Source organism: Cervus canadensis, chromosome 4, assembly GCF_019320065.1.
Source record: "Cervus canadensis isolate Bull #8, Minnesota chromosome 4, ASM1932006v1, whole genome shotgun sequence".
Lineage (NCBI taxonomy): Eukaryota > Metazoa > Chordata > Mammalia > Artiodactyla > Cervidae > Cervus > Cervus canadensis.
The window spans coordinates 23,899-168,077 of NC_057389.1; the positions used below are offsets into that span (position 1 = coordinate 23,899).

Below are 144,179 nucleotides of genomic sequence, written 5' to 3' on the forward strand. Positions count from 1 at the left end.
AAATTAAGTGTGATCACTGACTATCTTTGGCCAATGAAATATGCATCTAAGTGTCTCTGTCACTTCTGTTAGATGCTTCAAGGGTCAGAGTGTAAGTCACACATTCCCCTCCTCGCTACTGTACTTATTATGCAAAATGTGTGTGCAAATAAAGCCTCCCTCAGACTGGGTCTCTGAGACAGGAAAGGGCAGAGACCCCTGCTGACCCACACTGACCAAGTAGCATGAGCTAAAAGTTAGCTTTAATTGTTTTAAGCTCAGAGTTTTGGGGGTGGGGGGGTTGATTATTACTGAAGGAATACCTAGCCTGTATTATACTGGAATTCTATTTAACCATTAATGGACAGAGCAAGGTCATTAACATCATGGTGTTGTTTGAAAGTGGACACTTCACATTAAAATCTAGATTTCTGGCACCTGTTGACAAAAGCCCTGACATGTTTATACATGGTTGATCCCTTGAGCACATCAACAAGCAGGTATATATTCTCCAGCTCATGACAGCCCTCGTGACTCACTATGACCATATCTGAGCAGTCTTCCTCCCTGAGGGGGGTGTAGATATTTGACTTTCATCCTCTATCCTAAACTGTCTAAGCATCATACATGTATTGTGCTGACTGTTGTCTACTAGAATTGCATCTCATTTCCAGTTACAAACTTCAGTGATACTTGTAGGAACACAAAAAAATACAAATATCATCAATACAGCACAACAGTTAAGAAAATAGATTTTGGAATTCAGCTTCCTAGGTTCAAATACCGGCTCTACCATTTTCTATCTGTATCATCAGGGCAAATCACTTAGCCTCTTCAAATTCCAGTTTCCTTATGAACAGAGTGAGGATAATGATGATCCCAGCTTCAGAGTGTCTGATGAGCTAGCACAGTCAAGGGCTTAGACAGTGCCGGACCCCAAATAAGCATCCCATATGTGTTGGATGATATTCTTTTTACTAGAAACAGAGTGATTTCTTCATTTATCCAGTCATCAAGGAATTCAATAAACCTCAAAGATACAGTGGAATTGTTCTGCAGATCTGATTCCAACCAGGTCCTGTTTCTGGTAAAAATCAGGGCCCCAAAGGAGAAGCAAATCTCCTCCAAAAGTCACTCCATGGAGAAGGAAATGGCAACCCACTCCAGTATTCTTGCCTAGAGAATCCCATGGACGGAGGAGCCTGGTGGGCTACAGTGCACGGGGTCGCCAAGAGTCGGACACGACTGAGCGACTTAACTATTGCACAGAGTCGGACACGACTGAAGAGACTTAGCAGCAGCAGCAGCTGTTGCACTGTTGGGTGAAAAGCCCTCCTTTGCACCGTCTACGCGGCGTGTCTCTGCAATTTCCACATTGGCCACTGGGTGGCGCACTCAATCCGCAGAAACACTCCTATCAGCTCAGACGTTTCTATCGCTGTTGACAGATGGAAGATCATCAGTATAAGCCAAGACTCATTTCTCTGTAGAAATGAGAGGTTAGAAACTTAAAAAAAAAATTACCCAAAAGTCACTACATTCCTTCGATTTGTTTTTTTAACTTCCAAACAGAATCTTCAGTGTGGAATTCTACTGGTACCTCTCTGATCACGGAGCGGATCACCTCACTTATTCTGATTATTTTTCCACTCAGGTAGTTTTTTCCAGATAATTAAAGCTTACCCTACATAAATGCCAAATTCTGCTCTATTTCAACCATATTGAGTATTAATGTTCAAACACATTACACAACCTCCTCCTTTTTGAAACAAGGGGAAATGGGATTTTTTTTAGTTTTCCAGGTGACCTACGGTCTTCATAGGAAATATTAAATCATCATCCATGCTCTCAGGAGCCATTTCAGTGTAAATGATTATTAGCCATTATTTTAACTGGCCCCAAACTGCTGCACTAATGGGGGAACTTGTTTGTTTCACTGTCTTCGTCGTCTAGTTCATCGCCTTTCGTCTCTGGCTCTCAGGCCTCCAGCCATCACTCTTTCTTTACTGGTACCCAGTGCCTGCCTGGCACTGGCTCTAGAACATAAAGAGATAACATAGCTTTTTCAAATCCTGTCTTCAACAAAAGCAAATAAACACACCCAAGGAGCTCTCATACTAATACTAAGAACTGTTTGTACAAGACTTGATAACTCAAAGATCTTCTTTAATTACTAACCAATCTCATCAGACAGTTCCAAAGCAAGATACCGAATGACACAAACATCGCTTTACTCTTCAAAACTGAGCACAAAAAAAAAACTGAGCACAGACTTCCCAGTTAATGGGAATGAATACACTCCCTAATGAAAGGAAACAGATACAGAAAGGTAATGTTTTTTTTATATTGTAAAAGAAATAAATGTTCACTGTAAAAACTCTGGGAATAGTTTCTATTTTAAAAAAAAGAATAAATAACAAAGATTCTTATACATAAATCTTTGAACAAATGTTTTATTTCTCAAGGACAATTTTCTGGAAATAAAATTTCTGAGAAAAAGGGTATATGTCATGAGATTTTTCAATATTTTGCCTCATTGCCCTCCAGGAAGGTCTTGATATTATTATCATCAGGCAACCTAAGTTACCTTTTCTCAGTACCTCTTCTCAGTTTGGATATAATTTTCTAAAATTTTTTCTCATCATAAGTGTTAAATAGAGTTTCAGGTTTTTTTTTAATGTCAACGCTTTAATTTGAATGTCTTTCTTAGGTTTAATATCTTTTCATGTAATTTGTGTTTTTTTGCATTAAGTCTTCAAAATTTTCTTGTTTTCTGCCCTTCATTTGTTTATTGGAATGTTTGTGCTTTTATCATTTTAACAGGTAAAGCTATTACATTTCATACATTTCATAGTGAAGTTATCAATTCTTTGTCATCTGTACTGGAAATATTTTCCCCATTTAATTCTTGTTTTTGGTGCTTTGTGAAGTCAAGAAGTATTACATTTTTATGTAGTCAGTTTCTTTTAAGCTTTCTTTACTAATGAGATATGCTTTTCCCACCCTGACATGAAAACAGATAAATACTTAAATATATTTTTCTAGTTTTTTTTTATAGTTTAGATTAACTGTAACTCTTTATTCCATTTGGACTTTATTTTGATTTATGGGGTAAGGTAGAACCCAAACTTTATTTTTCTGCAAATAGTTATTAACAGATTACAAGCCAGAATTTTTAAATATAATTTCTTTTATTTATCCCTTTTTCCTACTGGATTTTTGTATTTTACAGTGTTTATGCTTTGGGCCTTCATAAAGTACCTCAAATTCGTTTTGAATGTAGGTAGGGAATAAATAAAATATAATTAATAAACTTTCCCCTGGAATTAGTTGTATTACTTTCTTGTGAATCAATCTAAAATCTCATATTGTGTCCACATTTTTCTTTGTTTTAGCAAGATTAACCCTTAACCAAGGTCACACCTATGGAAGAAAGAATCAAATTAAAGAGGATTAAAATTGGATGACATTTTTCTCTTGGCTTTGTCTTCCATCTAGCCATAGAGAATATTATCAGTAATAACATTATCTCACCTTCACTTTTCTCAACCATGGCCAATTTTCTCAGTATCTGATTCTTTGAAATCCCAACCAGAGGATATAAGAGAGCAGGGTAAAAATAACTTCTCCTGCATCAGGTTCACTTACCATCCTAAGTATGCTCCAGAAACTTCAATTGCTAGCTGTCTGACTCTTGAACATCTTAAACCCCCCAAACCAATCAAGCTTTACAAAATCAGCTATGTTTAATTAACAGAAAGCATCTAGGAAGGAACTTATATGCAGAGTACATCATGAGAAATGCCAGGCTGGGTGAAGCACAAGTTGCAATCAAGATATTTGGGAGAAATATCAATACCCTCAGATATGCAGATGACACCACCCTTATGGCAGAAAGTGAAGAACAACTGAAGAGCCTCTTGATGAAACCGAAAGAGGAAAGTGAAAAAGTTGGCTTAAAACTTATTCAGAAAACTAAGATCATGGCATCCAGTCCCATCACTTCATGGCAAATAGATGGGGAAACAATGGAAACAGTGACAGACTTTAATTTAGGGGGCTCCAAAATCACTGCTGATGGTGACTGTGGCCATGACATTAAAAGATGTTTGCTCCTTGGAAGAAAAGCTATGACCAACCTAGACAGCATATTAAAAAGCAGAGACATCACTTTTCCAACAAAGGTCCATCTAGTTAAAGCCATAGTTTTTCCAGTAGTCATGTACAATGTGTGAGTTGGACCATAAAGAAGGCAGAGTGCTGAAGAATTGATGCTTTTGAGCTGTGGTGCTGGAGAAGACTCTTGAGAGTCCCTTGGACTGCAAGGAAATCCAACCAGTCCATCCTAAAGGAAACCAGTCCTAAATATTCATTGGAAGGATGGATGCTGAAGCTGAAACTCCAATACTTTGGCCACCTGATGCGAGGAACTGACTCATTGGAAAAGACCCTGATGCTGGGAAAGATTGAAGGTGGAAGGAGAAGGGGACAACAGAGGATGGCATCACTGACTCGATGGACATGAGTTTGAGTAAGCTCTGGGAGTTGCTGATGGACAGGAAAGCCTGGTGTGCTGCAATCCATGGGGTGGCAAAGAGTTGGACATGACTGAAAGACTGAACTGAACTGACAAAAAGAATAAGTGAAAAGTAATAATGTGCCAAGAAGTAGAAAGGAGCAAAATCTATCATTGAAAAATCCCATCATCAAGACTTTTACCTTTAATATTTTACCATTTCCTCTTCGAGTGTTTCTGCCATGATTTATTTACATATTTATTTATAGCCCATTCAACTTTGTATTCAGTTTAATCTAAAATTATAACCACATTCCCATTTTATTAATAATTTCTTGGAAAAAATTGCTTAATGACTTCACAATAATCCATTATAAATATATAATATCTGTCTTACAGTTTTGAATTTTCTTAAACTGTGGTAAAATACATATCACATAAACTTTACCATCCTAACCAATTTTAAGTATACTATGCAAGACTGCAAGTATTTTCACATTGTTGTACAGACACTAGGCTTCCCTGGTGGCTCAGATGGTAAAGAATCTGCCTGCAATGCAGGACACCCAGGTTTGATCCCTGGGTGGGGAAGATCCCTGGAGGAGGAAATGGCAATGCACTCCAGTATTCTTGCCTGGAGAATCCCATGGACAGAGGAGCCTGGCAGGCTACAGTCCATGGAATTGCAAAGAGTCAGCATGACTGAGCAACTAATACACACACACATACACAGACATTATCTTTTGTGGGCACCTGTGCTATCTCTTCATTTTCTCTACTTTTAAAATTTACATACAGTAAAATTTGGTGGGGGGGGGATGCTCAATTCCATGATATTTAACAAACCCATATAGTTGTGTAAGCACTACCACAATTACCATGTGAAACAGATCCATCATCCCATAAATGCCCTCAGGTTGCCCCTTGTAGCCAAATTGTCTCCACCCTCAGACCTTGGCAACTACTGACTTGTTTTCTGCGCCCATTAATATTGCCTTGTTCTGTAAATGGAACCATATAGTTCATAGTCTTTTGAGACTGACTCCTGTCACTTAAAATAATACATGTGAAATCCATTCATGTTAATGTGTGTACCCGTAGTTCATTCCTTAATTGCTGAACAGTATTCCACTGTGTGTATCACACAGTTTATTTACCTATTCACGAGGTAAATGTATGGGTTGTTTCCAGCTTTTAGCAATTATAGACACAAATGCCATAAACATTCACAAATGGGTTTTGTGGGAACACAACTTTTCATTTCTCTTGGGTAAATACTCAGAAGAGGGTTTGCTGAGTCTCCTTATTTGACATAACTTTTTGCTAAACACCTTCATGCTTTCATTTTTGTTCAAATTTAAGATACATATCTAGAAATGGATGACAAATACCAGTCTTTTCATCATATGACTTTTTCATGCATGTATTTTTAACTTGGTTGGCTAAGTATTATTTGATTGGTTGTTTCTTCAAGAAGGGTAAATTTCTCCCACATTACTGACCTTTGTACTTCACAGAGGAAAGGTAATATTACAATACCAGATACATTATTTTTTTCATGATCCTTTCCCCTCAAAACTGTAGACATGTATCACTGACATTTGACATTGAAATTCGCAGAAGAGAAGTCTGAGTTTTATACTTTTTAACATGTATTTTATTTTTCTGCATGGAAACATATAGGGTTTTGCTTTGTTAACACTTGAAGTAAAAACTGCAATCAGGGTATACCTGTTAATAGCTGTCTGTTTATTTTCATCTATTTTGACTAAAATGGTTGCCCTTTTTGACTGGATACTCAAGGTCTGTAAATTATTCTCAGATTATAATGTTGATTACTGCTCTTGTTCCAAGAATATCTATAATTCTTAAGTTAGAGTTCCTTTTCTCTGCTGCTATTATTTATTGATCTATGTTTTTTTTCTAATTTATATCTCATTCATTTGACCTTCTCTTATACATCCAAGAAATTTCTTACAGATATCCCTACACATGACTGATTTTCTTCACAGCGGTCCACTCCAGTATCCTTGCCTAGGCAATCCTGCATACATAAGAGCCAGGCAATCTACAGTCCATAGGGTTGAAAAGAGTTGGACAGGACTGAAGCAAGTAAGCAACACCAGTAGTGATTATATTGTATTTTTTTATCTGATACACTTTTTTTCTTGTCCACACTGTGCAGCTTGAGGGATCACAGTTCCCTGACGAGGGATTGAACCTGGGTCACAGTAGTGAACTTGAAAGCCTGGAATCCTGAATGCAAGGTCACCAGGGGAAAATTTAGATACAATTTTTCTTTCTTTGTTATCCATCCTGAACTCAAGCTTCAAAGAAATAGAGGGCAAAAGGCTTTGTCAGAGGGAAGGGGAGAGCAAGGGGGTGGATGCCCAACACCTCTTTGTCTCAGCAGCCACAGGGCAGCAGGGAGAGCAAGAGGCCCACTGTGCCCCTAGGTCGGCTCTGCCAGATCACACACAGGCGGTGCTGATGGGTTTGCCGAGGAGCTGCCTGAAAGACTCTGGCTCCCCCGAGCTCTCTGCCGGTGCAGGGGGCAGGAACAGACGTGTGCATGTGGTTCTGCCTTGGCCTGGGAGTGTGGACCCCCTGCCTGGCCCCCAGGCTCAGGGGCAAGGGCCGGGAGAGAGCACCACCCCAAAGCGCTTTTCTCCCGGGCTTGGGAGCATTGTGCCCAGCTGGCGGGAACAGCCGGCGAGAGTGCTTGCAAAGCGGCCTTTGGAGGCAGCCGGGGAGGTCTTCCAGCGGGAGAGGGCCGGTTGTGCTCAGAGGCCCCACAGGCCAGGGGCAGGACCCAGCAGGGCCCCTTCCCCTGGCCAGCCTTGCCCAGACCTTCCTGGCCTCCGGGGGTACTGCCCCACCAAGGGGCAGGCTGCGGGGACTGGGTCCAGACATGCCCGGGCGCCTCCCCAGGCTCATCCCCGCTGGTGCCTTTCCCCTGGGCCTAGGCCTCGCTTGAGGCCTCCTTGGAGAGGAGGTTGCTGGCAGGGGCTGTCTCCACACTGCAAGGTGCTGGAGCTCAGAGGGCCTCGTCAGAGGGAAGGGACCAGCAAGGGGCTGGATGCCCAAGACCTCTTTGGCCCAGCAGCCTCAGGGCAGCAGGGACAGCAAGAGGCCCACTTTAATGAATGACTTTAAAATCTCAAACAAAACATGAATATATGTATTTCTTCAATCTGACAAGTGCCATGACCAGTGAAGGACAATGTGAAGAATACTTCAAAGTCGATTTGGCAAACACAGCCTAAGTTGACAATATTTAGTCCTCAAATGAATGAGAATGTCATTAATAGTGGTCATTTCAAATAAGTAGCCTGTGAAGCTGTTTCTACTTATTGTGAATCGCAGTATACCACATTCACAAATTTCAGTCCTGTACATTTCTCAGTGGAAGCTTCTACATGGACTGTTGGGATCAGAGCTCTAACTCATAGAAGCATACTTTTACTTTTAAAATGATTCTGCATGATAATCAAACAAAACACTAGATTAACACCTAGACAGTGTTTGAGCTCTGTACTAAATGATTTTAAAGCTAGTAGATGGAATGAGCTGACGAGGAAGACTACAAACAAGTCATGTTCTTCAACTTGGTCAAACTGCTGATGGTCATACAAGTTAATGAAAAGTTAAGCCTGTTGTCATTAAATTGGTTTAAAAGAAATAGAATAATAAAACAAATTAGTAAATCTTGTTTTCTTATTAAACGTTGTATTATTTCTGCACAGCTTTGTTACTGGCATTAATAGAATACCTTCAATGATAACTTGTCACAGTGAAACAGATTCACATTCTACATCTATTCACATCCACAATTGATGCCATAGCTGTTTGATACTATTGCTTGAAAGAATATAACTTATGTGACTTCACAAACTACACACATTACTAATATAATAGGTATTAAAATACCTTGAGTGATATGAGCATTAGGATTTAGTAGAGTTGCTCTCATGAATAATGACAGTATTCACTCCAGCCATAGTACTGGAATCTGTACATTAACACCCCTGCAAAGGAAACTGAAAGGATAGAATAATACTTGTCTATACTAAAGGAACTTCATAACTATACATTTAATCCTACTGTAATCATTCAACATTGTATATTTTCTTTTAAACTAACTTTCATAGTTGGTCTCCTCTAACCTCTTCTGTGTCCACTTTATGCTATACTTATTGCTAACAGTAAAATTACCATAGGAGCGCTAATAAATTTTTTTTTACTTGCAATGCTACTGATAGAACCAAAGGCTGATATCTACATCAAATGGGAGAAATGTAATGGAAACTGTAAACAATTTTATGTAATAACATTGCCGTGCTCCTATACAGTCAAATGGACATTCAACAGGACGTGATTTTTCTGAAAGTTTATTTCAGAAAGTTAGAATTGGATGACTGCAAACAATAAAACTAAATATATTAATACATAATATTAATAGTATACAGTTGGTCATTCTTTTCCCTATTCTACCACAGCTAACTGACTGGAAGTCAGTTTTAGTAACTACTACTAACATAAGACCCTCACCAATAAGTGAAGATATATAGGAAAATCCATAATAGATCTAAAAACCATCAAAGATAAAATGATGATAAAAAAAATACAGTGACATCTTAGTGGGTATAAGAAACAGGATGATTATGAAAGCAAAGCCAACAATCATGTACAGGCCATGGAAGCCTGTGTCTGTCACGAGTGTTAACTTTTTATCCTTATCTAAGGTTGTAAAAAGTGCTTTGTAAAATCCTGAGGTTTGCAGCAGTTGTAACCTCCTGAAGAGACTGCAATAAAAAGGGTCTCTAGAATATCCTGACGATTTCCATCTACTAGGCTGTGGTGAGCTCAAGCTCAGGGAGAAAGGGCATGTTGCTACTCAGCCTAGTGCAAGTGTAGAAGCAACACCTCAGTGATTAAACCTTTAAAGACAAATATGAGAAGGACTGGTATGAATAAACCTTCAGAAGTACCTTCTCAGACCTCCCATCATACGCACAAGCATAATGAAAACACTGAGTCTTCATGGTCTCACACAAAATTAGATTCACTTATGACTTTGCTTTGAGAGGAGCTGAACTACTCATTCTTAGAGAGAAATGATCCTTTCTTCTCTGAAGATTTGTTAATCATTCAGTTGGGTGTGGTGAATAAAATACTTAAGGATCTAAAACATAAAAATGCAACAGTCAAAGCACATAGAATTTTTGCTCCCTTTCTCAAAGGATGGAATATTTTGTATTTGCACTGATTTTATCTCTTGACTTTGTGTACAATTATATATTGATATTTTTAGTTGAAATACAATAGGACTAAAAATATTGATATAACACTAATAAATCATGTTGGTATGTGTGGTTGTCACATATGATTCACAGGAGATTTAAATTCACAGTTGTCAACGTAAAGGATTAATGCTATTTAGCTTCTTCATGAATCTATACCATGAATGAAGAGCTTTTCTCAAAATATTTCACTGAGGGAAATACAAGGATGATAGGCATAATACTATGCTTCAACTCATGGATCTCTAAGCATTGCTCACAACACAGATCTGATTTTCAACATTAGGGTTCTTTCAGTGTCGTTGAACAGCATTTGTTTCTCTGCATACAGAAGAAAAAAACTCATGAGTATCAAACTTGCTCACATAAAACGAGTGTATGAAATGTTATCTTCCCGACCCAGGAATCAAACCCAAATCACTTCCATCTCCTGCACTGGTAGGCAGATTATTTACTGACTGTGCCACCTAGGAATCTATATACATTTCAATAATCACTGCCATCAGCTTCTACTCTTCATGACCAAAGTAGGAGAAAGAATATTGGAAGAAGTACTCATAAATGTACTCATAAGAAGTATTAATAAGTCAAGGAACTGTGATATTGGGTACTCCAGTTATTACTGGGACAAGTCAGCTCCTCCAATGATGATGGGTATAACTGAAAAATTATTACAAATTCATGGGATGCGAGGTCTACACGATAAATGTGTTCATCTCATGCTACTGCTTCAGGTATGCCTACTTCAGCATGAAAGACTGCACTTAAAGGGATGCCTGCTATTCCAGCTCAAGCAACAGAAACTGAAGTACAGATCATTGTCCTTTGTTGAAAATAATCAGCAGTTTGACAACATATGTAAGATGCCAGAGCAAGCCTTAGGATGGAACTCTAAAAACAGGTTAGGCCCTCTTTTTGCCAAGCCCTGTGATAAAATACAAATCAAAAAAAGAAAAATAGCATTGATTTTGTCAGGACTTCCTCACCTTTTCTTTCTGGATGGCAGGAAGCAGATATTGAGGCCAGGCGACTGCAGGATTTAATTGTGAGTTAACATTGGGTGGGGTGGAAGCTCATCACTCTAGTAATAATGTGGCTCCATTAAACTGTTTGACTTTCATTCACTTCATGTACATAGAGTTCTATAATCCTTCATTAAGGAATTAAATAAGCTATACTTCCTTACATCTTCACAATCTTTTGGTTTACAATAATGTAAATTCCTAGTCCAGCACTTATACAATGAGTGTTTACAGGGAGTAATAGTGCATAAATGATGATGAGCAATGACAGGAAGTTTATTTATTCTCTGAGTTCTCTATTTTTTATATAATCGATCAGTGAAATATACTTACAGATGTGAATATCTTAGTGGCATGTATAAATACATGTTGAGTACTGCTATGATAACTCATATTGTTGGCACAATAATTATTATGGCTATTATGTCTTTTTCATATATTCCTTTTGACATTCTGTTCCATTATACATTATCATAAGATATTCAATACAGTTTCCTAAACTGTACAGTAGGTCCTTGCGGTTTCTTTCATATATAGTACTATGTTAATAATTCAAACAAAAACTGGTACACAAATATTCATAGTGACATTATGCACAATAGCCCAAAGGTAGAACCCATTCAAGTGTCCATCGGTGGGTGACTGAATATGCAACACAGGATATATTCAAAAGCTTGAACAGTATTCTACCATATAAACTAAAATGGTGCTGCCACTATGCAAAACATTACAGAAATTACTCCAAAACTAACACATGGAATAAATATATATTTCCATTCTATTTCATGCTATGTACCCAAAAGGTTTGGGAAAGGGGGCTGAAGAAATTGATATTTCTGCAGTCATATTCACAACAGCATGATTCACACTGGCCAAGAAACAGAAGCAATCTAAGTGTCCATAGCAGTCAATTCCATAAACAAACTGTGGTATACACACAATGGAATATGATTCAGCCCTTAAAAGTCATTAATTCTGACAATGCTACCTTGTGGACGAACCTTATGGTCATCATATTAAGTGAAATAAACCAGACCAACAAAGGACAAACGTTCTGTGATTCCACTAGTCTGAGATATCCAAACAAGTCAAATCCAAAGCCAGAAAAAGCTTTGAAAAAAATAACTGAAAGTCTCAGTAACACTCTAAAAAAAGAAAAAAGGATGAAGATGGAAAAAAAGATATATTCATACAATTGAACAACTGCTGAAAGTGGAAGTGGGGCTGTGGATTACATTATAATGTAGAAACCATGTGATTTCCTGATTTTGGAGGTTATGTGCTGGTTCTGCAGGAGAATGCACCCATTTTGGATGAAACACATAGAGTATTTTAGATGATGTGGCAAATGTGAGTACTTTTTCCCATTGCTAGGAGTTTTCTGTACATTTTAAATTACTGGAAAGTAAATTATGTTTCAAAACAACCATGTCAATACCATAAAAGAAAATCAGATTAGACAGGCATGAAACTTTCTTATACAGGCCAAGCCTTACCCAGATGAAGTTCAAGGGAAGCTGTGATGCTCACCGCCATTGTAGGAGTCCACATGGAATGAAGAAGTACTGTGGGAAGTCTATTAGTAACCACCATGTCTTGGGTCCTCTGGATGACCTATTGCAGGAGAAACAGATTTTACAAATAAAATTTTCCACATAACTTCACAAAAAGTTGTTAGACTACATTCAGTAAAACTGAATCATTTCGGATCAATTTACAATCATATAAAATACTACAATTTACAATCCCAATCAATATAAAAAAATCAGTTGTGTTTCTATACACTAACAACAAGCAGAAACAAAAATTAAGAAAATCCCACTTATAATTGCATCAAAAAGAATAAAACATCTAGCAACAAACTTAATCAAGGACATAAAAGACCAGTAGTCAGAAAACTTGAAAGCACTGATAAAGAAACCAAAGAAAACACAAATAAACAGAAAACTATTCCATGCTCATGCACTGGAACAATGAGGAAGTAAAATGTCCACTCCAACCAAAGCCATCAACAAATACATTGACTGCGATCGCAAAATAACATTCAATGGCATTTTTCACAGAAATAGAAATACTCCTAATATTAGGCTGCTAATATTGAACAGGCCCTTAAACAGCCAAAAAGACTCTGAGAAAGAAGAACACAGATGGACGCATCTTCCTCTCCGACTTCAAACTACATCACGGAGCGGTAGGAAGCACCACAGTGAGGAACTGGCACGAACACAGACACGTGGACTCGCGGAAGGCATAGAGAGCCCAGGAGTGAAGCCACATGTACACGGTCAGTTCATGAACATCAAACCGGGAACGATGGAAGAGGAAAGGACAGTCTTCTCAAGAAACAGTGACAGGAAAACTGGCCACCTTCACTGAAGAACATCACTGGTCATCCTCCAGATCATCTAACAGAAATCTAACTGAAAACCCGCCGTTTTGCACATGGAGCTCTCGCCCCGCGCCCCGACTCCTCTGAGATGGCCCTCAGGTCAGCGCTCAGCTGGACACAGGAAACGTCTACTTCGTCCTCATTTTTCCCTCCTGCAGCGCCTCCCTGCTGGGGCACTGAGGCAAGCCCGCTCCTCTCAGCCTGGACGCAGCCCCGTTTCCAGAAGCCCGAGCCCTGACGGCCCTGAGGAGAGAAAGCTCCCGCCAGCTGGTTGCTTCAGTCCTGTCCAACTCTTTTCAACCCTATGGACTGTAGATTGCCTGGCTCTTATGTATGCAGGATTGCCTAGGCAAGGATACTGGAGTGGACCGCTGTGAAGAAAATCAGTCATGTGTAGGGATATCTGTAAGAAATTTCTTGGATGTATAAGAGAAGGTCAAATGAATGAGATATAAATTAGAAAAAAAACATAGATCAATAAATAATAGCAGCAGAGAAAAGGAACTCCAACTTAAGAATTATAGATATTCTTGGAACAAGAGCAGTAATCAACATTATAATCTGAGAATAATTTACAGACCTTGAGTATCCAGTCAAAAAGGGCAACCATTTTAGTCAAAATAGATGAAAATAAACAGACAGCTGTTAACAGGTATACCCTGATTGCAGTTTTTACTTCAAGTGTTAACAAAGCAAAACCCTATATGTTTCCATGCAGAAAAATAAAATACATGTTAAAAAGTATAAAACTCAGACTTCTCTTCTGCGAATTTCAATGTCAAATGTCAGTGATACATGTCTACAGTTTTGAGGGGAAAGGATCATGAAAAAAATAATGTATCTGGTATTGTAATATTACCTTTCCTATGTGAAGTACAAAGGTCAGTAATGTGGGAGAAATTTACCCTGCTTGAAGAAACAACCAATCAAATAATACTTAGCCAACCAAGTTAAAAATACATGCATGAAAAAGTCATATGATGAAAAGACTGGTATTTGTCATCCATTTCTAGATATGTATCTTAAATTTGAACAAAAATGAAAGCATGAAGGTGTTTAGCAAAAAATTATGTCAAATAAGGAGACTGAGCAAACCCTCTTATGAGTATTTACCCAAGAGAAATGAAAAGTTGTGTTCCCACAAAACCCATTTGTGAATGTTTATGGCATTTGTGTCTATAATTGCTAAAAGCTGGAAACAACCCATACATCTACCTGGTGAATAGGTAAATAAACTGTGTGATACACACAGTGGAATACTGTTCAGCAATTAAGGAATGAACTACGGGTACACACATTAACATGAATGGATTTCACATGTATTATTTTAAGTGACAGGAGTCAGTCTCAAAAGACTATGAACTATATGGTTCCATTTACAGGACAAGGCAATATTAATGGGCGCAGAAAACAAGTCAGTAGTTGCCAAGGTCTGAGGGTGGAGACAATTTGGCTACAAGGGGCAACCTGAGGGCATTTATGGGATGATGGATCTGTTTCACATGGTAATTGTGGTAGTGCTTACACAACTGTATGGGTTTGTTAAATATCATGGAATTGAGCATCCCCCCCCCCCACCAAATTTTACTGTATGTAAATTTTAAAAGTAGAGAAAATGAAGAGATAGCACAGGTGCACACAAAAGATAATGTCTGTGTATGTGTGTGTGTATTAGTTGCTCAGTCGTGCTGACTCTTTGCAATTCCATGGACTGTAGCCTGCCAGGCTCCTCTGTCCATGGGATTCTCCAGGCAAGAATACTGGAGTGCATTGCCATTTCTTCCTCCAGGGGATCTTCCCCACCCAGGGATCAAACCTGGGTGTCCTGCATTGCAGGCAGATTCTTTACCATCTGAGCCACCAGGGAAGCCTAGTGTCTGTACAACAATGTGAAAATACTTGCAGTCTTGCATAGTATACTTAAAATTGGTTAGGATGGTAAAGTTTATGTGATATGTATTTTACCACAGTTTAAGAAAATTCAAAACTGTAAGACAGATATTATATATGTATAATGGATTATTGTGAAGTCATTAAGCAATTTTTTCCAAGAAATTATTAATAAAATGGGAATGTGGTTATAATTTTAGATTAAACTGAATACAAAGTTGAATGGGCTATAAATAAATATGTAAATAAATCATGGCAGAAACACTCGAAGAGGAAATGGTAAAATATTAAAGGTAAAAGTCTTGATGATGGGATTTTTCAATGATAGATTTTGCTCCTTTCTACTTCTTGGCACATTATTACTTTTCACTTATTCTTTTTGTCAGTTCAGTTCAGTCTTTCAGTCGTGTCCAACTCTTTGCCACCCCATGGATTGCAGCACACCAGGCTTTCCTGTCCATCAGCACCTCCCAGAGCTTACTCAAAGTCATGTCCATCGAGTCAGTGATGCCATCCTCTGTTGTCCCCTTCTCCTTCCACCTTCAATCTTTCCCAGCATCAGGGTCTTTTCCAATGAGTCAGTTCCTCGCATCAGGTGGCCAAAGTATTGGAGTTTCAGCTTCAGCATCCATCCTTCCAATGAATATTTAGGACTGGTTTCCTTTAGGATGGACTGGTTGGATTTCCTTGCAGTCCAAGGGACTCTCAAGAGTCTTCTCCAGCACCACAGCTCAAAAGCATCAATTCTTCAGCACTCTGCCTTCTTTATGGTCCAACTCACACATTGTACATGACTACTGGAAAAACTATGGCTTTAACTAGATGGACCTTTGTTGGAAAAGTGATGTCTCTGCTTTTTAATATGCTGTCTAGGTTGGTCATAGCTTTTCTTCCAAGGAGCAAACATCTTTTAATGTCATGGCCACAGTCACCATCTGCAGTGATTTTGGAGCCCCCTAAATTAAAGTCTGTCACTGTTTCCATTGTTTCCCCATCTATTTGCCATGAAGTGATGGGACTGGATGCCATGATCTTAGTTTTCTGAATAAGTTTTAAGCCAACTTTTTCACTTTCCTCTTTCAGTTTCATCAAGAGGCTCTTCAGTTGTTCTTCACTTTCTGCCATAAGGGTGGTGTCATCTGCATATCTGAGGGTATTGATATTTCTCCCAAATATCTTGATTGCAACTTGTGCTTCACCCAGCCTGGCATTTCTCATGATGTACTCTGCATATAAGTTCCTTCCTAGATGCTTTCTGTTAATTAAACATAGCTGATTTTGTAAAGCTTGATTGGTTTGGGGGGTTTAAGATGTTCAAGAGTCAGACAGCTAGCACTTGAAGTTTCTGGAGCATACTTAGGATGGTAAGTGAACCTGATGTAGGAGAAGTTATTTTTACCCTGCTCTCTTATATCCTCTGGTTGGGATTTCAAAGAATCAGATACCGAGAAAATTGGCCATGGTTGAGAAAAGTGGAGGTGAGATAATTTTATTACTGATAATCTTCTCTATGGCTAGATGGAAGACAAAGCCAAGAGAAAAATGTCATCCAATTTTAATCCTCTTTAATTTGATTCTTTCTTCCATAGGTGTGACCTTGGTTAAGGGTTAATCTTGCTAAAACAAAGAAAAATGTGGACACAATATGAGATTTTAGATTGATTCACAAGAAAGTAATACAAGTAATTCCAGGGGAAAGTTTATTAATTATATTTTATTTATTCCCTACCTACATTCAAAACGAATTTGAGGTACTTTATGAAGGCCCAAAGCATAAACACTGTAAAATACAAAAATCCAGTAGGAAAAGGGGATAAATAAAAGAAATTATATTTAAAAATTCTGGCTGGTAATCTGTTAATAACTATTTGCAGAAAAATAAAGTTTGAGTTCTACCTTACCCCATAAATCAAAATAAATTCCAAATGGAATAAAGAGTTACACTTAATCTAAACTATAAAAAAAAATAGAAAAATATATTTAAGTATTTATCTGTTTTCAGGTCAGGGTGGGAAAAGCATATCTCACTAGTAAAGAAAGCTTAAAAGAAACGGACTACATAAAAATGTAATACTTCCTGACTTCACAAAGCACCAAAAACAAGAATTAAATGGGGAAAATATTTCCAGTACAGATGACAAAGAATTGATAACTTCACTATGAAATGTATGAAATGTAATAGCTTTACCTGTTAAAATGATAGAAGCACAAACATTCCAATAAACAAATGAAGGGCAGAAAACAAGAAAATTTTGAAGACTTAATGCAAAAAAACACAAATTACATGAAAAGATATTAAACCTAAGAAAGACATTCAAATTAAAGCATTGACATTAAAAAAAACCTGAAACTCTATTTAACACTTATGATGAGAAAAAATTTTAGAAAAGTATATCCAAACTGAGAAGAGGTACTGAGAAAAGGTAACTTAGGTTGCCTGATGATAATAATATCAAGACCTTCCTGGAGGGCAATGAGGCAATATATTGAAAAATCTCATGACATATACCCTTTTTCTCAGAAATTTTATTTCCAGAAAATTGTCCTTGAGAAATAAAACATTTGTTCAAAGATTTATGTATAAGAATCTTTGTTATTTATTCTTTTTTTTAAAATAGAAACTATTCCCAGAGTTTTTACAGTGAACATTTATTTCTTTTACAATATAAGAAAAACATTACCTTTCTGTATCTGTTTCCTTTCATTAGGGAGTGTATTCATTCCCATTAACTGGGAAGTCTGTGCTCAGTTTTTTTTTGTGCTCAGTTTTGAAGAGTAAAGCGATGTTTGTGTCATTCGGTATCTTGCTTTGGAACTGTCTGATGAGATTGGTTAGTAATTAAAGAAGATCTTTGAGTTATCAAGTCTTGTACAAACAGTTCTTAGTATGAGAGCTCCTTGGGTGTGTTTATTTGCTTTTGTTGAAGACAGGATTTGAAAAAGCTATGTTATCTCTTTATTTTCTAGAGCCAGTGCCAGGCAGGCACTGGGTACCAGTAAAGAAAGAGTGATGGCTGGAGGCCTGAGAGCCAGAGACGAAAGGCGATGAACTAGACGACGAAGACAGTGAAACAAACAAGTTCCCCCATTAGTGCAGCAGTTTGGGGCCAGTTAAAATAATGGCTAATAATCATTTACACTGAAATGGCTCCTGAGAGCATGGATGATGATTTAATATTTCCTATGAAGACTGTAGGTCACCTGGAAAACTAAAAAAAATCCCATTTCCCCTTGTTTCAAAAAGGAGGAGGTTGTGTAATGTGTTTGAACATTAATACTCAATATGGTTGAAATAGAGCAGAATTTGGCATTTATGTAGGGTAAGCTTTAATTATCTGGAAAAAACTACCTGAGTGGAAAAATAATCAGAGTAAGTGAGGTGATCCGCTCCGTCATCAGAGAGGTACCAGTAGAATTCCACACTGAAGATTCTGTTTGGAAGTTAAAAAAACAAATCGAAGGAATGTAGTGACTTTTGGGTAATTTTTTTTTAAGTTTCTAATCTCTCATTTCTACAGAGCAGCCAGTCTTGGCTTAAACTGATGATCTTCCATCTGTCAACAGCAATAGAAACGTCTGAGCTGATAGGAGCGTTTCTGCGGATTGAGTGCGCCACCCAGTGGCCAATATGGAAATTGCAGAGACACGCCGCGTAGACAGTGCAAAGGAGGGCTTTTCACCCAACAGTGCAACAGCTGCTGCTGCTCCTAAGTCTCTTCAGTCGTGTCCGACTCTGTGCGACAGTTAAGTCGCTCAGTCGTGTCCGACTCTTGGCGACCCCGTGCACTGTAGCCCACCAGGCTCCTCCGTCCATGGGATTCTCTAGGCAAGAATACTGGAGTGGGTTGCCATTTCCTTCTCCATGGAGTGACTTTTGGAGAGAAGCAGGTGGGGTCTGCTCTCATGGGACTCAGGGAAACTTGCTCAGCCTTGCACTGGCCCAGCTCACCTTGAGATGTGCCTGTGACCCTTTTTCTCTGCCTCAGGACTGCCCTCTGGATATCAAACAGTGTCCTGCATTAGTAGGTGGACTCTATACCACTGCACCACCTGAGAAACCCAATCTTGCTCCCTTAGATACATCAGAATACCAGCGATTTATTCTGTGGTGGCTATAAGGCTTCATAAGATCAGTCAAAATAATTTCAAGTGAATCTATACAACAACTTCAGACAGCCTATTTCACTCAGTCAAATAATTGTGTGGCAACAAAGAAATGGGTTTTCCTGGTGGCTAGTGGTAAAGGATCCTCTTGCCAATACAGGAGATGCAGGCTTAATCCGTGAGTCAGAAGGATCCCCTGGAGAAGGAAATGGCAACCCACTCTGTATTCTTGCCTGGGAAATCCCATGGACAGAGGAACCTGGTGGGCTGTAGTCCATGGGGTCACAAAGAGTTGGACATAACTTAGCGACTAAACAATTAAGAAATGCTGGAATGTGATTCCCTTCTACAACTTTATGTTTTTGTTCAGTTTTCTGATTTTTCTGGGTTTTTAACCAATCACTGAATGGAGAAACTATGCCTAAAATCACCTAGGTATTTGAAAACCAGAGTACTTACTTGTTCATTTTCTGTTCAACCATTGAAAAAAATGCGTATTGGACCCTTCTTCAAGCTTGTCACTGTACTAGGTAACATATTTTTCCCCAAAGGCCTCGGGGTGCTCTTCCTAGGAAGTCTCAGCTCCCTCTAACACAAATGGTTCCCTCAGTTTTGCCCAAAGCGTGCTTCTCTGGCATTCTCAACACCAGTAAGCACAAGAATAGAAAGATATAAGGACAGTGGCTGCTCTCTGGTATTGGACTCTCTTATCGCTAATGATACATTGCTTACCCAACTGCCCTTCCAGATCCCAGAACAGAACCCACAATTTAACGAAAGGACCATCCTCAATCTAAAGAAATCTGTGGAGTCTTAGGTACTCACCGTCCCCAGTTATCCCACGAAGCCAAGAAAGTGTCCAACAGAAGTTACATCCTCTCCCTTCCCCAACTTCTAATAGACACTTTCCAAACACCCCAGCTTACACCAGAAACAATACCAACAAACAAATATTGCCCTCCTGGAAGGGAACTGCCATTGTTGAGATAACAAACAGAAAGATTAGCTCGGTCCCTTTACCTACCATTATCACTTGACACCCTCTCAAATGTCTGGGTCTAGAGCTTGCTAAGGCTCTGATCGGCGCTCCCTCTTGAGTCTCTAGCTCAACTGCTCACTAGAATTGGGACTTTATCCCAAAGTTCTGTTTGGGTAGCAGATCTGATCTCAGACACCCTGGCACTCGATTGGCAATACAGAATAGATGGACCCATGTGGAATCAGCCACGGGACACCCCTGCATGCCCGACACTCAGGCACCTGGGTAACTGGCTCATTTGTCATGGGCTCTAGAAGTGGTACACAGCTCCGAAGCCAAGTTGGCTGAGGATGGGTCACCTGCATCGCCTTTCTTTTCCACTGATTTGGTGCCTACCAGGACTCAGACTCAGTCCCAGGAATTTAGCATTCATTAGTACCAATCTCCACTAACAAATTCTTCTACAGTATAGGCACAGAGAAGTTTTTGTCACCCAAGGACACAAAACCAGAATGATGACTTCTTCAACTTTCTGCGTGTGGTACTAATTCCCCAACAGGGTTGATGCGCTCCCTTGAAACCAGTCCATTCAGCTGGTACCTGTGTCATTTGCCTGATTCTTGCCAGTTCCTTTCTCCAAGACAGAAGCCTGTTCACCAGTACCCCAAGACATCCTCAGAGACCCTTACATTTAGTAACTTTTATTTAGACAGACTCTATGAGTCCGGATACTGCAATTTACCTAGCTGAAAATGTCTTCATCACCTGGAAACTGTGGCCGACTTCACCCACTAATTCTAACTTCTTAGATGATGATGATATGAGTGATGTGGGAGTCACCAGCTTTCAATGTGTCAGATACCATACTAAAACCTTTGCATTTAGTATGTAATTTATTGATCACAAAAATTCTATGATGTGAACATTGTCATCTTCGGTTTATGAATGAAGCCCAGAAAGTTTAAGCCACTTGCCCAAGTTCTGTGACAAGAAACTAGATTCAAACTCACTGTAGCTTACTCCGAAATCCACATTCTGCCGTTTAGAAAATATTGTGATATAGGGTTCCATTTAAAGGATCAGCCTGTCTGATTTAGATGACCCATCACCCTGATTCCCCTGGGACTATCCTGGTTTTAACTGAGATGCGCCTCTTTTCTCCAAGGAAACACCTCAGTCTTGGAAAAGTCAGTACTGTGGGCCCCTAGCCTGTTAGAAACCTTAATCCTGGCTCCTCTTGTCTTTGTGGTGCAGCACGGCCAGGCCTGCAGTAAACTTGAGGTAGCCGTAGACACACCCGATGAGAGGCCCAACTGGGGCTGTGACACAGAGGAAGGGAGGGGCCGCCTGGACAGACATCAGGCGGGTATTTTACAAGGCCTCAAGGGGGGCCCAAAAACCTATGAGTATGGCAAAACCTTCCGAAGTGATTCAAAGGGAAAGCGAATCACCCTCTGAGTTCTACAAAAGACTGTGCGAGGCCTGTACACTTTATACGCCAATAGATCCAGCCGCTGCTGGGTCTCAGATGGTGATAAATGCAGCCTTTGTGTATCAAGCCTACCCCAAAAATGTCAGATGGGGGGACTCCAAGTGACTCATGAATTTTCATACATCCCTGAATGCCCAGTACCTTTGTTGGGAAGAGACTTGCTGTCTAAATTGGGGGCACAAGTGACTGTTCCCCCCAACCACGAAAGGCCCACTCTTCGAGTGGGTTCAACCACCCATTTACTCTTCCTCTTGGTAACCCCTCAAGATGAATGGAGGTTGCACGATCTCCCAGAAGGGAAAGCAGACGGGCTAAACAGTGGCGAGAGTTAACTCAACAATTCCCTGAGGTCTGGGCAGAAGACAACCCACGCCCCCCCCCCCACCCCCCACCCAGGCTTGCAAAACAAATCCCACTGGTAACAGAACTCAGCCCGGTACAGTTACGTCAGCACCCGCCTTGGGGCCTGCCAGACCCTGCTAAGCCGTTTACTCTTCACGTGACTGAAAAGGACAAGGCGGCTTTGGGAGTGTTGTCTGAGACTATGGGGACACGGGACAGACCCGTGACTTATCTCTTGAATCAGCTGGACAGTGTTGCCCCCGGGTGGCTGGGATGCTTACGGGCAGTTGCTGCAGCTGCCTTACTGGTCCGGGAGGCAACCAAGCTGACTTTCGGCCAAGATTCGTTCCTAAAAGTCCCACATGAGGTCAACACCCTCCTGCGAGGGGACCCCCATAAATGGCTGTCAACATCCCAGATTACTCAATACCAGGGACTGTTATGTGAGAACGCCCATGTTACTACTGAGCCTTGTCAAGCCCTGAATCTGGCCACTCTCTTTCTTGTGGGAGAAAGTGGGCCCTCACATGATTGCAAGGAAATACGCTAGCAGACCTGACTTGAGAGACCAGCCAGTCCCGGACCCAGATTAGATCCTGTACCCCAATGGCACCAGCCTGGTGAAACAAGGACAACGACTGTCGGGATGTGCAGCAGTCATGGAAGAAACCATCGTTGAGGCTAGCTCTCTGCCATCACACTGGTCTGCTCAACAGGCTGAACTATATGCTCTAATCCGGGCCCTCCAGCTGTCAAAAGGTAAGAAGACAAACATTTACACAGACTCCAGGTAGGCTTTTGCCACACTACAAGGTTCTGTATAAGGAGAGAGGCCTTTGACAGCTAGTGAAAAAGATATTAAAAATAAGGAAGAAATTAAGACCCTATTAGATGCTGCCTGGGAACCAGAAAGGATCACAGTCATACACTGCTGAGGACATCAAAAAGAGGATACCTCCCGGGCTCATGGAACAGACTGGAAGATAAGACCGCTAAACAAGCAGCCGAGGGCTTGGGGGTGACAAGTGAGGCCCCTATTAAAGCTCTCATATTGACAGAGCTACCTGAGCTAACGCTGGAGTCTCCAAAATACACTGAAGCCCAAAACCAACTAGCCAAAGCAGAAGCAGCCATCAAGACTGAAAAGGGATGGTGGGAATTGCCAAGTGGCAAATTTTGGGTACCGGAGGAACTGGTACCCACTCTGGTAATTCAAACACACCAAGCGACCCATCTTGGCCATGATAAACTGGAAGAGCTAATTTGAAAATATTTCTTAGTTCCCCGCTTCTCTTCCCTATGCAGGACAAAATCTCAGAACTGCACTGCCTGCTCACAGGCCAATGCTGCCTCTCAGAACAGACAGAAACCTCCAGGGAGTCAGCTGAAAGGCACACTGCCCTTTGAACACCTGAAAGTGGACTTCACTGAAATGAAACCTCACCGACACTACCATTACCTGCTGGTCATAGTATGTACATTCTTGGGATGGGTAGAAGCTTTTTCTACCCAGACTGAAAGAGCATCTAAAGTAGCCTGATGCCTGCTTAGGGAGATAGTTCCCAGATTTGGATTTCCTACCAGCATTGGATCGGACAATGGCCCAACTTTCATAGCTGATTTAGTATAACAAGTAAGCAAAACTTTAAACATCAAGTGGAAACTACATACAGCATATAGGCCCCAGAGTTCTGGGATGGTGGAAAGAACCAATCAGACACTTAAAGAGACACCCTCCAAGTGGATCTTACAGACTGACTGCTCCTGGGTGGATTTGTTTCCGACGGCTCTGCTCAGACTCAGGATGACCCCACAGTCCCATGGCTCTTCTCCATACAAAATTGTGTATGGAAGGCCCCCTCCCATAATAAAACAGGTGTCAACAAATTTGCCTCAGGTAAGAGGAGATGAGATTTCACAGCAGATGAAACAACTGGGTAAGGTAATAAATCAGGTAACTCAGTTTGTACAAGAAAGCATGCTGTTCCCCTTTGGGAAACAGACTCAAGAATCTGTGCCCAGGGATCAGGTGTATTCAAGGACTGGCCCTGGCCCCACGTTGGAAGGGTCCATGTACTGTTGTTCTAACCAGCCCTACTGCAGTTAAAGCTGCAGGTGTCACCCCCTGGATCCACCACGTGAGAGTGAAGAGAGTATACCATGCAGACCTGGAGGACGCCGAGGGGACTACACAAAAGGACCCCACTGATCCCCGTGAAACCAAGATCATCTTAAAGAAGAAAAAGAGATGGAGCTCTACAATCAACTGCTGCTACAAGGACTTGCTGGTATCCTCTTGAGACTAACCATAGTTTCAGTACAAAGAGGGAGGACCTGTGCTATAATTAAAGTTGAATGTTGTGTATATATTCCTGATTTATCTGGCTATATATCAGTCACCCTAGATGACATGAAAGGTCAGATAAAAGTTATGTATGATGATAATCTTCCCTTTTGAACTTAAGTCCTATCTTGGGTGAAGGGTGATTGGTGGAGAGCTATATTTACCACTGTTATAGTTGCCTTGATAGTTCTGCTTTGTGGACCCTTTATTTTACAATGTATTATGAACTCTGTAACCCAAAGTTTGATGTCGTTCTCCCAAATTGGAGGTCGGAGAGTCAGGGTGAAATATATCCCTATGAATGATGCTCATACTATGAGTTAAGAGCGTCAGGAGGGGGGAATGAAGGAGGAAACAGACAGAACAGGCTCCATCTTGAAAGCAGGACTCCATCTTGGGCCGGACTGTGGCCTTCGAGCTGTACGACCAGTATCTATGGAAACGACATAGCAACTGGAAAACCAGGTCCCTGGATGGAAGAGCCCCAGGGCTCGTCCCTAGACTCTCTGTTGCCTAAAGGACTACCCTAATTATCTGTGTAACCAAATAGAGTCATAAATTCTATTATGCTTATTGGGGTATGACCACAGGCCTATTGATAACTGTCCACTGTTAACTACCTAGGCTTAAGGCATATGAATCACAGGTTAACTTTGATTGTATCTTTCTTTTCCTTTGTTCAGACTAGTTTCAGGGAATTTGGGGAGGTGGGTTTGGGCACATACATTTATGACCAGAAAAACTGGTCAGGGTCCTTGGCTAAGAGGAGACTCTGCCTTAGGCCCGCTGGTGAAATAAACTGCACTCCACTATCTGCATTGTCCTTCTGAGTGAGTCTGTTTCTCGGGACGCATGGCTACAACAGGAAAACTGATAGGGAGGGCCAGGCCTATGATTTGGCTATCTGTGGTTTCTTTACATCAGGAAAATACTTACAGTGCAAGATTCTATGTTATGTTAGCATGTTGGGTCCACCAGTACAAGTTAATTACACTGGATAAGTAATAAAATTATCCTCAAACATCATCTCTTCCTGAACAAATATTTAGGTGATATATAATATGATGTTGTGGGTTTTAAAATTGATTTTTAATGTTAATTTTTCTTGTTATTATTTCAAAATGCATGTTGAAAATAAAAAGTCTCTATTTTCATAGATTATTAATGAATAGGTTTGCCACAATTTTTCATTTAACATGCTGTAAAAATTCTTCACCAAGTTATGTCCTTATGTTATTAATTAGTGTTTTATTCATAGCATATTTTGTTATTAATTTATCATAGACTGAGTTGCATAAACATCTTATTCAACATTTTAGATATTTCTGATTTTTTAATAAATGAAATATCATCTTCCATAAAACTTAACATCACTTTATTTCACTCTTAGAATAATTTTTAGGATTGGGGTTACTTGTGTAAAAAATATAGTCATTTTTATGACTCTAAAAATATTTGCTAAAACATTTCCCAATTAGATAATATGAATGAAGCTGTTTCATTGCAATTTAGAAGATGTCGTTTTTTAAAAACCTGACTTAGAAACCTATTTTATTCTTATGATAGATTCCTCAGGGCACTTTGTATGTGTAAACACTATTTTAAAAGATAAAACATATCAAGATTCCACATCTTCCTGTTGAATTAGACATTACAAAGCAGTTCATAGTAACTGTCTTATTTGACTCTCATAGGTCAACAGCTTGGATAAGTGGTACTCTATTTTATCGGAGAGGACTCAGAAGCTTCATGGTTTCTTCAGTGACACATGACTATGAATCTGTAGCTTCTAGATTTTTTATATTGGAAACTGAACAATTATTATTATTATTTTAATTAACTTTTCATTTTGGAATAATTTTAGATTAATAGAAAAGTTGCCAAGATAATACAGAGTTTCTGTCTACTCCTCAATTATTTTCCCCTAATAATTATCATCTAACATTACTAGTAGTATATTTGTCAAGACTGTGGAATGAACATTGATTATATTACTCTTAAAGAAGCACAAGATTTTAATCATGTTTCACTAACTTTTCCACTTCTATCACTTTTCTGTTCTAGGGGTCAATCCAGGACAACACAGCACATTTAATTACCTTTTAAATAATTTCTGATCATAAACCTTGTGATCATAAACTCTGAGGACCCTGTCCTCTCCATTACCTAAGTATTAACAGAAATTTTGGAAATTCCTTTTATTAAAAAAAAAAAAAAGCAGTTTGATTTGTTCATATTTAATGAGCATTTGATTCTAAAATAGTATTTCTTAGGAACTTCCCTGTCAGGAAGCATTTAACAGGAGGCTTCCTGTGTGCTGTTTTGGATCTGTCAGGAATCCTCTGTTCCTTATTAATTCCTGAGTATTCAGGAATTAAGAGGAATCCAGGCATCTCCTTCGTTAGTTTTTCAATACAGTGATAAGTACGCTCTTTCTTCTTGTGAACCATAGGGTAAAAAGTGATTGTTTACAACTCTCTCTCTCTTTAATATGAATCACCTTATGTTTTGTAAGTCTGGAATTTTAATCTTTATCTTTGCTGAGAATAACTACCTTGTAAGACAGTATATATGCCCACACCATGCTGATTAAAACACCTTTGCTCCATCAGAGCTTGGGTCCCCGTGTCTCTCTCTCTCTCTCTCTCTCTCTCTCTCTCTCTCTCTCTCTCTCTCTCTTTCTGGCTGATTCCCTGGAGCCCAAAAGTTGGCTGCATAACCCAGGGAATATTAGCCTCTTTCCTTTCACTCTCTCATCGTCGACTCCGGACCACCAGGGTCCAGTTCAATAAAGGACCAACACTTCCCAGATTAGGGAAGTACAGAGCCTAAGAATAACTTGCTAGATTAATATAGAACCTTGCTCCTTTTCTCCACTATTTGTATTATTTGATTTTCTTTGTACAATGACACTACCTGTAAAAGAAGTGGGCTCCTGAGGATCTGGGCTTCCTAGGTGATGCTAATGGATAAGAACCTGCCTGCCAATCCAGGAGACAGAAGAGATGCTGGTTTGACCCCTGGGTCGGGAAGATCCCCTGGAGAAGGGCATGGCAATCCATTCCAATATTCTTGTCGGGAGAATCCCATGGACAGAGGGCCCTGGCATGTTACAGTCCAAAAGGTCACAAAAAGTTGGGCACAGCTGAAGCAACTTAGCACCCACACATGCACACATTTGGGTCTGAAAACTATAAAATTGTATTCAGGATTATAAAAACTTAAAAGCATTGCAAATTTAAATGATACCATATCTTCTTTGTGGTAACCAATAAAACTATTTTATATTTGTGAATATGTAAAAGGATGAGTAAAGATATTTGTAAGCCTGGATCATGGTAAAGCAGAAATTAGGAGTAAAAGATTGTCATTTCTGCTCTGTGTCAAAGGCTCTGGGAGCTTGTTCTCACTGATGGCAATTTTCTCCAGTGCATCTAACTGCATTAATGGCCTTATCAATATCAATATTGCCTTATCTGATTCTTCCAAGAAACTTATCAATAGGTATTGTTATTATACACAATTGCAGAACAGAATCTGAGCTCTTGAGAATTTTAAGTAACTTTTCTCATCACATAATATAACTTAGTACAAGAGCTTTGATTTGAACCTACGTTTCTATGAATCTCAACCTGATGTCTTTATTTCATTTCATTGTCTCTGCATATATTGATAGTCTTTACTCTTTAATATATAGTCATTAACTGATCCAATGATCTTATAAGGTTTGTTTCATGTTCTTGTTTGCTTGATGACATACCTGAATATGTAGTTCAGAGTACAGGTGCTGTTTAGGGATGTCTAGTACCATGGAAACAATTTAAAGTAAGTAAAAAGATGTGTTGTATATACATCTGTGTATTTGCTAGTTTTATTCATATTTTCAATCATTTTCGTTAGCTGTCAGTGCCATTCATAAAAATCAACTCATTTTTAATCCTTTCAGAAAGCCCAATTATTCTTTCAATTCCCTATTTAACAAACATAGATTGTATGTATATGTACACACACACACACACACACACACACACACACACACACACACACTCACTTGCCACTTGACTGATGAATTTCCCATATGCACAAGGAAGGACACAGTCATATTTCCCTGGTTGTTTAGCAGTAAAGAGTCCACCTGCCAATGCAGGAGACACAGGTTCAATCCCTGTATCGGGAAGATCCCCTGGAAAAGGAAATGACAACCCACTCCAAGGTTCTTGTATGGGAAATCCTATGGACAGATGAGCCTGACAGGCTAGTCTTTCGGGTCACAAAAGTCAGACATGACTGAGCAACTAAACAGCAACAAAGGACAGTTATTCTTCAAAGCTGTGTCTTGCTATAAGAAATGAAGTCAAAAGTTGGAGTAATATCTGGATGGCTAATGGAAAAACTTTCTGTGGGTAAGCTGCTTGGTAAGCTTGGTAAGCTGCTTTTAAGTGAGAGAAGAGTCACTAAAATAAGTAAGGGCATTTTATCATAGGCAGCAATTTCACATTTTCCAATTTGACCCTCATTATAATTGTATGATTATATGATTATCAAACTACCGCACAATTGCACTCATCTCATATGCTGGTAAATTAATGCTCAAAATTCTCCAAGCCAGGCTTCAGCAATACATGAACCGTGAACTTCCAGATGTTCAAGCTGGTTTTAGAAAAGGCAGAGGAACCAGAGATCAAGTTACCAACATCCGCTGGATCATAGGAAAAGAAAAGAGTTCCAGAAAACATCTATTTCTGCTTATTAACTACGCCAAAGCCTTTGACTGTGTGGATCACAATAAACTGTGCAAAATTCTGAAAGAGATTGGAATACCAGAAAACCTGACCTGCCTCTTGAGAAACCTGTATGCAGGTCAAGAAGCAACAGTTAGAACTGGACATGGAACAACAGATTGGTTCCAAATAGGAAAAGGAGTACGTCAAGGCTGTATATTGTCACCCTGCTTATTTAACTTATATGCAGAGTACATCATGAAAAACACTGGGCTGGAGGAAGCACAAGCTGGAATCAAGATTGCTGGGAGAAATATCAATAACCTCAGATATGCAGATGACACCACCCTTATGGCAGAAAGTGAAGAGGAACTAAAGGGCCTCTTGATGAAAGTGAAAGAGAAGAGTGAAAAAGTTGGCTTAAAGCTCAACATTCAGAAAACTAAGATCGTGGCATCTGGTCCCATCACTTTATGGCAGATAGATGAGCAAACAGTGGAAACAGTGGCTGATTTTATTTTTCTGGGCTCCAAAAATCACTGCAGATGGTGACTGCAGCCATGAAATTAAAAGGCGCTTACTCCTTGGAAGGAAAGTTATGACCAACCTAGACAGCATATTAAAAAGCAGAGACATTACTTTGCCAACATGAGCAGTTTTTCATGTGCTTATTGGTCATTAGTATTTCTCCTTTTGTCAAATGTCTGTTGAAATATTTTGCTCATATTTAATAGATTTTGTCTGTTAATTGTTGAGTTATAAGAGTTTTTAAAACCATATTGTATATAGAAGTCTTTCATCAGATACATGTTTGTAAAAGTTTCTTCCCTGTCTTTGGTTTACCTAATAATGTTTTAAATATCTTTTGATGGCCAAAATTTTACTTTACACAAAGTCTGATATATGTTTTTTTTTTTCTTCTATGGTTATTGCTTTCTTAGTTTTGTCTATAAAACTTTTGCTAAATCCACATTACAAGGGTATTATATGATGCTTATTATTTTTAAAGTTTTATAGATTTAGTTAACATATTTTAGTTTATGATACAGCTTGAGTTAATTTTTGTGTATGGTACTAGATAGTGTTTGAAGTTAATTATTTCCATATGGCTATCCACTTTTTCTGGATTATTTACTGAAGACATTCCTATGCCTTTTGGATATTGGATATCTCTTTTGGATATTGAAGACATTCCTATCCCTTTGGATCCCTTTTGGATTTCAGGAGCACCTTTGTCAAAACTTGACTTACCATCAACGTGTGATGTATTTCTGGACTCTCTCTTCTTTAAGCTGTTTATCAGTTGTAGACTAGCACCACATTTATCACTGTAGCTCCTAGTAAGTCTGGAGGTTAGCTAATGTACATCCTCCAATCTCGTTCTTTTCCAAGGTTGCTTTGGCTATTGTAGGTCATTTGTGCTTCCATATAAATATTAGAATCAATTTCTACAGAAGTGTCTGCTGGGATTGTGTTTGGGACTGCCCTGAATCTATAGATCATTGTGTAGTGAACTGATGCCTTAACCATTTTGTAAAGTTTTGTTTACTTTTGAACTTTAGGCCTTTTAAGTATTATCACTACTTTACAGCAATCAGCTTATAGCGCCAATACAAGATTCAACAGAAATGGTAGGACTGGACACCTTGCTTTTTTTTCAGCTCCTAGGGGAAAAGCACTCAATATTATATCATTAAATAGCTTTTTCATATGCCCTTTATCAGGCTAAGAAAGCTTCTTACTATTCCTTATATATTGAGAGTTATCACAGATGATTGATGACTTTTGTCAAATGATTGTTTGTAAACACCCTCTTCTAACAACACAAGAGACGACTATACACATGGATATCACCAGATGGCCAATACCAAAATCAGATTGATTATATTCTTTGCAACAAAGATGTAGAAGCTCTATACAGCCAGCAAAAACAAGACCAGGAGTTGACTGTGGCTCACACCATGAACTCCTTATAGCCAAATCCAGATTTAAATTGAAGAAAGTAGGGAAAACCACTAGACCATTCAGGTGTGACTTAAATCAAATCACTTACGATTATACAGTGGAAGTGACAAATAGATTCAAGGGATTAGATCTGATAGACAAAGTGTCTGAAGAACTATGGATGGAGGCTCATGACATTGTACAGAAGGCAGGGATCAAGACCATCCTCAAGAAAAGAAATGCAAAAAAAGGCAAAATGGTTGTCTGAGGAGGCCTTACAAAGAGCTGAGTAAAGAAGAGAAGCAAAAGGCAAGGAGAAAAGGAAAGATACACCCATTTGAATGCAGAGTTCGAAGAATAGCAAGTAGAGATAAGAGAGACTTCCTCAGTATCAATGCAAAGAAATAGAGGAAAACAACACAATGGAAAAGACTAGAGATCTCTTCAAGAAAATTAAAGATACCAAGGGAACATTTCATGCAAAGATGGGCACAATAAAGGACAGAAATCGTATGGACCCTAACAGAAACAGAAGATATTAAGAAGAGGTGGCAAGAATACACAGAACTATACAAAAAAGATCTTCACGACCCAGATAATCATGATCACTCACCTAAAGCCAGACATCCTGGAATGTGAAGTCAAGTGGGCCTTAGGAAACCTCATTACGAACAAAGCTAGTAGAGGTGATGGAATTCCAGTTGAGCTATTTCAAATCCTAAAAGGTGATGCTGTGAAAGTGCTGCACTCAATATGCCAGCAAATTTGGAAAACTCAGCAGTGACCACAGGACTGGAAAAGGTCAGTTTTCATTCCATTCTCAAAGAAAGGCAATGCCAAAGAATGCTCAAACTACTGCATAAGTGAACTCTTCTCACACACTAGCAAAATAATGCTCAAAATTCTCCAAGCCAGGCTTCAACAGTATGTGAACCATTAAATTCCAGATGTTCAAATTGGATTTAGAAAAGGCAGAGCAACCAGAGATCAAATTGCCAACATCCACTGGGTCATCAGAAAAGCATAAGAGTTCCAGAAAAACATCTACTTCTGCTTTATTGACTATGAAAAAGTCTTTGACTGTGTGGATCACAACAAACTGGAAAATTCTGAAAGAGATGGGAATACTAGACCACCTGACCTGCCTCCTGAGAAATCTATATGCAAGTCAAGAAGCAACAGTTAGAACAGTACATGGAACAACAGACTGGTTCCAAATCAGGAATGGAGTAAGTCAAGGCTGTATATTGTCACCCTGCTTATCTAACTTATATGCAGAAGACATCATGCAAAATGCTGGTCTGGATGAAGCACATGCTGAAATCAAGATTTCTGGGAGAAATATCAATAAATTCAGATATGCAGATGACACCACACTTATGGCAGAAAGTGAAGAGGAACTAAAGAGCCTCTTGATGAAAGTGATAGAGGAGAGTGAAAAAGCTGGCTTAAAACTCAACATTCAGAAAACTAAGATCATGGTATCTGGTCCCATCACTTCATGACAAATAGGGGGAAACAATGGAAACAGTAACAGACTATTTTGGGGGGCTCCAAAATCACTGCAGATGGTGACTGCAGTCATGAAATTAAAAGATGCTTGCTCCTTGGAAGAAAAGTTATGACCAACCTAGACAGGGTAATAAAAAGCAGAGACATTACTTTACTGACAAAGGTCCATCTAGTCAAAGCTATGGTTTTTCCAGTAGTCATGAATGGATGTGAGATTTGGACCATAAACAAAGTTCAGTGCCAAAGAATGGATGCTTTTGAACTGTGGTGTTGGAGAAGACTCTTGAGAGTCCCTTGGACTACAAGGAGATCCAACCAGTAAATCCTAAAGGAAATCAGTCCTGAATGTTCACTGGAGGGACTGATACTGAAGCTGAAACTCCAATACTTTGGCCACCTGATGGGAAGAACTGACTCGTTAGAAAATACCCTGATGCTGGGAAAGATTGATGTCAGGAAGAGAAAGGGACGACATAGGATGAGATGGTTGGATGGCATCATTGACTTGATGGACATGAGTTTGAGTAGGCTCAGGGATTTGGTGATAGACAGGGAAGCCTGGTGCGCTGCAGCCCATGGGGTCACAAAGAGTCAGACACGACTGAGTGACTGAACTGAACTGAATCTATTTGAAATGATTATATTGGGTTTCTTTTATTGTGTTAATACAGTGAATTACATTGATGACTTATGCATATTAAACCAATCTTGCATACTTAAGATAAAGTGAGTACTTTATCAAGATTTATTATTCTAGTAGCTAAGCTGGTAAAGAATTCACCTGCAATGACTGAGACCTGGGTTCGATCCCTGGGTTTTGAAGATCCCCTCGAGAAGGGAACTGCTACCAACTTCAGTATTCTGGCCTGGAGAATTCCATGGACTATATAGTCCATGGGGTCACAAAGGGTTGGACACAACTGAGTGACTTTCACTCAATCAGTCAAATCATACATATTGCTGGATCAACTTTGCCAATATCTTGTTAAAAATCTTTTGTGGTTTTATGAGAAATACTGGTATAGGGGGTTATTTTTTGGTAATATTTTTGTCAGGTTTCATTTTAAGAGTTATGTTGGCTTCATAAAACCAGTTGTAAAGTCTGTCTTCCCCCTATATTCTCTCAGAGTTTCTGAAGTGTCAGTGCTATTTCTTCCTCATATATTTTATATAATTCATCAGTGAACCCAGAAATTTGCTTGTGGAAATGATTTTGATAACAAATTCAATTTTTGTATTAGATACAGGACTATATATATATCTTCTGCTATAGCTTGTATCAGTTTTGATAAGTAGTATTTTCAAGATATTTGTCAACTTTTCTTACTTATTGCCATCCCTGATAATCATAATTTAATTTTCCTTTACTTTTCTTCTTGGTAAATCTAGCTAGGTTTATTAATTATGATGTTTTCCATTGACATTTATACTTCACCAAGTTCTCGTCTTATATTGATATTTTTCTTTATGTAGATTTGAGTGATTTTTTAAACTTCCTTAGATGAAACCTTAAATGCTTGACTTTAAGTAATTTTCTAATATAAATAAAGTATAAAACTTCCTGTAAGCACTATAATACATCACACAAATTTTGATATGTTGTGTTTTTATTGCCATTCATTACTTCCTCTTGATTAATTTTTCTTCTATACATTACTGTAAAATGCATTGTTTAATTTTCACATATATGTCAGTTTTAAATATTTTATTATGATTTAATCATATGATGCTCAGGGGGTATACTCTATATGATATCAGTTCTTCTAAATTTATTGAAGCTTGTTTTATGGCCCAGAATATTGTTTCAGTTCAGTTCAGTTCAGTTGCTCAGTCGTGTCTGACTCTTTGTGACTCCATGAATCGCAGCAAGCCAGGCCTCCCTGTCCATCACTAACTCCTGGAGGCCACCCAAACCCATGTCCATTGAGTCGGTGATGCCATCCAGCCATCTCATCCTCTGTCGTCCCCTTCTCCTCCTGCCCCCAACCCCTCCCAGCATCAGGGTCTTTTCCAATGAGTCAACTCTTCGCATCAGGTGGCCAAAGTATGGGAGTTTCAGCCTCAGCATCAGTCCTTCCAATGAACACCCAGGACTGATGTCCTTTAGGATGGACTGGTTGGATCTCCTTGCAGTCCAAGGGACTCTCAAGAGTCTTCTCCAACAACATAGTTAAAAAGCATCAATGTTTTGGCACTCAGCTTTCCTCACAGCCCAACTCTCACATCCATACATGACCACTGGAAAAACCATAGCCTTGACTAGATGGACCTTTTTTGGCAAAGTAACGTCTCTGCTTTTTATTTATTTATTTTTTTTGTCTCTGCTCTTTAATATGCTATCTAGGTTGGTCATAACTTTCCTTCCAAAGAGTAAATGTCTTTTAATTTCATGGCTGCAATCACCATCTGCAGTGATTTTGGAGCCCAAGAAAATAAAGTCTGACACTGCTTCCACTGTTTCCCCATCTATTTCCCATGAAGTGATGGGACCAGATGCCATGATCTTGGTTTTCTGAATGTTGAGCTTTAAGCCAACATTTTCACACTCCTCTTTCACTTTCATCAAGAGGCTTTTTAGTTTCTCTACAAACATTTTCACTCTCCTCTTTCACTTTCATCAAGAGGCTTTTTAGTTTCTCTACACTTTCTGCCATAAGGGTGGTATCATCTGCATATCTGAGGTTACTGCTATTTCTCCTGGCAATCTTGATTCCAACTGTGCTTCTTCCAGCCCAGCGTTTCTCATGATGTACTCTGCATATAAGTTATATAAGCAGGGTGACAATATACAGCCTTGACGTACTCCTTTTCCTATTTGGAACCAGTCTGTTGGTCCATGTCCAGTTCTAACTGTTGCTTCTTGACCTGCATATAGGTTTCTCAAGAGGTGGGTCTGGTGGTCTGGTATTCCCATCTCTTTCAGAATTTTCGACAGTTTATTGTGATCCACACAGTCAAAGGCTTTGGAATAGTCAATAAAGCAGAAGTAGATGTTTTTCTGGAACTCTATTGCTTTTTCGATGATCCAGCGGATGTTGGCAATTTGACCTCTGGTTCCTCTGCCTTTTCTAAAACCAGCTTGAACATCTGGAAGTTCATGGTTCACGTATTGCTGAAGCCTGGCTTGGAGAATTTTGTGAGATGTGTGTGAGATGAGTGCAATTGTGCGGTAGTTTGAGCATTCTTTGGGATTGCCTTTCTTTGGCAATACCGGAATGAAAACTGACCTTTTCCAGTCCTGTGGCCACTGCTGAGCTTTCCAAATTTGCTGGCATATTGAGCGCAGCACTTTCACAGCATCATCTTTCAGGATTTGAAATAGCTCTACTGGAATTCCATCACCTCCACTAGCTTTGTTCATAGTGATGCTTTCTAAGGCCCACCTGACTTCACATTCCAGGATGTCTGGCTCTAGGTGAGTGATCACACCATCGTGATTATCTGGGTGGTGAACATCTTTTTTGAACAGTTATTCTGTGTATTCTTGCCATTTCTTCTTAATATCTTCTGCTTCTGTTAGGTCCACACCATTTCTGTCCTTTATCGAACCCATCTTTGCATGCAATGTTCCCATCTTGTACTAAATAATTGGAAAGAACATGTATTCTATAGCTCTCCTGTGTAGTTAAATATAAATAACAATTAGGCTAAGTTGTTTAATAGTGTTATTCATCTTTTAAATCCTCAATGTATATGTCTATGCATGCATGTGTGCTCAGTCATGTCTGACTCTTTGCATCTGACTCTTTGTGTCCAAATCTTTGTGTCCACAGACTGTTATCCAGTCTCCTCTGTGCACAGAATTTTCCAGATAAGAACACTGGAGTAGGTTGCCACTTCCTATATCAGGGGATCTTCCCAACCTAGGGATTGAACCCATCCCTCTTGTGTCTCCTGTATTGGCAGATGGATTCTTTACCACTGCACCACCTGGGAAGCTCCTTTGTATATATATATATTATTCTCATTGTTCTATCAATTGCTGAGAGAGAGGTTTTATAACTTTCAGTCATTATTGGGGCATTTCCCACTTCTTTTTAAAATTATTTATTTCTTAAAAATTTTGTTTGTTTGTTTGGCTGCACTGGGTCTTTGTTGCTTTGCACAGGCTTTCTCTTGTTGCAGTGTGAGGGCTTCACAGTGTGGTAATTTCTTAGAGTGCAGGCTCTAAGTGTCTGGGCTTCAGTAATTATGGCTTGTGGGCTCTAGAGCGTGGGGTCAGTAGTTGTGGCACACAGGACCAGTTGCTCTACAGCAAGTGAAATTTTCCCAGACCAGACATTAAACCTATGTCCTTGCATTGGCAGGTGGATTCTTCCTTGCACCACCAGGGAATTCTGTCAAGTTCTTCTTTTACTTCTTTAATTCTTAAATTTTGAAGCTATGTGTTTAGGAGTATTGAAGATTGTTACAGCTTTGTATATTTATCATTTCAATTCAGTCACTCAGTTGTGTCTACCTCATTGTGACCCCATGGACTGCAGCAAGCCAGGCCTCGCTGTCCATCACCAACTCCCAGAGCTTGCTCAAACTCATATCCATTGAGTTGGTGATGCCATCCAACCATCTCATCCTCTGTCGTCCCCTTCTCCTCCCGCCTTCAATCTTTCCCAGCATCAGGATCTTTTCTAATGAGTCAGTTCTTCACATCAGGTGGCCAAAATATTGAAGTTTCAGCTTCAGTATCAGTCCTTCCAATGAATATTCAGGACTGATTTCCTTTAGGATGAAGTGATTTGATCTCCTTGTAGTCCAAGGGACTCTCAAGAGTCTTCTCCAACACCACAGTTCAAAAGCATCAATTCTTTGGCACTCAGCTTTTTTTATGATCCAAATCTCACATCCATACATGACTACTGGAAAAACCATAGCTTTGACTAGATGGACCTTTGTCAGTAAAGTAATGTCTCTGCTTTTTATTATGCCATCTAGGTTGGTCATAACTTTTCTTCCTAGGAGCAAGCATCTTTTAATTTCATGACTGCAGTCACCATCTGCAGTGATTTTGAAGCCCAAAAGAATAAAGTTTCTCATTGTTTCCACTGTTTCCCCAACTATTTGCCATAAAGTGATGGGACTGGATGCCATGATCTTAGTTTTTTGAATGTTGAGTTTTAAGCCAGCTTTTTCACTCTCCTCTTTCACCCTCATCTAGAGGCTCTTTAGCTCCTCTTCACTTTCTGCCATCAGGGTAGTGTCATTTGCATATCTGAGGTTATTTTATTGATATTTTCCCCTGTAATCTTGATTTCAGATTGTGCTTCATCTAGCCCAGCATTTCGCATGATGTACTCTGCATGTAAGTTAGATAAGCAAGGTGACAGTATACAGCCTTGTTATACTCCTTTCCCAATTTGGAGCTGGTCTGTTGTTCCATGTGCTTTTCTAACTGTTGCTTCTTGACTTGCATACAGATTTCTCAGGAGGCAGGTCATGTGGTCTGGTATTCCCATCTCTTTAAGAATTTTCTACAGTTTGCTGTGATCTGCATAGTCAAAGGCTTTAGTGTAGTCAGTGAAGCAGAAATAGATGGTTTTTTGATGACCTAACAGATGTTGGCAATTTGATCTCTGGTTCCTCTGCCTTTTCTAAATTCAGCTTGAACATCTAGAAGTTCACAGTTCACGTACTGTTGAAGCCTGGCTTGGAGAATTTTGAGCATTACTTTTGCTTGTGTGTGAGATGAAGTATATTTATATTTATCTTTATTTAAAATAAAGATAAATATTTTATTATTATGATGTCCTTATTTATGTTCAATAGTATTTTTTCTTGAAGACTATCTTACCCAATACTGATATTGCCATTTCAGCTTTGTTATGCTGTTTCCCTCATATATTTTTCCATCCATTAATTCAAGTATTTCTATATCTTTATTTTAAAGTTCAATGCCTATATGTAGCATCCCCCCCCCCCTTAATCCATACTGCAAATGTCTGGCTTTTAATTAATCTATTGGATGTTTAGCTATAATTATTTACATAATTTTTAGTAGTTTTTCTGGTTTACAGTTCATATCCTTAACTTTTCAGTCTAATAGAGTTAGCATTATACTATTTCATATTAATGTAGAAACATTGAAAACATTTGGGTCTATTTACTCTGTTCCCATCTCTGTGCTCTATTTGGCACATGCAGTATATCTTTATATGTTATAAATCCCATTATGGCTATAATCTTTGCTTTATCATTCATAAGTCTAAAAGAATTAAGGGAAAAATTTCATTTTCTTTTACCTTAAAATGGCCTACTGCCATGTTTATTTTTAAGCATATGTTAACTTGATTAAAATTGTAGGACAACAGTTTCTTTCACTATTGAGTTTTGGGAATCCTTTATATATTCCAGATAGTTGTCTACTTTCGGATTTCTAATTAGCAAATTTTCTCTCCCAGCCTGTCTTTTCACAGGGTCTTTTGCAGAGCAAAAATGTTTAGTTTTGATGAAGTCCATTTTATCAGTTTTTCCTTACATGGATTGGAATATTATTGCCAAATGTAAGAATCATTTGCCTAATCCTAGATCTGAAGATTTTTCTCCTATTCTTTAATAAAATTTTAATAGTTTTACATTTTATATTTCCATATCTGATGTATTTTGAGTGAATTTTTATGTGAAGTATGAGACTCAGGTTGAGGTTTATGTTTCTGCCTGTGGATCTCCAGCTGCCCCAGCACCATTCATTGAAATGTTCTCCTTTCTCCAATGAATTATTTTTTCACATTTGTAAAATATCAGTTCAACAAATTTGTGTGAATCTACTTTTGGACTCTGTATTCTATTCCACTGATCTATGTGACTAGACCTCCACCAATAGCATGCAGTCCTCATTACTGTAACTCGCTATTAGGGCTTAATGTTCAGTAGGAGGATTCCTACCTCTTTGTTCTTTTTCATGATTATTTTAGCTGTTCTAGGGCTAGTTGTCTGTTTATATTTTGTAGACCGGAAGTAAACAGTTCAACAGATATTCCTCCGGCAAAGATGAGTTTATTTGGGATCAGCAGAGTATTGTAGTTTGGGTCTGCGTCTATGGCCAGTGTCTGCCTGGCAAGGGAAGGAGAATGCTTTTTAGAGGGAAAAAGGAAGTGGGGAGGGCTGTAGTAAACACTCACTCAGTCATTTCTGACTCTTTGCAGCTCTGTGGACTGTAGCTTGCCAGGCTCCTCTGTCCATGGGATTTTCCAGGCAAGAATACTAGAAAGGGTTGCTATTTCCTTCTCCAGGGGACTTTTCCTACCCAGGGATTGAACCAGCATCTCCTGTGTCTCCTACATTGGCAAGCAGATTCTTTACCACTGTGCCACCTGGGAAGCCTCAGTATACAAAAAGTCCATGGCTTTTCATTGGATGAGTCATTCCAGGAAGGAGAATTTCCCTCCAGTAAGACTCTGCTGTTGTCACAGGGAATGAGAGCCTCCCCTTCTGATCTCCTAATCCTATTTAGTTGAAAGTTTCTGTTAATTAATTTTTTTGCAATATGAACTTTAGAATAAACTTATCTATATTTACACAGGTTTTCCTTTTACTTTAACTCAATAGAAATTACATTAAACCTATAAACCAATTTGGATACAACTATCTTTATTATGTTTAATCTTCCAGTACATGATAAAAACAGTGAATCTTTCCATTTATTTACATCTTTGATTTTTTTCATCAGAATTTTGTAACTCAGTATATAGATCCTGTATATGTTTGCTAAGGTTATGAATAAAGTAGGAGAAATCATTCTACTTAAAACTAAAGCCTGTTAAAGACTACCTAAGTCTTTCATTTATTTTCTGATGTTAATAATAAATGATATTACATTTCTAATTTTGATTTTCTACATGCTCATTGCTATTGATTTTTATGTCTTGATCTGTATCATGTGACCTTGCTGAACTCACTCTTTAATTATAGTTTTATTTATTTAATATGTAGATTTCTTGTGATTCTCCGTGTTATACCTTTATGTTTTTTGCACTTGTGAATTTATATCCTTCATCAAATTTGGGAAGCTTTCAGCCATTGTTTTTTGAAAACTCTTGCAGCCCCTCTCCGTCTACTTTGACGACAGGAAGGCCAGATTCTCTGTTATCATTGCCTTTGCAGCTTGTTTATTTATGTGTTTCCAGTCTAGTTTCCTTTCCTGCTCAGGCTGGAGCAGGTAGGCAGAGCTCACTGACCGCGCCCTCTGTCGCCTCCACGCTGTTCTCGGGCCTGTCTGTGCTGCGCTGGGCTGAGCTGCTCCCGGCATGTCTGACTCTTTGGGCCCCATGGACTGTAGCTTGTTTATTTATGTGTTCCCAGTCTAGTTTCCTTTCCTGCTCAGGCTGGAGCAGGTAGGCAGAGCTCACTGACCGCGCCCTCTGTCGTCCCCACGCTGTCCTCGGGCCTGTCCGTGCTGCGCTGGGCTAAGCTGCTCCCGGCATGTCTGACTCTTTGGGGCCCCATGGACTGCAGCTTGTTTATTTATGTGTTCCCAGTCTAGTTTCCTTTTCTGCTCAGGCTGGAGCAGGTAGGCAGAGCTCACTGACCGCGCCCTCTGTCGCCTCCACGCTGTTCTCGGGCCTGTCTGTGCTGCGCTGGGCTGAGCTGCTCCCGGCATGTCTGACTCTTTGGGCCCCATGGACTGTAGCTTGTTTATTTATGTGTTCCCAGTCTAGTTTCCTTTCCTGCTCAGGCTGGAGCAGGTAGGCAGAGCTCACTGACCGCGCCCTCTGTCGTCCCCACGCTGTCCTCGGGCCTGTCTGTGCTGCGCTGGGCTAAGCTGCTCCCGGCATGTCTGACTCTTTGGGGCCCCATGGACTGTAGCCCTCCAAGGCGCCTCTGTCCGTGGGACTGAAAGAGTTAAAGCTTAGGCAGGCTGTCCAAGGCCCTTTAAGGAGGGGGTGAACATTCCCCCTCACCTTTCCTTAAGCCCTGTGCAACAATGTATCTTGCCCTAGAACTGGCCTTTCTTTAGGTCTGAAAGTAATGGTCACACAGCACAATGTCTTACTCATGGAATTGCTGTTCTTAGGCTCTCTGTTAATGATTATAATTGTAACAGATCTTGCCTGGGAACCTGTTTCTCAAGACTTGTACCCCTGACTACACAGCAACAGTGGATCTTGCCCAGAGAGGTTGCCCAGAACACACTCTCCCTGACTACTCTTATGCCAAAGTTATCTCAGGATGTATGCCTCGGGAAAGGGTCTGGTGGAACTCTTACAACCTTGAGGTATTCTTTTTATCTATTCTCAGCAGCTAATTGAGAAGTAGATAAGGCCCCGCTTAAACTAGGGAGGCAGTTACCCTTTCTATCCCCTTCTGTTGTCTAGGTCAGAAGCTTTCTCTGTCCTGTCACTTTAAGTAAAATTTTGCACACAAAGCTCTGAGTGACAGAGATCTTGTCTTTGGTCCTGGAGTTAAATCTTCTTCAGAGACCATGAATCTGGAGGCACCATTCACCATTCACTGTAAGCTATCAGGATTCTCCAAGCAAGAATACTGGAGGGGGTTGCCATTTCCTACTCCAGGGAGGCTGTCTAGCAAGTCTAGAAAGTTAAAAAAAAACTGTTACATATCAGTTAATTTTTTATTCTCATTCAAGTTAACTTTCAATCCTCTGTATAATGGGTGATCTTTTAAATTGTATCCCAGGCATATGGACTATATTTTAAGGATGCCATGCATCCTTTTAAAATTTTGTCTTAGCTTGCAGTCCTCTATTTATCTTGGCCTAAATTCTATGGTCTGTGGTTCCAATAACTAATTTTCAAAGCTGTCTTCTGCTTCTCTTAGCTTGTGACACGAGGCTGCCACTGGTCTCAGCCAATGCAATTTGAGGGAGCTGGAGGAGCTTCCCCAGGCTTAGTACCTTTGCACCTCTAGGGAAGGGATTCTCCAGTGCATGGGACAAAGAGCATCTCCTAGACTGGCATGCTGCTGTCTGCCAGTGGTGACAGCAGAATGGTATTTCTTGGCTGTGGAGAAGAGTCATGTACCCTGCGGGGGAGAAGAGAACCTCGTGGATTAGGAAATTGTGGTGGGATTCCCCCAGCTAATGTCCCCTACTACACGGTGTCTCTAGAAAAATGAGTTCAGTCTCAGCTCTGGCAGGGAGAAGAGCAGTTCCTCTGATTATTTAAAGCCTGGAAGGCTTCCGATCTGTTCTTTGTTGGTTCAGCCAGTTTTGCCTGGTGATGTAGGTAGGACTCCTGATCGGCCAAGGAGAGGAGTTAGCCTGCCCCTGACTGCTCAGGCAGCTTGCAGTCAGTGTGCAAGACTGTCCAAGAGCCAGAGAGTGTGAAGAGGTGTGGAGCTAGGGATGACTGTGGTGAGGAGGCGCCTGGTTTCACCCCCAGGGCAGCTGGAAACCAAATCAGATCCAGCCAGACCCCAGCCCAGAAGAGAAGGGAAGCCAAGTCTATAAACGCTAAAACGCCCATGTGGGGCATTTGCCCTGTCTTCACTGGGGCAAGAATCCTACAAATTTAATTGGACAGAGGGATGCAGTTGAGGTGGAAAAGTGGACACTTGGAGCCTAGAGGGTTTCCTGAGGGGAACAAGGCCATAGAGAGATGGAACAGACAAGGATGGAGGAGGGCAGGGATGGATGTGGACAAGGATGGACGGGGTCAGGGATGGATGGGGGCAGGGATGGATGTGGACACGGATGGATGGGGGCAGGGATGGACGGTGTCAGGGATGGACAGGGTCAGGGATGGACGGGGACATGGATGGACAAGGTCAGGGATGGACGGGGACATGGATGGACAGGGTCAGGGATGGATGAGGACAATGATAGCCAGGGTCAGGGGTGGACAGTGTCACAGATGGATGGGGGCTGGGCGTGGGGCGGGGACAGCAATGCATGGGCTTGGACAGCAAGTGTCCAGAACTGGAGCACATCCATCTTCCTTCAAGCTGCACTATCCCCCCACCCCAAGGCTGGGCCTATAAACATCAGATACACTGGAATGGGGTTTCCTTCTGGCTGGTTCCCTGAGCCTAGATGTTGCTGGGGGAACAGTCGCATCTTGAGGCTCTGGTGAGAACACTGATCTCTCTGGGGGAGTGAGTTGGTGACTGGGCCCCAGTCCAAGGATGTTCTACTCCTCTGGCTGTCACATCCTTCCCTGGGTGTCACTGGGGCTCTGGCCTCACTCCATGGAGGATGGGAGGGAGCAATACTGACGTCCTGGTCCAGCTGTGCCCTTGTCTCTTGGGAAGGGTTTTCTGTATCCAGATTCAAGGACCACACTCAGCATCCCCGAACTAGGAACTATGACCTGTCCTGTGGTATGGGGGTGCATGTGGGGACTGGTAAATCAACCCTCAGGTGACTGCACTCAAGTCCAGGGGGTGGGATAGGGGTTGGCCTACAGCCTCTCCCAGTGTGGCTCCTGGATGGGGCCTGGAATGCCCCGGGGATGGGGCTGACAGGGGCAGATGGCAATGACAGGGATGTGCAAGGTGCAGGAATTCTGGGTCCCAGGTTTCTCTCCCCAAGGAAGAGTGGGGCTTGTGCTCAGAGAGGAGGCAGCCAGAGATGATCCTGGATTTCAAGAAGCACAGGACCCACTCTCCCACCCCAGGACCCCACATCATACTAGATGAGGGGCTGGAACATGACAGACACACTTACTCTTAGTCCTGGAGCCTGAAGTCAAAAGTGTAAGGGGCCCACTCTTCCTGCAGGTTCTAAGGATGGTCAGTTCCATGACCCTCCCAGCTCCTGGGGTTCCATCATCCCATCTCCACTGCTGCTGTCACATCACTTTGTCCGCCATGTGTCTGTGTCCAAACTTCCCCTTGTGAAGACCCCTCACACACACACACACACACACACACACACACACTCTGAACATGGCTCATCAAGTGACCTCATCTCAACCCAGACAGCTCGGCAGTGACCCACCTGTACATGAGGTTCATTCATCTTCCTAGGGGCCTCTTAGGGGTGACAAATGCTGATGGTCGACACAGTTCACAGGGGCAAGCTCCAAGGCGGGAATCCAGGAGCACTGTGGGGAGGAGCAGTGTCCTGATTCAGGGAAGACAGATGGACAGGCAGAGGTGGAAGAGACCAAGGGGCGGTAGCCACAGCACTCTGGGAATGATGGATCTCAAGAGAGCCAGGCAGGAGCCTGCAGGATGGGAACATCAGAGGCAGGCAGCCTCATCTGTAATGTGTGGGTCACTCAGGGGTGGATGTGTGGTGGCCTCTGTATGCTCCTAGGAAGGTGATCAGACACGGGCTCCTTTAAACAATGGTCCCTGGGTTGCCTTCAGGGAGAAGGGCCTTGGTTTTGTCTGGGGATAGACTCCTCAGCCTGCCGGGAAATTGAGGGCCTGTGGAGCTGGACATGCCTCCTACCAGTCTTGCCTGATCTGAGATGGAGGGTGACTGCCCAGGACCTCCTGCCACAGACACGGCCCTTGGGTAAGAGAAGCCAGCATGTCCCTTGGCCATCTCTGTAGCTCTTTGTGACCCCATGGACTGCAGCACGCCAGGCTTTCCTATCCTTCACTATCTCCTGGAGCTTGCTCAAATTCATCCCCATTGAGGCAGTGATGCCATCCAACCATCTCATCCTCTGTCGTCCCCTTCTCCTCCTACCTTCAATCTTTCCCAGCATCAGGGACTTTTACAATGAGTCAGCTCTTGGCATTGGTGGCCAGAGTAGTGTAACTTCAGCTTCAGCATCAATCCTTCCAGTGAATGTTCAGGGTTGGTTTCTTTTAGGATTTGATCTCCTTGCTGTCGAAGGGCCTGGCTTGATCTCCTTGCTGTCTATGGGATTCTCAAGAGCCTTCTCCAACACCACAGTTTGAAGGCATCATTCTTCAGCACTCAGTCTTTTTTATTGTCCAGTTTTCACATCCATACACGACCAGTGGGAAAACCATAGCATTGACCATATGTATCTTTGTTAGCAAAATAATGTCTCTGTTTTTTAATATGCTATCTACATTTCTCACAGCTTCTCTTCCAAGGAACAAGCATCTTTTAACTTCATGGCTGCAGTCACCATCTGCAGTGATCTTGGAGCCTAAGAAAATTAAGTTTCTCACTGTTTCCATTGTTTCCCCCATCTGTTTGCCATGAAGTGATGGGACGGGATGCCAGGATCTTAGTTTTCTGAATATTGAGTTTTAAGTCAGCTTTTTCACACTCCTCTTTGACCTTCATCAAGAGGCTCTTTAGTTCTTCTTCACTTCCTGCCATAAGGGTGGTGTCATCTGCATATCTGAGATTATTGATATTTCTCCCAGAAACCTTGATTCCAGCTTGTGCTTCATCCAGCCCGGCACCTCGCATGATGTACTCCGCATATAAGTTAAATAAACAGGCAACAATATACAGCCTTGATGTCCTCCTTTCCCGATATGGCGTGATATAAAGATGACGGAGTAGAAAGACGTGCGCTCATCTCCTGGGAGAACTCCAAAATTGCAACTCACTGCTGAACCACCATTGACAGGAGAATGTTGGACCCCACCAAAAAAAAAAGATACCCCACATCCAAGGGCAATGGAGAAGCCCCAACAAAACAATAGGAGGGGCAAAAGACACTTTCTCCTTGGAAGAAAAGCTATGACAAATCTAGACGTCATTGATGTCTCATTGAAAGTAGAGACATTACTTTGCCAACAAAGGTCCATCTAGTCAAAGCTATGGTATTTCCAGTAGTCATGTATGAATGTGAGAGTTGGACTATAAAGAAAGCTGAGCACCAAAGAATTGATGCTTTTGAACTGTGGTGTTGAAGACTCTTGAGAGTCCCTTGGACTATAAGGAGATCAAATCAGTCAATCCTAAAGGAAATCAACTCTGAATATTATTTGGAAGGACTGATCCTGAAGCTGAAGCTCCAATACTTTGGCCACCAGATGCTAAGAAATGACTCACTGGAAAAGACCCTGATGCTGGGAAAGACGGAAGGCAGGAGGAGAAGAGGATGACAGAGGATGAGATGGTTGGATGGCATCACCGACTCAATGGACATGAGTTTAAGCAAGCTCTGGGAGTTGGTGATGGACAGGAAAGCCTGGCATGCTGCAGTCCATGGGGTCACAAAGACTCAGACATGACTGAGCGACTGAACTGAACTGCACTTTCCCAATTTGGAACCAGTTCATTGTTTCATGTCCGGTTCTAACTGTTGCTTCTTTACTTGCATACAGATTTCTCAGGAAGCAGGTAAGGTGGTCTGATAATCCCATCTCTTTAAGAATTTTCCACAGTTTGCTCCACACAGTCAAAGGCTTTAGCGTAGTCAGTGAAGCAGATGTTTTCCCTTGCTTTTTCTATGATCCAACGGGTGTTAGCAATGTTATCTATGGTTCCTCTGCCTTCTCCAAATCCAGCTTGTACATCTGGAAATTCTCGGTTCACATACTGTTGAAGCCTAGCTTGAAGGATTTTTGAGCATTACCTTGCTAGCATGTGAAATGAGGGCAACTGTGCCACAGTTTGAACATTCCTTGGCATAGCCCTTCTTGAATGAAAACTGACCTTTTCCAACGCTGTGGGCACTGCTGAGCTCTCCCCATTTGCTGGCACGCTGAGTGTAGCTCTTTCACAGCATCAACCTGGAGCGGCTCAAAGGGTATAAAAAAAGGTATAAAAAAAGGTCGAGGGGCGGGGCCTTATAGGCAGGTGCACCGGAAGTACAGTTGGAGCCTGGGGCCGCCTCTCCGGAAGCGGCTGACTCTTGATGCGTATTTCCGGCGCGACGGCGGACGCGGAAAGGACGCAGCTAGTCTGTCGGGTGCTTCGGCTCCCGCCTACTCGGCGGCGGTGGAGGCGAGAGCCTCTCCTCCTAGGCGAGAAGTGACCCGGTGTCCGGGAATCCGGATCTCGGCGCGGAGGGTGGGCACGATGCGGCTGGGCTCCGGGACCTTCGCTGCCGGCTGCGTCGTGATCGAGGTGCTCGGCGTCGCGCTCTTCCTCCGGGGCTTCTTCCCGACTCCCGTCTTTTCCGGAGCGGAGCGGCAAGCAGAGTCCCCGGCGCCCGAACCCTCTGCTGGTACGACTGTGCCACCCTCCCCGCAGCGGTTCTGCTCCCGGCACTCCCGGGGGGTCTCTTCCATTCTGATCCCAACCTCCTAGGAGCCCCTTCCTGCCGCTCCAGCCTCCTTTTCTGTATCCAGCAACTTCGTGGCCAGCACCACTACCAGCCCCACTAAGATCTCCGCCCCTGATCACCGCAAAGGAAGCTCTCTGTACCCGTAGAAAGTAAGATTCTCCCCAGCTGTACTCATCCAGTGAGCCCCAGCCCCCTTCCCTGAGCAGATGTTTGGGCCACTCCCTGTTCCAGGCATCCTTTTTGCTCAGTAAGACACAGCAGGTAAGATTCCTGCGACCTCTCGTGTTTTCTTCTGTGGCATTCGTCCAGGGGCCCGTTTTTTCCAGTGAAGACCTCCCTGCGTAGAACCCTCAATAATATATAATATACCCAGCAATAAATATTAGGTAAAAGAACTCGCGTTTTGGACCAAATCCACACAATACTAGCTGGTAACTATGGAAAGACAGTTTGTAAATGCTCGCTCATCCGTTTCCTGCAGCGCTGTTTTATATCAAGCTCCCTGCTATCCCATTGTAGGACTCGCAAGAAGGAACTCCCCAGTGTCAGTACACCCCACAATGCTAAGGATAGTTCTGTCCTTAATACGGGGGCCCCTGGGCTTACTTGTTACCCACCCTCTGACCCCAGCGTTGTTTCCCAAGAACAGGCCCTTTCCTTTGGGTCAGGATGTGTAGATGTGACAGAGTATGTGCTGGAGAAGTAGGGAGAAACCAGATTATAAAGTTCCTGGATACTAAAAAAGAGTTTGAAATTCAATTTCCTTTTTCTTTTTCAAACACTTTAGGAGCCAGTTCCAACTGGACTGAGCTTCCACCACCTCTCTTCAGTAAAGTTGTTATTATGCTGATAGACGCCTTGAGAGATGATTTTGTGTTTGGGTCAAAGGGTGTGAAATTTATGCCCTACACAACTTATCTTGTGGAAAAGGGATCATCTCTCAGTTTTGTGGCTGAAGCAAAGCCACCTACAGTTACTATGCTTTGAATCAAGGTAAACAGTTTGACTTAATATATTATAGATCATGGTTGGGCTCTTTCATAGCTTTAGAAGAATGTTCTATTGTCTTTTACTTGGAGTCCCAGTTTTAGCTAAGTGGAAACTACTTTGGTGCTGTCTTCCTGGCTGGGGCAGTAGAATGCTGAAGAAGCCTTCCAGATAGACTGGAACTGAGACTCATGATTTATGCCCTCTGTCAGGTAGCCAGAGCTCATGCTTCATGGGAAGCATAAGGGATTTAGAGCCAGATCTTCTCAGCCAGTCTAATCCAGGAAATACCATCTTCTTTGCTATCCTGCTGTTTTTAATTATCAGTGAGTCAATTAGAATTCTGAGAGGAGCCTCTAGGGTTATCTAGTTCAACCTCTTGATTTTATGGATGAGGAAGCAAACTCAAATAAGTTAAATGACTCATCCAATATTTTAGTATATACAGTGACCAAATCAACATGCTCTGTTCTCAGCAGATATATTTGTTTTTACTGTATAAACCACCTTCAGGTGTTCCGCCTAGTGGGCGAGACTTTACTCAAGAACTATGGAGAAAGAAAAGAGTAAAGCTTTATTGGCTCAAAAACTTTTCTTCTTAAAATACTATGTCTGCCTTCATGGAACTTTCAGTCTGTAATGAGAGGCCTAGCCATTAAAGAAATGAACATATAAGTAAATGTGCAATTACAAAATGTGATTAATGCATAATCAAAAAGAACAGGGTGTGATGTTCAGTGCCAGCTAGGGGCTCAGTTTAGATTGGGGTGGTTCAGAAAAGCCTGTCTGAGGAAATTACATTCATGCTTGGATCTGAAGGATGAGTAAAGATGTGGGATCAGAAAAGGACAGGCACTTAAAAGTTTGTGAATATACTGCAGGCCAGTATGGTGTAGAAGTCTCTAGCTGAGCTTTACATCTGTGGATGATCATGTGACACCTTATTATTTGTTGAGAAGGAGTCACTTTTTGATTTAAAGCTTGGGGGCAGCATTAGTAAGAAATGACTCCTGGATGAGTAAAACAGTCTGGGGTTGAAGGGGTTAATGCTGCATCTTAATAAAAGACTCTTTTTCTTGAGTGTCCCACTCTCTCTGCCACTTTTGGATGTGGTTTGTCCTTCATTCAGCAGTATTTATTGAGCATCTGCTATGTATCGCATGCTGTTCTAGATAAGAGGGATTCAGTGAAGAACAAGACAACAACTATCCTATACTCATGAAGCTTACTTTCTAATTGAGGGGACAGAAAATATGTAAGTATACAAATAAATAGTCAGAACAGTTTCAGTAAGTGGTTAGTGCTACGGAGGAAATTGAGGAGGAGACCATGAAGAGAGTGATGGGCAGTGGCAGAGGCCCCCTGTAGTCAGGTTGCTCGGGAACAACTTCTCAGTGAGCTGAGTCATTCTGCTGAACAGTCCTGTGGAAGCTAGAAGAAAGGCATCCAGGCTCATGACCATCAGGATCACTGGTTCTCTGTCTGTCCTATCAGCAGAAGTGTGGAAGGAACTCACTCCTCCGTCATTTTGATAGGAAAAGTGTTATTAGGAATCTGGGCAGTTTGTAAGAAAAAGCATGTGAGCATGCCTGCTCTAGGCTCTGTTCAGTCCTGCACACTGACCACTGTGGTCCTCCTGTCTCCAGTTTGTTTCATTTCACCAAACCAGTGTTTTGTGTTGGGTCCTTGTAGGTTCTTGCTCCTCATTCTTCACCAGTGAGGAACTGGTATACAGGAACTCCATCCTGGAGTTAGGATTTTACAGCTCTGGAATTTGATAGGATCAGGTAAGGCACACACTAAAAAGTGTGTCCCCTGTCCTGCTTCCACTTAGGGAAGGGACTTAGTTCATCTGGAGGTGCTGATACAATTGTCATGAAACACAGTTTTAAAATTTCAAGACTGATGTCTCTAGTAGCATGTTCAACTTGTATTCTGTGTTAAGATTATACAGTAAGTGAAAGTAAAAATAGATCAGTCGTGTCTGACTCTTTGTGACCCCATGGACCATACTGTTCCATGGAATTCTCTAGGCCAGAATACTGGAGTACGTAGCCTTTCTGTTCTCCAGGGGATCTTCCCAACCCAGGAATCAAACCAGGATCTCCTGCATTGCAGGCAGATTCTTTACCAACTGAGCTATCAGGGAAGCCAAGATTATACAGTAACTTCCTTCTAAAACATTGTAACTAATTTATGAATGCCTTTCCTTTTGGGGGAATTTATAGTTGTAATATTGAGCAGTTACCACTGGCTGCAGCATGCCGGTGGTGCAGGCACTGTTTTCTGCCCTCTGACCACAGCCCGAGAATGAGGCTCCATGATGTCGGTGCCACTCTCTTCATTTCCCAGGTGAGGAAGCGGGCTTGAAGTGGTAAAAATCTCACAGCTGATGTTAGAAGCCGAGCATAAGCCTGTGTTTGTCTGCTTCCAGAGCCTCTGCTGGTCACATGGGTTCTACAGTGATATTGCAGAATGATGTGACCAGGTCAGATTCTCTTTCAGTAGTCTCTGCAGAGCCCTCCTTAATTCTCAGAAGACAAGAAACTACTGTTCCCAAGACCACAGCAGCCCCAGGAAAGCCTCCAAGAAGCTAACAGACAGGCGCTCACAAGTTCCTAGGCTCTCAGCTATAACTTGGTTGCTGCCTGCATGTGTCCTGGGTTGAAGGGGATACCAGCTAGTCCCTGCCCTTCTTGAAAATGTCAGTGTGAACTCAAACTAGTGGGAGGAGGAGGGAAGTGTCTTATGAAAGCCCAGAGGAAGGAATGGACAGATTCGACCGTAAGTGGTGGAAGACATTGTAAACAAAACTCCACTGACGATAAATGAGGAAACTTATTTACAGTTAACACAGCAAACAAGATGTAAATCCCATAATATGTAAGGAGGATCTGATCAGAGGCAACAGTCTGGTGGCAACTGGACAAAGGATATAAAGAAATCCACATAGGAAGAAATTGAAATGGCCATAAGCACATGAAAAGATTCTTAACTCTACTAGTAATCAGAACAAAGGCAACTAAACAATCTGTCTAGCATACTGTAAACATTGAAAGGTTAATTATAGCACTCTTCACAAGAAATGAGGTGAACAGATCTCTTTACACTGTTCGTGTGACTGAATTAGACGCAGCCTGGACTACTCCCACCCTTGTCCAGTCTCCTGTGGTCTCAGCCTGTGAAACCTTGGACTGGAAAACCCTTGCCAGCACCTCTTTTCACCCAGAACCTGTCCGAACAGACAGGTCACTCTGCTGTGCTCCCGACAGCCCCCAGCGGCTCACACTCTGCCTCCTCCCTCAGGCCTCAGGGTGCGTGGTCCTGCCTTTGTTCTCTCTTCACCCTCGTCTAAACCCGTTTCCCCGTCCTGTGTCTTTTATCCAGCAGAGCACACATTCCCCATGTGTGCCACCCCCTTCCATGGTGGATTCTCACAGTTTGCTGTGTTTCACTCTGGAAAGCCCCACTTTGCCTCACCTAGACGACACTATACCTTCACACCGGAGGTCCAACGGCACTTCCACACTGGAAGCTTTTTAAAAGCAGTGGTCATTAAATCAGTCTTGGATAAATATACTGTACATCCAAACTCTGGAGTACTGCAGGTGTTAAAAAAAAAAAAGCTGAAATACCTGTATGCTTTCTGCTGAAAGAGGTTTGTGATGTTATTAAGTGAAAAAAGCAAGTTGTGGAATTATGTAGTTAACCATTTTGATAAAATGTGTACTTTATATATTTGTGATTATACACATACAGAACAAAAGGATGAAAAGATATTCATCAAAAGTAACTGGTTGCCTTTAGAGAGCAGATTTTTGGGGTGAAAAGATCAAGTTTTAAAACATAACCTCATTGAGATAGAATTTTCATATAGTGCAGTATAATAATTTGATGAGATTTAACAGCTATATACATCTGTGTAACTCCCATCTCAACTCTGGGTTCTGATCCCCATCCCAGGAGTGGTGGCGGTTGTCACTGCTGTTTTGTTGGCTTGCCAAAGCTAGTTCTAGAGTCTGTTTCTCATGAGATCCTGAGATGTACACTCATTGAGGTCTTTGCTCTTGTTTGTTTTTTAAAGCTAGTCTTCCTGAGGGGCAGCCAGGTGAGCATGGCTGAGTGATGACCCAGTGACTGGTCAGAGGTTGTGCTTAAACACACCTGTGATATGGCCTCTGCCCTTTGCAAAAGCGCCTGTGTATGGTTTGGGCCACACACTCATCTTCAGGTAGTTTATGCATCTCCCTAACTGTTACTGTCTGTCTGAGCAAGTCTCAAACAGCTGGAAGGAACAGATAGCTCTCTCTGTTATCCAAACAGTTCTCTCTGTTCTCTCCTGAGTGTATGCTCACCCCCTGTATGCATGCAGCCTTCCAGATTCCAGGAATATGTGGGAGCTCACAGAGGTCTGCCGCAATCATCCCATGCTCCAGACTTCATTTCTAAGTTTTCTGTTCTGTCTTTCTACGAACTGCATTGAAGCCTCAGAGAGCTATGATGTTGGCCTTCCCCGCTTTCAGTTTGTCCCTGGTATGGGACTTTTCGATGGAGCGCCCAATTGGGTGGGTACCCTTCCTGGTACTCATGGCTGAGTGTGCGAGAGGGGAACTTGTTTTTTAAGTCACTAAGTCATGCCCGACTCTTTTCAACCCTGTGGACTGCAACACACCAGGCTCATCTGTCCTAGACTATCTCCCAGGGTTTGCTCAGATTCATGTCTGTTGAGTCAGTGATGCTATCTAACCATCTCATCCTCTGCTGCCCCCTTCTCCTTTTGCCTTCAATCTTTCCCAGCATCAGAGTCTTTTCTAATGAGTTGGCTCTTTGCATCAGGTGGCCAAAGTATTGGCGCTTCAGCATCAGTCCCTCCAGCAAATATTCAGGGTTGATTTCCTTTAGGATTGACTGGTCTGATCTCCTTTCTGTCCAAGGGACTCTCAGAAGTCTTCTCCAGCACCACAGTTCGAAAGCATCAACTCTTTGGCGCTCAGTCTTCTTTATGGTCCAATTCTCATATCCATACAGGACTAATGGAAAAACCACATCTCTGACTATATGGACATTTGTTGGCAAAATCACTGTCTGCAGTGATTTTGGAGCCCAAGAAAATAAAATCTGCCACCGTGTACAGTTTTTCCCCTTCTATTTGCCATAAAGTGATGGGACTGGATGTCATGATCTTAGTTTTTTTAATGTTGAATTTCAAGCCAGCTTTTTCACTCTCTTTCACCCTCATCAAGAGGCTCTTTAGTTCCTCTTCACTTTCTGCCATTAGAGTGATATCATCTGCATATCTGAGATTATTGATATTTCTCCTGGCAGTCTTGATTCCAGCTTGTGATTCATCCAGTCGGGCATTTCACATGATGTACTCCACATGGAAGTTAAATAAGCAGGTGACAATATATGGCCTTAGCGTACTCCTTTCCCAATTTTGAACCAGTCCCGGTTTCTCAGGAGGCGAGTAAGGTCGTACTCGCATCTCTCATCTGTGGAATTTTCCACAGTTTGTTGTGATCCACAGAGTCCAAGTATTTTGTGTACTCAGTAAAGGAGAAGTAGATGGGTTTTTTTGTGTTTATTTTTGTTGGTTTGTTTGTTTTTGGAATTCCCTTGCTTTTCTCCATGATCCAGTGATTGTTGGCAATTTGATCTCTGGTTCCGCTGCCTTTTCTAAACCCAGCCTGTACATCTGGAAGTTCTCAGTTCATGTACTGCTGAAGGCTAGCTTGAAGGATTCTGAGTATAACCTTGCTAGCATGTGAAACGAACACAATTGTACAGTAGTTTGAACATTGTTTGGCATTGCCCTTATTTGGGATTGGAATGAAAACTGACCCTTTCTAGTCCTATGGCCACTGCTGAGTTTTCCAAATTTGCAGGCATATTGAGTGCAGCACTTTAAAAACATCGTCTTTTAGGATTTTAAACAGCTCAGCTGGAATTCTGTGACCTCAGCCCATGATAAAACACCACAAGTACTCACAGCTCTTACTGGAATTTGAAAGTTCATTTTGAATAAGAACGTTTCAGTTTGTGTAAAGTCCTGTAGTGGTTGTTTTTGACAGTTTTATCCAGATTTATCGTTACTGTTGGGGGAGAGGGTTTGCCAAGTTCCTCACTCTCCAAGTCCAAGATTAATTCATTTTTGTTAATTTGCTGATAGAGCGGTCTTGGCAGAATTGTTACACTATTCACATTGTCCAGATTCCTATTTATTTTTATCACACAGGACCCTGGATGCCAGTGTTATGAGTTGCAAGCTCACTCCAGATCCCAGAGACCCATGACCCATTTAGACTCTGCTCAAGTACAGGGGTGGAGTGGAGGAGTGATTGACTTAATTCTATATCAGAAAGTTGTGAGGACATGTTACACCCACCCACTTTTTCAATAATTATGGTGGTGGCAGGGCGGGGTGGAAGGGGGCGGTTGGGGAACGTATCCTACCAGCATCCCTGGGCCAGTTTACTGTTGAGAATTCCTGAGAATTCTTGTTTAGAGGCTGCTTTCCTCCCTGGGTGAGTGGGAAGCTATTCTTTCTCAGGGGTGGACAATAGAATTGCTGGATTTTAGGGTTAGGAGTTTGCTTGTTGCATGAGGCAGATCTGAAGCATAGGTGAGGACCAGTCAGTGGGTTTGGATATACAAAGTTCTTGCCACCCTTTGACGTTTGCTTCAGTTCTTAACATCCATTGCTGCCTTTTTGACCACAGCTATCATCTGGCTACCCCACAGCCGCCTCCTTTATTCTCTCATTAACTGAAATGTGGTCAGTTCTTCACTACTTAGTTTGCTGGTTTTGCCCAGAATCTGTGCCCTGCTTTGTCCTAATACTGACCCAGCCTTCAGTACTGGGGTCGCTTTAGCTTTATGCTTGCCTCCTTTAGTCATCAAGTCATTTCCGCCCCTGATCACCGCACAACACTTGGCCACCATGCGCACATTCCATGGCCTGACTCCTGAGTGCTCCCTCCTGCAGGCGTTGCTGACAGGGAGCCTCCCTGGCTTCATCGATGTCGTCAGGAACCTCGATTCTCCCACATTGCTGGAAGACAGCGTGGTCACACGAGCCAAAGCTGCTGGGAAAAGAATCATCTTTTATGGAGATGAAACATGGGTGAAATTATTCCCGAAGCATTTTGTGGAATACGATGGAACAACCTCTTTTCTTGTATCAGATTATACAGAGGTCAGTTTTTAAGAAAAATATATCCTATGAGACAGCCTGGTACCCTGTTCTTAGCAAGGGGCAACATTGCGTTTTATGTGACTTCTATTAGTACATTAAGAATAGTATGGAGAGATTGAAAAACTTGTTCCTTCCCATGATCAGCTCCAAGCCAGAAACATAAACCCAGACACAGGTGTGAGCTTAGTTCTCTGGCCCTTAAGCCCGGATAGACACCTGTTGATGGGACCAGCAGTCAGGAAGGGCTCGCCAGGAAGAGCCCCTCAGCCTGAGTTTTGACAGCGTCTGTGCATGGCAGAGCCCGAGGTCTCTGTGGTCTGCCAGGGATCCTGCCTCACGGCTGTTCTGCGAGGCTGGCAGCATGAGGGCAGACGTGTGCTGGGTGAGCCTGGTCCCAAGAGGCATCGGCCCTGTGGTGGGCGTGCAGCCTCCAAAGAGGAAGAGGGCATAATTGGACCCACAGTGAGAAAGCTGGCCCAGGGAGCAGAGGCACTGCAAGTCTGAACTGGCGTTGGATGGGTCCGTTTGCTTGGCCTTTTGGAGTGTCTGCTTCACTGAAGGAGACCTGTATAGACACAACAATTACTGCCCTTCCTGTGTATGACCACTCAGAAATACTTCTCTTCATGGTAGATTCTTCAGTGGAAGGGAGAAGGGCCATCTGAGGAGTTAGGGCTCTCCAGGCTAATGGGTCTGTCAGGGGCTGTTTTACTGGGAACCACTGAGTGTGTGTCTCTTTCCTCCCTCAATAGTGTTCTTATAGGACACACAGATGCCCTCAGCTTCACTCCGCTGGTTCCTTGAACTCTGGGTACTGTTTTGTCTTACTCAACTGCCCTTAGCCCTTAGTTGCCTCGTAACAACCTGGTACCTGTTGAACTTGGTCTTCTGGTCAGCTTTAGTTTATGCTCCAGTAGTGATCTTCTTACAGAATTATTTTGTCAGAACAACCCTTGTGCATTTAAATTATAATATGTTCTCTTCATAACTTAGAGACATACAAATATTAATGAAAGATTGATCTAATGCAAACATTTTTTAAGACAGTTTTTATTTTGGAGGTTTGTTTTGTTTTTGGTCTTTGCAAACTCCCACAAATCCAAGTACCTAAAAAAAACCCACTAGATTTGAAAATAACCATGTCACTTTTCATTGAAGAATGAACACCAGGGAAATTAGGGAAGCTATTGATATGTGCTTTTTTCCCTTTAAAGGTGGATAATAATGTTACAAGGCATTTGGATAAAGTACTAAAAAGGCAGGATTGGGATGTGTTAATCCTGCACTACCTCGGGCTGGACCACATCGGCCACATTTCTGGGCCCAACAGCCCCCTGATTGGGCACAAGCTCAGTGAGATGGACAGCATCCTGATGAAGATCCACACCTCACTGCTGTCAGAGGTGAGCATGTCAAGGTGCCAGTATTTCCTGGAGGAAATGCAGCTTCTAAAGTGAACTCGGGGGGGAAAAAAAAAAAGTGAACTCGGGTGACCTTGCGTGAGCTTCGTGCCCACCAGCACTCAGGCAACCTTCACCTACGGTAGCACATGCCGTGTGCTGGGCACTATACCCAGCGGCCCTGCCAAAGAGTGGCTTTTAGTATCTCCACCTGTTCATCCAGATAATTTCTCCTGAACACCTTCTCTGTCACTGTTCCTATACAGACAGTTGAGGAGCTTAGCCTCTAGCCAGGAGGGAAAACAGGGAGCATAATCAGTGAGTCAAAGGTATCCTAGACAGTAGTCGCTGCTATAGCAGAACATAGGGCAGGAAGAGTGTACATGTGAGAGAAAGGCCAAAATTTTAAGCTGCATGATCAGAGCAGTCTTTGAGGACATGTGAGTGGTGAGCAGAGGCTTGAAGGGGGTGGGAATGCCGGTAAGCCACGTATGAAGGTATGTTCCAGGCGAAGAAGCAGCACGGGCAATTCAGAGCCTATCAGGTCCATCCCAGGGGTAGTAGGAGCCACTGGCCAGAGCCCTAGGGGCAGAGGGCAGCTGTGTGTGACAGATAAGGAGACTGTCCTATGCTCTGTGACCTCCGTTTAATCCCATTTGTCTTACTTAAGACATTACTGTTGTTAGTTTTGGGGTTTTTTTGGCCCTGCGTGGCATCTTAGTTACCTGACCACGGATCATACCCAAGCCCCCTGCAGTGGAAGGGCAGAGTCCTAACCACTGGACTGCCAGAAAGTGAAAGTCACTCAGTCATGTCCAACTCTTTGCGACCCCATGGACTATTCAGTCCACAGAATTCTCCAGGCCAGAATACTGGAGTGGGTAGCCTTTCCCTTCTCCAGGGGATCTTCCCAACCCAGGGATCGAACCCAGGTTTCCTGCATTGCAGGCAAATTCTTTACCAGCTGAGCCACCAGGGAAGCCCCTGGACTGCCAGTGAAGTCCCTATTTATGACATTACTTGATCTTGACCTTTTAATCTGACTGTAAGTTCATAGGTTAGAAAAAAAACTCATTTAGAAAGAGCTACTATTTACAAAGCAAAGCTGAAATCTGAAGTAGGTTTCTTAACAAGATCATGTGTTCTCCCTAGTCTGGGTACAATTGAAATGTTTCCCTTTGCCTCACAGGAGAGAGATACTCTGTTGCCCAGTCTGCTGGTTCTCTCTGGTGATCATGGCATGTCTGAAGCTGGAGGTCATGGAGCCTCTTCCATGGAGGAAGTAAACACTGCTCTGGTCTTAATTAGCTCTGCATTTGAAAGGAAACCTGGTGAGATTTAGATGTTTAACAGTTTAAACCTATACTTTATTTCTTTGTTTTCTATACTTTGATTTTAATTTTAAAAACCATTTTTGGAAGCTGTGTACATTTGAAAAACCCTGAATAATGAGAATGAAAATTAATGGGGCAAGGACCAGTCAGGATTTGGAATTTATGTTTCTTGTGTGGTATGAATGTCACTGCCTGATATCTAAACAATAAAAAGTGCCAGAGGCTTCGGGACATCTGAACTGCATGTATGAATTGAGAGAAACATAAGAAATTAAACTTAAGAAAAAGAATCTATTATTTGAGACGATCTTGAATAGATAGCAATGTCAGCTCGAGTCATAGGCCAGTCAAGAGTAGGACTATCTGAGAGCCTATCGTCAGCACTGAGACACACCTCAGCTGTCCAGCCCAGGCACACCGGGCCCCTCATTCAGCACAGGCCTGCACGAGACCCCTGCCACCTCGAGGCCTTTAGGACATGCAGGCCGTCAGCTTACAGCTGTTTGCACGCTGGACTCTCTGATACTTTTCAGTACCGTTGGCTCTGCTGACCCCTGGTCCTGGGACTATCCACCTGTTTGGGTCCCCTCCACCTCTCGCTCTGCTGTCCAGTCCTCTTGGCCGGCTCAACAACCTTGCCCTAGCCTTTTTTCTGGACTGCCTCAGTTTGATTCTGCATTTACTCCTGAGATGATCGCATGCTCTTCCATGGTTTTAAATGCCATGAATGGGCTCACACCTGTTGGATTTATCCTCCAGCTGTGCCTCTTTCTCAACCGCCAAACTGTCAGCCCCACTGCCTACTGACGTCCTCTTGGATCGCCCACAGGTAGAGCAAATGAGACGACACCTGCAGTCGGCCCTCCCTGTATCCCTGTCAACAGATGGTGCCATTCACACAGTTCTTCAGGTTGGAAACCTGGGCATCTCCCTGCTCCTCACCTGTGCCAGACTGTCCCAGGCTCCCATACATACCACCTTTCAGAAGCTGAACCTCGGATAAAGTGAAAACTCCACGTGAGGCTTCTTGCCTCCCTCACGGCCTTGTCTGGAGGCACATCCCCATTGCTCATCATATCCCGGCCTCTCCAACACGTCCTCCAGGTGTTAAGCTCTTCCTCACATGCCCTGACCCGTCCTCCTCAGCCCCTCAGCCTGCTCATACGCTCAACATGTATACTTGTTACTTTCTAGCTGGTTGACTAATTAAGCACTTAAATATAAAAGGCAAAACTTTAAAATATGTAGAATAAAACACAGGAGACTGTCTCTGACCTGTGAGAAGAATTTTTTTTAAATGACACAAAAGTATTAAGCTGTCAGAGAAAGTATTTGCAGTGCAGACAACCAACAGGATTGGTATCCAGAACATATAAGTAATCTTATGAATCAATGAGAGACAATCTTATGCAAAAATTGGGCAAACATTTATATAGGCATTTCACAGAAGAGGAAACTTAAATGGATAATAAACTTTTCAAAAGATGCTCAACCACAGTGGTAATTAGGGAAATGCAAGCTAAAACCATGAGATACCATTATGTATCCACCTTACATATGTACCCTCCTGCTAATAAAAATGACAAGTGAAAGTGAAAGTCGCTCAGTCATGTCCAGCTCTTTTCGACCCAGAGTTCCCCAGGCCAGAATACTGGAGTGGGTAGCCTTTCCCTTCTCCAGGGGATCTTCCCAACCAAGTGATGGAACCCAGGTCTCCCGCATTACAGGCGGATTCTTTACCAGCTGAGCCACAAGGGAAGCCCTAGATTAACGGGGACTCCTACTGATAGTGGCAGTGTAAATTGGCACAGTCGATTTGACTAACTATTGAGCGTTACTTACTTGAAGATGTGCATGCCCTATGTGCCGCTGCTTATTAGGTATGAAGTGAAGTGAAGTCGCTCAGTCGTGTCCAACTCTTTGCGACCCCATGGACTGTAGCCTACCAGGCTCCTCCGTTCATGGGATTTTCCAGGCAAGGGTACTGGAGTGGGTTGCCATTTCCTTCTCCAGGGAATCATCCCGACCCAGGAATCGAACCCAGGTCTCCCGGGTTATTAGGTATAAACCTAGACAAATTCTTGCTCCCATTTACTGGTACACATATCCAATAATGTGTATGGCAGCATTGTTGCTAATAAGGGTAGCAACAGAGATAATTTTAAAAATAAATCAACTAAAAACAACTACTTACTTATTAACAGTAGTTTGGATATTTAAATTGTTTAATTTTCATACACTGGAATACAACAAAAGTTTGAATTTAAAAAAGCTAAGGAAGACATGCAGCATGATTCCATTTATTTAAAGTTCAAAGAACAGGCATAATGAAACTATACTTTCTAGGAATACATACATGGGAAAACTAAACATACATGTAGAATGGGAAAACTAAACAATACATTTGTTGGAAAAATGTATTTATGAATTATTTACAAACAGAAAAAAACAGACACTAAACATAGAATAGTGATTAACTCAGGGCTGGGAGAGAAACATAGGGGCCTTCAAAGGTTTTCAATACTGTTGTATTTCCAAAGCTAGATAGTGAATTAATGAGTGGAATTTTTTGTATTATTCTCCAAACTGTACATTGCATTAGATATACTCTTCAGAATGTATTTTACAAGGCATTTTCCTTTTGAGGTTCTCACCTCAGTGAATCCCAACACACTGACTGGAGCCTCTTTATCCTCTACTTCATTTTTTGGATATTATCAGCCTCATCTCCTGTGGCATGAGAGAAAACAGTATATAAGCTAGCCCCAGTCATGCTTCCTAGTGAAGGCTATTCTGAGTCTGGACTTCCCAGGTGGCACCAGTGGTAAAACCCACCTGCCAGTGCAGGAGACATAAGATATGCTGGTTTGATCCTTGGGTCAGGAAGAGCCCATGGAGGAGGAAATGGCAACCACTCCAGTATTCTTGCCTGGGTAATCCCTTGGACAGAGCAGCCTGGCAGGTTATAGTCCATGGGGGTCACAAAAGAGTTGGACACAACTGAAATGATTTGGCACGCATGCATTCAGAGTCTGTTTCTAGCAGGGCAATCCTATATTGGTGTTTTATAATTCATACTCCTTAAAAAATTCCTACTTTTAATTGTAACCTGAGTTCTCAGTAACTGGATTCAAATTACTCAATATAGAATAACCAATTATCTGGGAAAACTGTGGGAAATTTTGTGTCATCTGTGTTAAGACAAATACTGTAAAGCTGAAGTAGCATATCTGAAAAAGTATTAAAGGTTGATTCCTACAGATAGTGGAAAATATGTATACATCTGTGGCCTGTTGTAATTCCCCTGGTGATCTGAATGAAACATTCACTGTTTTCTTTCCCTCTTTTAAAAACACTTTACTGTGGTATAATATACTTCTCATAAAAATTGCCCATTATGTATACAGCTCACTTATTTATAGTATGGGCTTCTCTGATGGCTCAGCAGGTAAAGAATCTGCCTGCAATGCAGGAAATGTAGGTTTGCTCCCGGATGTCAGGAAGATTCCCTGGAGAAGGAAACGGCTACCCACTTCAGTATTCTTGCCTGGAGAATTCAGAGGAGCCTGGCAGGGTACAGTCCATGGGGTTGTAAAGAGTCAGACAGGATTGAGCAACTAACACTATTTATAGTACATTTGTGTGGCTATGCAACCATTACCACAAAACATTCATTTTTAAAAATACATTGTCCAAGTCTAGATTAGAATTTACATTCATTCCTACTTATCTTTCCTTTTGTCCAACTTAATCACGTCTTTTTTTTCCTTTGAACTTTCTCCTCCTCTGCTGGTGAATATTGACCTCCCCTTTCTCTGAACTCTGTAGCACTTGTCTGTCCCAAAGGACAGACTTTACATGTCAATTATCTAGAACTTTGCCTGTATATGACTTAACTAGACCCTCATTTTTCCCCCAAATCCTTTGTCATATTACTTGAGGGTTTTTGTTTTTTTTTTAACCATAGTGCCTAAAATCCCACCATTAGAAATATTTACTTATTTATATGGACTGTATATTAGCTAGTAAGTAGTATTGTGTTAATGTTAAGTTTTCTGAATTTGATAATTTAGTACTGTGATTATGTAAGAGAATATCTTGGTTCTTAGAAGATACTTGCAGATGTATTTAGGAATAAGAATCTTAATGCCTGCAACTTATTCTAAAGTAGCTGAGCAAAAATGACATTAGTAATAATTATAGACACACACAAAATTATATGGGGTGGATGTCAGGAAGAGAGACTTAAGAAAATATGGCAAAATGTTAATGATTGGTAATGTAGGTGGAGAGTATATGGGAGTTTATCATACAAATATGCAATTTTTCTCTATGTTTAAAGTTTTTTTAAAAGATTTTAAAAAGAGAGAAATCATGTTCCTTTAGTTCAGTGGTTCTCTGCCCTGGACACATTAGTAAGCTTTTAGAAACTACAAATGCCTGGGCCCCAACTGCTAGAGATTCTTATTTAATTGGTCTTAAATGGGGTCCAGGCACCTGAATTTCTTTTAAGTCCTCCTAGGTGAACCTTTTTTTTTTTTCTTTTTTATACTTTTATATCCTTCAAAACATCTAGCAAGGTTCCAGGTACAGAATAGGTCTTTATTACATTCCAGTTTAAATGAATTCATTTAAAAAACAAAAAACAAAAAAACATTTCTTAAATGTAGCCATAACATGTCATGGCTGTTTGCCCTGTGGTGTGGGTCCCCTTCCCTGTGACAGATAGGATGGGGGCTTTTACCTTGCCAAGAGAGCTGTGCTGATTGTAATTTTAGAAGGCCGTGCTGCAGATCCTAGGCACTGCTCCCTTGCCCTCCATCCCTCCCCAAAAAACTGTCAGAGAATGAAGCCCAGTTAGATGGGACTTCTGTGGAAAGGAGACAGGGATGGTGCCTCAAGGGTACTGCTGAGGTTAGTAATGCTTAGAAAGAAGGAACAAGCTAGAGAATTAATATATTGGAGTGTACAAGATGAAATACACTGCTGTTTAAATTATAGGCAGGAAAAAAAATTATAGGCAGGAATGTTTACAAGGACATAGTCTAAAGTAAATGGATATACTTAAATATATTTGAATACAGAAAAACAAGTGTTCCACAGATAGGTAAACCAAGAAAAAGAAACTGAGAAAGAGTCAGAGATTTGCTGGACTAAAAAAGTATCTGGAGAGAATTCAAGACCAGATTATAAACTGGCCCAGTCCATCTTATTTTTTAAGTCTCAGGAACAGTTTTCCTTTAATTAAAGTAACAGTTTCCAGGAAATAAATGTTTTGTAAAGTTTACATAAGAGCATAATTAAATAGGAAGAAGAGTGCACATCTGAAAATAATCTGTTAAGAGTCATTATGTTGGAGAATAAGGACCTCATGATAGAATTTGTGATCATGTTTGAAAAGGGTTCCCGAACATCACAAACTCAAGTTGCATTTTGCTCTGGTAAAAAAGGATGATGAGCATGCTCATGAAAGTGGCTCCTGTGTCATAGTAGACCCCAGAGAATTAGAATAACATCTCAAAAAGCTCCAATGAAATCCATTTAGAATACTGAGAATGGAATTCAATTTGTGAATCCTCTTTTCATTTTCCAGAGTGCCCCATACATTGGGAAGAGAAACCAGTGAGACTGGTAAACTATTTCAATACCTCTTTAATAACTCTATGAATTTACACAATAGTATGACAGATTACTGTGGATGTAAGATATGCAGTGGTTCTTTATTCTCTCCACCATCATTAAGGCAAGGGCAGAAGTAGGGGTAAAGTTTCTCCATGAACGTGCTACTGAAGGTGTAAATGTGGGTCATAGTTTTAGCATTGTAGAAGGACACTTGTCCTCCCTCATAATCTAGATATATGCCCACCTTGTTGAGGTTGTTACTCAGTTTCAGACTGCAAGAAGGAAAATCCAGAGCCTTTAGATCAGTTTGGTTCCTTAGTCTTAAAAGCCAGAATCCTTGCTCAGGAGTTAGAGGACAGCTGCCCTTCCGAAGGATGGATTCTCTGACAACTCCAACTGTCCATTTTGTCTTCTTTGCTACTTCTACTTCCCAGTACCACTTTCCAGATGTGAAGCCTTTTGAGCCCAGCACAGCCACACTTGAGTCAAACCTCTCTGGATCATCAGGCATTACCTGCTTAATGTCACCATGCCACACACTGGTTCGGTTTTTGGAGAGCACTAGATTTGGGTGAGCAGTTTTAGGGTCCAGAGTTAATGGAGATAGGCCTAGTAAGAAAATAAGAGAAAGCAGGGCGTGGGGAAAAAGGGATGAATGCAGGTTCCCATAGACAGTATTTATGTGCTTTATTTCCCTATGCCATATATGCCTAGATGGGCAGATAATAACCTAAATACTATATATATATATAATATATATATTATATATATATATTGTTTTGATATCCATGTAGCTACATTCTAGACATTTTTTATATTTGTGGTAAAAAATCAGACTTTACTCTGAAGCAATTTATACTCTAATAAAAATTACAGATAATATAAATCTGTACTAATACATATAAGAAAATAACAAATGCTGAAAGGATAAAGATTCGGTAAGTGTGCCCAAAAAAAGATTTCTAAGGCAATAAGTATTTTAGTTTTATTTAATAAGTATTTAGTATTTAATAAGTATTTAGTTATGCAACATGTATGAAATGTATCAGGATGCTTTGGGTAAACAATGGCAAAAACAGAATGAGTTAAAAACAGTAGCTTGCATGATAGAGAAGATAAGGGCTTGCCTGTTAGGAGCAGGTGAGACTGAACTAACTGATACAGAATTTAGAGGACAGTGGTAGAAGTTTGCATTTGGTTTAATAGACACTGGAACTTTTGAGGTCTGGAATGGTTAATGCCACTGATGATCCAACTGTGATTCACAGACTGTATAATTGCCAGTCTGGGACAGGATGGTAGAGAAATTAAGAGTAAGCTCTTAGAAACTGTCATAGAAATCTGACAGAGTAATTTTATATCAATCAATTTAGTTAAAAAACTGAGCTTGCACTTTGTAATTTTTTTAACTCCATTTTTTCAAATAACATTTATATTCTACAAACATCAGTTTTTAAAATTGGTCCTTCATCACAGGTAATTTGACAAGTGGTTTAGACAGATCAATGGACAGCAGTATAAAAAAGGAATTTCTAAATGAAGAGAGGTTGGAAGCATATTAGCAAGAAGGTGACACAAATTCTAAGTGTGAGATAATTGAGCCTTGGCACAAAATTTGATAAAGGAAACCCAAAAACTGTTCAAATCATAGACAAAGATACAAATATGCATTTGTATTTGTAACACATTTGTTGTTAATGGATTTATTTATCCTTGGAAGCAAGAACAATCCAACCTCGCTCTCTCTTCTCAGAAAAGCTTGAGTCTTTTCCATCATCCCAGAGACTTTTTCTTTCTAACAAAGAGACTTTGAAGAATCCTGAAGATTTTCCACATAGGCCAAATCTTCTCACTGTCACAGATTGATCCTCATTCATGTAGGGTTGTTATTTTTTCAGATGTGAGGACTGTAATTTCTTTGGAGGTATCATAAAGAATTCCTGCTAACCTTTTTAGAACCCCAGTCTGCTCTCATCACCAAGCCTCTGACATCTCCAGCTAGCTTAGCCTGCCCTCGCTTTGAGGATTCCTAGGAGTCAGCTTTGCATCCCAGCTTTTCTTCTTATGCCATATTCAATCCAACAGTAAGTTCTGTCAGCTCCACTTTCAGAATATATTCTGAGCCTACTCAGAATATATAGACATAACTTCCACAGATACCAGTGTCTTGGAACTACTGCAGTAGCTTTTTAACTGTTCTGTTTCCACTCTTGCCTGTCTGCAGCCTATTCTGCCAATAACAAGAATGAGATCATCTAGTTCTCCAACTCAAAATACTCTTATGCTTCCCATCATCCAAGGTAAAATCCAGAGTCATTATTGAAGAGACAAGACCTGCATGATTTACCCACTTCTCTGACCTCATCTCCCACCTCTTACCACATCCCTCCCCCAATTCAGTTTGGTCCAACCACCCTTACCTTTTGGCTGTTCTTTGAACATACTAAGTTCATTCCTACTGCAGGGACTTTACACTTTCTATTCCTGTCCCTGGACATTCTTTCCCCACATTGTTTACTCCTTCACATCATTCATATCTTTATTCATGCAAGTTCAATAGAATGTTATTGATAGAATCTAGCTAGGTTAGAAGTATTTACTGTAAAATTCTTTAAACTTTTCAGTATGTTTAGAAATGTCTACAATAAAACACACGGAGAACCTGCTCAAAGAGATTTTCTTTGAGCATTCTATCTAAAGTAGCATGTTCATCCATGTATCATGGTTTATATTCTTATCCTGCTTTCTTTTCTCTCATAAATTATTATTTGTTGAGTGTGTCATGCTTTGTTTTCTTCAAAATAGTTATCAGTATGTGAAATTACTTAATTGTCTCTTCCACTAGAGTGTAATCTCTGGAAAAGCAGGGACTTTGTTTTGTTTCCTCATCTATCTTCAAAATTTGAAACTGTTCCTAGGTATTCAAGTAACTATTTGTTAAACAATTAAATGAACTGCAGTTAGAGTTCCATATGAATCTTTGACACCAACTAATTTCACCATGCCTCGTATTCCTGTTATCCTTTGCATAAATACCCAGATTGTAGATCTCTCTAATGATTTAATGTCTACTGTACTTTTATCCTCATTATTCTGTTCTTTACTTCCTCTGCCTTCAGCTGTTCCTCCAGCTGTTCCCACCCAACCATTTCCACTCTGCCCTTTGGATCTACCTCCCCGTTTAACTCTCATACATCTTCAGTTTACAGAATTCTCTTATCACCTCGTTAATTTAACGTAATCCAGACTGATTCTTCCAAAAAAAAAAAAAAAAAGCTAACTGAAAAACAGTTTCCAGAAGTTCAAGAGACTGTTCATTTTCTAAATTCAGATGCTGGAAATCAGATAGTCACCACCATCACTTCCAGACCTGTGCTCTGTTCCTCAATCTCATGTTAAAAAATCATTCTTCATTTGAGGCTCTTGTCATTCCTTTTCACATTTCTCTCCTGTCTCTATTTAATGCTATCATCTACAAACTTTTCTTGGTTATACCCCCTGCATTTTGGGTTGGCCTTACTTTCCTACGTCAAATCTAGCCCATCATTTTGAGGGATTTTACTGTCTTTTGGATATAGCTGCCCTTCTCTTCTTGCATGTCTGTGACTTTATTGCTAATGACTTTTGACTCCTTTACATTTAAGCTGCCCATATCAATGACTATATTCTGAAACTTGTAGTCATCAGGAACTGTTCGTTCTCTAAAATCTTCAATTCAGGTATGCCGTACTCTTTATTTTTTGAGCTTTCTCACTCCCATCTCTCCCTACAACCATTACTTGACTTCATTAATGTCTCTAGACTCCCCATATTTCTCTTTATTATCCTAATCTCTTTGCTTCCTGGCTTAAAATTCTTCCCTAAACAGTTTAGCATTGATAGCTTTGTTGCCAATAACCTCAACACTTTTGTCCTCTTATGTTTCTGTTTCTGTAGCATCTGCCATGCAGCTCTCCAACCTTGGATCTATTCAGCTATTCAAATTCACATCCCAGTTCCTCACCATTGCAGGATGAAAATCACAAAATTATGCATACAGATACTGCTACAAATTGATTATTTCTACCCTATGCTTGGCCATCAGCACTGCCCCAAACTCTTATATTTCCTAAATCAAAGCCTCTCCACTTCCTCACAACAGCAATTTCAAACCTTCAACTCCTCCTCAAATTACTGTTCCACCACTTCGCTCCTCAATTCCAGGCAGAAGGCTTCATCTCCTCTTTCACAGAGAAACTACAGTACATTTTATAAATGAATAGATGAAGAGATGAATCCCTCAATTCTTCTTACTCATACTGCAAACCCTGTCTCACAAAATTGTTTGCTTCTACGGTCTTTATCTCCTCTCCAGTTTTGGAGAAAGCTATGTAAAGTCAGTACATCTCTCTTCTGTAGCTCTCACTCTTCCCAACATTCACCAATTATTCCCTTTTTTATGCTATTGATTTCTGCCCTTCCACAGGCTGCTTCCAGTCAGTATGTTTTTAAAAGTCCTCTTTTGTCTTTGCTTCCACATATACACCTTCCCTTCTTATTGAAACTTCTCAAATGAGTGATCTATTCACTTCATTACTGCCTCATTCCAAATTGTTCCTGAACCCTATACAATATATAATAACTTATACTCATTCCACTCTTTTGAAATCACCCCTGTCAAAGCCACCAATTATTAAAAGCATCTCTTTTCCAGTTATTTTCTGAATTGATCTTTGCATTTGGTATGAGTGATCTTTCCCTTCTCCTTGACACTCTGTTTGCTTTAGATTCCATGGGGACTTTATTTCCTGTTTTTTCTCTTATTTCTCTTGCCAGATAATTCCTCAGTCCCTTCTGAGGCTTAATTGACCTTCATCTGTTGTTATTCTGTATAACATGCTCTCTCCTTGACTGTATGCTCCCATTTTCCTTAGGTAATCTCATTTATCAATAGCTCAGCTACCCCCACTCAATACTATTTGTTCCAGCTCTGGCCTCTCTCCTAAGCTCCAGTTAGAATAATTATCCATTTGAATATATTCATTTAATTGTTCTATAGGTCAACACAATATGGCCAAAATTGAACTCATCAGCACCCTCCAAAATCTGCATCTGCTGTGTTTTCATCCTTGACATCACCTTTCTCTATCCCTTACCACTAATTACTGTCCTGTATATTTCAGCTCTCAGAATTCTGTCTCTGCAATCTATTCTTTATGTTCCATTACCATGCCTCTGGCTTACATCTTAATAATTTTTCACCTAGAAGGTTGCAGCAGACTCTAACTTGGTCTTCAAGACTCTCCTGGGGAGCAGAAACTATGTCTTTTATTTCTGTATCCTTGGAGCCCAACTTAATGCTCAGCATGTAGTAGGCCCTCTCTGAGTATGTCAAATGAAGGAATGAACTTTGGTGATATTTTATTGATACACACAAAACTAAAGAAAATATATTAAAATATTTTAAGATAGAAACAATTCCCTGCACTGAAATACATGAATGGCCATATTGTCCATGGTTGCTTTCTCACTACAGTGGCATAGTTAAATAGTTTTGACAAGACCAAACAACCCCCAAAACCTAAAATATATACTGTCTAACTCTTTATAGAAAAAGTATGAGCCCCTGTCTTAAAGCAACAGCCTCATTTACAAGGCCAGAAAGAAGAAAATAAGAATCTGCCGAATAAGAATAAGCAAAGGCCTAGAAATAAGAAGTATAAAGTATATGTTACCAAGGTTTGACCATAGTTACATTATTATTAAAATAGTCATATATTAAATAAGTCCCATTTGATTTTCTTAAATGTAAAATTATACCGAAAGTAAGGGGAAAGTCAGTTTGTGCTTTAAATGATGCTAGAAGTGAAGTTTGGGGGCAAAGGGTACAAGAAGAAAAACACTGCGTTCTCAGAGCTAGAACTTTCAGGGCAGAGTAACAGAGGAGGGAGCTGCACAGAGAGGTCAAAACGTCCACAGAGGGGTTCCCTCCAGGCTGGGACTGAGCATCGCCCCGTGACTGCAGGGAGACTCATTAAACCTAGAGAGCGAATCTCCAGAAAGCAGAGCTCACACAAGACTGGGAATAGTTCTCAATCCTGCCAGTCAGAATGGAAGAATGTTATAACGCAGAACATCAGACAGAGTACTCAGAAGGGTAATATCTTAGAAAATTGGCAGAGTTAGCCCCAGATTAAACGCTTCTCTTGAAACATACTAACAAAGCTTAAAGGCTCAACAAAGCTTAAAGTGTCAAAAGGAGCAAAGTTATTTCAAATAACTTCAGTAAATGCCAAAGTTAAATCAATAGAGCTTAGAGGATTACAACAAAATTAGCAAATAGCAATGTAAAACTGATCATGTTTGACAGCCAGAAGAGACAAGTTGCATAACTACCCATTCCTTAAGTGTGAGCTGCACATAGTAAGTTGCTTCCTAAGTATACAGTATGGAAATGAGAGGGGAAATAACCTACACTACCTCAGCCAGGTGATTAAAGCCAGCATCAACAGTCATAGACTATGCCGACAGAATGTATGCCTGATATGATGAAAATGACACTTTAACTCCATGGTCTCCCTCGCAGTAACTCACAACCCTACCATTATTGTGAGAAAAACATCAGACAGATTGCACTAATGTGGCATCCTACAACATACAGAACCAGCAGTCCTCAAAACTGTCAAAATCATCAAAAAACAAGAAAAGCCTGAGAAATTGTCACAGCCAAGAAGAGCTTAAAGAAACATGACAACTCAATGTAATGTTGCACCTTCAATGGGATCATGGAATGGAAAAATGAAATTAAGTAAAAAACTAAGGAAATTCAAATAAACTATTGATTTTAGCTACTAGTAATGTATTTGTAATGGTTCATTAATTGTAAATAATGTATCACACTAAATATAAGATAATATAAACTAGGGATGAGGTATATGAAAGCTATCTGCTATATTTTCAATTATTCTGTAAATCTAAAAGTATTCTAAAAAATAAAGTTTATTAAGAAGAAAAAATATATATCAGCCATGCAAAGCGGCAGGAAAATATAATCCACACAGTCAGGAGAAAACTCACACAATAAAAACATGTTAGAAATTACAACAGTGGTGGTATTAGCAGACAAAGACATTAAAACAGATATTATAAATATCTCTCATTAGCCTGAGAATGTAGATGAAGAGTGAACGTGGTAAAGAGAGAAACTGATGCTATAAAAAGATGCAAATTTTTGAAGAAATGTAACTGAAATGAAAAACATCCTAAACAGGATTAACAGAAGATTAGACAGTGCAGATGAAAAGATGAGAGACCTTGAATAGCAATAGCAACTATTCAAAATGAAACACAGAAAAAAGGCTTAAAAAATGAGAAGTGAGACAATTTTAAGTGGTCTAATGTGATTGAAGGCAGAAGGAGAAGAGGGTGACAGAATATGAGACGGTTGGATGGCATCACCGAGGCAGTGGTCTTGGGCAAACTCCAGGAGATGATGAGGGACAGGGAAGCCTGGTGTGCTGCAGCCCATGGGGTTGCGAAGAGTCGGACACAACTTGGTAACTGAACAACAAGAACATACGTAAAATTGGAGTTCCAGAAGTAGAGAAGAAAAGATGGAGCGGTACAAAACTGCTGAAAAAGTAATAGCCAGCATTTTTCCAAACTTGATGAAAATCATAAACCCATGGATCCAAGAAAACACACCAAGACCCAGCATAATCAACTTGGTGGAAAAGAAGAGACAAAAAACTAAATCTTACAAGTAACCCATGAGAAAAAAAGATAGTACATACAGACAAATGATATAAAAATGATAATAGACATCTCATCAGAAACTATACAAGTGAGAAAACAATGGAGTGGCTTTTTTAAAGTAGTAGAGTCTATCAACCCACAATTCTATATGAGGAAAAATATTTTTAAAAAAGATAAAACTGTGGTGATATCCAAACATTGTCACAGTAAAACTCAACTTGTAGTAAAAGATTAAAAAGATGACATAAAAATGGAGACTGATATTAAGAGAAACAAAAAGAGTCTTCTAGACCAGCATGGATAGTACTCCATGTGGATGAACCAGAGGCAGGAAAAAAAAAAAAAGAAGAAGCTGAAGGCAAAGTGCAAGAAAGGAAAGTGGGAAAGCAAAACAAAAGCAGTAAGGCAATGAACGGTTTAGCCTGGTAGACCCTTAAAAAAACTCGAAAAACGCCACACGGGATGGGTCCAACGTATACATTGGTTTCAGCATCCACCAAATGAAAACTTGATTTCCATGTTTTAGCTTGGCTTTTTTCAATTTAAATCCAGCATAACTTCTCAAATTTGTTTTGGGAGCTTGAACAAAATATTTTCTTCGATGGATTTAAAACAATTGGAAAGATAGACATTATCAAACTTTGGCAAGGATTTGGAGAAACTGGGACTCTCATCCATTGGAGGTGGGAATTAAAATGATGCCACCATTTAAGGGAAAAAAATGTGATAGTTTCTTATAGTTAAGCATATACTTAACATACAACCCAGCAATCCCATCACTATATATTTACCCTGAAGAAATTAAAGGGCAGACTTCCTCTGGTGGTCCAGTGGCTAAGAATCCACCTGCCAATTCAGGGGACACGGGTTCGATCCCTGGTCCAGGAAGATTCCACACGCTGTGGACCAACTAAGCCTGTGCATCACAACTGCTGAGCCCAGGTGCTGCAACTGCTGAAGCCCATGTGCCCTAGAGCCCGAGCTCTGCAACGAAGAGTAGTAGCCCCTGCTCACCAAAGCTAGAGGACGCCCGGGTGCAGCAACAAAGACCAGCGCAGCCAATAAATCAATTAAATAAAAATAAAAATTTTAATAAGAAATTAAAACAAAAAGATTTATAAACAAATAGTCAAGTTTCTTCCTACTAGCCATAAACTAGAAACTATCCAAATGTCCATCAATTGGTGAATGAATAAGCAAATTGTGATGTATCCATAAAATACAGTGATTGATACATGAAACAACGTAGGTGAATCTCAAAAAACATTTTGCTAAATGAAAAAAGCCAAACAGAAAAGACTACATAATATATGTATGAGATTTTAGAAAAGACAAGTAAAGTGATATAAAGTAGATCAGTGATTATCAGCAGCTGAGGATAGAAGAAAAAGATTGACCACAAAGGGTTATGCAGGAACTTTGGGGGATGACAGAAATTTTCTATATCTTGATTTTGGAGATTTTTACATAAGTGTGTACATTTGTGAGACTCATCAAATTGTACATTAAAATTAACGAATTTTTTTCTATGTTAATTATACCTCAGTAAAGCTGATTTTTTTCATTGTCAGCTACCTGGAAAAATTAGCGGGGGTAAATGTGTGATTTTCATTAAATCAGATTACAAACAATTACAATTACAAACAATAATGAGTCTATAAAAAACTTTATTTAGAGCTCTACTTCTGTAACTATTTTTATTTAGAACTTTATTTTATGTTCTTGAAATGTTGTTTGTGTTCTTTTGTTGTGCTCAGTTGTTTTTTTTTTTTAGTACCTGCAGGATGACAAAAACTTAGTCACAGCTATTGAAATAATTGGTTTTCTTTTGAAGCACTTAAGATCTCTAAACAATCTCCTACGATGACATACTCTATGTTATGAACATTAACCACAAGAGGAACTGTACTCATACATGTGATGAATATGTATAGTAACTTCCACCTTCAGGGCAGAGATGCCTCAGAGACTTATATAACTATTTTAGAAAAATATTGAAATATTGGTTGTTACATTTGATAGAACAGTTAAGCAAAATAATAGGCTGAGAAGTTAGTTCTAACTCTGGCCTTCGTGTGTCTACGGCTACCTCAAGTTTACTGCAGGCCTGGCCGTGCTGCACCACAAAGACAAGAGGAGCCAGGATTAAGGTTTCTAACAGGCTAGGGGCCCACAGTACTAACTTTTCCGAGACTGAGGTGTTTCCTTGGAGAAAAGAGGCGCATCTCAGTTAAAACCAGGATAGTCCCATGGGAATCAGGGTGATGGGTCATCTAAATTAGACAGGCTGACCCTTTAAATGGAACCCTATATCACAATATTTTCTAAACGGCAGAATGTGGATTTCGGAGTAAGCTACAGTGAGTATGAATTTAGTTTCTAGTCACAGAACTTGGGCAAGTGGCTTAAACTTTCTGGGCTTCATTCATAAACCGAAGATGACAATGTTCACATCATAGAACTTTTGTGATCAATAAATTACATACTAAATGCAAAGGTTTTAGTGTGGTATCTGACACGTTGAAAGCTGGTGACTCCCACATCACTCATATCATCATCATCTAAGAAGTTAGAATTAGTGGGTGAAGTCGGCCACAGTTTCCAGGTGATGAAGACATTTTCAGCTAGGTAAATTGCAGTATCCGGACTCATAGAGTCTGTCCAAATAAAAGTTACTAAATGTAAGGGTCCCTGAGGATGTCTTGGGGTACTGGTGAACAGGCTTCTGTCTTGGAGAAAGGAACTGGCAAGAATCAGGCAAATGACACAGGTACCAGCTGAATGGACTGGTTTCAAGGGAGCGCATCAACCCTGTTGGGGAATTAGTACCACACGCAGAAAGTTGAAGAAGTCATCATTCTGGTTTTGTGTCCTTGGGTGACAAAAACTTCTCTGTGCCTATACTGTAGAAGAATTTGTTAGTGGAGATTGGTACTAATGAATGCTAAATTCCTGGGACTGAGTCTGAGTCCTGGTAGGCACCAAATCAGTGGAAAAGAAAGGCGATGCAGGTGACCCATCCTCAGCCAACTTGGCTTCGGAGTTGTGTACCACTTCTAGAGCCCATGACAAATGAGCCAGTTACCCAGGTGCCTGAGTGTCGGGCATGCAGGGGTGTCCCGTGGCTGATTCCACATGGGTCCATCTATTCTGTATTGCCAATCGAGTGCCAGGGTGTCTGAGATCAGATCTGCTACCCAAACAGAACTTTGGGATAAAGTCCAAATTCTAGTGAGCAGTTGAGCTAGAGACTCAAGAGGGAGTGCCAATCAGAGCCTTAGCAAGCTCTAGACCTAGATATTTGAGAGGGTGTCAAGTGATAATGGTAGGTAACAGGGACCGAGCTAATCTTTCTGTTTGTTATCTCAACAATGGCAGTTCCCTTCCAGGAGGGCAATATTTGTTCGTTGGTATTGTTTCTGGTGTAAGCTGGGGTGTTTGGAAAGTGTCTATTAGAAGTTGGGGAAGGGAGAGGATGTAACTTCTGTTGGACACTTTCTTGGCTTCATGGGATAACTGGGGACAGTGAGTACCTAAGACTCCACAGATTTCTTTAGATTGAGGATGGTCCTTTCGTTAAATTGTGGGTTCTGTTCTGGGATCTGGAAGGGCAGTTGGGTAAGCAATGTATCATTAGCGATAAGAGAGTCCAATACCAGAGAGCAGCCACTGTCCTTATATCTTTCTATTCTTGTGCTTACTGGTGTTGAGAATGCCAGAGAAGCACGCTTTGGGCAAAACTGAGGGAACCATTTGTGTTAGAGGGAGCTGAGACTTCCTAGGAAGAGCACCCCGAGGCCTTTGGGGAAAAATATGTTACCTAGTACAGTGACAAGCTTGAAGAAGGGTCCAATATGCATTTTTTCCAATGGTTGAACAGAAAATGAACAAGTAAGTACTCTGGTTTTCAAATACCTAGGTGATTTTAGGCATAGTTTCTCCATTCAGTGATTGGTTAAAAACCCAGAAAAATCAGAAAACTGAACAAAAACATAAAGTTGTAGAAGGGAATCACATTCCAGCATTTCTTAGTTGTTTAGTCGCTAAGTTATGTCCAACTCTTTGTGACCCATGGACTACAGCCCACCAGGTTCCTCTGTCCATGGGATTTCCCAGGCAAGAATACAGAGTGGGTTGCCATTTCCTTCTCCAGGGGATCCTTCTGACTCACGGATTAAGCCTGCATCTCCTGTATTGGCAAGAGGATCCTTTACCACTAGCCACCAGGAAAGCCCATTTCTTTGTTGCCACACAATTATTTGACTGAGTGAAATAGGCTGTCTGAAGTTGTTGTATAGATATTGGAACTGAAGAGTATTTTCACTTGAAATTATTTTGACTGATCTTATGAAGCCCCAAATTCACATACTGAAGTCTAACTCTCAAGGGGATGGTATTTGGAAGCGGGGCCCATGGCATGTAGTTAGGGCATGGGGTTGGCGCCTTCATGAATGGGATCAGTGCCCTTACAAAACAGACCTCAGAGAGCTCTCTTGCTCCCCTCTGCCACAGTGAGAAGATAGTCACCTATGCCCCACTAAGATCTCCGTCCCTGATCACCGCAAAGTAAGCTCTCTGTACCCGTAGAAAGTAAGATTCTCCCCAGCTGTACTCATCCAGTGAACCCCAACCCCCTTCCCTGAGCAGATGTTTGGGCCACTCCCTGTTCCAGGCATCCTTTTTGCTCAGTAAGACACAGCAGGTAAGATTCCTGCGACCTCTCGTGTTTTCTTCTGTGGCATTCGTCCAGGGGCCCGTTTTTTCCAGTGAAGACCTCCCTGCGTAGAACCCTCAATAATATATAATATACCCAGCAATAAATATTAGGTAAAAGAGCTCGCGTTTTGGACCAAATCCACACAATACTAGCTGGTAACTATGGAAAGACAGTTTGTAAATGCTCGCTCATCCGTTTCCTGCAGCGCTGTTTTATATCAAGCTCCCTGCTATCCCATTGTAGGACTCGCAAGAAGGAACTCCCCAGTGTCAGTACACCCCACAATGCTAAGGATAGTTCTCTCCTTAATACGGGGGTCCCTGGGCTTACTTGTTACCCACCCTCTGACCCCAGCGTTGTTTCCCAAGAACAGGCCCTTTCCTTTGGGTCAGGATGTGTAGATGTGACAGAGTATGTGCTGGAGAAGTAGGGAGAAACCAGATTATAAAGTTCCTGGATACTAAAAAAGAGTTTAAAATTCAATTTCCTTTTTCTTTTTCAAACGCTTTAGGAGCCAGTTCCAACTGGACCGAGCTTCCACCACCTCTCTTCAGTAAAGTTGTTATTATGCTGATAGATGCCTTGAGAGATGATTTTGTGTTTGGGTCAAAGGGTGTGAAATTTATGCCCTACACAACTTATCTTGTGGAAAAGGGATCATCTCTCAGTTTTGTGGCTGAAGCAAAGCCACCTACAGTTACTATGCCTCGAATCAAGGTAAACAGTTTGACTTAATATATTATAGATCATGGTTGGGCTCTTTCATAGCTTTAGAAGAATGTTCTATTGTCTTTTACTTGGAGTCCCAGTTTTAGCTAAGTGGAAACTACTTTGGTGCTGTCTTCCTGGCTGGGGCAGTAGAATGCTGAAGAAGCCTTCCAGATAGACTGGAACTGAGACTCATGATTTATGCCCTCTGTCAGGTAGCCAGAGCTCATGCTTCATGGGAAGCCTAAGGGATTTAGAGCCAGATCTTCTCAGCCAGTCTAATCCAGGAAATACCATCTTCTTTGCTATCCTGCTGTTTTTAATTATCAGTGAGTCAATTAGAATTCTGAGAGGAGCCTCTAGGGTTATCTAGTTCAACCTCTTGATTTTATGGATGAGGAAGCAAACTCAAATAAGTTAAATGACTCATCCAATATTTTAGTATATACAGTGACCAAATCAACATGCTCTGTTCTCAGCAGATATATTTGTTTTTACTGTATAAACCACCTTCAGGTGTTCAGCCTAGTGGGCGAGACTTTACTCAAGAACTATGGAGAAAGAAAAGAGTAAAGCTTTATTGGCTCAAAAACTTTTTTTCTTAAAATACTATCTCTGCCTTCATGGAACTTTCAGTCTGTAATGAGAGGCCTAGCCTTTAAAGAAATGAACATATAAGTAAATGTGCAATTACAAAATGTGATTAATGCATAATCAAAAAGAACAGGGTGTGATGTTCAGTGCCAGCTAGGGGCTCAGTTTAGATTGGGGTGGTTCAGAAAAGCCTGTCTGAGGAAATTGCATTCATGCTTGGATCTGAAGGATGAGTAAAGATGTGGGATCAGAAAAGGACAGGCACTTAGAAGTTTGTGAATATACTGCAGGCCAGTATGGTGTAGAAGTCTCTAGCTGAGCTTTACATCTGTGGATGATCATGTGACACCTTATTATTTGTTGAGAAGGAGTCACTTTTTGATTTAAAGCTTGGGGGCAGCATTAGTAAGAAATGACTCCTGGATGAGTAAAACAGTCTGGGGTTGAAGGGGTTAATGCTGCATCTTAATAAAAGACTCTTTTTCTTGAGTGTCCCACTCTCTCTGCCACTTTTGGATGTGGTTTGTCCTTCATTCAGCAGTATTTATTGAGCATCTGCTATGTATCGCATGCTGTTCTAGATAAGAGGGATTCAGTGAAGAACAAGACAACAACTATCCTATACTCATGAAGCTTACTTTCTAATTGAGGGGACAGAAAATATGTAAGTATACAAATAAATAGTCAGAACAGTTTCAGTAAGTGGTTAGTGCTACGGAGGAAATTGAGGAGGAGACCATGAAGAGAGTGATGGGCAGTGGCAGAGGCCCCCTGTAGTCAGGTTGCTCGGGAACAACTTCTCAGTGAGCTGAGTCATTCTGCTGAACAGTCCTGTGGAAGCTAGAAGAAAGGCATCCAGGCTCATGACCATCAGGATCATTGATTCTCTGTCTGTCCTATCAGCAGAAGTGTGGAAGGAACTCATTCCTCCGTCATTTTGATAGGAAAAGTGTTATTAGGAATCTGGGCAGTTTGTAAGAAAAAGCATGTGAGCATGCCTGCTCTAGGCTCTGTTCAGTCCTGCACACTGACCACTGTGGTCCTCCTGTCTCCAGTTTGTTTCATTTCACCAAACCAGTGTTTTGTGTTGGGTCCTTGTAGGTTCTTGCTCCTCATTCTTCACCAGTGAGGAACTGGTATACGGGAACTCCATCCTGGAGTTAGGATTTTACAGCTCTGGAATTTGTTAGGATCAGGTAAGGCACACACTAAAAAGTGTGTCCCCTGTCCTGCTTCCACTTAGGGAAGGGACTTAGTTCATCTGGAGGTGCTGATACAATTGTCATGAAACACAGTTTTAAAATTTCAAGACTGATGTCTCTAGTAGCATGTTCAACTTGTATTCTGTGTTAAGATTATACAGTAAGTGAAAGTAAAAATAGATCAGTCGTGTCTGACTCTTTGTGACCCCATGGACCATACTGTTCCATGGAATTCTCTAGGCCAGAATACTGGAGTACGTAGCCTTTCTGTTCTCCAGGGGATCTTCCCAACCCAGGAATCAAACCAGGATCTCCTGCATTGCAGGCAGATTCTTTACCAACTGAGCTATCAGGGAAGCCAAGATTATACAGTAACTTCCTTCTAAAACATTGTAACTAGTTTATGAATGCCTTTCCTTTTGGGGGAATTTATAGTTGTAATATTGAGCAGTTACCACTGGCTGCAGCATGCCGGTGGTGCAGGCACTGTTTTCTGCCCTCTGACCACAGCCCGAGGATGAGGCTCCATGATGTCGGTGCCACTCTCTTCATTTCCCAGGTGAGGAAGCGGGCTTGAAGTGGTAAAAATCTCACAGCTGATGTCAGAAGCCGAGCATAAGCCTGTGTTTGTCTGCTTCCAGAGCCTCTGCTGGTCACATGGGTTCTACAGTGATATTGCAGAATGATGTGACCAGGTCAGATTCTCTTTCAGTAGTCTCTGCAGAGCCCTCCTTAATTCTCAGAAGACAAGAAACTACTGTTCCCAAGACCACAGCAGCCCCAGGAAAGCCTCCAAGAAGCTAACAGACAGGCGCTCACAAGTTCCTAGGCTCTCAGCTATAACTTGGTTGCTGCCTGCATGTGTCCTGGGTTGAAGGGGATACCAGCTAGTCCCTGCCCTTCTTGAAAATGTCAGTGTGAACTCAAACTAGTGGGAGGAGGAGGGAAGTGTCTTATGAAAGCCCAGAGGAAGGAATGGACAGATTCGACCGTAAGTGGTGGAAGACATTGTAAACAAAACTCCACTGACGATAAATGAGGAAACTTATTTACAGTTAACAGAGCAAACAAGATGTAAATCCCATAATATGTAAGGAGGATCTGATCAGAGGCAACAGTCTGGTGGCAACTGGACAAAGGATATAAAGAAATCCACATAGGAAGAAATTGAAATGGCCATAAGCACATGAAAAGATTCTTAACTCTACTAGTAATCAGAACAAAGGCAACTAAACAATCTGTCTAGCATACTGTAAACATTGAAAGGTTAATTATAGCACTCTTCACAAGAAATGAGGTGAACAGATCTCTTTACACTGTTCGTGTGACTGAATTAGACGCAGCCTGGACTACTCCCACCCTTGTCCAGTCTCCTGTGGTCTCAGCCTGTGAAACCTTGGACTGGAAAACCCTTGCCAGCACCTCTTTTCACCCAGAACCTGTCCGAACAGACAGGTCATTCTGCTGTGCTCCCGACAGCCCCCAGCGGCTCACACTCTGCCTCCTCCCTCAGGCCTCAGGGTGCGTGGTCCTGCCTCTGTTCTCTCTCCACCCTCGTCTAAACCCGTTTCCCCATCCTGTGTCTTCTACCCAGCAGAGCACACATTCCCCATGTGTGCCACCCGCTTCCATGGTGGATTCTCACAGTTTGCTGTGTTTCACTCTGGAAAGCCCCACTTTGCCTCACCTAGACGACACTATGCCTTCACACCGGAGGTCCAACGGCACTTCCACACTGGGCTTTTTAAAAGCAGTGGTCATTAAATCAGTCTTGGATAAATATACTGTATATCCAAACTCTGGAGTACTGCAGCTGTTAAAAAAAAAAAAAGCTGAAATACCTGTATGCTTTCTGCTGAAAGAGGTTTGTGATATTATTAAGTGAAAAAAGCAAGTTGTGGAATTATGTAGTTAACCATTTTGATAAAATGTGTACTTTATATATTTGTGATTATACACATACAGAACAAAAGGATGAAAAGATATTCATCCAAAGTAACTGGTTGCCTTTAGAGAGCAGATTTTTGGGGTGAAAAGATCAAGTTTTAAAACATAACCTCATTGAGATAGAATTTTCATATAGTACAGTATAATAATTTGATGAGATTTAACAGCTATATACATCTGTGTAACTCCCATCTCAACTCTGGGTTCTGATCCCCATCCCAGGAGTGGTGGCGGTTGTCACTGCTGTTTTGTTGGCTTGCTAAAGCTAGTTCTAGAGTCTGTTTCTCATGAGATCCTGAGATGTACACTCATTGAGGTCTTTGCTCTTGTTTGTTTTTTAAAGCTAGTCTTCCTGAGGGGCAGCCAGGTGAGCATGGCTGAGTGATGACCCAGTGACTGGTCAGAGGTTGTGCTTAAACACACCTGTGATATGGCCTCTGCCCTTTGCAAAAGCACCTGTGTATGGTTTGGGCCACACACTCATCTTCAGGTAGTTTATGCATCTCCCTAACTGTTACTGTCTGTCTGAGCAAGTCTCAAACAGCTGGAAGGAACAGACAGCTCTCTCTGTTATCCAAACAGTTCTCTCTGTTCTCTCCTGAGTGTATGCTCACCCCCTGTATGCATGCAGCCTTCCAGATTCCAGGAATATGTGGGAGCTCACAGAGGTCTGCCGCAATCGTCCCATGCTCCAGACTTCATTTCTAAGTTTTCTGTTCTGTCTTTCTACGAACTGCATTGAAGCCTCAGAGAGCTATGATGTTGGCCTTCCCTGCTTTCAGTTTGTCCCTGGCATGGGACTTTTCGATGGAGCGCCCAGTTGGGTGGGTACCCTTCCTGGTACTCATGGCTGAGTGTGTGAGAGGGGAACTTGTTTTTTAAGTCACTAAGTCATGCCCGACTCTTTTCAACCCTGTGGACTGCAACACACCAGGCTCATCTGTCCTAGACTATCTCCCAGGGTTTGCTCAGATTCATGTCTGTTGAGTCAGTGATGCTATCTAACCATCTCATCCTCTGCTGCCCCCTTCTCCTTTTGCCTTCAATCTTTCCCAGCATCAGAGTCTTTTCTAATGAGCTGGCTCTTTGCATCAGGTGGCCAAAGTATTGGTGCTTCAGCATCAGTCCCTCCAGCAAATATTCAGGGTTGATTTCCTTTAGGATTGACTGGTCTGATCTCCTTTCTGTCCAAGGGACTCTCAGACGTCTTCTCCAGCACCACAGTTCGAAAGCATCAATTCTTTGGCGCTCAGTCTTCTTTATGGTCCAATTCTCATATCCATACAGGACTAATGGAAAAACCACATCTCTGACTATATGGACATTTGTTGGCAAAATCAGTCTGCACTGATTTTGGAGCCCAAGAAAATAAAATCTGCCACCGTGTACAGTTTTTCCCCTTCTATTTGCCATAAAGTGATGGGACTGGATGTCATGATCTTAGTTTTTTTAATGTTGAATTTCAAGCCAGCTTTTTCACTCTCTTTCACCCTCATCAAGAGGCTCTTTAGTTCCTCTTCACTTTCTGCCATTAGAGTGATATCATCTGCATATCTGAGATTATTGATATTTCTCCTGGCAGTCTTGATTCCAGCTTGTGATTCATCCAGTCGGGCATTTCACATGATGTACTCCACATGGAAGTTAAATAAGCAGGTGACAATATATGGCCTTGGCGTACTCCTTTCCCAGTTTGGAACCAGTCCCGGTTTCTCAGGAGGCGAGTAAGGTCGTACTCGCATCTCTCATCTGTGGAATTTTCCACAGTTTGTTGTGATCCACAGAGTCCAAGTATTTTGTGTACTCAGTAAAGGAGAAGTAGATGGGGTTTTTTTGTGTTTATTTTTGTTGGTTTGTTTGTTTTTGGAATTCCCTTGCTTTTCTCCATGATCCAGTGATTGTTGGCAATTTGATCTCTGGTTCCGCTGCCTTTTCTAAACCCAGCCTGTACATCTGGAAGTTCTCAGTTCATGTACTGCTGAAGGCTAGCTTGAAGGATTCTGAGTATAACCTTGCTAGCATGTGAAACGAACACAATTGTACAGTAGTTTAAACATCGTTTGGCATTGCCCTTCTTTGGGATTGGAATGAAAACTGACCCTTTCTAGTCCTATGGCCACTGCTGAGTTTTCCAAATTTGCAGGCATATTGAGTGCAGCACTTTAAAAACATTGTCTTTTAGGATTTTAAACAGCTCAACTGGAATTCTGTCACCTCAGCCCATGATAAAACACCACAAGTACTCACAGCTCTTACTGGAATTTGAAAGTTCATTTTGAATAAGAACGTTTCAGTTTGTGTAAAGTCCTGTAGTGGTTGTTTTTGACAGTTTTATCCAGATTTATCGTTGCTGTTGGGGGAGAGGATTTGCCAAGTTCCTCACTCTCCAAGTCCAAGATTAATTCATTTTTGTTAATTTGCTGATAGAGCGGTCTTGGCAGAATTGTTACACTATTCACATTGTCCAGATTCCTATTTATTTTTATCACACAGGACCCTGGATGCCAGTGTTATGAGTTGCAAGCTCACTCCAGATCCCAGAGACCCATGACCCATTTAGACTCTGCTCAAGTACAGGGGTGGAGTGGAGGAGTGATTGACTTAATTCTATATCAGAAAGTTGTGAGGACATGTTACACCCACCCACTTTTTCAATAATTATGGTGGTGGCAGGGTGGGGTGGGGGGGGGCGGTTGGGGAACATATCCTACCAGCATCCCTGGGCCAGTTTACTGTTGAGAATTCCTGAGAATTCTTGTTTAGAGGCTGATTTCCTCCCTGGGTGAGTGGGAAGCTATTCTTTCTCAGGGGTGGACAATAGAATTGCTGGATTTTAGGGTCAGGAGTTTGCTTGTTGCATGAGGCAGATCTGAAGCTTAGGTGAGGACCAGTCAGTGGGTTTGGATATACAAAGTTCTTGCCACCCTTTGACGTTTGCTTCAGTTCTTAACATCCATTGCTGCCTTTTTGACCACAGCTATCATCTGGCTACCCCACAGCCGCCTCCTTTATTCTCTCATTAACTGAAATGTGGTCAGTTCTTCACTACTTAGTTTGCTGGTTTTGCCCAGAATCTGTGCCCTGCTTTGTCCTAATACTGACCCAGCCTTCAGTACTGGGGTCGCTTTAGCTTTATGCTTGCCTCCTTTAGTCATCAAGTCATTTCCGCCCCTGATCACCACACAACACTTGGACACCATGCGCACATTCCATGGCCTGACTCCTGAGTGCTCCCTCCTGCAGGCGTTGCTGACAGGGAGCCTCCCTGGCTTCATCGATGTCGTCAGGAACCTCGATTCTCCCACATTGCTGGAAGACAATGTGATCACACGAGCCAAAGCTGCTGGGAGAAGAATCATCTTTTATGGAGATGAAACATGGGTGAAATTATTCCCAAAGCATTTTGTGGAATACGATGGAACAACCTCTTTTCTTGTATCAGATTATACAGAGGTCAGTTTTTAAGAAAAATATATCCTATGAGACAGCCTGGTACCCTGTTCTTAGCAAGGGGCAACATTGCGTTTTATGTGACTTCTGTTAGTACATTAAGAATAGTATGGAGAGATTGAAAAACTTGTTCCTTCCCATAATCAGCTCCAAGCCAGAAACATAAACCCAGACACAGGTGTGAGCTTAGTTCTCTGACCCTTAAGCCCAGATAGACACCTGTTGATGGGACCAGCAGTCAGGAAGGGCTCGCCAGGAAGAGCCCCTCAGCCTGAGTTTTGACAGCGTCTGTGCATGGCAGAGCCCGAGGTCTCTGTGGTCTGCCAGGGATCCTGCCTCACAGCTGTTCTGCGAGGCTGGCAGCATGAGGGCAGACGTGTGCTGGGTGAGCCTGGTCCCAAGAGGCATCGGCCCTGTGGTGGGTGTGCAGCCTCCAAAGAGGAAGAGGGCATAATTGGACCCACAGTGAGAAAGCTGGCCCAGGGAGCAGAGGCACTGCAAGTCTGAGCTGGCGTTGGATGGGTCCGTTTGCTTGGCCTTTTGGAGTGTCTGCTTCACTGAAGGAGACCTGTATAGACACAACAATTACTGCCCTTCCTGTGTATGACCACTCAGAAATACTTCTCTTCATGGTAGATTCTTCAGTGGAAGGGAGAAGGGCCATCTGAGGAGTTAGGGCTCTCCAGGCTAATGGGTCTGTCAGGGGCTGTTTTACTGGGAACCACTGAGTGTGTGTCTCTTTCCTCCCTGAATAGTGTTCTTATAGGACACACAGATGCCCTCAGCTTCACTCCGCTGGTTCCTTGAACTCTGGGTACTGTTTTGTCTTACTCAACTGCCCTTAGCCCTTAGTTGCCTCGTAACAACCTGGTACCTGTTGAACTTGGTCTTCTGGTCAGCTTTAGTTTATGCTCCAGTAGTGATCTTACAGAATTATTTTGTCAGAACAACCCTTGTGCATTTGAATTATAATATGTTCTCTTCATAACTTAGAGACATAAAAATATTAATGAAAGATTGATCTAATGCAAACATTTTTTAAGACAGTTTTTATTTTGGAGGTTTGTTTTGTTTTTGGTCTTTGCAAACTCCCACAAATCCAAGTACCTAAAAAAAACCCACTAGATTTGAAAATAACCATGTCACTTTTCATTGAAGAGTGAACACCAGGGAAATTAGGGAAGCTATTGATATGTGCTTTTTTCCCTTTAAAGGTGGATAATAATGTTACAAGGCATTTGGATAAAGTACTAAAAAGGCAGGATTGGGATGTGTTAATCCTGCACTACCTCGGGCTGGACCACATCGGCCACATTTCTGGGCCCAACAGCCCCCTGATTGGGCACAAGCTCAGTGAGATGGACAGCATCCTGATGAAGATCCACACCTCACTGCTGTCAGAGGTGAGCATGTCAAGGTGCCAGTATTTCCTGGAGGAAATGCAGCTTCTAAAGTGAACTCGGGGGGGAAAAAAAAAAGTGAACTCAGGTGACCTTGCGTGAGCTTCGTGCCCACCAGCACTCAGGCAACCTTCACCTACGGTAGCACATGCCGTGTGCTGGGCACTATACCCAGCGGCCCTGCCAAAGAGTGGCTTTTAGTATCTCCACCTGTTCATCCAGATAATTTCTCCTGAACACCTTCTCTGTCACTGTTCCTATACAGACAGTTGAGGAGCTTAGCCTCTAGCCAGGAGGGAAAACAGGGAGCATAATCAGTGAGTCAAAGGTATCCTGGACAGTAGTCGCTGCTATAGCAGAACATAGGGCAGGAAGAGTGTACATGTGAGAGAAAGGCCAAAATTTTAAGCTGCATGATCAGAGCAGTCTTTGAGGACATGTGAGTGGTGAGCAGAGGCTTGAAGGGGGTGGGAATGCCAGTAAGCCACGTATGAAGGTATGTTCCAGGCGAAGAAGCAGCACGGGCAATTCAGAGCCTATCAGGTCCATCCCAGGGGTAGTAGGAGCCACTGGCCAGAGCCCTAGGGGCAGAGGGCAGCTGTGTGTGACAGATAAGGAGACTGTCCTATGCTCTGTGACCTCCGTTTAATCCCATTTGTCTTACTTAAGACATTACTGTTGTTAGTTTTGGGGTTTTTTTGGCCCTGCGTGGCATCTTAGTTACCTGACCACGGATCATACCCAAGCCCCCTGCAGTGGAAGGGCAGAGTCCTAACCACTGGACTGCCAGAAAGTGAAAGTCGCTCAGTCATGTCCAACTCTTTGCGACCCCATGGACTATTCAGTCCACAGAATTCTCCAGGCCAGAATACTGGAGTGGGTAGCCTTTCCCTTCTCCAGGGGATCTTCCCAACCCAGGGATCGAACCCAGGTTTCCTGCATTGCAGGCAAATTCTTTACCAGCTGAGCCACCAGGGAAGCCCCTGGACTGCCAGTGAAGTCCCTATTTATGACATTACTTGATCTTGACCTTTTAATCTGACTGTAAGTTCATAGGTTAGAAAAAAAACTCATTTAGAAAGAGCTACTATTTACAAAGCAAAGCTGAAATCTGAAGTAGGTTTCTTAACAAGATCATGTGTTCTCCCTAGTCTGGGTACAATTGAAATGTTTCCCTTTGCCTCACAGGAGAGAGATACTCTGTTGCCCAGTCTGCTGGTTCTCTCTGGTGATCATGGCATGTCTGAAGCTGGAGGTCATGGAGCCTCTTCCATGGAGGAAGTAAACACTGCTCTGGTCTTAATTAGCTCTGCATTTGAAAGGAAACCTGGTGAGATTTAGATGTTTAACAGTTTAAACCTGTACTTTATTTCTTTGTTTTCTATACTTTGATTTTAATTTTAAAAACCATTTTTGGAAGCTGTGTACATTTGAAAAACCCTGAAAAATGAGAATGAAAATTAATGGGGCAAGGACCAGTCAGGATTTGGAATTTATGTTTCTTGTGTGGTATGAATGTCACTGCCTGATATCTAAACAATAAAAAGTGCCAGAGGCTTCGGGACATCTGAACTGCATGTATGAATTGAGAGAAACATAAGAAATTAAACTTAAGAAAAAGAATCTATTATTTGAGACGATCTTGAATAGATAGCAATGTCAGCTCGAGTCATAGGCCAGTCAAGAGTAGGACTATCTGAGAGCCTATCGTCAGCACTGAGACACACCTCAGCTGTCCAGCCCAGGCACACCGGGCCCCTCATTCAGCACAGGCCTGCACGAGACCCCTGCCACCTCCCTTTAGGACACGCAGGCCGTCAGCTTACAGCTGTTTGCACGCTGGACTCTCTGATACTTTTCAGTACCGTTGGCTCTGCTGACCCCTGGTCCTGGGACTATCCACCTGTTTGGGTCCCCTCCACCTCTCGCTCTGCTGTCCAGTCCTCTTGGCCGGCTCAACAACCTTGCCCTAGCCTTTTTTCTGGACTGCCTCAGTTTGATTCTGCATTTACTCCTGAGATGATCGCATGCTCTTCCATGGTTTTAAATGCCATGAATGGGCTCACACCTGTTGGATTTATCCTCCAGCTGTGCCTCTTTCTCAACCGCCAAACTGTCAGCCCCACTGCCTACTGACGTCCTCTTGGATCGCCCACAGGTAGAGCAAATGAGACAACGACACCTGCAGTCGGCCCTCCCTGTATCCCTGTCAACAGATGGTGCCATTCACACAGTTCTTCAGGTTGGAAACCTGGGCATCTCCCTGCTCCTCACCTGTGCCAGACTGTCCCAGGCTCCCATACATACCACCTTTCAGAAGCTGAACCTCGGATAAAGTGAAAACTCCACGTGAGGCTTCTTGCCTCCCTCACGGCCTTGTCTGGAGGCACATCCCCATTGCTCATCATATCCCGGCCTCTCCAACACGTCCTCCAGGTGTTAAGCTCTTCCTCACATGCCCTGACCCGTCCTCCTCAGCCCCTCAGCCTGCTCATACGCTCATCCTTGGTCTCACCTTTCCTATGGTCATCTCTCACACCCCTCTTCCACTCCACCATCGTCCTTATCATGGTTTATAACCACAGAATGAACTGTGTGATTCGTGTACATCTGTCTTCTCACTGGGTGCTAGAATGGGGCAGGGCCAGGTCTGTTTTATGCATCACTGTATGCCTTGGGCCTCAGCATTGCCTGGTGTTTAATGGGTACTGAAAATATTGAATGAATGAATCTTCTGCTTGAGCAGGGACTGGCTGGGGAAGAAGCTCCACCTGTTTCCTTTTGTCTTTTTACAGCACTGCCTCCTCTTAGATGTCTCACTCCAAAGGCATCAGGTATTGGGTCTTGTAACCTGAGCCTTTACTGAGTGCCCAGCTGGAGCCTGCCTTCCAGTGAGAGTGCACAGTACCCACCGGAGCACTGGCCTCCGACACATGCACACCCAGAGCAGGGTCCCGTGGGGCTCATCTGCCTCAGGGAGAGCCCCGGGCCGGATGCACCCTCTCCATCCGTCTGTCCACCCACCCCGCAGAGGACACTGAGCACCCGCAGTCAGCTGGGCGCTGTGCTGGCACTGCAGACAGGGAGCTTGTAGTCTGGAAGAGCAGGGACAGCTGGGCTGGCCTGTTGCCATTAATATTATAGGGACCTTAGGGTGATTTTTAACTTAACTGCTGATGTTTCATGGCTCAGGTGGGCATATAAGGATATCCTCCCTGGGAGGCCTGACACGTCTTTAGGAAGGGCCAGGGCGGCTGTGCCTAGGGACTGACTGCGTGGGCTGCTCACAGTAAGCTCTTCCTTGTTTTGTTGACTTATTTGTTTGCTTTGAGAGTAGTTATAGTCTGTGTTCTTATCAAGCTTATTTTTTGAGCCAGGACTCCACACCTGCCGTTCAGTTCATTCAGAGATGGTTAGCCATCGTTAGTGTCAATTTTGGGATATAGCATCACCTCTTTACTGGTCACCTCCACTTCCTCCAACCCAGTATCATCCCCATCCTCAGCCACCAGCAACCACTAATCTTCCTGTCTCTACAGACTTGCCTTTTCTGGACGTTCCATGCAAATAGAGCCATGTAATAAATGGTCTTATGTGACCGTGGTGCTGCAGAAGACTCTTGAGAGTCCCTTGGACTGCAAGAAGATCAGACCAGTCAATCTTAAAGGAAATCAACCCTCAATATTCATTGGAAGGACTGATGCTGAAGCTCCAATACTTTGGTCACCTGATGTGAAGAGCCAGCTAACTGGAAAAGACCCTGATGCTGGGAAAGATTGAGGGCAGGAGAAAGGTGCAACAGAGGATGAGATGGTTTGATGGCATCACCAATTCAATGGTCATGATCTTGGGCAAACTCCGGGAAATGGTGAGGGACAGGTAAGCCTGGTGTGCTGCAGTCCTTGGGGCCACAAAGAATCAGACACTACTTGGCAACTGAACAAAACAATAACAATAAATGGTCTTGTGTGACCAACTTCTTTTACTCGTGTAATGTTTTCAGGGTTCATTCATCCTGTAGCAGGTGTCAGGACTTGATTCCTTTCTGTTTTTTTTGCTGAGTAATATTCCATTGTATATGTGTTCTACATTTGTTTATCCATCCATCAATTGATAGATGTTTGGGTTGTTTTCACTTTGTGGAAACATTTCATTCCACTAAGAATGATTCTGAACAAGTTTTTGTGTGGACATATATTTTCTTACCGTGTCATTTCTTTCTCCACTAGAACTTTGCTTCTACTCACCTCTGCTCTGCTGTTTGTCAGATACATGCCATTTCTATATGTTGTAGGCTGACAATATATATATGTGGTTTGATACATACATACCTATAGTTCTATATAATTGTTTTGGAATTTAAGAGAAAAATACATTTTATGCTATCTTTTATAACTATATAGTTACCTTTAAAGTGGATCCAGATTACCGTCTGGAGTCACTAGCTTTCAGTGTGAAGAACTTCCTTTAGTATTTCTTGTAAGGCAGGTTTAAATGTTGTTCAGTCGCTAAATTACCTCCCACTCTTTGTGACCCCATAGACTGCAGTACGGAGAAGGAAATGGCAACCCCCTCCAGTACTCTTGCCTGGAAAATCCCATGGATGGAGGAGCCTGGTAGGCTACAGTCCATGGGGTCGCGATGAGTCGGACACAACTGAGCATCTTCACTTTCACTTTTCACTTTCATGCATTGGAGAAAGAAATGGCAACCCACTCCAGTATTCTTGCCTTGAGAATCCCAGGGACAGAGGAGCCTGGTAGGCTGCCGTCTACGGGGTCACACAGAGTCGGACACAACTGAAGCGACTTAGCAGCAGCAGCAGACTGCAGTACACCAGGCTTCCCTGCTGTTCAGAATCTCCCCAAGTTTGCTCAAACTCATGTCCATTGATTCAGTGATGCCATGCAACCATCTCATCCTCTGCTGCCCTCTTTTCCTTTTGCCTTCAATCTTTCCAAACATCAGGGCCTTTTCTGATAAGTTGGCTTTTTGCATCAGGTGGCCAAAGTGTTGGAGCTTCAGCATCAGTCCTTCCAATGAATGTTCAGGGCTGGTTTCTTTTAGGATTGACTGATTTGATCTCGTTACAGTCCAAGGAACTCTCAAGGGTCATCTCCAGCACCACAGTTCGAAAGCATCAATTCTTTGGCACTCAGCCTTTATGGTTCACCTCTCACATACATACATGACTACTGGAAAAATTGTAGGTTTGACTATGTGGATCTTTGTAGGCAAAGTGATGTCTTTGTTTTTTAATACACTGTCTAGGTTTGTCATAGCTTTCCTTTTTAATTTCATGGCTGCAGTCACCATCCACAGTGATTTTAGAGCCCAAGAAAATAAAGTCCACTTTTTCCTCGTTTATTTACCATGAAGTGATGGGACCATATGCCATGATCTTAGCTTTTTGAGTCCTGAGTTTGTTAATAATGAATTGTCTTTTTTGCTTTTTTAGTCTTGGGATGTCTTCATTTCCCCTTGATTTTTTGAAAGGTAGTTTTGCTAGATTCTGGTTCTTTCAGCTCTTTGCACATGCTGTCCTGCTGCCTTCTGGCTTCTGTGGTTCCGATGAGAAATCAACCATTAATCTAATTAGTTTCGCTTCACTCCTTGTAGTTTGTATCTGTACAGCTTGGAGTTCATTGAGCTTATTGGATGTGAAATTAATGTTTCTCATCAAATTTGGAAGATTTTCCATTTCTCAGATTGTATAATTGTTTATTGTATAATTGTATAGTTTTTATCAATCTGTCTTTCCTGATTCTTCTGCCAGTTGAAAATCTGCTATTGAGCCTTCATAGTAAATTTTTCATTTCAGTTATACTTCTCACCTTCAGAGTTTCCATCTAACCCCTAACCCTTTATTGATAATCTCTGAAGGATGGGACCCTGTCATCCTACCTGCCTTTACTACCTTCCTAGGCAAGGAAACCTGCCTAGTTTCCTTTAGTTCTTTGACCATATTTACAATGACTGCTTGGAAGACTTTGTCTATTAACTCCGACACATGGACCCTTCCCAAGACGCTTGTGCAGCCTGCTTTTTTTTTCTCTCTCTCTTTCAGCTATACTTTCCTGTTTCTTTGCATAATTGCATGTAGTTTTTGATGAAAACCGAACATTAAATACTATATTGCAGTAACTCTAGCCCTCCTCACAGGGCCTGTTGTCATTATTTTATTTTTGTTGTTCAGTCACTCAGTCGTGTCTGAGTCTTTGTGACCCCATGGACTGCAGCATGCCAGGCTTCCCTGTCCTTCACCATCTTCCGGAGCTTGCTCAAACTCGTGTCCGTTGAGTCGATGATGCCATACAACCATCTCGTTCTCTGTCATCCCTTTCACCTCCTGCCTTCAATCTCTCAACTTCAGGGTCTTTTCTAATGAGTCAGCTCTTTGCATTAGGTGGCCAAAGTATTGGAGCTTCACCTTTGGTATCAGTCCTTCCAATGAATATTCAGGGCTGACTTCCTTTAGGATTGACTGGTTTGATCTCCTTGTAGTCCAAGGGGCTTTCAAGAGTGTTCTCCGACACCATAATTCAAAAGCATCAATTCTTTGGTGCTCAGCTTTCTTTATAGTCCAGCTCTCACATCCATACATGACTACTGGAAAAACCATAGCTTTGACTAGACGGACCTTTTTCAGCATAGTAATGTGTCTGCTTTTTAATATGCTGTCTAGGTTTGTCATAGCTTTTCTTCCAAGGAGCAAGCATCTTTTAATTTCGTGGCTGCAGTTACCATCTGGGGTGATTTTGGAGCCCCAAAAAATAAAGTCTTTCACTGTTTCCATTGTTTCCCTATCTGTTTGTCATGAAGTGATGGGACCAGATGCCATGATCTTAGTTTTTTGAATGGTGAGTTTTAAGCCAGCTTTTTCACTCTTCTCTTTCACCTTCATCAAGAGGTTCTTAGGGCTTGCCTGGTGGCTCAGAGGTTAAAGTGTCTGCCTGCAATGCGGGAGACCCAGGTTCCATCCCTGGGTCGGGAAGATCCCCTGGAGAAGGAAATGGCAACCCACTCCAGTATTCTCGCCTGAAGAATCCCATGGACGGAGGAGCCTGGTAGGCTACAGTCCACGGGGTCACCAAGAGTCGGACACGACTGAGTGACTTCACTTTCAGTTTCTGCTGTAAGGGTAGTGTCATCTGCATATCTGAGATTATTGACATTTCCCCCGACAATCTTGATTCCAGCTTGTACTTAATCGGCCCAGCATATAAGTTAAATAAGCAAGGTGATAATATACAGCCTTGATGTACTCCTTTCCCAATTTGGAACCAGTCTGCTGTTCCATGTCTGGTTTCTTAGGAGGCAGGTAAGGTGGTCTGGTATTCTCATCTTTTTAAGAATTTTCCACAGTTTGTTGTGATGCACACAGTCAAGGACTTTGGCATAATCAACAAAGCAGATTTTTTTTTCTGGAATTCTCTTGCTTTTTCTATGATCCAGCAGATGTTGGCAATTTGATCTGTGGTTCCTCTGCCTTTTCTAAATCCAGCTTGAACATCTGGAAGTTCTTGGTTCACGTACTGTTGAAGCCTAGCTTGGTTGATTTATTGAGTACTTTGACTAGACCTCTCCAGTGAAGCCTTGACCCCCACATATGAGATCTCTGCCGTCATCCCTGTGAGGGCACTGTGGCCTGGGAATTGGCAGAGCCGGCAGAGCTCAATGATGGTCACTTGCCGTGGTGGCTCTGAAATGTTGCCTCTCTTGCTGTCAGACCCACCCAGCTGTTGGCTCCACTCATTTCAGGCTAACCGCACCTTCAGTTTTGACAGTTGATAATCAGTGTTCTCCGTAGTCCAGTCTCATCACATTTGGGCCACTTTGCAGGAGTCTTTCCCAAGGCCAGTCGTTAAGGTTGTTCTGATACCAGGGGAGCCCTTGTTTCAGCTTATACACTTGGAACTGACCTGTGGTTCAGCTTGTGGCTCTCAGGAAGCTGCCAGCTTCCTCTTAGTTATTTACCTCCAAAACCTCCATAGTTTTCAAGAGCACCCTTAGGCTTGAATTGCTCACATTCTTCTTAAAATAGTTTCAGTTGTTGTTGATGTGTCTCTAGGTCTCCTTTAACTTACAAGTCTCCATCCCCATCCTGTTTTATCGTGATTATTTGTTGAAGAATTTGGTTAGTTGTCCTGTGGAGTCTCTTTCTGCATTGTCTGTTAACATGTCCTCTGTTCATCTGGTAAATTCCGTCTGACCTAGAGGCATGAGTAGATTCAGACCCTGGGGCTCCAAAATCACCCCAGATGGTAACTGCAGCCACGAAATTAAAAACCTGGTTTAGGCCAGGTTGTGGTTAGTAGGAAGCACACAGGGTGATTTGTTTTAACATTACTTGTAGAAGGTCAGATTTAAAAATGACTACCATCACACATGTCCTAGAGCCTGTCACCTAAACTGTTTTCTTTTTTCTAGGTGATGTCAGACATCCAACGCACGTTCAACAGACTGATTTGGCTGCAACACTCTCAATAGGACTGGGTCTGCCAATTCCGAAGAGCAATATTGGCAGTCTTATGTTCCCAGTTGTAGAAGGAAGACCAATGCGGGAACAGCTGAGGTTTTTACATTTAAATACAGTACAGCTTAGCAAGTTGTTGCAGGAGAATGTCCCATCATATGAAAAAGGTAAGCCAGTTAGCAGCTGCTAACATGTCCGTCATGCTGTATGCTTCCATTGCACCAGGTGTCTTCCTGATGTTCCCATGATGGGCACTGCAGTGGTCCTTGTGCATTCCTTTTTATTAGTCAGTTCTTCGCATCAGGTGGCCAAAGTATTGGAGCTTCAGCTTCAGCATCATTCCTTCCAGTGAATATTCAGGACTGATTTCCTTTAAGATTGACTGGTTTGATCTCCTTGCAGTCCAAGGGACTCTCAAGAGTCTTCTCCAACACCACAGTTCAAAAGCATCAGTTCTTCAGCGCTCAGCATTCTTTATGGTTCAACCCTGTCATTCATACATGACTACTGGAAAAATAATAGCTTTGACTAGACAGACCTTTGTTGGCAAAGTTATGTCTCTGCTTTTTAATATTCTGTCTCGGTTGGTCATAGATTTTCTTCCAAGGAGCAAGGGGCAAAATCGCATTTAGAATCAAACCCTGTATCTGCCAGAGGTGCTTGGAGGGCTCAAAGAAAACCTTGTATGCACCAGGACCAAGAGGCCCCACAGAGACTGAGCCAGACCTGCTTTTGAGTGTTGGAACGTCTCCTATGGAGGCGTGGATCAGCAGTGGCCTGCCACAGGGGCAGGGGCTCTGACCACAGCAGACGTGGGTCATGCAGCATGTGGCCTAAGCCCTGTCGGAGTAGGTTGCCATTGGCCCCACTATAGAGCTACTGAGCAGACGACCCACAAGCTGCAGAACAATTATACCAAAGAAATTCTCGCACTGTTAAGAAAATTCTAGGACCTACAACAGATTTCCCAACCTGGGGATCTGGCAAAGGGACTGAGAACCCCCAGGGAGTTTGACTTTGGAGGGCAGTGCAGTTTGATTACAGAACTTACACAGGACTGGGGAAGCAAACTCTTGGAGGGCACAGACAAAACCTTGTGTACACCAGGAACCAGGACAAAGAAACAGTGTCCTCACAAGAGACTGAGCCAGACTTAGCTGTGAGTGTTCAGGAGTCTCCACTGGAGGCCTGGTCTGCTGCAGGGTCAGGGGCACTGAATACAACAGTGGTGCACAAATCCTTTTGAAGAAGGTCTTCATTATCTTCATTCAGTCAGTTCAGTTCAGTCGCTCAGTCGTGTCTGACTCTTTGCAACCCCATGGACTGCAGCATGCCAGGCCTCCCTGTCCATCACCAACTCCCAGAGTTTACTCAAACTCATGTCCGTGATGCCATCCAACCATCTCATCCTCTGTCGTCCGCTTCTCCTCTCGCCTTCAATCTTTCCCAGCATCACAGTCTTTTCAAATGAGTCAGCTCATCTGGTGGCCAAAGTGTTGGAGTTTCAGCTTCAGCATCAGTCCTTCCAATGAACATTCAGGACTGACCTTCTTTAGGATGGATTGGTTGGATCTCCTTGCTGTCCAAGGGACTCTCAAGAGTCTTCTCCAACACCACAGTTCAAAAGCATCAATTCTTTGGCGCTCAGCTTTCTTTATAATCCAACTCTCACATCCATACATGACTACTGGAAAAACCATAGCCTTGACTAGATGGACCTTTGTTGGCAAAGTAATGTCTCTGCTTTTTAATATGCTGTCTAGATTGGTCATAACTTTTCTTCCAAGAAGTAAGCATCTTTTTATTTCATGGCTGCAGTCACCATCTGCAGTGATTTTGGAGCCCAAAATAATAAAGTCTGCCAATCTTCGTTACCCCTACCATAGTTTGGCCTCAGGCCAAACAACAGGGAGGGAACACAGCCATCACAGAAAATTGGATTAAAGATTTACCGAGCATGGCCCCGCCCATCAGAACAAGACCCAGTTTTCCCCCAAAGTCAGTGTCTCCTGTCAGGAAGCTTCCATAAGCCTCTTATCCTTATCCATCAGAGGGCAGACAATGAAAACCACAATCACAGAAAACTAACCAAACATTGTTTTGCCATGACAAAGGTCCATCTACTCAAAGCTATGGTTTTTCCGGTGGTCATGTATGGATGTGAGAGTTGGACTATAAAGAACGCTGAGTGCCAAAGAATTGATGCTTTTGAACTGTGGTGTTGGAGAAGACTCTTCAGAGTCCCTTGGACTACAAGGAGATCCATCCAGTCCATTGTAAAGGAAATCAGTCCTGAATATTCATTAGGACGACTGATGCTGAAGCTGAAGCTCCAATACTTTGGCCACCTGATGCGAAGAACTGACTCATTGGAAAAGACTCTGATGCTGGGAAAGATTGAAGGCAGGAGGAGAAGGGGATGACAGAGGATGAGACGGATGGATGGCATCACAGACTCGATGGACATGAGTTTGAGCAAGCTCCAGGAGTTGGTGATGTACAGGGAGGCCTGGCATGCTGCCGCCCATGGGGTCGCAAAGAGTCTGACACAACTGAGCGACTGAACTGAACCAAACTGATCACATGGACCACAGCCTTGTCTAACTCAATAAAACTATGAGCCACGCCGTGTAGGCCACCCAAAACAGATTGGTCATAGTGGAGAGTTCTGACAGATGTGGTCCACTGGAGAACAGAATGTCAAACCACTTCAGTATTCTTGCCTTGAGAACCCCACGAACAGTATGAAAAAGTAATAAATTTATTTATTTAGCAAATGCTGAATTTTCTCACTATGTTTCTCTTCAGGCAGAGGCTATTGAGAGCACTAGAGGCACAGCAGGAGGAGAGCTCTGCCATCATGGAGCTTCTCATCCAGAGGGGGAAAGAGAGAAAGATGGCCATGGGTGCCAGGTGGTGATGGGCGCCTTAGGAAAATGCTGAACCAGGGAAGGATGGGCATGCAGGTGGGTGAGGGCCGTGGGGCAAGTGGCCGTGGGGCATTGTGGCCAGGCAGGGTCCTGTGGTGAGGATATGCCCACACAGTCAAGGAGTGACCAGGGGCCATCATGACTGGAGCACTGTGAACCGAGGGGAGCCAAAAGGAGAAGAGGGCTGAGGGCCTTCTAGGCGTTCAAGTGGCTCTCACTTCCATTCTCAGTAAGTGGAGAGCTCCTGCAGGGTGTCATGCAGAGCCTGAAATCTTCCACTTGCGTTTTCAGAGGCTGTCTCAGGCGCCCATGAGGAGGGCTCTGTGCTGCGCTGTAGGGGACTGGTGTGGTGCTTCAGTGCAGGCGGAGGGTGAGGGTCCAGGCAGTGGAGTCCAGGACAGAGGGTTGCTTCTGGATCTGTTTTGAAGGTAGTGCAAAGAGGACGAGCCAGTGGCATAAAAAGCAACTTCGGTTTTCAGCTGAACACTGTAAGGAAGCAGTGACCATCACTGAAGTGGGCAAGGCTGTGGAAAGAGAGAGTTTGTAAGGCAGGGCGCTTGTGTGTGTGCTAGAGGGCCAGGATGGGACTGGTGTTGACAAAGCCAAGTAAAGAAAGAACTTCAAGAAGGAGGGAGTGAGTGGATGTGTTGAATAGGGTTCAAGGTAAAATAAAGTGAGGAACTGAGAATTCCCCGGCACTCCAGTGGTTAGGACCCATCACTTCCACTGCAGGGGCACAGGTTGAATCCCTTATTGGTGAACTAAGATCCTGCAAGCCGCAGGGCGTGGCCAAAAATAAAATGAGGAATTAAGAACTCACCATTTCTCTGGCAGGTGAGATCTCAGCAGCTTTGCTGACAGAGGGAGTCACATGCCTGGCTGGCGTGGGTGCAGCAGGTGCAGCGGGTCTAACGGGAACAGGAAGACGGGCTGTCGTCTGAGCTGAATGGGGGCCAAGAAGGGGTTGTTCTTGTTTTTGAGCTGGGAGGAAGAACAAGGTATTTGTAGCTTGGTAGGGATGACACCGACTGGATGGACATGAGTTTGCTCAAGCTCCGGGAGTTGGTGATGGACAGGGAGGCCTGGTGCTGCAGTCCATGGGGTTGCAAAGAGTCGGACACGACTGAGTGACTGACCTGAACTGAGGGAGGACACAGAACTGGAGGGTCATGGCTTTAGAGAGCTCATTCTGGCCCATCCAGGTCTGTCAAGGCTGATGTTTAACGCTGGGGCTGGGCTTGTTTGGATGCCGAGAAGGTCACTTCCCGGTTTGAGGCAACATTCAATGGAATGTGGGCGTGCTTTCCTACTTGAAGTAGTGGGGCACTGCCAAGTGGAGTGAGTGCCATGAGTTTGTGCTGAGATATAACCTGACCTTGCGTTGGTTGTGGAAGACACACCCTGCCGGCAGGGAGTGGTTGGGAACCAGGTATCCTGAATGGCAAGAGGGCTTGGGGAGCATCAGCTCTTAGATCGTGAGGCCTCCCTGTGGGTAGCTGTGTCAGAGACGAGGCCAGGCTGCATGCTTGTTTCAGTCTGGGCCAGAAACAGATAACTTGCAAATCAGTTGTTGCTGATACCATGTGTCCCTTCTCGTATGCCAAGAACTAATAAAGAGGAAACCAAAAACAGGATGGCAGGGTTGAGAGAACTGAGCGCTGCAGTGGATGTGGCCATAATGAGCCTGTGAGATGAACTGAGGCCAGTCCCCAGAGTGAGAGGGCACCCCAGGGCCTCACACCTTCAGGATGCCCGTTGTCTGCACCATCAGTGACAGTGTTTCCTGAAACAGAGCTGGGCACGTGTCTGACAGTGAGACAGGTCTCGAGGCCTGCTGCGATGTCCAGCCAAGTCTGAAGCAGCGCACTCACCTGACCGTCATTCGGCCGTAGTGGGGGCTTTGCTCGCCTCAGGACCTTTGCATGTGTTCTTCCTGTGGATGCTGCTCTCCCTGCTCCCCTGGGTAGCTCCTGGGCATCCTTCATGTTTTCACTTCACTGTCAGACCGCCCTTGTTCCCCACGCTTAACCTCAGTCTTATGTCAGTTCCCTTTGTGTTACCAGGGTCTCTCGCTATTCCCTCTACTTTCCCACCACAGCATTTCTCACTGTGTGTGGTTTTGCACATGTGTGACAACCCTGCTGGACCACAGGCCCACAGTGGCAGGACCTGAACCTGATGCACCTAGCATGTAGTCAGTGTTCAGTTTTTGTTTGGGTGCGTGCCTAGGTCCCCCATTTCTCTGTGACTCCAGGCAGTGGGGTCCCGACACAGACGCACCCATGTCTGTGACTTCGGGGTAGTAGAGGGTAGCAAGTAAGGGAGACAGCTTGGATCCAGACTTACCCCAGCTGTCACTGCCAGCCCATGAGCTGGTGTCTGAGTCGCCTCTTCTCTGAAATGGGCATGTAGTCATCCCAGTCCCACTGGTCCTAGGGAGAGGACTGAGTGGGCTTGGGGTCATGCCTGCCCCCAGCACTTGGTGCAGGTCCCCTGGCTCCAGTGGCAGTGGTGGGGCTGCGGACATCTGAGCCCACATTCGGGTTGTGCAGCGAGGATGCCAGCCTGTGACTGGGGAAGGCTGGAGTGGGCAAGCTGCTGTTAGTTTGGGCCAAGGCCCCTGAAAGGCATGGCCCAGACCACCTTGAAACAGCTCTGCTTTAAGTTGGAGCCTCAGAAAGGAAGTTCTTGCTCTGCTAGCCAGTCGAGTCACGACTGAGTCTGGTTCAGCCCTGAAAGGAAGCAGGCAGCCCCTGGACCTTAGGCAGCCTGCCACCACCGTCCCAGGGGAGCCCACCACAGCCAGGGCTGGGCCCCACTGACGAGCCGTTTCACCACCCTGACTTTGCTTCAGCCATGGATCATCTAGCAGGTGGGGCACGTCAGCCTTGTGGCAGGAGGGGCTGGGAGACTTCCATCCCTTCCCAGAGAGGGTCTGTGAAGAAGGAAAGCAAGTAAAAGGGCCACTGACAGTGAAAAGCAGGGGGGCCCGCTGGCCTTGGGGAAAGGGCCACAGTGGTGCAGGCGTCAGGCACTTCCTGCCCCGTCCTCACACAGAGGCTGAGGGTTGGGGGGATTCTGTAGAACTGAGGGCCTCTTAGTGCTCTGCTTTTATGGGCTGTTACACTCTTGCACCTTGAGGAAGAGGAGAGGAGAGGGAGGAGGCCGAGAAGAAGGGCCTTGTGTCCATGCGAGCGGGGCAGTGGGAGGGAGGACAGGGCGGGCACAGGCCGGCGTCACCGTGGTCGGGGTTTTCCTGAGGGGCAGCCACCCCTCCCGGGAGTTCGTCTTGATGAGCGTCAGGCTCTGCCGCGTGCTATCAGTAACAGGACTCGCAGGTTACACGTGTGTGTGCGTGTCAGTGATTTGTGTGTGTGGCCTTTCCTTCTTAGAGCCTGGATTTGAGCAGTTTAAAGTGTCGGAAAGATCGCACGGGAACTGGATCAGATTGTACTTGGAGGAGAATAACTCAGAAGTCCTTTTCAACCTGGGAGCCAGGGTTCGCAGGCAGTACTTGGACGCACTGAGGACACTGAGGCTGTCGCTGAGCAAACGAGCGGCCCAGTACGACATCTACTCCATGGCGGCGGGGACCGTCATGGTCCTGGAGGTACGGGTCCCCGGGCAGGGTCGCTGAGCGGACAGCGTCGCCCGCGTCTGGTAGTTAAAGGACGTGGAGATTGGGTGTTCCTGAACGGGGACGGGAGCGCGCCCCGTCTCTGCGGTCGTGGACACCGCCGCTCCTCTTCCAGGTCCTCGCCCTGCTCCTGCTCAGTGTCCCGCAGGCGCTGGGCAGCAGGGCTGAGCTGGACGTGCCCCTGCTGTCGCCCGTGTGCTCGCTGCTCTTCTACCTGCTGCTCCTGGCCCTCGCGGCGCTGCACGTCGCCGTGTGCACGGCGGCCGACAGCCCGTGCTACCTCTGCAGCCTCCCGTGGCCGGCTGCGGGCGGCGTGATGGCGCTGACGGCCGCCCTGCTCTGTGCGGTCGTGTCTGCTCTCACCAGGACTTTTGCCGGCGGAAAGTGTCTGAGTCAGGTAGGACTGGCTTTCCAGATGGGCTGCTCTTGTTGCCCCACTGATGAGATGTGGGTTAAACCCCAGGTGTGTAGTAGGCACGGTGCTGGTGGGAGCTGAGGAAAGGGCCCACGCTTCGTGGGAGCTGACGGGACACACTCACAGCGGCGAGTCTCCCAGGCCCCTGAGCATCCCAGCTTCACACACTCACCTGTATTGTCAGGCCTCATGCCTTCTTTCTCAGTTGGAGAGACGGGGTCCCTGGGACTGTGACCAGGGGCCTCTCTAGAGTGGCTGCACAGAGGAGCAAGCGGCTGACTGACGGAGATCGAGAAGAAACTCAGACCTCATCCTCATTCTGCCTCGGAAAGTGCAGTTTCCTGTTCTAGACTTTCTTGCAGCCTTTGGCCTCTGACACCTTCTTTCATCAGCTGGTTGTGGTGGCGGGGTGGTGAGAGAGACACAGGCAGTCCTGGTTGGTTCACAGTGCCCAGGGCCCGAGGGACCCAGGGCAATGACTACAGGCCCCAGAGGGCAGCTTCTGGTCATGGGGCTGCAGATACCCACCCCTCCTCATGGGCCGGTGGCTGAGAGAACACGTATGTTGTCATTTCCCACACATTTCCCTACCTGCTCCAGCGTGGGGTTCCCCAGAGGAGTTAATTCTCCAGGGCTTGACTAGGTTCACCATGTCACCATCATGTACTAGGTGCACACAGTTAATAGAATGAATACCAACTAGCATTAATTGATAGCCATTGAGTCCTCATCTTAACTTAAAATGCTTTACATTAGTGTATTTAAGGGCTAGTACTGTGATACCCTACCTTTGTAATGGAAACTCTGGATTTCCGACAAGTTCATGGAGAAGCTAGATGTCTGGTTTGGTGGAGTATGCCCTTGGGGTTCTTGGTCTCGAGTGGTGGGCCATGGCTGTGAGAGGCAAGGACGGGATGTGAAGGACGGGCTCAGAGCTCTGGCACTGCCGAGAAGTGGGGTCCAGACGTCCTCAGTCTCCTTGTCCCTTAGCTGCAGGCTTGCCGTCCAGGGCAGGGTCACCCTGCTGTCCCCACGTCCTCTGGTTTACCCAGGGAGATGGGGTGAAGTGGGTGCTGGGCGTGAGGAGCAGCAGGTTATCATCTGTGAGTGAGCACTGTACGCTCGTGCAGCAAGAAGGTGGACTGATGAGATTCCTCCTTACAAAACTCATTTTCCTTTTCACAGAATCCACCTCAGTCCACCTCAAGGTGGTCAGAGTTAGATCTTCTCAGCTTCTTGGGAACCGTGGGCCATGTGTTGAGTCTGGGCGCAAGCAGCTTCATCGAAGAGGAGCACCAGACCTGGTATTTCCTCATCAACACGCTGTGTTTAGCTCTGTGCCACCAGATCTACAGAAACTGCTTTCTGGGAGACGACTGTGCCCCTCAGCATTGCCCACACATGGGAGAGGAGTTTGACGGGGTCACGGTGGCCCTGCAGGGCAAGCGTGCTGGCCGTGAGGGGTGGGAGCTCAGCCGAGCGCCCGCGGACCCCTCCTCCCTGGAAGCCCTCAGAGGCCCTGAGCGGTGGATGGTGCTGGCGAGCCCCTGGCTGGTCCTGGCCTGCTGCCGGCTGCTGCGGTCCCTGAACCAGACCGGTGTGCAGTGGGCCCACCGGCCCGACCTGGGGCACTGGCTCGCCAGGTGAGGGCGTGAGCTGCGGCCTTGGGCCAGATGCTGCAAAGGCCTGCTTTTCCTACTCAGGATAGAAGACTAACCCATGAATTGAACTGAAAGGTGACTTTATTTGAGGTTAGCCTGGTAGTTTGGTTTTTCATTGCCGAATCACTGTAAGTGTTCCTGTTTGAAAACCAGTGAGTTTTATAATGATCACTGCAGCAGGATGTACTTCGTCACTCGCTGCCCTGTCCCCCACGGTGCGGGCTGGGACGACAGGCTGAGCGGGAGCCCTGTGCCCCCGCCCCTCTCTGTCCCCCTGCCTCCCCCACCCCCCACCCCCAGAGGGGCAGCTGCATTGGCTGGAGCCTGGAGGCGTGTCTTCAGCTGCTTCTGAGGCCTCTCACGGGTGGCTGGGTAACCCAGTGGAAAGTATAGCAGGTACAGAGGGCTGAAGTGAAGAGAAGAAGCTAGGACAGAAAAGACCAAGATTTGGCTGTATCGTAAATTTTACTGTCGACGAAGTCTTAGGAAACAACTCAAGTAAGAGCACAGCAAAATGAAAAAACATTCCCAGGAGAGACCAGCAGAGGTCACAGCAAAGGTCACTGTCGTGTCACTGGGGAGAGCTTGAGAACTGTTGGCAGAACGCAAGACTCACAACTATGGTAGACACGCTCCTCAGGGAGGGAGTCCCAGAGGAAAGATCAGGGAAAGGCATGCTCCTGGCTGGTGATTTGGCAGCGTCAAATCACAAAGTGCAGTTTTATCCCTGGTGAGGATTTGGCGAGCACCAGAGCACCCTGGGACCACACACTGGCACAGTCCTTTTGGATAAGTCCTTCTGGAACTCTACACCAAAGGCTGTAAGATTATTTATTCCTCTGGCCAAATAATTCTTATGGTAAATTTCTCCCCAGTGATAACAGTACTAGCAAATCTTTGGCAACCACGGTAACCACAGGTAGCATTTTTCAGGTACCTGCTGTGTGCCCACTCATTCCATTTTCACAGCAGCCTTGAAAAGAGCGTACTGGCCTGTCCCTACTTGGGGTGTGAAAGCAGAGGGGAGCTGAGGCGTGGCGGGCAGAGCCAGAGCTTGTGAGGGTGAGAGCGCCAAGGCAGCACAATGACCTTCTAATTTTCCTGGGACATTGCAGCACTGCGGGAGGACTTGGTGGTTTCCATCCCCAGATGCACCAACAGGCGTGCGTGCAAAGGCACACCCACCACCCCTGCCCCCTCTCCAGGGTGTGGCTGTGCCCACTCCTCAGTCTGGACCCTCCCCCAGCACACTGGCCCCCTGCACCTTTCCATCGGGGCATGACTCTCCCAGTCCGTTTGTGAGGAGGCTGCAGTTTCAGTGATTCCTCCTCCAGGACAAAGCCTTCAGGAGGCACCCAGAGACACCCAAAATTGCCGCCTCTATGCTGTGCTTTCCATTTGTGACAATGATCCAGGATCTGCATAAAGTGCAGCTTGCAGAGCAGCAGTGGAGGCCCCAGTGTAACCCTGTCACCATCCCCAGGACCCACGCCCTGACACTGGCCTCCTGTCCCTGCATCTTTCCTAGTAGTTTTTCCGTGTGGTTTGTATGCATCTTGACTCATCCACTTCACAGGTATTGTTTGGGCTTCATGACCATGAGCTGCAGTGAACAAAACAGGAAAGCCCTGCCGCCCAGGACAGCTCACCTAGGTAGCAGGGGGCATGGGCAAAGGCCAGGCAGAGAGACAGCTGCGACAGCCATGTGCCCAGCCTCTCTGCTGGGGTACCTGCAAGGGGGCAGACACTCCCGAGTGATTGCCTCTGCACTGACAAGTGAATGGAAGAGGATGGTGCCAGGACATGTCCTCCTGTGAGCGGGTGCGCGTTGGTAACCACACCGTTTGCCCAGACCCTCCTCACCTGTGGTTGGGGAAAGCGAGGCAGCCCCAGAAAGGAGAGCCAGCAGTGTTGCCCTGACCCATGCAGAGCCGATGGTGGGGACCAGTTGTGAATGAGCAATGAGAGTTTGGGTTAACAGCCCTTTATTTGTTCCATTCTTAGAAAGCCACGTATGTAGACCCATAACGTCACTAGTTGTCCTTGATAGTAACTTCTGGCACCTTACATTTCATCCCAGCTCTGATCATAAGGCTGAACTCTCCGGGAGGAACATTTGTAGGCTTTAGGCTAGGATTATTGTCTGGCAATGGACCTGGTAATTTGAATTTGCCAGGCAGAACAATACAGAGGATGTAAGACTATGAGCAATTATTAGGGCTGTGGCTCCTATAGAACTTCAAGGTGTTCGGGTAAGGATAGCAAAGTGCTATGTGGCTGACAGAAGAGTATGCAGTGAGTGATTTTAGGTCTGTCTGGCATAAGCACATTGAGCTGGTTATAATTATGCCTCATAAGGACAATAGAATGAGTGGATACCCTATGAAGTCTGTTAGTGGGTTTCAAATTATTGTAATTTGTAATTCGTAGTATACCATAGCATCCAAAGTTTAGTAGTGCTGGCAGCATAGCCAGAATTATGAAGCCTGCAATAGGGGCCTCTTCATGTGCTTTAGGTAGTCAAAGGTGGAGGCCATAAGATGGTGTTTTTACTATAAAGGCAACTATGCATACTAACCCTATGAAACCGTTGGATCAAGAGTTGGATACTGATTGGGCTCAGCGTTAGAATATTTTAAGGTCCTACTGTATTTTGAATGTTGGCAAGTATTCCTAAGAGGGGGAGAGAGCTTACTAGGGTATAAAATAAATAGAGACCTGCATTAACATGTTCTGCTTGATTTCCTCTTTGGGTAATGATAATGAGTGTTGAAACTAGTGTTGCTCCAAATAGAATATATAAAAGAACTAATTTTATGGCAGTAAATGTTATAATTAAAGTAATTATAGTATGACTAGCAGTGATAATATTTTTTTTTTCTGGTAGAGATTCTTTTAATACTTGGTGCTGACTATTAGTATAAGGGGTCATAATCATGTAGTTAAAATCAGTGGTGGTGTCCATAGGGAGTGGGAGAAAACTAGTGAGAAATTGAAGCTGTTATCATTGATTAAGGAGGAGTATGCTTGTGAGTCTAATTAGTAGGCTATGTGTGGTGGTGTTAATTCAGATTAACCTGGTGATCAGTTTAGTGGTATTGTTGCTGACCAAAATCTTGGCCTTCTCTGCCCGCTGAGCTGAATAAAAGAACATGGACACTGAGTCTAGAGGAAATATAAAGCTGGCTCCAATTCTCAGCTGGCAGAGAGAACCCAGCAGGCTCATGCCTCAAGACCTGTGCCTGCCCCCCTTGAGGGGTCTAGGGGCTCATAGAAGGAAGGGCTCACAGTCAGGAGGCAGTATGATAAACAAAGGGGATAGGGCTTTGATTTCTTCCTCTTGCATTTATTCACAGTCTCATCAGTTCAGTTCAGTTGCTCAGTCATGTCTGACTGATGATGGGAAAGACTGAAGGTGGGAGGAGAAGGGGACGACAGAGGATGAGTTGGCTGGATGGCCTCACCGACTCAATGGACATGGGTTTGAGTAAACTCCGGGAGTTGGTGATGGACAGGGAGGCCTGGTGTGCTGCAGTCCATGGGGTCGCGAAGAGTCAGACATGACTGAGCCACTGAACTGAACTGAAACCACTCCAGTAGATTGTTCCAAGTGTGTAGCCCAGAGCGTTCTGCCTGAGGGAGTTGAGATCACACAGGTAAAACGTGTAACAGCTCACAGGGTGCTCAGGACTGTGGAACTGACAGCCCTTCCTGGGTAGCCACGACCCTGAGCAGTGATGAGAGCCTCGCCCCCTCCTGGTCCCAGGGGGAAGGATGCTGATCGGCCTGCTGGCCGGTCTAAGCCACTGCTGGGAGATCCCTGCCTGCCCTGACCACTGGAGCGGCCCAGGGGAGCCACCCTCTCGGGCCCGACCAAGCCCCTGCCCCAGACCCATGGGGAGAGTCCTTCCGGCCGTCGTGACGGTAATCTTTGGTGGAAATCAGCAGAAAGGGAGTGAGGGCAGCTGGGACCTTCCTTCACCGAGGACATGGCATCGCCAGGTACACTGAGGTTACCCAGGTGGCAGGGAGGCCGTTTCAGATGGTGGTACATGGTGAAAAGGACATAGGACACGGGGAGGCAGGGGCTGACGGGCGGCGAGTCCAGAGCTAAGATGATCTCAATGCGGACCCAGGTCCCCCTCCTACTGTCTAGGAGCTATCAAACTGAAGCCACTCCTCATGGTGGACCTTGAGGAAAATCAGGAAAGAAAAGAATACCTGCTTTCCAGCAGCCATCAGACTGCAGCCAGTCCCCACTGTGATCCCTGAGGAAATTCAGGAAAGAGAAGACATGATGCTGGTCCCAGGTGGTAAGGTGTATATCAAAGGGGATGATTTCAGTGAGATGGCTGGTGCATCTTCCCACACATAGAAAAGTGCTAAATTCCTTAACTTTAGATGCTGACCCCTGGTTTTGAAGTCCTAAAAGATTGGTACTGAATAAAACAACTCTCAACAACTGTATTAAATATTATTATGTCTATACATATGAAATAGAGACTTTCCAAAGAACAACAAAGACAAATCTCAACATTCAGAACACTGGCACCAGTGGTGGGCACTCCCCAAATGATGCAACTAGTGGAGCAGTTAGAACACTCATCACCCCTTTTCCCATAAGATTGTGGAATGGACGCTGACACTGGGGAATTGTTACAGGGAAGAAGAAAATCTGACTCCATGTTGAATGTTTTCCTTTAACCTTTGCTTCCTGTTGGCCTGTTTGCTACAGGGATACTGTCCATACATAATGGCCTGCCTCAGGACACCCCGCCCCTCTGCCTTTGTCCAGGACCTGTCCACCTGTGGATGGCTACAGCAGGGAGAACGTAACACATCTTCCTCCGAGGCTGGCCATTCCAGATATTTGCCAGATTAATGGCCTTTTTACTGTATTTCCTCACCTCCCAGCTGTGTATTCTATAAAAGACAGTGGCATCCAGACCCTGACAAGATGGTTTCTTCGAGATATTAGTCTGCTATCTTCTCAGTCTGGCAGCTTTCCAAGTAAAGTCATATTCCTTGCCTCAGCACCTCGCCTCTGATTAATTGGCCTGTTGTGAGGCATGCAGAGTGAGCTTGGACTTGGTAACAACCCCACATGCCTTGCAGTCAAAAAATCAAAACATAAAATGGAAGCAATATTGTTACAAATTCAATAAAGACTCTGAAAATGGACCATAGAAAAAGATCTGAAACCAAAAACCAGAAGGAACTCAGTGGTTGTCTGAAATATTTGGAAATGAGTTCGTGCCCCTCTTGCCCGTACCCCTTGAAGCCACACTGGACATTTAGGCCCTGTCCATTCAGGACACCCTCTCCAGACCCCAGCTGGAGGTGCTCTGCCCCCAATGCCCACCTGGGTCTCAGGAGGTTGCAGGGATACACCCTGGGGGGTCTCTTCTCTGGTCCAGGGGAGCGTCACACCAGCCACGCTGGCCCCCTGCCCATAATAAATAAGGAGGATTGTCGGCACCTGGGTGAGTGATGCTGTGGGCACCTGGACTGCCTCGTCCTTTCGAGATTTGGTGTGAAGTCAACGCAGAAGGGGAACCAGCCAAGAGGGATCCAGGTAGCAGTAAACCCCTCTTCACAGGGACCCTGTGAGACCCAAGACTCACTCTGCCCACCCTGCTCTGACTTTTCAGAACTGGCCTTTATCATTCTCTGGGCATGAGGTGGGAAGGACAACCCGGTCTCTCTTCCACCTCCTGAGACCCAGGTGGGCAGTGGGGGCAGCAGCCCTCCACCTGGGGTCCAGAGAGGGTTTCCTGAATGCACAGGGCCTAACCGTTCAGTGAGGCCGGCCCTCGTCCACAGTGCGCTGACCTGCTGCAGGGTCTCGGGTTCCCTGGCATCCAGCTCGCCCATCGCCAACCCCAGCTTGGTGTCTTGTGGCCCCTCACTGGTGGGCACCCAGCAGGTGAAAGCTGCATGCCCAGCGAGAAGGAGGAGAAGCCGACGGGGCAGGGGTCCAGCATGGAGTGTCCAAGGCCCCTCTGCTCTCCCAGGAACACCCAGCCCCGCCTGCCGTGGGCTTTCTCCTCTTTAGTGTCTTTGTGGCTGATGTTGCCAAACACCTTCCTCTGGAAGGAAGGCTCCATGACCGTGGAAGGGGTGGAGGTGAGGAGGTGCTGTAGCCCTAAACCCAGAGAGCTTCAGAACTAACTTCCCTGAGCCCTGAACGTACTGCCTGTTACATCTGTACCAACCGAGGCCAAGATCCAGGCAGATTCTCTGTGGAAACAGTTTCCCAGTCCAACAGGCAAGCTCTGCCCTCACCGACTCACGCAGGGTCCCTGAGCCATTGAGGCCAAGCAGAGCCGCGCGCAGGTGAGGCTGGTACAGCCACAGGGCCGCCGTGGTCAGGATGGAGCGTGCAGTGGAGACAGCTGGCTGTCTGTCCCATGACTGCTGGTGTCCTGTGTGCCCGTGCAGGGCAATCCTGGTGAAAGGTGGGGCCTGGCCACTGTCCTGGGGACAGGATGCGACCTCAGAGAGCTCCCATCCCCACTCCCCATCCCCCAGCTCCGCTTCAGATCATGGCTTGTGGCTGCTGGCAGCTCCCTGGGCTGGGAGGCTGTGTAAAGCATCAACCCCCTTGCTCAAGGTCAGCTGAGACCCCCAGCTCTGGGGTCACACACCATCTGTGCCACCATCCAGGTCATCCCACTTCTGTGAGGGAGGGCCTGTGTGGGACTGTGGGTGATGGGGGATTTGGGTGTGTTGTGGGCTGGCCCCAGGAGTCAGCTTTTTGAGGGGAGGGGAGGGAGAAGGTTTGACCTGCTCAGCCTTCCAGAGAATTCCAGGCCCAGCTCTGCTGGGAGGTGCAGGTGAGAAGCCTCTGCAGGTTTCTGGGTCCCCACCATTTTTCAGCTGAAGCCCCTCTGCCTGCACAACCCCTAACTCTCCCTCCCGTGGCCCCGGCCTGAAGCCACAGAAGATGGGGAGTTTACGTGGCTTCCCTTCCTGTAGGGAAACCAAGCCACAGACAAACACGTTCCTTTAAGAAAGCATGACAGAAACAGGAAAATAATCGTGGGTGGTTATTACTGACGCGGTTCATGTAGAGACGCTTCACAAGCCTGGCACATGGAGGGAACTGAGGGCCGTTGCCCCGAGTCCTGGACTTCGCACCCTCCGCCCCCCGCCCCGTGGCCCACTCTCCCCTTGGTGTCTTCTGGTGGCCGGGCGGACTTCAGCCTCCTGAGCCCCTTCTGGAAGGATCAGGCCAGGGCAGAGGTCATTCACAGAGGGGAGGGTGTGGCCGACCTTAAGAACCCCATTGCCCCCACTCTGTGTCGGAGCTCAGTTCCGGGTCTGAGCAAGCGTGGCTTCCTGGTGCTGTCCCCACCCTCACTCACCCAGGGTGGGGGGCTTTGTGTCCACTTTGTCCCCTCGTGCAGCCTGGTCACCCCAGGACCCGTGCTGTGTGTGCATCTGCCCTGCTCACAGCGCACCCCGGGGCCCATCAGACTTCACTCATGACAGGGAAGTGTAAGGATGAACTTTTCCATGGTTAAGAATTTCAAGGCGCGACAGCGTTGCCCAGAGCGAACGGGCACAGGTACGAGGCCCATGCATAGAGAAGCTGCGGTGTGGGCTTCAAGGACCCTCCGTGTGGGGGTGGGATGGGGGCGGACAGGGATTTCCTGCAAACGCGGCTCCAGGCTCTGTTCTCAGCAGGGGGACGACTGTGGGCACTGCCTGTCTGCGGAGGGGCCCTGGGGCTGCCCAGCTCAGCAGGAACGGCAGGGGTGCGAAGGGAGGTCGGCCTCCCTTCGCACCCCTGACCTCACACTCCCTCATCAGGGCAGCCCAGTGCCTAAACGGACCCTTCCTCGTCTAGCTCTGAAGACTTGGAAGGTGTGGGGGCTGAAGGACATTCAGAAAACAAATTGTGTAAAGCAATTATCCTTCCATTAAAAAATAAAAAAAGATTAAGGAAAAAAACACAAAGGAAAGCAAAGGTGTGGCTTTCGTTCTCAGCCAGCCTCTGCCAGATTCCGCTTGTGCTTACGCATCAGACCAAAAATGCTGGTGCTCCCACCCCGTATCACAGTGAGGTTAGAGACACAGAGAGGTTGAGCATCTTGCCTCAGCTCACACAGCTGCTGGGGGCAGGGCTGAGAACTGGACCCCTGAGGTCGAATCTGGAGTCCAGATGCTGTGATGACCCGCAGGGAACGGCAGAGACCAGATGGCCCATGCTGAGCCAGGCGCGCGCACACACACACACACGTGCACGTGGCCTTCACCTTTGCAGCTACAGAAGTCAGAGTAAACCAGAGGGCAACCAGGAGAGGCCAAAGGAGAGCGAAGGCTATAAGGAGGAGAGGCCACACTTCCCAGGAGGCCAGGGAATTACCTTCTCTGGTGAGTCTGACTCAACTCTACATTCCTCTCCCTGGACCCAGGAACTGACTGTCCAGTGACCTAACTGACTTGGCTCCACAATTATGCCTTCCCAGGGGTTAAGCTATGACTGGACTCCTCTACTGTCAGTGATAAGCAGGGAATGAGTACATAGTCTGGGCTTCAGATTTGTTTGGAGACAAAATTTATTAGAAGAGGAGTACTAAAAAACCACGAAGGCAATTGGCATGAACATCTCCAGAACACTTAAGAAACCCTCTGCTGTTTATCTACCTCCTCTCCTGTCACGAAAGTGAAAGGTCTATTTAACAAGTAATTCTGTGCTTATCACACTCTTTCTTTAAAATATTTATTATCTATTTATTTATTCGGCTGTGCTGTGTCTTAGTTGCAGCCTGTGGGAGCTAGTTCCCCAATCAGGTATTGAACGTGGGTCTCTGCATTTGAGTCTTGGCAACTGGACCACTGGGAAGTCTCTCGTGATACTTCTGGGGATAGTAACGGGTCTCAGACCTCCTCTGAGGCCCCCTTAGAGCGGAGGCATGGGGTGGCTGCAGTAATCCTCCTGTGGCTAAGGTGTGGTTTGTTGGTCATGACTCACTCACACTCCCTGCAAACATAGGGCTTCTCCCCTGTGTGTGTCCTCTGGTGTCTGATGAGATGGGTCTTCTGACTGAAGCTTCGCCCACACTCCCCGCAAACATAGGGCTTCTCCCCTGTGTGTGTCCTCTTGTGTGAGATGAGGACGGACTTCTGACTGAAGCTTCGCCCACACTCCCCGCAAACGTAGGGCTTCTCCCCTGTGTGTGTCCTCTGGTGGGTGATGAGGAGGGACTTCCGACTGAAGCTTCGCCCACACTCCCCGCAAACATAGGGCTTCTCCCCTGTGTGTGTCCTCTTGTGTGAGATGAGATGAGCCGTCTGACTGAAGCTTCGCCCACAATCCCTGCAAACATAGGGCTTCTCCCCTGTGTGTGTCCTCTGGTGTCTGATGAGGACTGACTTCCAATGGAAGCTTCGCCCACACTCCCCGCAAACATAGGGCTTCTCCCCTGTGTGTGTCCTCTGGTGTGAGATGAGATGGGACTTCTGACTGAAGCTTCGCCCACACTCCCCGCAAACATAGGGCTTCTCCCCTGTGTGTGTCCTCTGGTGTCTGATGAGGGCTGACTTCCGATGGAAGCTTCGCCCACACTCCCCACAAACATAGGGCTTCTCCCCTGTGTGTGTCCTCTCGTGTGTGCTGAGACTTGACCTGTCCTTGGAGCCTTGCTCACACTCTCCGTACGTGACCCTCATAACCCCCGAGACCCCTGCCCCCGTGAGTAATGAGCCTGTGTCCTCTGGATTCAGTTTCTGGCTTGTGCTGGGCTCGTCTTTCATTCTCTCATGCACCCCAGAACCCCCCATTTGTCCTCCGGGTGAGTAGGAAGAGGCCCTTGAAATCCTCTTCAGCCTTATGCTTTTCAGCAATTGTTGGGGCCTGTCCTTGGCCTCCTGACCCTCAGGTTTGTCGCTCGGGCTGTGTGGATCTGAATATCGCTGATTTTGATTGCCTGGGCAGGGATCCTCTGGTTGCAGGAGGTCTCTTTCAGATGGTCTCAGGAGGGTCTGAGAGGGGTGACTGCGTTGGGTGTGTTGGCTGAGGAATTTCTGACTGGAGAAGGCCAGAGAGCAGGAGGCACATGGGTGGATCTTGGGCTTCGGTTCTGCTGAAAGAGGAAGCTTTGGGTCAGGTAGCTGGTTTGCTGTGGTCAGGCCTGCCTCACCAATTATCTAAGTGTTGACAGTGCACGATTTGTCTCCCATCGAGTGTGTCTTTATAGTCCACGTTTCCACTCCACTCTTATTCTCTACATCTACAGAAATGCAGGAAGTTGGTCTCAGGGGCCTTTTCTACATATCACCCAGATAGGGACCTTCCAGCAGCATCAGAGGCAGTGTCTCTCCTGATAGAGGTGGATCTGCAGGGACTTTCCTTGCGTGTAAGTATCTGAAATGTCATGTCTCAGTGGCCACAGGTATTTACCCTACTGAGGGATAAGACTTGATGACTTAGGTGAAATCTCCTGAGTGGCTCCCTGTGAGGGGAAAGGGTCTATTAAGTTAGGGACGCCTGGTCTGGAGTTCTCTGCATATGGGAGGCAGCACAGGGGGTGGTTAGAGCAGGTGTGGGTAAATCTGACTTTGTGGCTCCTTGTTCAAAGAGCAGCCTTTGTGCCGATCTCTGCAGGAAGTGGGGTTGATACTGGATGAGACCGAGCGGCCCAGGTCCCACTGACTACAGGTCTCTGGCCCCTGCTGCCCAAACTGGTTCACAAACTGCTCCTCTCTCCGTTTCCCATAGATCATAAAATAAAGTCATATCCTTTCTCAAGCCTCACCAGTACTCATACCCCATTTATTACATTCAGGCTTAGTCCATTCAACATGCACTAGGAAGCCCGATTTAAAAATACATCTCCAGCCAGACTCTTCACATCCTCACTCAAAAGCATCTTCAGACAGCCCACTCTCCCCTCATGTCTGGCAATGAACTGACCTCTGAGGGGGCTCCTCGCTGATGTCTCGTCCCCAAAATGAACCAAAGCATCATCTTAGCACAGAGAACATGCTGCTTGCAGCAGAAAGCCGCGCGGTTGTTCTGTGTCACCCAGGAGGACCCCTGGGGCCTGCATGTGGACACAGGCTCTGCGGCTTCCGTGTCCCATCCAGCCTCCTTCTCTCCCTCTGTGCTTCCTCCCATGACCCCTGGCATGGTCTCTCTTCCCGGCCCTGTGTCTGAGGCACTGGCTGCTCCCCTGCCTGGAATCCTTCCCCACAGGTGTTATCTCTGCAGAGACCCTGCTGCACCGTCCTGCACCACACCCCACCCTCTGCTCACGCTGACCCGAGGCACGTTCCCTGCGCTGGTTTTCCTCAGAGCACCAGCCCCTGTCTGGTGTGAAGCCCCTGCTGCCCAGGGCAGTGGTTCTGTCTGTTTCGGTGCGTGGAGCCCCGTCTGGCACAGAGTGTGAACTCACATGACAGCAAACTGGAACAGTAACTGAATGCACATCATTGCACATGTGTCGCTTAGAAATGGGAGGAAATGAGGAAGAAAAAGATAAGGGCAAAGAGCTGGTAGGTGCTAGAAATGTTGCTTTTTGCTTCTCAGCCTTTCAGCAGAAGGTGATGTTACATATTTTTTTGAATGAAATATTAAATATTAGAACTAGCATTTTTAATATAAAAATTTTTCCTAACAATCATATGAAAAGAATCAAATTCTGAGGCATTTTAATTGCAACTCTACTGACTTTGGACTAGATGGTACTCTGCTTTGAAATCGGACCACGGAGGCTCCCAGGATGGGGTGGGGTGCTGGAAGAGTGCTGACACTCACCTCCCCCGGTCGCGAGCTCACTCTTCCCCCTGCTGTTCCGCTTGATGCCAAGGTCCTGACCATACTCGTCCCCGTACCAGACCAGCAGCTCACAGCCCGGCCTGACCACCTGGCAGGTTCGGTAGAAGATCTGCCCGTGATACTGGAAGGCCACCAGGTTCTGCTCCTCGTCGTCCCGGGCACAGTTCACATACCTGGGGGCGAGGCCGGGAAAGGGAAAGAAACCTCAGGTGATGAGTGCCCTCCACTCTCCGACCATGCCCAGCTCCTTGCCTTCCGCCTCCGAGGCCGCCCCTCATGTGGACCTTCTATTCACACCTTCAACCAGGCCATGTGAATTCCCATGCTTTTCTCTCCTTACCTAATTAGCCATTTTCCGGATCCCAGTTCAAGACTCATCTCCACCTGGACTGTCCGTGAGGCTGGTGACCTCCAGCTCCTCTAAACTCTGAGTTAAGTTCTCTTTCATCCACAGGACTTGGTGCTCCTTGGCTAACACGCAGCCCTCAGCACTCACCCCAGCCTGCCTTCTCCCCCGAGGCTTTCTCCCATCTCCCCACGTGTATCCAGGGTCCTATTCACTTGCCCAACCCCTCCACGGACACTTGGAGAGAGCTCTGATATAGCTTGAGACACAGAACAGTAATAGTTTGTTCACTGTCTGCCTGCCCTGATGAAAGGAGAGGCCCTCAGAGAATGGCCCTGCTCAGGGCCATGCTGCCCCCCATTCCTTGTGAGGCCTCAGGGCCCACTTCTCACTCCAACCAAGACTGAGGAGGTTGTTTCCCACATAGAGTCAAGGTCTCCTGTATTAGGTTATCCTGGCGCTGTGCAGTTACTCAAAGATAGAAAAAATAAGGTTACTGTTCCTAAAATCAATTGGCTAATGTCTGTTTGCAGTATCTTCTCCAAAAGGGCATGGGTTGTGTGATCTGCTTCAGTAACGAAGTTCACTGTCTAAACCGAAACAAAAAGTGCGAGGTAAGTGTCCATTAAGTGAGTTAAAGTGTCCCTGGTGAATCTAGACTCCTCAAGTTGTTTTCAAGTCCACCAGTTTTGTTCAGCATATAGACTTGTGTCTTGACGGCACATGCCATATTTTTATTTCCTTCTTTCTAGTGTCTTTTGAAATGAAAGAGCATGATATGGAGGGAAAAGAGGAAGGAAATGTGAAAGCTGTTGAGGGAGCCGGGTTGAGAAGGAAAGGGGTGTGGGATGGAGGGAGTCTCACTGTCTACACACTGCAGACTCACTGCACTCACCTCATCCAGTTGGCCCAAGACGTGTCCTTTCCATCCACATACTCATAGCAGTTCCTCCCTTTGGTGATCTGAGTGTCAGAGAAAGAGTTACAAGCTTTCCTCTTTCTTTCCTTCTCTTTTATTTTTTGGTAGGAAGCAGTAGAAGAGCTAATTCCCTGTGCAGTCATTGGTGCTTTTCAGCCTGCATGGATTTACCTGCCAGTCGGACCCCACGGTAAGCTCCTTATTCATCATTCCAAGTCTGAGACTCTTGGTTCATTGAAGGCAAGGACTCCACAAGGGAGGAGTCACTTCTGTGTGCCTGGACCACTGTGTTCCCACCTCTCCTCTGACCTTTAGATAGAGGTCCTGAGTGTCTGTAGACTGTGGTCCCACCGCTAATCTGACCTTTAGATAGAGGTTCTGAGTGTCTGTACACTGTGTTCCCTCCTCTCCTCTGACCTTTAGATGGAGGTCCTGAGTGTCTCTACACTGTGGTCCCACCTCTCCTCTGACCTTTAGATGGAAGTCCTGTGTTCACGCCCAGGGCACACAGTACACAGGGCTGACTGTGTCATTGCCAACCGTGTTATCACCATCTGCATCCTCGCATGTAGACATGAAATAGCCCCCACCACATACAAGTGATTAGAAGCCAGAGGATAGGGAAGCAGGTGCTTCTCACCAGCCAGGCGTATCCACTGTTGGCAGCCTCTTCATCGTCTGTGATCTTGCCCTCATAGGGGCCAAAGTGCAGGCCCAGCGGCAGATCTGATGCCTCGTTCCACACTCCAAGCCCAGCGTCAGGGATGCCCGACAGTCTGATGCTTAAGCCAGGGGGCAGCGTGAGGGCTGAGCGGTTGGCATGCCCCTTTTCCACTGCACAGTCCTTTACAAAGGTTGGGGGCCCATGGGCAGCACAGCTGTCGATGAAGAAGTTCTGACACTCCTCACAATCTGGAGGTGAGAACAGGGATGAGAGGAGGTATAGTGATGTTGCTGGTCATAACGACCTTAGAAGGAACTGGGGCATTCATGGCATTTGGCCTCGATCCTGCACCCCAAGTCATAGAGGAAGGGGACGGCTGGGGGACCAAATGGTGGGGTGACGTTAGTGGACCAAGGACTCCTAGCCGCTTCTCCATGAGTGGGCCAGCGGGGTCACTCACAGAGGTAGTCGTCATCCTGGGGCTCGCTGACCTCTTGGTATATGTGGCCCTTTCTTTCCCGTAGACTGTACCTCTTCACTCCAGTCTCTTTTCTTCTGAGTTCTAATATGGAGAACAGAAGCTAAGCAAGCCTGGTGGGGTCTGGGGAGTTAGTCCCTGTTTTATCAGAAAGTGTGAGATCTCCTACCTGTCCATCTATACACTTTGTTAAAACATTCTTACATGTATTTTTCAAACTTTTACTTTTGTAATTTTATGTTTTCATGTTACATTATTTATTTCTTGGCCACACTGCATGGCTTGTGGGATCTTAGTTCCCTGACTAGGAATGGAACCCACACCTCCTGCAGTGGAAGCGTGGAGTCTTAACCACTTAACCCCCAGGAAGTCCCTCCTCTATACTTTGTTTCTTCTCCCTTTAACTACTGGTTCAGGAGACTGAGGCTCCACTGACCACAGATGCCCAGTTCAGTGATAGTGTCCTGCACTTCCCGTTAGTAGGTTTAACTTCCCAACCTTCCTACTTAGGAAATAGTTCACTGACACATCTACTCAGAAAATATATGATAAGGGCACATGACATGTAAGGCACTGAGCAGAGGTCTGGGCATAAACACTAACAAAGCACGGTTCCCATCATCACAGCTGGATTTATTGAACTACTTGTAGATGTCAGATTTTTGCATTTAATGTAAGGCTTTCAAGCACTGTATGAGTTATGTTTCCTTATCTTCACTTTACACATAGCAATCAGGACCTCAGAAAATGTATAAGATTTTCCCAAGGCCCCAGTGCTAACTTCATGTCTCAGATCAGTCCAGCTTAAACCCCCGCCTACCCAAAGTCCATGCCACACACCTAGGTCACACTTATTAGCTTTTCTACAGGGATTAGAGGAAGTAATTAGAGGAACTCCCCAAATTTCTCTCACCGACTTTTTGTCTGGGGTGCTGTTCAGGGGTCCTTGCTTTTCTGTGATGGGGCACTGGTTTCTGAGCCTGCTTGGAGCCACTTGTCTTCAGCGATTTTGCTTCTCCCGGCAATTCCTTCAAACTAGATTCCTTACTTAATGGTGCCCTGGACATTCTCTTCCATGTGAGTAAGAGACAACATGCAGTTCTTTAGTTCTTTAGGACTTTATGAAGTGTTTTCACATGCATGATTTTATTTAATACTTTGACAATTCTTAGAAATACCTGATTTGGAGGGGGGTGGGTCTGAACATTGGAGTGTAACAAAAGGACCTAGGTGGATAGTGAATCAAAGCTAGAATTCATATCTTAAGGTTCTTCCCCTTCAACTTTCTGCATAAAAGTGAGAGCAAGGGAGGAAGAATAGCTGGAGGTCAGGGAAAGAAGAGGGTAAGAGCTTGTAGAGAGAATCGGGGGTGTTCTATTAATTAGTGGCCCTTTGATGGATGAGGAAGTATGGAAAATTACAGAGGGGACAAAACACATCTGGAAAATAAGGTGACAAAGCAGTGAGATTGAGAAGAGAAAAGACGATCGGCAGAAACACATTTAGACAATAAAGAAAATGAGATGAAAGTTGCAGGTTGCCATGTCCTATAGACAATGTTTGGAATTAAAGTAGCTGGTCTCATCAGTTCTCCTTGAACAAGGCTGTATGACTAGCTCGTTCTGCTCATTCTCCTGATCCATTCATTGGTATACAGGCTAATTCTTAATATTATAGTGGACATGAAATTTAATAACCTTCAACAAATTGTTGTGTGAGCTATTTAATACAGTAAGAACGTGAGCGTACATCCCTGGTATCAATTTATTCCCTAAACTGCATCTATAATTGAAGTCTAGCTCACAGATACTATCTTCAGCATTCTTTGACCTTTCTACTCCTAGATGAATGCTCAAATGTGGAGTCACTCATTCACAAAACATTCAGTGTTCCCTCAGGGGCTTTGAGCTGGGCTTGGACTTCTGAGAATGAATGGGTGTTGGCTAGGATCTCAAAGCTCACAACACAGGGGTAGGCTAAACAAATGATTCCAAACAGGAGAGTTGCCTATTAGAGCTCAGAGGAGGAGCTGTTACTCCCTCCTGCAAGAAGGAGAATTTGAAATGATGCCCAGATGATGAGTTTCTACTCAAAAGTGGGTAATCTATGTGAACTCCTTCTGTTATTTTCTTATTTGTTGCTTTTCAGTCACAAACCTGAGGCTTCTCAGGGTTGCGAGTTGCTTCCTCTTATTGGAGTGGGAGGTTCTGAGGTAGGGATCCTGTCTCCTTCTTCATCTTGGACTGTCCCCTCTACAAACTGCCCAGCATGTCCTTAAGCTTCTCTTAGTCAGATTTCTTAGCATATCCCTCCCTAGCACAGCACAAAAGAACTGAGGTTGAAAACATCTCTCAGATGAATGATATAAAGATGTATGAATAAGCTTCATAGAACTATGGAAGTTTTAATCAGTTTGTAAGTGGTTTAGAGAATGTGCATTGGTTTAGATTGCACTACCAGTGATACTGTGATCACAGGCATACAATCAAATGTTTTTTACCTCATTTTTTTGGATCTATAATGGTGATAGCTATATATCTACTTATAGGTACAGTAGGATTGATTTAAGGTTTAAGTAAGTTTATTTACATAAAATGCTTAAAGTCTGAAATATTATGAAAATAATGTAACAATAGAACAGGATACTATGGTTGTTTTTCTTACTAACTGTAAAGATGGTGATGATATCAGACAGTGTACTAAAGATTCAGGGCAGGATGGCAGCTGTCTCAAGGATCTCTGTGTTTTCTCCTATTCTCACCTGTGCCTGGATCCATGAGGAGGACATTTTGGCAACAGGATTTGGGAAATACTCACCTTCTGGTGTTTACTGTGCTCCACTCTGAAGGCCAAAGAAGAAGGTTTACCTAAAAAATGATGAGAATCAGTGTTTTGGTTGGGAAATGTTTCCAAACTCTGGGTATTCTAATTAAGGACACATAATCCTGAGCCAGAGAGTGACAAGGACAAGGATTACCAAAGGAGGAATGGAAGATGATTTCTGTATCATCAACTCCCATGGTTTCACTAGGAGCATTACATAATTTTCTTAAAATTGAAAAAAATTATGAAACTTCATCTGTGCCCCATCTGATGTTCATAAAGTATCTAATAAATTTAGTAGCCTTTCATGACAAAAGTACTCATCAATGTAGAAATACGAGGAAGTGACTGCAATATAATAAAGGTCATATATTGAAAGTCTACCTCTAACATCATAGTCATCAGTGAAAAGCTGAAAACTTCTACGATTAAGTAAAAAAGCCTAGGATGCCCATTATCAACATTTCTGTTCACCATAATATTAGAACTCCTAGCCAGGGCTTTAGGTTAGAAATGGAAACAAAAGGTTTCCATTTGGAAAGAAAGAAGTAAAATTATGTCTGTTCACAGGGCCATGGTTTCATGTGCAGAAAAATCTTTAAATACACACACACACAAATCCGGCATAGAAAGTTGCACGGTACAAAATCAACATTCAAAAAAAAAAAAAAAAATCAACATTCAGATATATTTCCATGCATGAAGAATGACCATTCCACAAAGGAAAATAAGAAAACAGTCCTATTTATTTTTTATTTTTCTAAAGCTATACTGAACAGCTAAATTAAAAAATATATATTTATCTTTATTTATTTGTTTGTACCAGGTCTTTGTTGTGGCATGTGTGATCTAGTTCCCTGACTAGGGACTGAACCCAAGTTCTCTGCACTGGGAGTGTGGAGTCTTAGCCACTGGACAAATAATCTTATTTATAATAGCATTGAAAAGAATGAAGTAATTAGGAATAAACTTAAGGAGATGAAAGACTTATATGTTGAAAACTACAAAGTATTGCTGAAAGGAATCCGACATAAATACATAGGTGTCTCATGTTTATGGATTAGGAGGCTTAATAATATTAAGCTGTTCATACTACCCAAAGCAATTTAAAGATTCAATGCAATTCCTATTAAAATCCCAATGGAATTTTTTTAGATATAGAAAATCCATCCAACAGTTAACACGGAATCTCAGAGCACCCCAAATAGGCAAAGCAATCTTAGAAAGAACAGCAAAGCTGGAGGCCTCTGATTTCAGAACACTACAAAGGTACAGGAACCAAAAGAAGGTAGATTTGGCAAAAAATGTGTGCTTAGTCGCTCAGTCTTCTTGACTTTTTGTGACCTTTTGGGCTGTAGCCCACCAGACTCCTCTGTCCAGCGGATTTCTCAGTCAAGAACACTGGACAGGGTTGCCATTTCCTTCTCCAGGGGATCTTCTTAACCCATGGATTGAACCCTCATCTCCTGTGTCTCCTGCACTGAAGGCAGATTCTTCACCTGCTGAGCCACTGAGGAAGCTGGCTGGCATAAAGACAGATATGTCAATCAATGGAACAGAGTAGACAGCCAGAAATAAACTCTTGGATACATGGTCTAATGATCTTCATCTAGGGTGTCAAGATAATGGGGAAAGTTTAATACCTGTAATGAATGGTGCTGGGGAAACAAAATAACCATGTGCAAAATAATGAACATCATACATCTTGAAGAAAAATCAACTCAGAACGGATTAAAGACCTAAATGCAAGACTTGATAATACTCTTAGAAGAAAACAAGGGTGAAGCTTCACGACATTGAATCAGCAATGATTTCTTAGATATGGTGCCAAGGGCACAAGTATTAGTACCAAAGTAAAAATAGACAAATGAGATTAATCTTAAAACCTCTGTGCAGCAAAGGACACTGAACAGAGTTGAGAAGGCCACATACAGGATGGTAGAAAATATTTGTAAAATATGCATCTGATAAGGGGTTAATAAGCATACACCAGTATGAAGGCTCCCTATAAGCCAGGAAGAGAACCTGATTGACCATGATGGCACCTTGATATCAAATTTCCATGCTCCAGCATTGTAAGAAAACAAATTTCTGTGGTTTAAGGAATGCAGTCTGCTTTGTTATGGCAGTCTGAGCTGACTAACAGTGAGAAAAGGAATTGAATAGACATTTCTCCAGGGAAAATACACAAATTGCCAACAAACATATGAAAAGATGCTCAATATTACTAATCAATAGGGAAATACAAAGTGAAACCTTCTGCGATGGGCAATATGTCTAAGAAGACAATAGCAAGCTTGGTAAGGATATGGAGAAATTGGAACACTTATACACTATTTTTGGCAGTGTAAAATGTTGCAAGCTTTCTAGAAAACAGTATGGAGTTTCCACAGAAAATTAGAACTGCTGTATGATCTAGCAGTCCCACTCAAAAGTGTATTTCCATAAAAAAATTGAAAGCAAGTTATTGAATAAATAGTGGGCACATGTATGGTCCTTTCTGCATTATTCCCAATGGGCAAGATGTGTAAGCAATCTAAATGTTCATTGGTGGATAAAAGATAAAGATTATATATATGATATATGTTATAGCCCTTATATCCACATGCACACAATGGAATGCTTTGAAGCCTTAAAAATGAATTCTGTCATATGCTACATCATGGATGGGCCTTGATGATATTATACTAAGTGAAATGAACCAATCAAAAAAGACAAATATTGCCTGATTCCACTTCGATGAGGTATCTAAATTAATCAAATCCGTAGAAACAGAAAATATAATCGTGGTTGCCAAGGGCTGTGAGGAGGAACGGTTGGAGAATTGTTACTCAGTGGGTTAGGACTTCAGTCACGCAAGAAGTAACATTTCTACAGATTTGTTGTACAACCATGTGTATGTATATCCCCGGTGGCTCAGTGGTAAAAAATCCACCTGCAATGCAGGAGATGCAACAGATGCAGGCTCAATCCCTGGGTTGGGAAGATCACCTGGAGCAGGAGATGGCAACCTACTCCAGGATTCTTGCCTAGAGAATCCCACAGACAGAGGAGCCTGGTGGGCTACAGTCTATGGGTACGCAGAGTCAGACATGACTGAGCCATTAGCACTATGGTCACTAACACTAACGTGCACATAGTTAGCAACAGTGTGCCATACACTCAGAAATTGGTAAAAAGGTAAATATAGACGTGCAGGCGTATGGTGAACCGAGGCGTATGTATTCCTTATGAAGAATCTCTCCTTATGTCAAAACCTTTGCAGACAACCAAATGTTTGCTTTTCATGTCCCTTTCACTAGTTTTAATAACCTCAGGGAACAGAGGGACTTCTCTGGTGCACAATGGATTAGAATCTGCCTGCCAATGCAGAGGACAAAGGTTTGATGGCTGGTCCAGGGAGATTCCACTTTCTGCGGGGCAGCTAAGCCTGTGTGTCACAAACTACAGAGCCTGCATATGCCCTGCAACAAGAAGACACTCACAGCAACCAGAGAAAGCCCATGGACAGCAACAAAGACCCAGTGCAGCCAAAACTAAATAAATAATTTTTAAAAATCTGGGAGAACATAAATCCATAGATGGAGAATCATAGAACTATCTAAATTGTTGTCTCCAGTGATGCAGATTAACTCTTCTAAACTCTTTGAGCAGCTGAAGAGGAAGTGAGTGCTCACTTCTATTTTATAATAAGTGTACTTCATTTTATTTACCTGATGCCATCTCTGGTCAGTGAAATGTGGGAAAGATCATGGAGAATAAATAGTTCTCTCCAACCCTTTCCCAGAATCAAAATATAGAATTAGTTGAACCTTAGGGTAAGAAGATCACAGGTTTTGTTTTATATACATACATAAATAATGTATCTTGACATAATATGTTAATCATTTCTTCTTCGAAGAGATTTAATCCAATAACCAATGAGATTAGTATTAAATCTGTTTGGTGAATTTATTTCTAAGGTTTCTTTAACTGCCTTTCACTAAGAATGTTTAGCAAAAATAATTCTTTGTAAAAAGAATGATAAATTGTAACCATAAAACTTTTGAGAATTACACTGGAAAACCTATACATTCATCTTCATTCAGGCTAATGTCAATATTCAGCCACAACTACTTCAGAATGCTGAAAATTATGTTTTCCCTACTACTGGCTGAGATGTAGTTGAGACCTAAGCCCAGGCTGGTTTCAGGAAGACACCTCCACATCCTCCTGGCCTCTCACCTTGCTGCCTTGGTGTCCATTCTTCATCAGAATCCTCAGGGTGATCTACCTGGGGCTTGATGACCTGCCTGCGGTGATGCATGAAATCCGGTCGAGTGGCTCTGAAACCTGGAAAGAAGCAAAACATTTGTTCTAAGAAAGAGAAACAAAGCATAGAAGCAATGGGAAGTGTCACAAAGTCAAGGAAATCTGTAGGATGGGCTGGGGGAATCTAGAATAAGGCAAGAGGTGAGCTCTGCACTGTAGGGTCAACCTCCCTTTGGTACAAAACTGTAAACATTTCCTCCAGGTTAGTCTCTACACAAAAGGGAACTGTGAGCAGATGAAGCTACCTAAGAGCTGGCCAAGTGAACACTGAGGGTGAAGACCTGTTTCATGTTTCCCAAGCTCACAGGCACCCAGCACTTCCTGTTACCTATAGCAATCAGCGCTTCGTAGTTTCTTTTCATATTCCTATATCGGATTTTTTCCCATTCTCCCATCTCTTCCCATTGTTCCTTGGAGAAGTATACGGAGATGTCTTTGAAAGCATCTTTGTCCTAAGGAAAATAATAGATTTCATCAGTGATTTACTAATCTAAGTCAGACCTTAGAGCTGGGCCTTCTCCTCCACCTTTTGTGCAGGGAGTAGCCTGAAGCTACTGGATGGTCTGTGTGAGACAGGGATGAAGGCTTTCCTTCCCGACTGTGTCCTGCTTAACTGAACAAACACTGAGCATTTTCCTAACTCTCCCTGGACACAGAGCAGTTGACGAAGCTAGTGTCCTGTTTTGTCCCACTCCACCCCCACCATCTCAAACAGGACCAGGCATTCCCATCCTGTGTACGGTCACAGGGAAGTTCACTCAGCTGCCCAGGCAAGCAGTCTGTGGTGCTTCAGGGACCAGCGCCAGGTCCTTCCTATAGAGCTGGCTTAGAGCCCAGCTTTGCTGCCTCCACCTCTCACCGTGGGCTTCCGCTCTGTTCTCCCGGCATCTCCCTCAGTGCTCTCCTCTGGAGACCTGTTGGGCCTCATGGCCATTGGAATGCTCAAGGCCAAGGTGCCTGTGGAAGAAGAAGGTGCTGAGATAGCCCAGACCAGTGTCCAGAGCCTGGTCTGTCTTCCTTGGGTGGAGTATCCAGGGCAGGAAGGTGAGGGGAAAGTCAGGGTGAGGGTATTGGTGGGATGGACGGATCCTGACTAGATATAACAGATCAGCCTAATGTGAACTAGATTTGGTTTCTTTGGTTCCCCTACAATTCAGCCCCTCTGAGGGAAGGCACTGGGAGGGATGTGTCTGTGGGTGACGGAGGGATTCTTGAGGAGACCCGGAAACCCCTAACTGCTGGACTGGGGTCAGGCTGAAATCAGGGCTCTGTTCCAGTGCAGCAGAGGGAATGTTTCTCCAAGAAGGGTTTTGAGGATCTCCTCCTGGGGACTCAGAAAAATCTGGGCATAACTTAGGTTCTACGTCTAAGGGAGAAGTCGCTCGGCTTGAGGAGATCTGGGTCCCACGGGCTGAAGTAACTGGGGTCCTCAGACAGTGGAGACTGGGGATCTTTTGTCTGATGTAGAATGTGCAGGGTGAGAAAACTTGGGATCTGTGAGGCTGAGGAAATCGGGGGTTTCTTAGTAAGGGACTTTAGGTCTCCGACAGGCAGAACAGTTAGGGTCTTGAGGAGGAAGAGTTTTAAGAGCTCCCAGGCGGAGGGATTCAGGGTCTGCGAGGTTGAGGAAATTGGGTCTCTCTGCGGGTGGTATTTTTAGGGTGCCTCAGGCTGAGGGGAACCGGGGTTAATCTAGGTATTTGAGGGTCGCAGCACTAAGGGTTTTGGTGTTTCTGTGGGTGAAGGGACTTGTAATCCCTGAAGCTGACGAGAGGCAAGTCCCCTTCCGATCGAGACTCAGGTTACTCAAAGTTGACAGGATTTCGGGCCTCCCACCCTGGAATTGGAAGCCGTCATGCTAAGGGTTTATGAGGGCTGCGCAGGGCGCATTCCCGTCAGCCTCCCCGCTGTCCTGCCGCGCTGCCCACCCTGTCCCCAGGAGCGCTAGAGGTTCCGCGAAGTCCAGTCCTTCGGCGCTGAGGTGAAGTGAAGAGCCAGCAGCCTGCCTGTACCTGTCAGGCACAAGCGACCAATCGGCGTTGTGACTGAGGCAGTCTGGCCAATAGGCGGCCGGAGGGTAGGGAGCGCGATGGAGGCACCGCCCCACCGCTCGGGGATTGGCTGCTCTGTGGGCGTGTCTGTCAAGCCTCCTGCGCGCATGCGCATCGTGGCTGGTTTCTTTGTTTTCATGCATGGCCGCTTAGGCCTGGATCATCAAGTCGGCGGGTTGTCCTCAGGCTGAATGTTTCTTTCCAGTGCCCTCAACTGGCATATAGGCTCCACCAGACTGTAACCGTGCTCCCGGAGTGTATCCTAGGCCCCCCTGTGCCCTACCTTATCAAATCCAGTTTTCGCAAGAACTCTTATGTGGTGAGTACTGCATTATTCAAGGGAAACGGTGTAATTAGCTACATTCTGATAAGACACAAGATAAACGCCGTATGATCAAAGATTTAAACACAATGCGTGGAATAAGGATGTTAGAAAAAACTTGGAGGATTTTTAACCTGAAAGTGGAAGTGGCACTGATGAGCCATCTGTGTATGTAATGTAGGTATGAAAAGCCTTCAGAAATGAGGTATAAGGAAAATCTCAAAGCCCTGAAAGTGTTTTCTGTAAGCCGAGGCATCGATCTGGAGGACTGTGGATCCACTGAGCTGAGTTTGCCTGACACCTACTGGCTGCACAAGATAAAATAGGGACACTGTTTCTGGCCCTTAGGTAGCTTTGCTCACAGAAAAATAATGTGATTTCCATGTATTGGAAGCAAAGCGACTGACTGTAGAATTAGTATGAAGTGGTGGTTGGGAGTCTGTATGGAGAAATGTTACCAGAAAAGCGAGTTTACCTCTTGGTGAGTGTAGAGCCAGAAGGTACAACCCAGCCAAAGCTCATGGGAAGGAAAAGTGTATTACTTGCAGAACCATGGAGAACACCACCGAGCTTTCCAGAGCAGTGTCTCTGTAAACCACAAAGTTGGGTAAGCTTTAATCTATGAGTACAGGCATGTTCCGGCTTCTGTGGTGACTCAGATGGTAAACAATCTCTGCATAGCAGAAGACCCGGGTTCAACCCCTAAATGAGGAAGATCCCAAGAGGAGGGCGGGGCAGTCCACTCCAGGATTCTTGCCTGGAGAATCCCATGGACAAAGGAGGCTGGTGGTCCATGGGGTTGCAAAGAGTCAGACATGAGTGAGTGACTAACACTTTAACTTTACAGGCATGTTCATTAAGGGTCTTGGGCTGTGGAAAACTCTAAGCTTCAGTTGATTAAAGTCTTGAGAGTCAGAACCAGTCACCATCAGCATCCCTTACATTCCAGCTGGTCTGGTATACATATAGCTATCTATTCTTGATATAGATATAGATATCTATTCTTCTTCATATTCTTTCCCCTTATCGGTTCAATTCAGTCACTCAGTCGTGTCTGACTCTGCAGCCCTATAGACTGTAGCACGCCAGGCCTCCCTGTCTATCAGTAACTCCCGGAGTTTACCCAAACTCGTGTCCATTGAGTTGGAGATGCCATCCAACCATCTCATCCTCTGTCGTCCCCTGCTCCTCCTGCCCTCAATCTTTCTCAGCATCAGGGTCCTTTGAAATGAGTCAGCTCTTCACATAAGGTGGCCAAAGCTTTGGAGTTTCAGCTTCAACATCAGTCTTTTCAATGAACACTCAGGTCTGATCTCATTTAGAATGGACTGGTTGGATCCCCTTGCAGTCCAAGGGACTCTTGAGTCTTCTCCAACAACACAGTTCAAAAGCATCCATTCTTCAGCAGTCAGATTTCTTGACAGTCCAACTCTCCCATCCATACATGACCACTGGAATAACCATAGCCTTGACTAGACAGACCTTTGTCAGCAAAGTAACATCTCTGCTTTTTAATATACTGTCTAGGTTGGTAATAACTTTTCTTCCAAGGACTAAGTGTCTTTTAATTTCATGGCTGCAGTCACCATCTGCAGTGATTTTGGAGCCCCCCGAAATAACGTCAGCCACTGTTTCCCCATCTATTTGCCATGAAGTGATGGGACCAGATGCCATGATCTTAGTTTTCTGAATGTTGAGCTTTAAGCCAACATTTTCACTCTCGTCTTTCACTTTCATCAGGAGGCTCTTTAGTTCTTCTTCACTTTCTGCAATAAGGGTTGTGCCATCTGCATTGCTGATATTTCTCCCAGCAATCTGGAATCTAGCTTGTGCTTCATCCAGCCCAGTTTTTCTCATGATGTACTCTGCATAGAAGTTAAATAAGCAGGGTGACAATATATAGCCTTGATATGCTCCTTTCCCGATTTGGAAACAGTCTGTTGTTCCATGTCTGGTTCTGACTGTTGCTTCTTGACCTCCATACAGATTTCTCAAGAGGCAGGTCAGGTGGTCTGGTATTCCCATCGTTTGGGAATTTTCCACAGTTTATTGTGACCCACATAGTCAAAGGCTTTGGCATAGTCAATAAAGCAGAAATAGATATTTTTTCTGGAACTCTCTTGCTTTTTTGATGATTCAGTGGATGTTGGCAATTTGATCTCTGGTTTCTCTGCCTTTTCTAAAGCCAGCTTGAAGATCTAGAAGTTCACAGTTCACGTATTGCTCAAGCCTGGCTTGGAGAATTTTGAGCATTATTTTGCTAGTGTATGAGATGAGTGCAATTGTGCAGTAGTTGGAGCATTCTTTGGCATTGCCTTTCTTTGGGATTGGAATGAAAACTGACCTTTTCCAGTCCTGTGGCCACTGCTGAGTTTTCCAAATTTGCTGGCATATTGAGTGCAGCACTTTCACAGCATCATCTTTTAGGATCTGAAATAGCTCAACTGGAATTCCATCACCTCTACTAGCTTTGTTTGTAGTGATGTCTCCTAAGGCCCACTTGACTTCACATTCCAGGATGTCTGGCTCTAGATGAGTGATCACACCATCGTGATTATCTGGTTCATGAAGATCTTTTTTGTACAGTTCTTCTGTGTTTTCTTGCCACCCCTTCTTAATATCTTCTGCTTCTGTTAGGTCCATGCCATTTCTGTCCTTTACTGAGCCCATCTTTGCGTGAAATGTTCTCATAAGCATAAGTTTTTTTTTTCCCATTTATTTTTATTAGTTGGAGGCTAATTACTTTACAATATTGTAGTGGGTTTCTCCAAAGAAGAAATACAGATGGCTAACAAACACATGAAAAGATGCTCAACATCACTCATTATCAGAGAAATGCAAATCTTAAGCATAAGTTTTAAGGGTGCTATTGCAGGACGTGGCCACAAGGCGTCAGGACTTTTTCATTCCCAGTTGTGATTGCCTTGAAAGTGAAAACTTTCAAGTTTTAACCCAAGAGTGTAATTCAATATGGAATGTACCTGAAGAAACACCCAAAACCTTGTGTGTTCTTTCTGAGCATTCTTATTTATTTATTTTAAATTTTTAAAAATTTACTGGCAGGTCCATGTGGCATGTGGGGTTTTTAGTTCCCTGACCAAGTGTCGAACCCTCACCCCCTGCATTTGAAGCACAGAATCTTAACCACTGGACTGCAGGGAAGTCCCCCTAAGCATTATTTTTTTAAAGTAAGCTTTATTTCATATTGTAGTAACATTGATATACCATGTGTTGTTGGTGGCAGGTGAACCGAGAGTATTTTCTATTTTGTTTTTGTTCAGTTGCCAAGTCAGGTCTTTTTGTAGGAGTGCTCCCTTTGCTACAGGCCCTGTTATACTGGTAAGACATCTATTTGTATATAGATAAGTGTACATAAATGTAAATATCTAGGTACATCGATATGTAAATATCCAGATAGAGATATAAATGTCTAGGTATGTAGATATACAAATGTCTATATGCATAGAAATACACATTGTAGGTACATAGATGTATAAATACTTAGGTTCATAGAGACATAAATATCTATATACATAGACATATAAATGTATATGTACATATAGACATAACTATCTATGTATATACAGATATAAATATCTATTATAGATACATATAGACATAGATATCTATATACATAGACATGTAAATATCTGTATACACGGAGGATGGTTACACAGTGGACAATGAAGGAGACCACCTTATAGACAAAATAAGTGATACAGATAGTGGCATTTATAAGAGCATACTAGGAGAGAGAAACATAAACAATTTCAAACAAAGAGAACACAGCTAAGCAAGATGCATGTGACTAGTTTTAATCTGAGGGCACTAAACCAACAAGTCCACAGGGAGTTGGTAGATGATGGCAAAGTCTGGAAGGGTGAGGTAGTGAAAACAAGTTAAATGTTTCATCTTTGTTTACAAAGTATAGCTTATACATTTTTGGATTCATACTTGTTACCTCCTTAAGTATGTATCACCTATATATCCTCCTATGCCCACATCCATACTGTTTCAACTCAAATCAAGCATAACTCCAACTTTTTGCAGCTCTATTTAGTCAGTGGTCGGAGTTTCATGAAAAAGCCACATTGTGATTCTTTTGTATAGACCAGTAATGGTTAGGATTTCTGTCTAAAGTTTTTTTTTTTTAGGGTCCTTAGAGATCATTTAAAATTTCAACACTTGTCCCTGCTTCACCTTGTTCTGATTCAATTGACATTGGAAAAGTTATGGAAAGAGTGTTTAATATAATCTGAACTCACCAGGTATCTATTGTTTGGTGTACATAAAGATCTGAGAAGTAGACTTCGATGGATGTAAAAATAAACATTGTGGATATAGAACATAATTAGAAATAGCGAGAGTCACTTGACCAGAGAGCAATCACAATGGATCGACTTCATCTCCCACACCCATGGGGACAAGTTTATCTTGGTAAAAATATCAGCAACTGAAGAGTTAAAGTGTTATCACTGGGAAAAATGATTATGAAAAGAAATCTATGGAATGTTTTCATATATGGGCTGCAACTTTCCAAGAGGCTTTAAATTTCAGGTGAATGTTTTATTATTTGAAATCTTGAGTGGATTACAGACTCTGCAAATTTTACAGACTGTTCAAAGTTACATTCTGTTCCATCCCGGAATGAATCCATTACCTTTTGGTTCATGCACTTGTGACACACTTCATCAGCTTAGAGACAATCTGTGTTGGAGAGTGTTCTAAACCAATGTGTGCGTACCAGCTGCAGGTCTGACAAGAAACATTTATTCTCATGTTGTTGTAGTCCTACTCTCACATCCGTACATGACTACTGCAAAAACCAGTAGCATTTACTCTCACATATGGGATATCAAATTTGTTTTTACATGTTGCCTGCTATATTTAGGCTCTTGGTTCATACTTCATGTACCCATGTAGTGTTGTATTTAAATCCAGTTTGAAACAGAGCTTTATTTGAAGAAGGTTTTGCCCACCAGCAGCGTTCTATTCTCACCAGCACCTCTTACCTTGGTGTGACATCTCAAAACTCAGAAACTCTTACATGTTGATATGAATATCAATTTCATTTTAGGAGAGTTTAAACAGAGAAGTGACAAAATCAGGGTGCCTATTTTACCAGGTTTCTCCAGGCAGAAAACTGAAGCTTGATGTTGTTCAGTTGCTCAGTCGTGTCCAACTCTTTGCAACCCCATAGACTGCAGCATGCTGGGCTTCCCTGTCCTTCACCATCTACCAGAGTTTGCTCAAACTCCTGTTCATTATGTTGGTGATGCTATCCAAGCATTTTGTCCTCTGTCATCCCCTTGTCCTCCTGCCCTCAGTCGTTGAAATTGAAATGGTTAGAAGGCAGCGTTCATACAGCTTATGGGCTCCTTGACTACATTTTTTCTTGCAAGAATTTTCTTAGGTATTTTTCAAGTGTGACCTTTCATTCATATAATAGCAAATAACAGAATTAGAAGAAACCAATTTGAAACAATGGATTGTTTCTACCCTGACAATCTGTACACAAAGGAACCAGTGGGAACCACAAAGATCTGGGGGCCAAGCTTTTAAGAATATTTTAGGTTGGCAAATACTAACTAGTATGCTTTCCATTTCAACAATTCTTATTCTGATACAGAATATCCTTTTCTAGAAGGCTTCCAGTGTGGCTGCCTCCTGCTGGAAGCATGGGAGAAGGAATCAGGGCACTGTTTGTCTGTCTTTACAAGACACTGGACTCAACTCTAAGAAGTTCCTGGATCTTCCCTGGATCCTGACCACCACATGGCCAACGATACTGGTGACAGTTTTGTTTTGCCTGTTAAAGTGTTTAATGTCAAAGATTCTTTCGGTTTCCTGATGTGGGTGACATGTGGGGCCCAGTGATGATTTTTCCTTTGAGAAACTTTCTTGCTAGTTCCCACCTGAGGGTGAGGCCCCTGTCCAATGATGAGAAACCTGTGCCTCCAGGGAGAGCAAATTTATGCTAGTTTAAACCTGACCAACTTCTGTCTGCATGGTAGATTTAGACCTCTCTGTCTTGTCTAGGACTTTCTGTGGTTGCTTACATGGTAAAGAATCTGCATGCAGTGCAGGAGAATTGGGTTCATCTCTGGATTGGGAAGATCCCCTGGAGAAGGGAATGGTAACCTACTCCAGTATTCTTGCCTGCAGAATCCCATGGACAGAGGAGGCTGGAGGGCTACAGTCCATGTGGTCACAAACAGTCAGACATGTCTGAAGGATGAATACTTTGACTTTTCAATCCTGTCTGCACTGATTATGTTTAGACAAGACTGCTTGCTTTCTGCAATGAGAATATTGACACCTGACCATGTTCTGTGTGCATGAGGACGTGGAGACCTGGGTGCGGACTGGGCCTGGCCTCCGTCCTGGCAAACTCCGTGCCTGTGTCTGAATGTCAGTGCTCAGAGGTCTGGGGCCTGGAGCTGAGGTGGGCTTCTCTGGGTAATGTGCCCTCCTCTGAGTGGGGTTCCATGGCCCTCCCAGGGGTCAGTGCTGCAGTAGGGCTCTTAGTCTATCCTCCTGCCAGGCTCACCTGCCCTGAGGCTCATGGAGACCCCTCAGGTGGGCTACTTGGTAATTATTCCAGTGTTTCAGTGCATTCAGTTTGAGTAGGGAGGCAGGTTCACCTGGCTAATTGATTCCGGGGAACAAGGATCAGGCAAAAATCCAACGGGCAGCAGGTGAGGTTGCTATGTGATCGCCTTCCCGTCGGCTGTCCCTGCTCAGCCGACACCAGACCTGCCCCTAGTCTTCTAGCCCCACACCTTGTGTGTTTTCTCAACACCTCAGTGGGAAAACAAAGAACGGAGCCCACTGGAACCAAGGCAGTGTGTTCAGCATTATCGTGACAGCTGTCAAAACAGTTAGTATCAGACATAAACAAAGGCAGGAGTGGGGACTTCTCTGGGACGAGAGAAGGTTCCAGGAACCCAGGAGGTTGCAGGAACCCAGTTGTTTCCGCCTTTGGGGCCCAGCCATCAGGGACCTGGTGTCCTAACCAAGAGTCATGCAGCCCCAGATGCAGGGTTTGGGGACCGTGTGGGTCTCACCCCATCCACACGGGTCCGGATCCTGTGCCCAGAGGCCCCGTGTCTGCTCTTCACCTCTGTGTGTCTTGCCCCTTGGAGATCCCCAACAACTGAATTGAGGGTGTTGCCCTGATTAACCTGTGGTCTTTCTTCTCTTCATCTTGGGACATTCACGTGAGGTCAGGCCCCTTTGAATGGGTTGCTGCTCTGTGTTCTGCTGGGTGAAAATCTTTGGTGGTGTCATATTAACATCATAGTGTATCACAAACCTAATCTGTAGGGTCGCCACTGTCTGGGGTCCCCTAGATGGATTTTCTGTGATGTAATTTTTATTTTCTATTGGAGTCAGGTTGATTTCCATTGTTTTATTAGTTTTAGCTGTACAGGAACTTAATTTGATTCTCTATAGAAGTGAATCTATTCTTTTTCCATGTATTCCCTCATATAGATTATTACAGTCTCTTTAGTAGAGTTCCCTGTTCTTTTCACTAGGTCCTATTTGCTTATCAATTTGTTAGATATTAGTGTGTATATAAATCCTAAACTCTTTATCCCTTCTTTTTTTCTTTTGATAATCATAATTTGATTTTCGCACACTGTGAAGTCCGTTTTGTGTATTAGTCATTGGTATGAATTTATAGACTATGCCTGTAAGAGATATCTCATGATATGTGTCTTTCTGTCTCGAGTTCCCTCACTTGGGGTGACGATTTCTTAGCACACCCATGCTGCTGACAGCATCCTTGTTTCACTCTGTTTTATGGTTGAGTGGTGTTCCAATTATAGATGCACTGCCTTCTCTTCACTTTTCTTCCACTGGACCTTTTGGTGGATTCCATGTCTTGCCTATTGAAACAGTGCTGCCCTGAAAATCAAGGTGCAAGTGTCATTTTGAATGGTGAATTTCTGTGGACCATGCTTCCCTGATGGCTCAGTTGGGAAAGAATCTGCCTGCAATGCAGGAGACCCCAGTTCGATTCCTGGGACAGGAAGATCCACTGGAGAACGGATGGGCTACCCACTCCAGTATTCTTGGGCTTCCTTTGTGGCTCAGCTGGTAAAGAATCTGCCTGCAATGTGGGAGACCTCGGCTTGATCCCTGGGTTGGCAAGATCCCCTGGAGAAGGGAAAGGCTACCCACTCCAGTGTTCTGGCCTAGAGAATTCCATGGACTGTATAGTCCATAGTGTTGCAAAGTGTTGAACACGACTGAGTGACTTTCACTTCACATTCTCTGGACCTAGGCCCATGAGTGGGATTGCAGGGTCATGTGATATGTCTATGTCTTGTATTTCTTGGAAGTTCCATGGTGTTTTTCATAGTGACTTCACCATTTACATTCCCAAAAACCTTGTAGGAGGATTTCATTTTCCGTATATTCATTGCAGATGTTTTATTTTGTTTATTTATTTAATCTTTATTCTTTGTAGATCATTTTGATGATGGCCACTGTGAACAGCATGAGGTGATAATTTACTGTGGTTTTGATTGGCATTGATTTAATAATTATTGGTGTGGACTATCTATCCATGTGCTTTTATTATTTTATACTTTGTGAGTACAATTTGTCTCTTGGAACTGGCCTCTTGCAACTTGGCCCTGCTTGGAATTCTTTTCGGATGAAATACCCCAGGACATTTCTTGAGGGCAGATGTCATTTAAAGCCCTGTCAAACTTGTGACTATTTAGAGCCCTTCAGCACCTATTTTATGGCTTCCCTGCTCACTCAGTGGTAAAAGAATCCACCTGCAATGCAGGAGACTTTCAGGAGACCTGGGCTCGATCCCTGGTTTGGGAAGATTCCCTGAAGAAGGAAATGGCAAACCACTCCAGTATTCTTGCCTGGAGAATCCCATTGACATCCTTTGTCCTGGCAGGCTACAGTCCATGGGGTTGCAAAGAGTCTGACAGGACTGAGCAACTAAACAACAAAAAATGCACCAGTTTTGACATGTAAATATTGATCTGTACCAGCTAATTACTGCCCCCACCCCCTGACACCTTTCCATTTTGGTAAGCCTAAGTTTCTGAGTCTGTGAATCTGTTTGCATTTTGTAATGACGCTCATTTGTATCCATTTTTAGATTCCACAGAAGTGATACTCTCTATTATCTTTCCCTTCCTCAGTTATTTCACTTCGTTTGATCACCTCTAGTTTCTTCCCTGTAACTGGAAATGGCATAATTTCATCCTTTTTTATGTCTGAGCAATATTGCTTTGCATATATGTACCTCATTTTCTGTATCCATTCGTCTGTTGTTGTACACTTAAGTTGCTCCCCTGTCTTGGCTATTGTACCTAGTGCTGCCATGATCTTTGGAGTGCAGGTATCTTTTAAAATTTTGCGTTTTTTTCTGGATTTACTTCTAGGTATTGGATTTCTGGATCACTGGGTACCTCTATGCTTAGTTTTTAAAAGAATCTCCATAATGTTCTACCTATTGGGTGTACCAATTTACATTCCCACCAACAGTGTAGGAGGGTTTCTTTCTTTCCACACCCTCTGCAGAATTTATTGTTGTAGGTTTTTGATGTGGCCATTCTGACCAATGTGAGGTGATACCTCATGGTACATTTGATTTGCGTTTCTCAAAGCGCTAGTGATACTGAACATCTTTTCATGTGCTTTTATCACCGTCTCTATGACCTCTTTAGAGAAACATGCATTTAGACCTTTGCCTGATTGTTTTTGTTGAGTTTTTTTTTTTAATTGAACTGTACTAATAATTTGTATGTGTTGAAGAGAAAGTTCTTGTGAAATCAACCCTGAATATTCACTGGAAGTACTGAAACTCCAATCTTTTGGCCACATGGTGCAAAGAGTTGACTCATTGGAAAAGACCCTGATGCTGGGAAAGATTGAGGACAGGAAGAGACGTGGGCAGCAGAGGATGAGATGTTTGGATGATTTTACCCACTCACAGACATGAGTTTGAGCAAACTCCCAGAGATAGTCAAGGACAGCGAGGCCTGGAGTGCTGCAGTCCATGGGGTCACAAAGAGTCAGACATGACTTAGCAACTGAACAACTACAAAACCCTGAATCCTCCTGAATATTAACTGCCTAGCAATTCAGCTGGCATTTAATATTCAGCTGTACAGTATGAAAAGACAAAAAGATATTACACTGAAAGATAAATTCCCCTGGTTTGTAGGTGCTCAATATGCTACTGGAGAAGAGTGAAGAAATAAATCCAGAAGGAATGAAAAGGCTAAGTAAAAACAGAAACAGTTGGGGGTGTGTCTGGTGGTATAAGTAAAGTCCGATTCTGTAAAGAGCAATCTTGCATTGGAACCTGGAATGTTAGGTCTGTGAATCCAGGTGAATTAGAAGTGGTCAAGAAGAAGATAGCAAGAGTGAACATTGACATTTGAAGAATAAGTGACCTAAGTTGGATGGGTTAGTGTTAGGTTTAGAATGTGGTCCACTGGAGAAGGGAATGGCAAACCACTTCAGTATTCTTGCCTTGAGAACCCCATGAATAGTATGAAAAGGCAAAAAGATAAGACACTGAAAGATGAACTCCCCAGGTGGGTAGGTACCCAATATGCTACTGGAGATCAGTGGAGAAATAACTCCAGAAAAAATGAAGGGATGGAGCCAAAGCTAAAACAACACCCAGTTGTGTATGGGACTTGTGATAAGAAGCAAGGTTTGATGCTGTAAGAGCAATATTGCATAGGAACCTGGAATGTTAGGTCCATGAATCAAGGCTAATTGGAAGTGGTCAGAGAGGAGATGACAAGAGTGAATATCGACATTCTAGGAATCAGCAAGCTAAGGTGAACTGGTATGGGTGACTTTAACTCAGATGACAATTATATCTACTACTGCAGGCAGGAATCCCTTAGCAGAAGTGGAGTAGCCATCATAGTCAACAAAGGAATCTGAGATACAGAAATTGGATGCAATCTCAAAAATGACAGAATGATCCCTGTTCATTTCCAAGGCGAACCATTCAATATCACAGTAATCCAAGTCTATCCCCAACCAGTAATGATGAAGAAGCTGAAGTTGAACAGTTCTATGAAGACCTACAAGACCTTCTAGAACTAACACCCAAAGAAGATGTCCTTTTCATTATAGGGGACTGGGATGCAAAAGTAGGAGGTCAAGAAATACCTGGAGTAACAGGCAAATTTGGCCCTGGAGTACAGAATGAAGCAGGGCAAAGGCTAGTAGAGTTCTTCCAAGAGAATGCACTGGTCATAGCAAACACTGACTTCCAACAACACGAGAGAAGACTCTACACGTGGACATCAACAGTTGCATGACACTGAAATCAGATTGATTATATTATTTGCAGCCAAAGATGGAGAAGCTCTATACAGTCAGCAAAAACAAGACTGGGAGCCAACTGTGACTCAGATCACGAACTCCTTATTGCCAAATTCAGAGTGAAATTGAAGAAAGTGGAGAAAACCACTAGACCATTCAGGTATGACCTAAATCAAATCCCTTATGACTATACAGTGGAAGAGAGAAATAGATTTAAGGGACTAGATCTGATAGAGTGCTTGATGAACTATGGATGAAGGTTCATGGCATTGTAGAGGAGACACTAATCAAGACTATCCCCAAAAATACAGAAAAGAAAAAGAAATACAAAAAAGTGAAATGGCTGTCTGAGGAGGCCTTACAAATAGCTGTGAAAGAGGGAAGTGAAAAGCAAAGGAGAAAAGGAAAGATATATGCATTTGATGCAGAGTTCCAAAGGATAGCAAGGATAGATAAGAAAGCCTTCCTCAGCAATCAGTGCAAAGAAGTAGAGGAAAACAATGGAATGGGAAAGACTAGAGATCTCTTCAAGAAAATCAGAGATACCAAGGGAACATTTTATGCAAAGATGAGTTCAACAAAGGACAGAAATGGTAGGGACCTAAGAGAAGCAGAAGATATTAAGAAGAGGTGGCAAGAATACACAGAAGAACTGTACAAAAAAGATCTTCATGACCCAGATAATCATGATGGTGTGATCACTCACCTAGAGCCAGACATCCTGGAATGTGAAGTCAAGTGGGCCTTAGGAAGTATCCCTACGAACAAAGCTAGTGGTGGTGATGAAATTCCACTTGAGCTATTTCAAATCCTAAAAGATGATGCTGTGAAAGTGCTGCACTCAATATGCCAGCAAATTTGGAAAACTCAGCAGTGGCCACAGGACTGGAAAACGTCAGTTTTCATCCCAATCCCAAAGAATGGCAATGCTAAAGACTGCTCAAACTAACCCACAACTGCACACATCTTATATGCTTGCAAAGTAATGCTTAAAATTCTCCAAGCCAGGCTTAGCAATTTGTGAACCGTGAACTTCCAGATGTTAAAGCTGGTTTTAGAAAAGGCAGAGCAACTAGAGATCACATTGCCAACATCCGCTGGGTCATGAAAAAAGTAAGAGAGTTCCAGAAAAACATCTGTTTCTGCTTATTGACTATGCCAAAGCCTTTGACTATGTGGGTCACAATAAACTGGGGAAAATTCTGAAAGAGATGGGAATACCAGACCACTGACCTGCCTCTTGAGAAACCTGTATACAGGTCAGGAAACAACAGTTAGAACTGGACATAGAACAACAGACTGGTTCCAAATAGGAAAACGAGTATGTCAAGGCTGTATATTGTCACCCTGCTTATTTAACTTATATGTAGAGTACATCATGAGAAATGCTGGGCTGGAGGAAGCACAAGCTGGAATCAAGATTGCCAGGAGAAATATCAATAACCTCAGATATGCAGATGACATCACCCTTATGGCGCAAAAAGAAGAACTGAAGAGGCTCTTGATGAAAGTGAAAGAGGAGAGTGAAAAAGTTCGTTTAAAGCTCAACATTCAGAAATCTAAGATCATGGCATCCGGTCCCATCACTTCATGGCAAATAGATGGGGAAACAGTGGAAACAGTGGCTGACTTTATTTTTGGGGGCTCCAAAATCACTGCAGATGGTGATTGCAGCCATGAAATTAAAAGACTCTTACTACTTGGAAGAAAAGTTATGATCAACCAAGACAGCATATAAAAAGCAGACATATTACTTTGCCAACAAAGTTCCATCTAGTCAGGGCTATGGTTTTTCCAGTGGTCATGTATGAATGTGAGTATTGGACTATAAAGAAAGCTGAGCACAGAAGAGTTGGTGCTTTTGAACTGTGGTGTTGGAGAAGACACTTGAGAGTCCCTTGGACTGCAAGGAGATCCAACCAGTCCCTCCGAAAGGAGATCAGTCTTGCGTGTTCATTGGAAGGACTGATGTTGAAGCTGAAACTCCAATACTTTGGCCACCTGATGTGAAGAGCTGACTCATTTGAAAAGACCCTGATGCTGGGAAAGATTGAAGGCAGGAGGAGAAGGGGACGACAGAGGATGAGATGGTTGGATGGCATCACAACTCAATGGACATGAATTTGAGTAAACTCCGGGAGTTGGTGATGGATAGGGAGGCCTGGTGTGCTAGAGTCCATTGGGTCGCAAAGAGTCGGACACGACTGAGCCACTGAACTGACTGATGTTTCTATCATATGCTGGAGCAGCAATTGCGTCACACTCGAGTGACTCTGAGGAGATACCCCACGTCCAGGGGCAAAGGAGAAGCCCCAGAAAGATGGTACAAGGGGCACAGTCACATTCAGAATCAAACCCCACACCTGCCAGAGACACTCAGAGGGCTCAAACGCACCCTGTGCACACCAGGACCTCAGCCACACAGAGACTGAGACAGAACTGTGTCTGGGTGTGTCCTGAGGAGATACGGGTCAGCAGTGTGCTGCCGCAGGAACAGGGACTCTGGGGGCAGTAGACCTGGGTATGGCATAAGCCCTCTTGGAGAAGTTCACCGTTAACCCACCATGGAGCCACCAGGATGTCCACAGGTCTGGGGAAACAGACTCTTGGAGGGCACAATAGAAACTAGTGCACACCAGGACCCAGGGGAAAGGAGCAGTGACCCACAGGAGACTGACCAAGACGTGCCCGTGAGTGTCCAGGAGTCTCTGCTGGAGGCGTGGGTTGGTGGCGGCCTGCTGCAGGGTTGGGGGCCTGACTGTAGCAGGGCCCGCACGGCATGTTTTGAAGGAGGTCGCCGTTATCTTCATCACCTCCACCATAGTTTGGCCTCAGGTCAAAAAACAGAGAGGGAACACAGCCTCACCCTTCAACAGAAAATTGGATTTCCATCAGAGGGCAGACAGGCTGAAAACCACAATCACAGAAAACTAACCAATCTGATCACATGGATCACAGCCTTGTCTAATTCAATGAAACTACGAACCATGCTGTGTAGAGCCAGCCAAGACGAACGGGTCATGGTGGAGATTTCTGACAAAACATGGGCCACTGGAGAAGGCAATGGCAAACCACTTCAGTATTCTTGCTTTGAGAACCCCATGAGCAGTATGAAAAGGCAAAAAGAAAGGACACTGAAACATAAGCTCCCCAGGTCGGTAGGTGCCCAATATGCTCCTGGAGATCAGTGGAGAAATAACTCCGGAAAGAATGAAGAGAGAGAGCCAAAGCAAAAGCAACACCCAGTTTTGGATGTGACTGATGATGGAGGTAAAGTCCGACGCTGTAAAGAGCAATATTGCATAGGAACCTGGAATGTTAGGTCCATGAATCAAGGCAAATTAGAAGTGGTCAAACAGGAGATGGCAAGAGTCAACATTGGTATTTCAGGAATCAGCGAAATAAAGTGGACGAGAATGGGTGAATATAATTCAGATGACCATTATGTCTTTTGGGCAAGAATTCCTTAGAAGAAAAGGAGTAGCCTTGATAGTCAACAAAAGAGTCTGATGCAGTACTTGGATGCAATCTCCAAAATGACAGAATGATCTCTGTTCATTTCCAAGGCGAACTATTCAATATCACAGTAATCCAAGTCTATGCCCCGACCCATAAGGCTGAAGAAGCTGAAATTGAATGGTTCTATGAAGACCTACAAGACCTTCTAGAACTAACACCCAAAAAAGTGTCCTTTTCATTAAAGGGGACTGGAATGCAAAAGTAGGAAATCAAGAAATACCTGGAGTAACAGGCAAATTTGGCCTTGGAGTACAGAATGAAGCAGGGCAAACCCTAATAGAGTTTTGCCAAAAGAATGCATTCATCATAGCAAACATCCTCTTCTGACAACACAAGGGAAGACTCTACACATGGACATCACCAGATGGTCAATACTGTAATCAGGTTGATTATATTCTTTGCAGCCAAAGATGGAGAAGCTCTATACAGTCAGCAAAAAGAAGACTGGCAGCTGACTGTGGCTCAGACCATGAACTCCTTATTGCCAAATTCAGACTTAAATAGAAGAAAATAGGAAAAACCACTAGACCATTCAAGTATGACCTAAATCAAAACCCTTATGACTGTATAGTAGAAGTGACAAATAGATTCAAGGGATTATATCTCTAGAGAGAGTGCCTGAATAACTATGGATGGAGCTTTGTGACATTGTACAGGAGGCAGTGATCAAGACCATCCCCAAGAAAAAGAAATGCCAAAGTCAAAATGGATGTCTCAGGAGGCCTTACAAATAGCTTTGAAAAGAAGAGAAGTGAAGGGCAAAGAAAAAAAGAAAGATATACCCATTTGACTGCAGAGTTCCAAAGAAGAGCCAGGAGAGATAAGAAAGCCTTTCATCCCTGACCTGTCTGAAGATGTATCTGCTGCCTTGGAGGATATGCAAAATCAAGTGAAAGCCATGTCTAATGAACTGTTGTTATAGTAATCTTGATCATACTGCTTTGTGGGCCCTGCTTCCTACAATGCCTCGTGAATTTTGTAACCCAGAGGTTGATAGCATTCTCTCACGTGGGTGGCAGGAGGGCTAAGGTACAATATATCTCAAAAAATGATGCTCGTTATGGAAACTAAGAGCATCAAGAGGGGGGAATGAAGAAGGAATTCATAGGGCCTGGACTCCATCTCAGGCCTGTCTGTGCTGATCGTGTGAGGCCACCTCTCCAGTGGACTCTGAACTCTGTGCTTAGCACCTGTGGGAATGACAATGGAAGGATAAGACTCCCCTCTGGGCAGGGGAATCTTGAAGAAGAGAAAACAGACACTAATCACCCCTGCCTCGGACACTATCTATCAGAATGTAAGCACAGGCTTATCAGTTATTAACTATTTGGAATGTAACTGCGGGCTTATTGATTATTGACTGTTTGAACACATAACACGTGAATGATGGGGTTATTGTAGTTGTATTTACCCTTCCTTTGTTTATGTAAGTCTCAAGGGAATTGGGGTAGTGGGTTTGGATGCGTACACATGGGGTATAAAAGATTTTCACAAATGCTGATCGGGGTCCTTGGCTAAGAGGAGACGCTGCCTTGGGCCCGCCAGTGTAATAAACTGCACTCCACTAAAAAAAAAAAAAAAAAGAAAGCCTCTCTCAGTGATCAGTGCAAGGAAATAGAGGAAAACAATAGAATGGGAAGGATTAGAGATCTCTTCAAGAAAATTAGAGATACCAAGGGAACATTTCATGCAAAGATGGGCACAATAAAGGACAGGAATGGTAGGGACCTAACAGAAGCAGAAGACATTAAGAAGAGATGGCAAGAATACACAGAAGAACTGTACAAAAAAGATCTTCCCAACCCAGATAATCATGATGGTGTGATCACGCACCTAGAGCCAGACATCCTGGAATGTGAAATCAAGTGGGCCTTAGGAAGCATCACTATGAACAAAGCTAGTGAAGGTGATGAAATTCCAGTTGAGCTATTTCAAATCTTAAAAGATGATGTTGTGAAAGTGCTGCGCTCAATGTTCCAGCCAATTTATAAAACTTAGGAGTGGCCACAGGACTGGAAAGGTCGATTTTCATTCCAATCCCAAAGAAAGACAATGCCAAAGAATGCTCAAACTAGGGTACAACTGCACTCATCTCACATGCTGGCAAAGTAATGCTCACAATTCTCCAAGTCAGGTTTCAAAGGAGCATGAACCATGAACTTCCAGATGTTCAAGCTGAATTTCGAGAAGCCAGAGGAACCAGAAATGAAATTGCCAACAACCATTGGATCATCAAAAAAGCAAGAGAATTTCAGAAAAACATTTATTTCTGCTTTATTGACTATGCCAAAATTTTGACTGTGTGGATTACAACAAAGTGTGGAAAATTCTTCAAGAGATGGGAATACCAGACCACCTGACCTGCCTCCTGATAAATCTATATGCAGGTTAGGAAGCAACAGTTGTAACTGGACATGGAATAACAGACTGGTTCCAAATAGGGAAAGGAGAACGTCAAGGCTGTATATTGTCACCCTGCTTATTTAACTTATATGCAGAGTACATCATGAGAAATGCTGGACTGGATGAAGCACAAACTGGAATCGAGATTGCTGGGAGAAATATCAATAACCTCAGATATGTGGATGACACCACCCTTATGGCAGAAAGTGAAGAACTAAAGAA

At 43.6% G+C, this 144,179-nt stretch overlaps 4 protein-coding genes and 2 long non-coding RNA genes across 7 annotated transcripts; 3 read left to right on the top strand and 3 right to left on the bottom strand.

Moving 5' to 3' along the window:
- Positions 1-1,195: 1,195 nt before the first annotated feature.
- On the bottom strand, positions 1,196-13,470 carry LOC122441023. The gene is made up of 3 exons (XR_006269171.1): positions 13,188-13,470; positions 12,317-12,434; positions 1,196-1,417 (listed from the first exon to the last, which is right to left on the bottom strand). It is a non-coding gene; the product is annotated as an uncharacterized LOC122441023 (long non-coding RNA).
- Positions 13,471-47,296: 33,826 nt separating this feature from the next.
- On the top strand, positions 47,297-102,997 carry LOC122439451 (GPI ethanolamine phosphate transferase 2-like). 2 transcript variants are annotated; one of them, XM_043464480.1, is made up of 10 exons: positions 47,297-47,542; positions 77,103-77,308; positions 84,286-84,495; positions 85,707-85,895; positions 87,081-87,222; positions 88,051-88,134; positions 94,323-94,535; positions 100,691-100,908; positions 101,051-101,332; positions 102,536-102,997. In XM_043464480.1, exons 1-10 carry the CDS (start codon positions 47,395-47,397, stop codon positions 102,995-102,997), a joined length of 2,154 nt encoding a protein of 717 aa, XP_043320415.1. In that variant the 5' UTR covers positions 47,297-47,394. The 2 variants fall into 2 exon arrangements, with proteins under 2 accessions (XP_043320415.1, XP_043320416.1); XM_043464481.1 differs by lacking the exon at positions 88,051-88,134.
- On the top strand, positions 50,893-58,534 carry LOC122439452 (GPI ethanolamine phosphate transferase 2-like). The gene is made up of 4 exons (XM_043464482.1): positions 50,893-50,941; positions 55,575-55,784; positions 56,999-57,187; positions 58,374-58,534. Exons 1-4 carry the CDS (start codon positions 50,900-50,902, stop codon positions 58,524-58,526), a joined length of 594 nt encoding a protein of 197 aa, XP_043320417.1. The 5' UTR covers positions 50,893-50,899; the 3' UTR covers positions 58,527-58,534.
- Positions 64,153-66,524, bottom strand: LOC122441021 (E3 ubiquitin-protein ligase TRIM69-like). The gene is made up of 2 exons (XM_043467650.1): positions 66,520-66,524; positions 64,153-64,835 (listed from the first exon to the last, which is right to left on the bottom strand). The coding sequence occupies exons 1-2, from the start codon at positions 66,522-66,524 to the stop codon at positions 64,208-64,210; spliced, it is 633 nt and encodes a 210-aa protein (XP_043323585.1). The 3' UTR covers positions 64,153-64,207.
- Positions 102,998-111,947: 8,950 nt separating the features above from the next.
- LOC122441024 (histone-lysine N-methyltransferase PRDM9-like) lies at positions 111,948-125,265 on the bottom strand. Its single transcript, XM_043467652.1, has 10 exons — positions 125,190-125,265; positions 124,666-124,782; positions 124,251-124,358; positions 120,021-120,070; positions 118,117-118,273; positions 117,186-117,287; positions 116,702-116,973; positions 116,038-116,105; positions 114,776-114,969; positions 111,948-113,099 (listed from the first exon to the last, which is right to left on the bottom strand). Exons 1-10 carry the CDS (start codon positions 125,263-125,265, stop codon positions 111,988-111,990), a joined length of 2,256 nt encoding a protein of 751 aa, XP_043323587.1. The 3' UTR covers positions 111,948-111,987.
- On the top strand, positions 116,195-119,452 carry LOC122441025. The gene is made up of 3 exons (XR_006269172.1): positions 116,195-116,251; positions 118,144-118,280; positions 119,352-119,452. It is a non-coding gene; the product is annotated as an uncharacterized LOC122441025 (long non-coding RNA).
- Positions 125,266-144,179: the final 18,914 nt, after the last annotated feature.

Excerpts from the sequence above, each read along its gene's own strand:
- LOC122439451 (XM_043464480.1), top strand. The coding sequence starts at position 47,395 with ATGCGGCTGGGCTCCGGGACCTTCGCTGCCGGCTGCGTCGTGATCGAG. Across the intron at positions 85,896-87,080 it reads ACACCTCACTGCTGTCAGAG|GAGAGAGATACTCTGTTGCC; the intron begins GTGAGCATGTCA and ends TTTGCCTCACAG. Across the intron at positions 101,333-102,535 it reads GCGGAAAGTGTCTGAGTCAG|AATCCACCTCAGTCCACCTC; the intron begins GTAGGACTGGCT and ends TCCTTTTCACAG.
- LOC122439452 (XM_043464482.1), top strand. The coding sequence starts at position 50,900 with ATGAGGCTCCATGATGTCGGTGCCACTCTCTTCATTTCCCAG. Across the intron at positions 55,785-56,998 it reads TTGTATCAGATTATACAGAG|GTGGATAATAATGTTACAAG; the intron begins GTCAGTTTTTAA and ends TTCCCTTTAAAG. Across the intron at positions 57,188-58,373 it reads ACACCTCACTGCTGTCAGAG|GAGAGAGATACTCTGTTGCC; the intron begins GTGAGCATGTCA and ends TTTGCCTCACAG.
- LOC122441024 (XM_043467652.1), bottom strand. The coding sequence starts at position 125,265 with ATGAGGCCCAACAGGTCTCCAGAGGAGAGCACTGAGGGAGATGCCGGG. Across the intron at positions 116,974-117,185 it reads CCAGGATGACGACTACCTCT|ATTGTGAGGAGTGTCAGAAC; the intron begins GTGAGTGACCCC and ends TCTCACCTCCAG. Across the intron at positions 116,106-116,701 it reads ACAGTGGATACGCCTGGCTG|ATCACCAAAGGGAGGAACTG; the intron begins GTGAGAAGCACC and ends TCTGACACTCAG.